Here is a 108,705-nt window from a genome sequence, read left to right as displayed (position 1 = left end):
GGCTCCTACAGCTTCCTTTTCCCTCATGGAAAAGGCAGTGCCGTGGGAGCAGTGTGGTTGGAGGCTGCTGGGGGTTGCCCTGGGGAAGGGGCAGTGTGTCCCCAGCAGCCGTGCTCCCCTCTGCAGGTGGCTCCCCAGCCTGCAGTAAAGCCAGAGCTAAATGGGGCCAAGAAGCTTGACGTGGACATCCTGCAGCAATTGTGGCTCCTGGGAAGTCACTGGGCCAAATCATCAGTGGATTACAGGAAAATGGTGTTCACTAAGAATAAAAGCCTGCTTGCATTTAAATCAATCATATTCACACTGAAAGACTCTGGATATTCCCTTCCTCCGGTCCTCAGCTGTAAGATTGAGGCAGGACAGTAGGTTACATTGGGGCACTTTACACCCCAAAGAATGCCCCTCTTCCTGTTCAAAAATTTGGTGTATTCTCCAAAAACAATACAACAATGTCTACAATGGCAGGGCAAAACAGAAAGATTTCTGACAGAAAAGGGTAACAAGAAAATTACCTGAAATGGCAGCAAAAGGACAGCTGACAGATGTGGACATGGAATTTGAAAATAATAATATGGAAGGTCTGACACAGCCTTTTGAATGAGATTTCAATCAAAGAAATTTGGAAACAGGCCTAATCCTGTCTATTTTATGAACATAGATTTTATTACTGTCTTATGGCATTCACAATCATCAGAAAGGCTGCTATAGTTGTCAGCTTAACAGGTCTGTGCTCAGTCTTCATCCACACATCCTTCTACCTGTGCCTCTCCACATTCAGCTTTCCCTTTGAACTTCACTGCCACCATAACCTGGCGAAAACAGGCTTGGAGAATTTAGAGCAGAAATGTCTTTCTGGTGCTTTTATATGCTGTATGGCACAGAAGCCTGTTGAAGAGCTGGAGCCCTACTAGCACTCAGAAAACAGGCATAAAGATCTTTCCTCTCTCATGTAGCTTCATCCACTTTCTGCAGCTTTTCATTTCCACCACAACTTAGCTGCCTAGAAGACATTCTCTGCAAACATTGGAAATGAGGACTTTACATACAGGCTTAACACCTTAGTACTACTCAAGAAAGGAAAGTTAATACCTGTTGTCTCCATGGCTTATTTCACTGCATATTTAAAACCACACTAAAGATCCTCTGGTCCTCCCCCACCCCCAAAACATCCCTGAGTAACTGATGATGAGCCAGAGAAGTGCCCCAAAGCGGGGGTAGCAGTAGGATATTACTTGGCTGGCTCATGCTATACAACGGGCTGTGGCAGCACCTGGTGGCTCCTGGGCCCTCTTGCACTGCCACAGTCCCTTCTGGGAGGGGGCAGGAAGGAGGAGCCTGGTGTTGTCAGGCAGTCCCATCTGCAGGAACTGTCCCACCCTCGGAGGTCTCTCGGCATCCCTTAGTCCTTGCACTCTCACTTGTTACCAAGTCCTATTAGCACCTGTTCATCTAGATCTCCCCCAGCCTGTTCATACTGCCAGATGATAACCCAAATTCTCCATTCCCACTCAGCTGTGGTCCAAGTTCGTTTGCCTGTGAATTGATGCTGCAAATTTCTCCTGATTGTCCTAAATGTCAGTACTAGGGAAGATCTGCATCACTGATTCACTGAGGAGTGATGTCTTTGAGACTCCCTGGTCCCGCTGATCTTGAGTTCAGGGAGGGTCAGGAAATCACTTTGGGACGTCAGGTTTGTGTGTTAGGGTGAAAAACTGAACCCATCTCAAGGAGGAGAACACTCCAGTTCTGCTTGCACATGGTCTGGGTACTCTTGTAACCCCCTCTCAGCAGTCTGCTATCTACATTATACACATCCAGATTAAAAAAAACAAAACAAAACAAAACAAAACAAAAAAACAAGAAAAAAACACCAAAAAAAACCACCAACAAAAATGAAAAGAAAACACCAGGACTGTCTGCAGTCAGTGCTTCCCAAAAAGAAACCCTGGAGAAAGAGGCACTGTCAGTCTGAAGTCCCATGGCAGAATCTGTACTGAAAAATCTGAAGAGTGAGGAGGTAGGAAATGGCTTCCAAGCTTTCCAAAATATTTGTCATCATGTACAGAAAGATACTGGAATATTCAAAAATCCTCAACTGTATAGGTCCCATAAGGGTGCTCTGCTGTCTGGGCAGTACAGCTGGTACCAAGCACTATGGCAGTTAGCACTGCAAATATGTGAGAGGGTCAAAATTCAAAAGAGCCCTTTAAAAACCACATGGACCACTAACACAAAATTATGTTTCTTTGATTTCTGCCAGAACAGCTCTGTAAATTGAGCAATAATTTTTCTAAGAAGGATCCAGAAATAAAATACACACCTGTAGTATACTGCATGGGGTGTGATGGGAAGATGACAAAATACTTATGTGTAATTCTAGTTACTGTATCCAAAGGATGATACACAACAATAATTTGTCTTTATGCTGCTAATAAGGTTGCAGTACTGCATGGGCAAAGCTGAGCACCCAAACTAGTCCCCTTGTCCCAGTTATGTTTAAGTGGTAGGGTCCTACAAACACAGTTTTATATTTATGCCTGCCACGGCATCATCAAACATTAGCACTCACCACTTCAGCTGCTTCCACTGAGAAAGACTGAGCTGTTTAATGCACCTGATGCTGATCATTCCTGCCGGGAGCCATGGTGAAATGCAATCACCTCTCACTGCTTTATTTATTCCTGGGGCATTTTGCTAGAGGCATTCAATGGGCAGAACATGTTTCTTTTTCTTTTGAGATTAGAAATGATGTGAAATACTTATGAGTTAATAATTTTTTAGCTTTAAATCTGTTTGCCTTGATTTTCTAGAGATTTGCTTCAGGGCTGGAGAAGAATGTTTCCAGGTGAACCTGATTTGGTTCTGACAGTTGGGACAGATGCAGTTCATTTGGGGGAGGGAGGGAAAATGGTGAAGGGAGGATAAAAGGCTTTGGAAGGTGGTTTGGAGTCCTTTCTAGCAGGGAAGCTTGGTAGTCTTCTGTCTTAGTAGCTGCCTGTTGTTTTCTCCTTCATATTATGCCATCACCTATTCCTCTTAATTGTTTTCTTTCTTTTGAGTATTCCCCCTCTGCAAATTTGCGCCCCTGCAGCAGCCCTTTAGTTATCCCTGGCAAAGACAGCAAAAGTTTTTTGGGGGGAGCTTCCTCAGCCAGGACTCGCCGCTTGCCCTCACGCCTGTCCTGGTGCTCCATTGACTGGGAGCAGCTCTGCCTCCTGCAGCCCTTGGGGTCTGGGGGCTTTGGCTCTGTCTACAAAGCCACCTACCATGGTGCAACAGTGGCTGTGAAGCAGGTGAAGAAGAGCAGCAAAAACCGGCTGGCGTCGCGGCAGAGCTTCTGGGCTGAGCTGAACGTGGCCCAGCTCCAACACAACAATGTGGTACGTGTGGTGGCTGCCAGCACCTGTGCCCCAGCCAGTGACAACAGCCTGGGCACCATCATCATGGAGTATGTGGGTAACATCACTCTGCACCATGTCATTTATGGCACTGGGGATGCATGGAGACAGGGGGAGGATGAGGAAGAAGGATGTGGAGGGAAGGCCCTGAGCATGGACGAGACTGTGTGCTATTCTTGTGACATCACGACAGGCTTAGCCTTTCTGCACTCACAGGACATTGTACACTTGGACCTGAAGCCTGCAAATGTTTTCATCACTGAGCAGGGAGTGTGCAAGATTGGAGACTTTGGGTGCTCCCAGAAACTGGAGGCGGGCTCGTCCCAGAGCGCCCGCGCTTGCCAGCAAGGGGGCACGTACACCCACCGTGCCCCCGAGCTCCTCAAGGGGGAGAGGGTCACTGCCAAGGCGGACATCTACTCGTTTGCCATCACCCTGTGGCAGATGGTGACGCGGGAGCAGCCGTACCTGGGCGAGCGGCAGCACGTGCTCTACGCCGTGGTCGCCTACACCCTGCGCCCGTCGCTGGCCGCCCCGGAGTTCCACGAGTCCCCCGTGGGCCGGGCCCTGCACAGCATCATCAGCTGCTGCTGGAAGGCCAACGCAGAGGAGCGTCTGAGGGCAGACCAGCTGCTCCCCAGCCTCAGGGCCCTCAGGCAGCGCCTCTAGGAAAACTCAGCACTCTTTGTATTCCTTCTGTTGACTTTTCTTTCTCTCTGGCCTTCCTCTGAACATAATTAATTCTGCCACTGTGTGATCTAAAAGTTTTGTTGCTGTTTTTTATGCTGGAAAAAAATACCCCGAACTGTTTTGATATAGGAAAATTAAAAATAGAGAGATTTAATGAAACTGTGGGGTTTTACCCTGGAAGGGGATAGTGGCAAAGATGATGTTGGCAGACATGGTTTTTTCTGGTTGATGTGTTGTGTGCTGCCTTGCTCACTAGGAACTGTGATGTGCAGAAAAATTGTTGGTTGTAAGTAAGTGAAGTAAAAACAAGGGTCTGCTTTTGCCAGGTTCTTTATGCATAATACCTTTTGGTATTTTTAAAATGTCAAATATGAGTAGTTCTTGACACCAGCTAGGGTAGTGCACTTCAGCTTTTCCTCTTCACTAACCAAGGAATGAGTATGTATTACAAATCAATTAATGCAGAAAAATAAATACAGGGTGTCAGTGGTCTATTTAACTTGTTCTTAGATGTACCTAATTTCAGTAAGTATGCTGCTTCTGATATGGAAAATGTGAACTACTCACATACTCCTTGAAATAAAGAACCTTTTTTGTCAGTCTAAGGCTACTAAGAGTAAGAAGTTGCATTAACAACTTGTCCTTTTATAAGACTTCCCTGCTACCAGGTGTGTCAGTAGCAACTTGCTAGTTGGAACACTGTAAATTTTGAAGCATTATAAGAAGATTTTGTGCAGAATAGAGTTTAAAAAAGGTGGGGGGAAGAATGGTAAAGTGAGGATTATTTTGTCTTATAACACATGGCTCAGTGTTGGACAAGATACTGGAAGTACTGAAAAGGAAGTTTGCTTACAGCAGTAATAATGTTCCTCTGCTGGTGCTCAAAGCATACACTATTGAACTATCCTGTGCACTGTTATGTCTTATCTGCTATCTTTCCTAATCTGGTTGTAGTGTGTCTGGGAAAGGAAGTGCTGTAGGCAACGCTAAGACAAAAAGCTCTGATCCCTGACTTATCAGAGCTGATAATTGTACATCTGCACCCTTATCTGGAGCTGCCTGCTGTAGCTGATGTTGCCATTCTGCTCAAAGCCTCTGCTGCTTTTTAAGACAGGAGAAAGAGTGATGTTTCAGTCAAATTGTTTTTCTTCTTTACCTTCCCTCCCCCCTGCTTCCATTCTGGAAAAAAAAAAATCCCAAAGGAATGGAGCCAGTTTCCTGATTTCTGACACACATCTGTTCTTAGCCCCATGAAATCCTGGAAATGAGCAACTATGTGAATTTGAGATGATTCTGTAGGTCTTTATGGTATTTGGGTTGGTAATTGAAATTAATGGTTTATAAAGCATATCTGAGCTTAACTATTTCTTGGTCTTCTGTCCTCCTTAAGTGGAAATAGAAAATGCTGGCTGGAATAAAAAGCCCTGAAGTAAATTCTGGGAAAAGTTTCCTGTGTTTCTCTGTCAAAATAATTATGCTATAGAACCAGAACTTTGTGTGTGTGTGTGTATTGTGTAACTTATTTAATAAAGAAGTTGTTTTATAGAAGTTATGATAATAAGTCAGTTACCTTTTGAAATGATTAGCTGAGGGCATGCAAGATAAATTTTTAGATAAAGCCATTGACGTGCCTTACCTCAATATCAAGCAATAAAAATGTTTCTGCAGCTTTGAAAAGAATAAAGAATTGAATTAATTTTTTCTAGTAGTTCCTAAATGCTTGTGTTGTATTTATTTTGCCAATCTAGGAAGCTTGCTGCTTATACTGCTAGAAACCTCTGATTTTTTTTCCTTAATGATACTTTAGCATCAACAAGTGCTACTTGAGCCTCTGTGAAAAATCAAGCACCCTTCAAATTCTCTGTTGTACTTGACAGAAGGATACTGAAGGGCCAAGGTCTACTCTTGAAGTATAATCAGCTCTGCAGATGTTTCTGTCAATTTTATGGGGTTCTCTTTTGATAGTGTGAGAGAGAACTCTGCACAGCACTCAAGATGTAGGCACACCATACTCTGCTGCCATAATGATGGTCTCTGTTTTATTAACTTCAAAGGTTAGTTTTGTTTTTTGATTGCTAATGAGCTCTGAGTTGATACTAATCAAGAAATCTCTCTAGCCTAACAGCTCAGAATCCTTGGTTCTATGTGAGATGGTAAGTTTGCCTGTTTGCCTCACTTTACACTAATATACCTTGAATTTCTTTCTGCCAGTTTGTAGCTGGTCCTTGCAATTAAATAACTCCACCATCAGCATTTTTATTTATATTCTGGCTCTCCATCCTGCACTTCATTTGTGGATGTGCTGGGCAGCAGAGGATCCCCTGAAACACTGGTGGGCACTTTCTCCTGCTGGGAGAACTGGAAGTTTTACCCCCTGTGCCCATCTTTGACTTACCCAGCCCCGGGATTTCTCTCCTAAATGTGGCTGCTTAGTACCTTTCAAAAGTTTGTAGTGAAGGATTTTTTAAATACCTTTGGAAACCCTGAGGGAACATATCAATCAGTGCCTTATCAGCATGCTGTCACTGCTCCTAAAGAATTCCAATACAATCCAACACAACTGTGAAGTGCAATTCTTCCAATGAAAGCAATATTGGCTCCTTCTAAACAAATCATCTTGATGTATCTGTTATTTCCTTTAATATAGAATCTGCTAATGTATCTTGTACAGATGTCACTCATGGAATTAGGAAATTGATTTTTTTAAAGACTTCCCCTCCAGGATATGAACCTGGAGAGAAGAAGGGCCAGCAACACCTGGTTGATTTTCAAGGATTGCCTTCTCCAAGCTCAAGATTGGTCCATCCCCATGAGCAGGAAATCAGGTAAAGGTGACAGGATGCCTCCAAGGATAAACAAGGGGCTTCTGATTAAACTCAAGCATAAATAATAAATATGCAAGAGTTGAGAGACCAGACCAGTGTGGGGTCTGAAGCAAAGAAGATTTACTATTGATGAAGAAGGATCAGGTTAGGGAACACTGAAACAAACAAGGTGTACAGAAGTTCATTGGCCCTGATGGGATGCATTCACAAATGCTGAGGGAGATTGCCAATGTCATTGCTAGGCAACTCTAGGCTGTCTTTAGAAGGTCATAGTGCTCAGGAGAGAATTCTGAGGTCTGAAAGAAAACAAATGTAACTCCTGTCTGCAAGATGGCCAAGAAGGAGGATCTGGAAAACTTACAGCCAGTCATCTAAACCCCTGGAAAACTTGTGGAAAAAATAAATCTGGAAATCATTGCCGAACGTATGAAGGACAAAAAGTGATTTGGAGTAGTCATCAGGGATTTATAAAGAAGAAATCATACTTGACCAACTTAGTAGCCTTTTACCATGAGATTACTGGCTGCTGGAGGGCAGGGGTGGTTGCTCATCTTGACCTTAGGGAGGTTTTTAGCACTGTTTGCCATTACATCCTCAGAAGTACTGACTAAATAGTGAAAACTGAGAAGTTGATGAAGTACTGAATAAATAGTGAAAACTGAAAATTAGCTGAGCTACTGGGCTCAAAGGGTTGTGATCAGTGACATGAGGTCCAGCGGGAGACCTCTGTCACAGTCATTAGTGGCGAATCCCAGAGATCAGCACTGGGCTGGCTAACATCTACATGGAGGGCTTGGACGGTGGGATGGAGCACCCCCTGCGAGTCTGCAGGCGATACAGAATCGGACGGAGCAGGCAATACCTTGGTGGCTGTGCTGGTGTTCAGAGACATCGCCAAGCTGCAGAAATCTGCTGATGGCAACCAGCGCAGGGAACGCAGCGTCTGGCCGTGCAGCAGGACGCAGCCGGGGCCGAGGGCTGGGAAGGAGCTCTGCGGATGGAGCTGGAGCTGCGGGCAGCCACGGAGCCGAACGTGAGCGAGCAATGCACCCTTGCGGCAGAGGCGGCCCACAGCACCGGGGTGCGCTCCGGAGGCGGCTGCCAGCTCCTCAGCACGGCTACGGGAGATTATTGGAGATAATCCCCTCACTCAGCCCCGGTGAGACTCATGCGGGGCAATGGGTCAGGGCTCTGCCGGAACAAGAATGTCACGGAGGTACTGGACCAGGAATGCAGAAAGGACCATTAAGCTGATCGCAGAAACTGAGAGATGGGAGTACTCCATCTCAAAAAAGAAGGCTCAGGGGGATCTTGCCAGTTTGTAGAATACTGATAGGAGGCAGTATTTATCATCCAATAAAGATGGAGCCAGTGTCTTAGTGCTGCTCAGTCGCAGGACTAGATGTAATAGACACAAACAGAAGGACAGGAAACACTGTTTAAATGCAAGAGAAAACATTTTTACTGTGAAAATGGTCAGACACTGGAGTAGGTTGCTCAGAAGGGTTAAAGAGTCTTCATCCTTGGAGATACTCAGAGCCCAACTTGACATGGTACAGAACCAGCAGCTCTAGTTGACCCTGTTTTGGAAGGGATTGGACTAGACAGTCTTCAGAGATCACTTCTAACCACAGAAGTTCTCCAATTATAAAACGCACGAGTTAAAAGGTCTGATTCTGGCCTTTTTTCCTTTTATTTTATAAAAAATTGCATTCACCATCCCAATCTCCCCTGGCGCGTCTCTTTCCTCAATAATAACATTCATAGATGTTTGAATTTCAGACATCTCCTGAGTTCTACAAAAATCCTTCTAGCTTGAGTCTATTTTGTGTTTCCTTCAGGACAACGTACAGGCAAGACAACTCTGCTTCTTTGCAATGGCTTTGTTGTCTTGAGGGGTTAAAATGTTTAGGTGGGGATAGTCTTGATCTTGTTTTCGGGGCTTTTTTTGTTTGTTTTGTTTTTCTTTTAAAAACCTGACATAAATAGATCAGCCAGTGAGTCTTGGCAGATTTCTTGTTCTTGATATTCTGAAAATAAGAAATTTTGGAGTTTCTGTTAGTTCCCTGAAGGATTTTTTCTCCCTCCATTTTTATATGTAATCCACCAGACTTTTTTCCTTTTTGTTTTCTTCATCTGGACCCAGCTTCAGAAAAGGTCCCTCCTGTCATGCTTCTAAAGCTGGAATGAGCTAATGAGTGTAGCTGCCCTTTGCTATTAACTTTGTCACACTTGCATACTCCCAAAAAAGTGTCAGTAGAAGGCACTTGATGCTAGCAGAGCAGTTGCAGACAATTGTGTCACAACTCTAAGGGGATTCTGTTCATCCAGATTTGTCCCTTTCTATAAACTGGTTTTGTCCTTTCTCTCTCCTTGCCCATACACAGGTATGCAACAGAGCCCCAGATGGTTAGCAAGACATGGCTCTAAGTCATAACCCTTAAGGGCTACTTGTACCTAGTTTATTTATTCTCTTTGTTTCTGGAACTGATTGCCAGAAGTTTGATCAGCCTTAACAGGAGATTTATTGAAGTACTGCAGAGATTCAGATAATGCAAGTGTAAGTCTGGGAATGGTGGTATTGGAATGTCTTTGACAGCCAGGTATACTCTATTCAAGGCTATCTGATGCTAAGAACATAAAATAAGAATCTCCAAATAAGAATCTCCTCCTCAAATAAGAATCCCCACTCATCTTGACTGTGTTCTGGGGAAGGAACAAAGCCTCATTTTTCCCAGCTGGTAAATGTAAAGGTCAGGTCTTTCTATTAAGATCAGATTAGATCTTAAGAATCCATCTTACTATTAACCAAATTTCACAGCTTGATATAATTATTTTCCTTGGAAACTCAGCTATTCTGGTGTTTAGTTTAGTTAGTTTGTTTGTTTGTTTTGGGTTTTGCTTTTAATGTACTATGTGCTGTTTCTGGGACCCTGGGATGCCATGTCACAGTAGCCAGCTTCTCAAGGTGAGCTTTTTGTTTTGTTTTGTTTTCTGTCCCTAAGCAGCACAAGCTGCCTTTCAAACTTCCAGCACTGCAGCACTGAGAGCTAACTCTTCAAAACTGGGTGGGTTAGCTCCTGCCTCATAGCAGTCTGCGGTAGCCACAGCCTGCATGGAAACCTCAGCTCCTTCTCACTAGTCTCCCAGTACCTAACTACCAGACCTGATTGCATTTCCTAATTTTGGAAAGTACATATAAAGAAGATACTGGAAAGTGCTTGCATTCTCATGGATACTAACCAACAGCAGTAGTCCTGGACATATTATCCATTTAGAGTGTTGTATTTTGTGCTTTCTTGGTTATACAGAGTATTGTCCACTAAGGGAAAGCACAAGTTAAAAGTTCTGATTCTGGCCTTTTTTTCTTATATTTATAAAAAATGTCATTCACCATCCCAATCTCCCCTGACACATCTCCTTCCTCAAATGGGCTCATGTGTAAAGCTTGACAGGATGCACTTAATGTATAAATGATTTTATGTAATTGTACCTAATTCAAACTGAATCCCCAGATAAGAGCCAATACTAATTAGTGCTGGAATCACTTTAGGTCAAAATTACTTTTTTTTCATGCCTTACAGTGGAAAGCAAGTTCTACACGCTATCCTGAGTCTTGCAAAATGCAACAATTCTTTTAGCAGTCAAGTGATTACAAGAAAGACAAGAAAAGATTGTTAGAAGCATGGGAACAATGCAATTATAATAAACAGTTCCTAGGAAAAATGAGAAAAAAAGGAAAAGAAAAATCATCAAAGCCTATAAATTCTGTATTAATCTTCAATTACTATAGTTATTGCTAAAGAGTATTTGGATCCCAAGTAGAAATATCAAGAGGCATTTCATTATAGGTTTTAAAAGAAGTTAGCATAAGATACAATGCTTGATGCTATGTTCTTTATGTTGTTTGCTCCTCATTCTACTTTATTTTTTTCTTTTGTATTATGCTTTATCTCAATCCAGGAAGAAAGTGATAACATCACTATTTTCAAACAATAAAAATACTACATAGCTTGGAAGGAGGCACATAATCAATTCAGAAGGTAGGATGGGAAGCATGAAAACATAAGTCTGAAGAAGTATGGGTTGCTTCTGTACTCTGTGGTATGATAAGAAAACAAACAAAAACTTTCACACAATACACCACAAACATTTGTAAATTCAATGGGACTTAAATGCATGCTTACTATTTGACTCGTGTATCAATTTTTTGCAGTGTTAGTATCTGTGTACATAATTTCATCAGCTACAACTAAGATGAAAATAGGGATAGGAAATTGTTATTTTTAAAATTAACTGTATGTGGAATATTCTTTTACTTTGTTCTAGCTATTTATCTGCTGCAAATACCTTCATGCAGCGCTCAGAGGCTCTTTCCATGCTTCAGTTAACCCAGGCTGCCAAATATTTGTCTGCCTGTCAAAGAAAAGCCTTAAAACCAGTTAAAGAAGGTAAATGGAACAAAAAAGTTTACTGGCATCTATCCCAGTCTGCCAGCAGCTAGGGATGCCCTGGGACAATTTGACAGTGGAGGCAGCACCACCCAGCCCTGGAGTCCTCCAAGCACGAGGCTGAGTTCTGCTGTCGACCCAGCCCGAAGTTCAATAGCCCAAGTGTTCAGCAGAGCAGGGAGGTGATTGCATTTGCCTTTGCAGGGCACCTGGGATAATAGGGCAATTCATAACTTAATAAATATTCTACTGCACATGTGCCAGGCTACAAAGAGCAAAGTCGGCTGTAAATTGGAAATGTAAATGTCCAGTTCTTTTTAAGTCACTCCCTCCACAAGGGCAGAAGGAAAACCAGTTTTATTTTCAAGCCATGTATTTTTCTCCACCACTTAAAAATGGTGAAAGGGTTTTGATTCAGATAGGGCACAAATGAAGCTTGTACCAGGGACAAGTATACAAAGTTGCACCAGAACAGAGATTGTAAAAATGCTGAATGTAAATAAGGGAACTGATAGGCTGGGAGGCTGGATTTCTTTTTTAATAGCAGTTAATAGTATATATTACATAGTACAGTAAATTTAGAGAGATACCATACACCTTTTCCACATCCTTGTTTTTCTCTTAATTAACAGTTCCTATTACATGGTTTACAGATAACACAAAGGCTACATGCAAAACCTTTGAAGGAATGTATCACTGCACTAACATGCCAACAGATGAATGTCACACTGATTTCTCTTTGTTAAGGTTACAGAACTCCAGACCTCCCATAAAGTTGTCGATCCTTGTACAGCTTTTGGGAGTGAAATGATTGCTATTAAATGTTTTCTGATTGAAAGGGGAAAAATAGATATCCCTAAAGTTTAATAAATCATTCCTGCCAACAACTGACTTTCAGAGGAAACAAATGTAGTTAGCAGCAAATTTTAAAGAAAGTTTTCATGGTTGCATTGTTTGTTTAAAAAGTTATATATTGAATTGCAAACAGCATTTGAAAAAGTGTCATGATCATGAAAAATCACAACAAAAGAGCCATTTGCCCAGGGAGACAATGGAGGGGGCTGGAGGAGGCAAGGAGATAAGCCAGAGACAGGGAGAGAGGAGACGCCCCAAAATCCAAACCTATTTGCTACAACCCTTTCAATCAGTGAAGCTCTCACTGAAAAGTAAGTTTATATTGGCGTGCTTTCTGTGTTGTATGCTGGAGACACCTGCCCACTGAACTGTCAGGGTCCTGCATGACTTAAATAAAGGTCTTGAATTAGTGCTTAACCTCAGAGAAGGGCACTGATTCGGTTCAGAGTGGTCACCTGTTCCCACCAGGTCAGAGTCGTCTCTTGGTTTGTTCAATGAAGCATAGACTTCCTCTTGCTCCCAGCCCCCAAAAACCCCAGCTGATCTTGAAAACTTGTTTCATTTTAATGGCTCTGCAAGCCATTACCAGACTGCCTGAGAGGGTTTTTAAATTTCCTTTCCTTTACAATTGCACTATTACTAATTTTGATTAATTAGTGCTATATTTAAGTAGCACCAATGACTTGCTGTACATGCTAGTACACAAGAAATGGTAGATTTTTCATTGGAAAAGAAATTTCCTTTATATACAAAAGATTTTTAAGAGTAACAAACTCCATTTTCTGTATCAAATGCGTGTTGCTGCTTTTGCCCTTTTTTTGTAGGAAAAATGAGAAATAATTCCTAGGTATTAACATAAGCATTTGTTCTTGCCAGAACAAAGGGATTGGCTCTCCCTCACACCAGGAACATTTCCCAAGAGTGTATGAGAATCAGTTATTTCTCTGAACAGGTAAGGAATTCTCAAAAATGAAATACACTTGTGTCAGTGTGGTAAGGGGCTATTGATAGGATGAAGTGACAGCTGGATGCTCTCAGAAACAGCTTCCAGCAGTCATAATTATTGAAATAGTATTTTTAAACATATGTGTTTCATACATAAACTAAAAACCTGAGGTCATAATGCTTAAAAATGACAAGTATTAATATTTATTAATTTTTCCAGGGGATATAGGTACCATACTCAAACCCACCTTCTGCATCTACCACAATACGTAATTTTATTTGCCTAAAAATTCAATGCTTACCACAACCCTAATAAATGTTAATATTATCTCCTCCTCAGTTTTAAACCTGTAGGAAATACTGCTTCCCTTGATCTGGAAGATCTGTTGCTGGGGATTTCACTGTGTATGGAGGCAGGAATGTCGGATGTGCAATCGTTTCATATTAGTGTACATTAATTTACATACAGTTGCTGTTTTTAAGTGATTGCTGCAGGGGAAAATACTTTTCTGTTTTATATCATTTCCTAGGGGAAAAATAGAGCAAACTATATTCCACATTTACAACCACATTTTGTAGACTGGCGTGCAAGGCCATGCACAAGCCCCATTTTCATGAAGTAGGAACTTCTGGCATGCATTTAGGTGAAAGATAAGTTTAATAGACTTGCTGTAATCTACTAATAAGATATTCTCTTAAACAAAACTTCTGGGCCTTCTATGAATGATATTACAAACTCTATGGCCCTGCACAGCCCTGCTACTGCAACCTCATAACTTCCATGCAGTAAACTGCAGCTGCCACTTTGCCACATTAGCCTTGTGGAGAAGTTAGTAAACCCTTTGAAACCAAAACTTCTTCATATTTGGTGCCTCTTGGATCACTTTCATGTTATATTGTGGATCTGACCAGCTGTTCTGAGCAATCACAGCGTGATGACTTCCTCAGTGGCTACTGACTCCTGTTTCTAAAGCACATCTTTAACACCACAGTATCTCCTTTAGTTCCAGGTCCTAAGTTCTGTGTTACTATTCCTGTTTCTGTCAGGTTTTGAGTAATTTAGCTTGGCTGGTTCACAGAGGGTCAGGTCACAACAGGAGAAGCATTGCTGAATGGGCTTTAATCTTTCTTTCCAGATGCCAGGGTTGGGAAGGGCACCTCAAGTCCCAGAGAAGGCCGACACCTGGATGTAATCTAGATAAAATTGCAAGTTGCAACTAATATCCGGCTCTAATAGTCCTGTAACATCAAGGTGGAAATCACCCCTTGCTTTAAGTTTCTTCATCATCTGTGGGAAGCATTTGCTAAATTTTGTGCTTGCAAACATTCACAATCTGAAAACTTGTTGGATCAAGAATATCACAAAGGGACACCAGTCCTAAAGAGATGAGGAAAAACTTTTCATTAACAAAAACCACAAATATAGGGAGTGATGCATTCCATACCAAGAGAAATTTTTCTTCTAGTCATAAGGCAGTGTGAGGCCAGAACCATTCCTTAAATTATCCCTGTTCCATGAAGAGAAGCAGCACAAGCCCCGTGAAACAATTCCCTACTACTCTGTCTCGCCAAAGAATTACATTAGATTAAACTGGTCTTTGGATGAAAAAAGCCATGATCAGCAACTCCATATCTGGGCTCTGAAACACATGGGCAAACATGTACATGTGCTACATATACTGGTAAACAGAATTGCTGTAAAATTAAACACCATTTTTTCCTCCCAGGACAGACATCCAACCAGGCTAATACCCTGAGGCTGGCAGCTTCCCACAAAGTCTTTGCAGGAGGCAGACATGAGGAGGAAAGACAACTCCAAAGTCTTTCATAGCACAGTCCTGTGAGAGTCTGCATGCACCAGTATGTGCCACTAGTGCCTAAACACTGCCAGTACAAGGCATCCACAGAGAAGCCAGTGAGGTAGGCGCAGCAAAACAACCTGTGTCCTGGAAGCCATTTCCAATTCTGGTATTAAAACAGCTTGTTCTGTTCAATAAGTCACACAGATATTATTTAGGTAGGTGCAAGTTTGCAATGTGTTCTAAGAACTACTGCAGCCTTCTTGAATTATTTTCACAAAGGGAAAAGACCACAACAAACAGTGCCAAGTGGTGCTGCCTCAAGTGGCCAAATCCAGACTGGAGAGATTTGTGGAGTTTATTATTTTTTGTACTTGATTAACTTTTACCCACATGAAGTCGTCTGAGGTGATTTCTAAACTGAAAACTGGATGCAAAAATCCCACAGTTCTGTTTGTATGCCCACTAGTTCAGCTTTCACTGAGCTGATGCTGGGGTTTTGTTGTACAGGAATTCCATGGCCCCACTTTTGGTAACCTGGCCTGGATAACGACAGGTGATAGGGTAGGAATGCAAGTATAAATAGTGTGTGTGAACAGAATACCCAAACTGGCGTGTTTTGAGAGGATGCTTGCCCAAAACCTGATAACAGTAAGAGGAAATTAACAATAACAAAGCTTGCTTAAGACAATGACCACCCAGATTAAACGCTAACCAGGGAATTAGATTAACAAGAGCCTTCTGAGGGGGGAAAAAAAGCTCGAAAAGCAGTATGAGAATTTGTGATTATTAGAAGAAAACTTGCAGCAGGTGCTAATATTTCTAAGACTCTCCTCATCAGACACAGTAAGTAGCTGCCACCCCACTGCTGGTACAGACTGGGGGGACTGGCAGGATGAAGGAATAGTAGGGACCCTCATCCCTCCTGGTATGTGGAATGGCTGCACAGGCTTCCAAAAGTGGGACTTTGTATGTTAATGCACACTTCTTGCAAGAGACTGGAAGTGCATGTAAGAAATGTGTGACTATGTAAGTGAGATCAGTGTAGAAGGGTATGAAACTTGTAGGTGCTTACCAGCAGTTTGTAAGCCTCTAGTATTGTGATTTCTGTTGTAGTGCTGATACTGACCCACAATATTATTTCATTGATTACCAGAAAATTATAGGTTGCTAATCAATAAACCACCTTAGTTGCTATCAAGGCTGTGTGAGTTACACAGTCATTTTCTGCCAAAGGTGTTTTTTTCATTATTATGAGTTTGACAGAAGCATCACATCTGCAGAGCAAGGAGTGGAAAGAAAACTAACATTCTCCCAAGAAAGCAGAGAACACATAATTCATTATTTTGAAAAAAAAATTAAGATTGAACTAGAACAGGATGAATTCAAATATCCTCCTGAAAGCCTCCCAGATGGACAATGCTGTTTCAGCCCCAAGTGTTTGATGACATAAGGATGTATCACAGATTCAATGTCACTAGAAATGCTGTAGCATATCAGCAGCTTTGTATTTTTTGTCACAGTGACCTGTGTCAGAAAAACAAGGCAAAACAGGCTGACAAGGGAGAAGTTTTGCTCTAACCACATCAATGATATTAGAAGCCAAGTGTATTATCTGCCAAGCAAAAAGCACACATTAGAAAGAGCTTGATGAAGTTCAAGTTGCCCACTTGAAAACATCTCCTAGCAATCAATATTTGTGGCAATGTTTGTCAAAAGTAAAGGATTCCATCAAGGCACGGTTGCTCTTTTTCTGAATCACAGACCTAGTTCATGTTTTCCATGCCTACATGAGGACTTTTTAAGCTAAAGAGAGCATAGTATTTTGAGAAGTAGTTGCATTTTTTTGTGCTGAGCTTTATGCTAGAACTGGCATGAAAATTTACAAAATGTAAAATGGACAGGCTAGCTGCAATATGAGAACTCAAGCTGTGCATTTCTGTCTGCCTGCTACCTGCAGAGAGCAATACCGGTTAGCAGCTACCCATCTACACAAATCAGTCTTTGAAAAGGGGGTATTTTTTAGTTTCAGTTTTTCTGAAGTTTCAGTAGCTCAGGCACTTGTAGAGAAAGCTAATCGCTGAGCAAAGAACTTGGCTGGAAGTTCTGCAACATGATACAACTGAGAAACTTAACACAAGAGGATCAGCAGATACCTACAATTAGGACCAAGCAGATGCTGTAGCCATTCTTAAAAGGCTATTCTTAAAAGGGTTGAAAATAGATTTCATTGGATTTCTCCTGAGTGGTTTAAAGACTCAACCATCTATTGATGACCTTTGTGGAAGCCTGCTTCCTATGATCCTGCTTCACAGGTATTTGAAAACCAGAAGCTCAAACAATACCCTTAAAAGTATGTTCAGATCCCAATGACCTTGGAGAAGGAAGTGATTTACAAGTAAATAGCAATATGTTCATCACCACTGAAAGCAAATATTAGAGGTATTAGGCTGGCATAACCAAGACAGCTTCCAGGGAGCTGCCCACATGAAATAACCACTATGAAAAGTGATTTATGAAAAGCAGATTTAAGAAAGCTACTGTGAGCTCTACCAACCACGGGCCACCAGTGTGAAACAAGCAGAATAAATCTACTCCAAAAAATGGATGGTGTTCACAAACCAAGCTGCAAAGTCTGGAGAGTATGTCTGTCCTTTGACCCAGCCAAAAGTTCATCAGAAAGGTTCAACATTCACCAGAAGACAACAAAAATCTGCATTTCACTAAGTTACTACAAAAGACCTGAATGACTACTGCACATGCTCCTTCTGTCACATACACAGACTCATCCAAGGATTTACTCTTCTGAAGGACAAACTAGTCAAAGACAGAGAGAAAAAAAATCCCCTGTGATCTGTAAACCCCAAACCAAGTCAGAAAGTATCATGAATGCACACGGACTGATACTCTGCATGGTAGGTCATTAAATTAGGTATCGAGTTCTTTTTGTTACAGACTACTAAATCATGTCAAGAGTATGTCTTGCCTCCTAATCGTTTATCCTCTTAATTACTTGACATGAGGGAAACGTTCCTGGAAGCTTCACCTAAAAAGCACAGGCTGTTGGGTATTAATTTAAGCCACAGAACCACAATCTCTTAACTACAGTCAGCATTGTCTGGGGAGAAAAACCTACACAAAAAGCAGTACGTAATCAAAGGAAAACCAGGCAGAATACAAAATATGAACTAGAAGCTCAGAATGAAAAAATACAAGATAAACAAAAAGTTGTATTTAGAATGGCTTTTTACTCACAAGAATGGCAAGAAGGAGCATTTTTTTAATATATAGTGTGTTTCAGAGAAAACAGAAAGTTTAGATAAATTCCTGTTGCACATTTGTGGAAAAAACCAACATATATCAGAAAATTCCAACAATAGCCATGCCTTAAACATAGGAACAGAAGCGAGGCGGTTTTTAAATCAGCAGCTCCAGATAGCCTGCATCCAAGAATTTTAAGAGCTGGCAAAGGAGACTTTTGTGCTGTTAATGTGGATTTTCCATAAGCTCTGAGAAATCTGGGGAAGCTCAGAAAAAAAAGGAAAAATCTCAAAGAAAGCTGAGGTAATGCCAATACTAGGAAAATAAGTAAGAAAGGAACAAATTCAGGCACTTACGGTCAACCTCGCCTTAATCCGAGGGAAAAAACACCAAACCAAAACCAACTTCTTCATACAGGAATAAGAAATAAATGAGCAAATTGTACTTAAATTACACAGCTCAAATGTATGGAAAATGTATATTTTCAGAATTACTTTTTTTTTTCTCATGCAATTACAGCATTTGTTTGGTGGACAATAGGAACAGTGTTGATATAACACACTTGCACATTGACTTTTTCAGTAGGACACAGAGAAACTGGCACAGTTGTGCACCTACAGTTCACAGCAAGCAAATTAAAACCAAGGCTACAGGTTTGTCTCAGTCAGACATCTTTTTAATTGAATCCCACAGGAATTAGCTCTTGGCAGCAAAGTACTCAGTATTTTATCTGGAAATAAAGTTTACTAAGAACATTCATAAAAGCTCTAAGTAAACCATGCAGCAAGGCTGCTGATTGGGAACCATCTGGATTACTGGAAAACTAAGTGCTTCAGCATGATCAGTGTGAGGTCATGTATTTAAGAGTGATGAATTTAAAACACTTATAGATGGAAAACTTCCTCAGGAAGTAGCTGGAATAGCTGGTAACAGAATAAACATGGGTATGAGTTCAAAAATAGTATATATGTAATTGTGAAAAGGTTCCAAAACAAACCACCAGAACAAAATGATGTTTTCATTGCAGGGAGCAAGAGACCAGAGAAACATGAGTATCACCAAAACATATTTTTCACGTACTGATCTCCATTGGCGAAAGACATTGCTGCATTTCAGGAAACAGCAACAGGATGACAACTTCTTCATCCACATTTTTTGGAGCTGCTTTATCAGAATACAGCCTCTAGTACTTTCAAAGGATATTAGTAAATTAGAGATTTCAAATAATCCAAGTTTAGGCAAACAAGCCTAAAAAATGGAACAGCTGGCATATAAAAGTTAACTGCATCACATGAGTTTTAAGGACCAAATGAAGACATCTAAAGCAACTGGCAGGGGAAAAAAATATATATTAAAGCAGAATGTGAGAGCTGAAAGTAAGCTCATCTTAAAACACCAAGCGAACTTTCTTGAATAACCATATGTATGAATAACCATAGTAATAACTTTCTTGAATAACTAAGCTTCCAGAGGTGCAGTAGTTATGCTAACATTATACATGTCTATAATTCCTGAACAGAACTCCAAATTAAAATTTAATTATTAATTTTAAAAGATAGTCATAGTGACCCTACTATAGGCCATCATTTCAATACATATTTCTCAGGTTTTCCAGTGAGGTGACCTGAAACAGACATATTTTCAGCTCTTGGTCTGGGACTAACAATTACCACTGTCCAGGCCAAATCAAAGACAATGCTCAGTAAGAAATAACCCTCCAATGCCCAAACTGAACAGATAATGGAACTTCCATAAATAAAATTTCAGTTTTTAAATTTAAGCATGAATATAACGAGCGCTTTTACTTAAACCATTCAATTCTGATCTCGCAGCTCCACTTGACAGATTCACACGGGGCTGGACCAGACCTCTGGGGCCAGAGACCAACCTGTGCCCGAACCCCTCCACATCCAGCTAGACCATGGCACATCCAGCCGTTCCTTAACCCCCCCAGGAACAGCGCCCACCATCTCCCCGGGCAGCCCATTCCAATGTCTAGTCACCCTTTCTGTGAATAAATAAATCCCTACTAAATTCCAACATAAACCTCCCCTGGCACAGCTTAAGACCATGTCCTCTCTTCCTGTCGCTTTCAGTAATGAAAGAAGATAAAAAGACTCAAAGGCTCAGACTGGAACGGGCTCGCTGTCCCTGGAAGCGATGAAGCCTCGCCTGTGCGCCAAATCCCGGCCCTCCCCCCAGCAGAACGCCGGAATCTCCCGGGAAAGGCAGCGGGAGTCCGAGATACCCGCGGGACCCGAGCGGTAAGGGCGCTGTGCCCCGCAGGCCAGCCCGGGCCAAGCCCGAGGAGGGGGCACAGGAGGTGCCGGTGCCGGCCCCGGGTCCCGCTCCGCTCGCCGTGCCCGGGACTGCAGGGCCGCCATCCGCCCATCCATCCCCGCAGGAAGCGGAGCCTCCGCGGCTTCCGCGCCCGGCGGGCGGGTGAAAGGTCCCGCGGCGCCCGGATGGAGGCGGCGCCACTCCGCTATATAAGCGCCCGCCGCCGCCGCGCCCGCCTCTCCGCGCCGCCGCCTCCTGGCTCACCGCTGTTCGCTGGGCCCCGCGCCGCCCGAGCCCGGGAATAAGTCGGTCAGGAAGGCCCCGCTGCCGCCATGGTGAGGCGGGGGAAGTGCCGGGGACGGGGGAGGGAGCGGGGCCGCCGGGCCGGCCCCGCCGCGTGGACACCGTGCGGGCCCGGGCGGTGCAGGCCCTCGGCCCCGGGAGAGCGCTGCGGTTCCCGGCCGTGCGCGGGGGCCCTCGGCTGCCGGGGCAGCTCCGGAGCTCACCCCGAGCCGGCGGGCAGGGAGGGCGGCCTGGGGTCCGGCAGTGCCGTTCCTTTCGGGGGCGGCCTGGGGTCCGGCAGTGCCGTTCCTTTCGGGGGCGGCCCCGCGGGGCAGCGCAGGCGGAGGGGAGGCGGCCGCAGCCCGGCGTGAGCGGCGCTGATCCGGCCTCGTGTCTGCCCTCACAGGCCGCCCTTGTTAGCGAACGCGGGTCACTGAATGCGGCAGTTAGCGCCTCATGGCCAGTGTGACATGCCGCGTTTCACAGAAGCACAGAGTAGGTCGCGTTGGAAAGGAGCGCAGTGGGTGCTCCTAGAGCACATGGCCCAGGATTCAGCCCGGACGGCTCTTAATATCTCCAGAGAGGGATAGGCCATACACAGCCTCTCTGGGCAGTCTGTTCCCGTGCTAAGTCACATGCACAGTAAAAACGTTCTTCGTGTTCAGGTGGAACTTCTGTGCATCAGTTTCTGCCCGTTGTCTCCTGTCTTACTGGTTGGCACCACCGAGAAGAGCCTGGCTCCATCCTCTGGGCAACCCCCCTGTTTACATTTTTATAGAAACATATGTAGATATATATTTCATTTCTCTTAAGAACTTTGTCCATGTTTTTATTCCTATTTCATCAGCTCACTTAACTGACATTAATGTCCCATTATTTGCAAGTGTTGAATTGCTTAAGCTCCTCAAATCAGTTTCCCGAGTGGCCGAATTAGTCTTTCTGCGCAGGTGCCCCTTTTTGTTTCGTGGTGTGAGTTGTTGCAGGTTTATTGATCAAGTCTTTGCTGTTTCATTTGTGCTGAGGTTAAGTTGTAAGACACACAAAGACTGACTTTTTTTTTTTTGAGGAAAACGAATGTTGGTGCCAGCTGTATATAGGCAAACCAGGGAAGGGTGTGCTTGCAGCTTCCCACACTTAGATGTAGTCAGACACAAAAAAATTGCTTTTCCTTAGAGTTAGGACTTTGCCCTTTCATTCTCTTCCCATTGTTTCCACCATGCTGCCATGCCCTTCAGATAGCTCTTCTAGTCCCATAGCTAAATTGTTCTTTACACTTTGGAGATCTGTTTTTAAGAGGCAGTGGACAGTGTTAGTTGGTGTTCACTGCAGTGTCTGATACTTGTAACTTCAATATTTTAGGCGTTTAAGGATACTGGCAAAGCACCTGTGGAACAAGAGGTGGCGATTCATCGCATTAGAATCACTTTGACAAGTCGCAATGTAAAATCACTGGAGAAGGGTGAGTGTGCTTCTCTGCTTCCCTGGGGAGCTTGTCATGTAATGAATAAGAGGTGCCATGTAAGGCATTGCAAAATACAGTGTATTTAAACCAGTTGTAATTAAAGCTGTTACTGTTTGCCTTTTTGTACGTGTCTCAGCTTGCAAAGCCAGCCCAAAGTGCTTCATACACCAGAAAGTAAATTCTGATTTCATTTTTAATGAAAGTTAGTGTTTGGGGGATTTTCATTATGTGCAAAACTTACATCATGACTCATGTAAGAGTGCAGCTTCTTCCCTTTAGTTCCTATGGAGAATTTTGAAGTAGTTATCACACTTTGAATGTGTAAGAACTGAAAGGCACTGGTTTCTCCATATTTTGTCATTTGTGTTATGAAGAGTTTAGTGTGACATTCTTTAAAAAATATTTAATCTTGTTTAGGAATTAGCTTTGCCAGTGTTTAATCATGTAATAAAAATGTAAAAAAAGTTGCTATTTGCAGGATCTTCAGGCTCATAACAGCTTAAATATGGTTTAAACATCTAGTAATGGCTTCTGATTATTGTTGCACCATGACTTTGCTCGTCGTGTCACAACACTTCCAGTTGTACGTGGTTGGCTATGAGGAGAAAGCTTAAAATGAATGGCAGTGATCACTCATACGCTATTCTGAGCCAACATCTTGTTTGAAATACTTGCTCAAAAAATCAAGCAAGTTAAATAGTTGCAAACCTGAGCTATTGTGTGTCTTTTTTCAGTCTGTGCTGACCTGATCAGAGGTGCTAAGGAAAAAAACCTGAAGGTGAAGGGACCTGTTCGCATGCCCACCAAGGTACTTGACATTGTTTCCCTGTCTTAAAAGTTAATTTTCTTCCTGCAACTGTGTGCTTAAAAACATGTTTTTTTAAAGAGCAAAAGGTGAGGTAAAAGTAACGCTACTAAACTGAGGTTGACTCAGTGTAAAAAGATGATTTCACACATTGCTATGACACCTAGGGTAACTGTTAAGTGCAAAACATGTTGAATCTGGAAGGGCTTTTCTGTTCAATTTATTTTAACAACGAGCTCACTTTTTAAATGAAATTATATATGTAGGGAAGGAGTGTTAACACCAGTAGACCTATAACTTAATAGGTAACTTCCTAATGGCATAGATACTATATAGTGTTTGTAGGTGATGATCTTTCCATGTGATGGTAGGTTGCTCCTCTCAGTGCATCAGCTCAATGCCCCTGCTGTTTGACTTTTCAGACCCTGCGGATCACTACCAGGAAGACGCCTTGTGGTGAGGGCTCCAAGACCTGGGATCGCTTCCAGATGCGTATCCACAAGCGGCTCATCGACCTGCACAGCCCTTCGGAGATCGTGAAGCAGATCACCTCCATCAGCATCGAGCCAGGCGTAGAAGTTGAAGTTACTATTGCCGATGCCTAAACCATGGTCATCCTCGAATAAAGTTGATTTACAAATTTTCATCGCTTGTTTCTTTTCTTATGTGTGTGCCCAGAGATAGTTCTGTGATGGTTTTTGTCAAGGAGGACAGCAGAAACCACAATCGGAATGCTGTGTGAGAGGACTGTATATTTGAGGAAGAATATGCCAGCTGTAAATACCAGGAAAATTTAACGTGGGTGTCCTTGTTTTATTGGGGTCTGGCAGCTATATGGTTGTGCAGCACTTTATGAAAAATATATTTTCAATAATTTAGGGTTTGATTTTGGCTGAAACACTAGTTTATACACAGACATTATACACAGAACCTACATTAAAATTGATATTTAGGTAAAATTACCAAGTTTTCAGTTCTTGGTTCTTGCTGTGTAAGACTGAACCAACGATTAGTTTATTTGAATTTATTTTTCTTCCCATGTGTGTCACAATCAAAGGGTCCTCGTGGGGCGGTGCTAGTTACAAAACTTCCTAATTTGTGGTGAACACATTGAATTAACAAGTTTATTCTTTTGATGTGCATGTAGAGTCACAAAACGGAACTATGGAACTCCCTAATGGTCTTTTCAGGTTTAGATTGCCATAGCTGTTATTGCTAAGAGTAAGCTTCATATGTAAAGCAACAAAACAGCCATTTTTATTGCTGCTTTTAAGTCTCTCAAAGGAACTTCGATTAATCCTTAAACCAACAAAACAAAGCTCCGAGTCACAGAAATCAGTTTTGTTTAATCCATGAAGGATCAGGTTGCTGCTTCTGCTTCAAGCATAAGAGAGAACTTGAATTCTAATTAAAACAAGCAGTGGTGGTTCTCTGCAAGCAGGTTGAAGTCCTGGTTATGTTTGCTAAGAATTGAAACTGACCAAAGCTTGAGCTTTTGTACTCTAGATAGGAGAGGCTTTCAATTTCCTTAAATTTAATGCCTTGCAAGGATTCTGACCCCCCAGTTGTTAGGCTTGAGAGCTTTGGTTGAAGGGAGGTGAGTGAGTTAAAGGGAACAAATTGTGTCAAGCCTACTTCCTTGAGAAACAAATGTGTGAACAGAGGGGAAAAGCGCCCCCATCACAAAACACCTGTGTCTTCCTTAAAGTCTGTTTCTGATAATATGCCACAAATATAAGCTGCCTGATAAATACTTCTAGCCATAGTTTTGAAATTACTTGTACTATATGGGTTGTTCTTTACAGGAATAATTGGCAAACAAATAGCACATGGAGAGACACTTTGCACCCACTGACATAAGTTACTTGCATGAAAGTAGTCTGATTAACAGAGCAGCCCTTGGACTGACAGCACTTGGACAGATCTAGGTACAGCTGGCTGGGTTTGACACCATTTCTGCCTTCGGTTTTTCCTGCTGTTCAAAACTGTGGAACAGTTTTGTATCTGCTTACACCTGGCTGTACCTCTGACTTGCCGGGTGCCTTTTAAACACACCTAAACGACGTGAAGTCCCACCGATCTTCTTTCAGCTGTGGCACTTCAAGGACCAATCTCCTTTGACACCTCTTCACTTGTCTCCTACTTACCCATAAACACAGATGCAGCCTTACCTTTGTGTCTGGGTCCCGCACTGTGCAAGAAACGCTGCTGCCCGCCCCCTGTGTGACCAGGCCGGCTCACACAGGAGGGCTTTACATTCGGTACCGGCAGGGTCGGTCAATCCTTAGCTTGGGGAAGGCGCTGGACCGCGGAGTTCCTCCAGGCTCATCCCGCCTTCCCCGCCCTGCACACTCCGGGCTTTCGCGTGACCCGCACATTTCACGATTTTATTTATTTCCTAACTTTCGTTCTCTACTCCTACACCGCGGCAGCGCCGGGACGGTTACGTAACACCCACGCTGACTTTATATAACCCGCTCGGATGGAAACACTTCGGTGCCCGCGTCTCCCCCGCCCATCCTCCCGCCTCCCCTCCTCCGGGCAGAACACCCCTATCCTCTGGCCGCCGGCTGTCAGTTCGAAGCTCTTCTTTACCGCCGTGCCCTACTCAGGACGATACCCAAACCCTGCGTACCCAGCACACGCCGCTCCATCCCGCTCCCCTCATTCCCCGCTCCCTCCCTCCCTCACGAGCCGTCGCGCTGTGTGGCGGCGCCCCCTGCCGGCCCGAGGGAGCACTGCCCGCGCCTTGCCCGCTCCCCCGCGCTGGGCCAATCAGCGCCCGCCTTTCCCCCGCGCTCGGCCAATCAGCGCCCGCCTCTCCTCCCATAATGCCCCCCCTCCCCGGCGCGGGCCAGGCTCGCGGGTTCCCGCGCGCGCCAAGGTAGCGGCGGCGCTCCCGGGAAAAGGAGCCGGGAATGGGGACGGGGCTCGGAGCGGGGGCGGCCCTCGGCCCCGGTGCCTGCCGGTGCTGGGCCTGCCGGGGAGGGGGCTGCAGGTGGATGAGAGCAGTGCCCAGCTGAGGCTTTCCCCTGTGTGTTTTTCCTAGTATAACCTGCCAGATGTTTTTCTTTTTTTGAAGGTCGTACTCCCCAAACTTCTCTAGATTGCCTTCGGAAGTGCTTGTTTATATACGAGCTGGCCCCATCTTTGTTATGCTCCGTGTGTATTTTTGTCCGTTTCTCAGAAAATGATGGGCTTTTTTTTTGTTTTTCACCCTTTTTTTTTTTTTTTTTTCATTCCTCTTTCCTTATAAGTTCTTCTGCAGAGAACGATGGCAGATGAGGGGAAAGACCGTGTTCCCACGGAAGTGTGCGATGTGTTGGAATCGGTTTCTTTTCTGAGTGTAGAGGGTAAAGCATCACCCTTGGAGTCAACACTATTGCCTAATACAGAGGAACAGCAGGTGTGCATTGGTGCATTCACAAGGTGTATTCCGGTCACGTTGTTATTTTTTGGTGGATTTTGGGGGTTTTTTTAAACTTTAATAAATGTTTCTTTGGAGAGAACTGCTGTACTCCTCTTCCCCTGAGATGTGTTTGATCCTTCTGCTTATTTCTTGTTGCTTACACACGGGTCATAGCCTGCACCAAATGCAGACATATGGTCAATATTAAATCTGATGTGCTCAACGTTGAGGGAAAAAAAGTAAAGGTCTTCAGTAATTGCAATTTGATGTAATGAGACTGTACTGTTCTTTTTAATAAGCTTTAAAAAATACATGGATCCTTGATGTGAAAGCTCATTAGGTGCTTGGCAATAAAAATTTATAATGCTCTGCTGTGCTCGAGCAGAAGATAATTTACCCAGCTATGTAGTTTTAGAGGGATCTGTTTCCTGGGTGACTTTTCCTCAGGTGACTTCACTTTATCTGATTAGTGCTGGTCACAGCTGGGCTGTAGAGGACTCTGGTAAATCCATCTGCTGAATGAAATGTTGCCAAAGTGAAGACAGAAAATCCTTGAGAAAGGAAGGAGTGCTGGGATCCCTCTAAAATGCTCCCTGCTGTCAGTGCTTTACCTGGGAGGGGAGGCTGTTTTATCATGGTTGGGGAATGGAAAAGGCCACCTGAGCAACTGAGAGCAGTTTCCTGCTTGTGGCTGTGAGGAAGATGAGGGTCTGGTGCCTGGATGGTGGCGAGGAAGCAGTCTCTTGGGGCTGGGAATGTGTCAGTCAGGGCTAATGCTCCATAGGAAATGAATGTGCTGGGTAGCAGCTCTTAAATTAACACAGCTTGAGTTCAGTGCAGCGGGAGCCCAGAAGGTGGAAGCACTGCAGTTCGTGTCTCCGATAGCGTGCCCTTGTAAAATCAAAATGCTGCTTTTGTCGTGAAAGAATGCTCAAGGGAGGGGAGGGGGACACACACTTTAAGGGTTATTTGAGGACAGTAGAAGGGAAAGAGGCGAATAAAAGCTTAGAGTCTGAACTTGACATGAAAGGAAAATGTAAGGCATTAATATAAAATAGGAAACGCCGTATCAGGTGGTATGCTGATATGATTTGGGGCTGTTCTGTTTAAAAAGTGGCAATTATAACTGTGTTTTGTGTCTTTCTTCTTTTTAATGAATAGGTGTATGAGCCTTTGAAAGTCTTCTTGAGAGTGAGGCCCTTTTCCACAGCAGAGCTTGAAAGCCATGAATCCCAGGTTTGTTGTAGAGCTAAGAAATAACGTGGGTTCTTTTTCTCCCTTTGACAACACACAGTGTTGTAAGGCAGAACTTTCTTTTGCATAAGCCATGTACTGCCCTTATGTAGAATTATTGGGCATCTGGATAGATGAAATTTTGTTTTTCCCACCCCCATGACCTTTAATAATTTGTATGATATAGACATGCACACCTGTAGCTCTTCAAGGTTTCTCTGAGTATGTTATTTAAAAGTTGGTGTCACCTCTCTGTAGTGCTCAAGATACTAAGGAGTTCCATGGAAGAGACTATGCAATTGTAGGTGTAATTTAAGTATCTGACCCTTAAGCTTATTTGAAATGCTTGAATAATCTCCTACCTCATCCTGGTGACTTCTTGCTCAAACCTGTCAAAAATCTTCTGTAACCTCTACACTGTCAGATTCAGATGCTTCAGTGTTTTATACACACAGATGTACAAACACTTAGAAGTGCTCCCCTTCCCCTCAATGTGATCACTGATGTAAAGAATTCCTTTAGCTGTATTTGGAGGACAAGGTCTCTATATCATACCTCTTAGCCCTTGTCTTTGCAGGCTCTCTGATTGAGGAGAGGTCAGCTTGAAGAGCTCTAAGAAGGATTTAATGTTAGTTCTTATTTGCTTCTTGCAAATCGCTTTTAAAAAATGCATTCTTGCTTTTGGTCTACCAGAGTTGGAACCTTTGTATTATTTTCACTTGGATAATTCTTCCCCCCTCCCTTGCCCCCCTCTTCCCTTTGCCTTTCCTTAGCTCTCCTTGAATAGTGTGTACTCCCACAGTGCTTCCAGTTTGGTAAATTCCACACTCTGAGCTGGCTCCAAGTGTAAACTGATTTGCAAAATCAAATTGTTTCAGGAGTTGTTTAGTGCATTCCTCTTTGGAGTGAGACATTTCTTAAAAGCAGGGAGGAAAAAGTGAAGTTTGTCCAAATTTTTTCTTGTTTTCATGTAGTTCAGGCTGAAATAGTTGAACTTCCAACCTTTTCCTGTAGAATTTGTTTTGCATGGGATTAAGGCTTTTTTCTCAGCCTCCAAAAATAGAATGATTGAAAGATCTTCAACATTTTTAGTGTTTTCTACTTTCTTTACTATTACCTGAATCCAAGAAGAAAATGCTTGGTAACAAATGGAAGAAGCCCACACAAAACAATCAAGTTAGCCTCACTTCCTGTCTGTTAAATCAAACAGATAAATTTAATTTTTAGGTCTTATTCCTCCTTGCCATTCATAATTTTCTGGAAAGCACCTTTGTTCCAAATCTGTGGCACAAAAAAAAAAAAAAAAAAAAATAGAACACAATAACTATTTCTTATAGTTACAGGCTGATGCTTTAAACAAAGACAACCAACAGGTTAACTGATCAGTTGATGCTTATAGAAATAATGATTTATGGAAGAAAAGCTTAAGAGCTCTGGGGGAAATGCTGTACTCCTGTCAGCAATTCTCCACAGTCACCTGTGGGAAAGTAGGAAATTGTGGGTTTTGGATATAAATGATGTGTTCAGTGCCAGAAATGGTGCAGCTCCTGCCAACTTACCTGCAGGGTTAGCTGGGGGAGACAAGTGGAGTGAATTGTTACCAGCCGGCTTCCATCTCTGCAGAGCTGACTGCTCTGGGCCTCTACTCACAGGCTTCTGTGAGGCTGGTGGCAGCTGGTGGCACATGCTGCACGTCCTGGGTTATTCTGCAGCTCTCTGGGGTTTGGTACATCTGACCAGCACTCCTGTCCCTGCTGATGAGGGAGAAATGTTAAAGACTGTACAGGTTCAGAGCCTGGCACAGGGAGCAGTGATTGGTCTGAATTCAGACAGCAGTCTCTTAGAGCTTCTCAGAATCACAGAATAAGCTGGGTTTGAGGAGACCTGCAAGGATCAGCAGAGCTCAACTTCTGGCACAGGGCAGCCCCAGGAGTCACACCGTGTGCCTCAGAGAACTGTCCAAATGCTTCTTGAGCTCTGTCAGTCTTGGTGCTGTGACCTCTTCCCTGAGGAGCCTGTTCAGTATGCAGCCATCCTCTGGGTGAAAAACCTTTTTCTAATATCCAGCCTAAACCTCCCCTGACAACTTCAGGCCATTCCTTCATGTCCTGTCACTGCTCACCAGAGAGAAGAGATCAGTGCCTGCCCAGTTTTGTTTCCCTATGAGCAATCTGTAGGCTGCTCTGAGGTCTGTGCCAGTTAATTACTGGCATAGAGCTTCTGTATCAGTTAATGATCAGACTTGTTAATTGAGGCTCCTAGGAACAGCAGCACTTCCTGTGTACATACCACACATGGATTATTGATCTTAGAAGTTCTGGCCAGTCTTTGAGCATAAATGTCAGATTAAGTTACAATCAATCCTTTCAGATGATGCATCAAGACATTGGGAGTTCACTTTGCATATTTGGTAGCCTATCTGGTATAAAATTAAGTTTCCTTCAACACTGCATCCTACATTTATCAAGCGAGTGAGTGTTTGGTAATTGTGTTTCACCTTTACTTAATTGAGAATAGCAATCAAATTACTTGAAACTAATTCAGTTTCCTTCAGTACTGGTAACACTATTTATCAACCAAAGGGTAACTTACTTTACTTTGTTAATTCTGCTCCTACTCTGTTTCACACTGAAAATGACTGATGTGGAAAAACAGTAGATTTCTAGGTAATTTTGTTTTTGTAGTGACTATGCTAATCACAAAATATGAGGGTTTAGAAAGTGATCCCAAGGAAAAGTTGCTGGAAGGAATGTCAGTAAAAGTTTTTAGTTCTTAGAAAACTCCAAAGGATTGCCTTTACTTTGTTTGTACTCTGGCTTTCATGTGAAGTGAATATCTCTGTAGTGTCCATGCCTTGAGATGATAATTTAATATAAATTTAACATTTAATGTAAATTGTGGTACTTCTTGTAGCTCTGGCAAATGGGTGAAGACACTTGGCTTTTGGGGGTTGTTGGAGGGGGTGTTCTTTTTTTTTTTCTTCAATTGACTTTCTTCCTGAATAACTTTGTGCTGTGCTTTGGGTCACCTTGTCTTGTTTTTTAAGGGTTGTGTAACTATTGAAGATGCACAGACAGTAATTCTTAATGCACCCAAAGAGTCTTCTGCAATGAAAAACAGTGAAAGAGGGATTGGTCATGCTGTGCACAGTTTCACCTTTTCTCAGGTAGGCCAAATTATTTCAAATTTTTGTTGTTTTTTTTTTTTTCACTACAATGAAAGCTGAATTTTGTATTATGTCATGCAATATGATTTTTTTTTTCTTTTGATTACATGTGGTACTTGCCTTTTTTTTTAAAAAAGCCCCTGCTTATTAATTACTGATAAGCTGTCAGGAAAGCTGTATTACAATGGAAGTGCCTATTAGATGAGACAAGGAAGCTTCTTTGGCAGGTCTGTGGTTTTCTTTGATTAGATGCTACAGAAACATGTTGTAGGCACAAACTTACTGTGGTTCTGCTGTTCCTGCAGATCCTTTTATCTCAGAAACCTTATGTTTGTAGGAATTTATGTAAGCATGTACTTAGTAACTTCCTTTTGAAAGAATAGCAGCTTAACTGCTTGAACCTTCTATTCTGAAAGCAAATTTCTTTCAAATTTCTTGCAGTTCTGCAAGAAGTTCTGTTCTTACAATACCAAAAGATAAACAGTTCCAGAGATTGAGTTATTTAGACCATTGTAATGCTGATTTTCTCATAAATTGTTGGTAGCTGGTGAAGAGTGAGGAGGGAGTTTCACATCACCAACAGAGCTCTTGAAAATGTCCACTGAACAGCATGTGCTCAATAGAATTCTGAGCAGTTTATTTTAGGAGTAGAAAAATATTCAAAAATGAGTGCAGGCCTGAGTGCCCCCCAGAATTAAGCAGGCAACCTGTGAGAACCCAACAGAAAACATTGAATCAGAAGGGTTCAGGCAAGATGGGAAATTAAGCTGGTGTCTCCTACCCAGCCTGTTCTGAAAAATCAGTCATGTCTAATCAGTACATAATATTTTGGCTTATTAAACTTCTTTGTGCCATTTGTCACTCCTTTTTTCGTTCTTTCCCTTATCCTAGGTCTTTGGACCAGAAACTACTCAGAGTGAATTTTTTGAAGGTTCAATGAAAGATATCATAAGAGCATATATTAATGGAGTGAATGGACTGGTATTTACTTATGGAGTTACAAACGCAGGCAAGACATTCACTATCCAAGGTATAAAATATTTGCATGTATAAAACCCAAGTCAAATCCAATGACAAGCTTTCATGAATGTTTACACTTAATTTTTTAATATTTTTAAGGGACTTCAAAAGATCTTGGTATTTTACCTCGCTCACTTGATGTGATTTTTAACCACATAAGAGGAAGACATTACCTGAAGATGAACTTCAAACCATATTTGAGCAATGATGTCAAGAAACTAGAAGATGAACAAGTTAAGCAAGAAGAAGCCTTAAAAACTGCTATTCTTGCATCACTGAAAGAGGTCAGTGACCAAATGCTTCTTAAAGCTGTTCTGTAAGACAGAAAGTTTTAAAAGTCTTTATTCCACTATTGATTCTTATATATATAAAAATCTACAGTATGCATACTTGGTGAACTTTGGAATAATAAGACAATTGGCTGTTTTTGGAGCTCAGGGTGAACTGGAAGAACTTTCTACAGCACACAGTTCAAACAAAAAACCATCACAAAGCCAAATCTCAATTTCTAGTGAGAAGTCTCCCCTTTAGAGGAGCAGGTCTGACACTGTGGTGACAGTAGCCTTTGAAAAGTCTGAGAGCCACATGACCTAAGTAAAACCTGGTTTTTGTTAAGTGTCTCTTCTTGCAGGTTGGATTCCCAGGCTGGATCTTGGTACAGTCATTCAAATGCTTGTACCTAGCTCAGGAGAGATGACGGCACTGTCTTAGCAGAGGCAGTGAAGAAGGCAGGGAGAGCCCCTTTTGGTGGAAGCCAGTCTTAAGGCAGATTAAAAAGTTTATTAACCTGTGGTTTATGTAACTTCATAAAGAAGTTTTCTGGTTCAGCAGGTGAAGGGAGATGCCACAAAATTAAATGTCCTAAAAGGATTCCTCTCTGCCTTAGGGGACAGTATGTGACTAAGGCTGTAGGTAGGATAGACAAGTCTTTACTGTGGCAACCCTCCTGTTCTTATTATCTAGTGATTTGTGTTTCTATGATGAGAAACTGTCTTACCAGAAAATGGGCATCCATCTACTTGGGACTATTTTATACTTCTAAGTCCAGCTGCAGTTTGCTTGTTGTCAAATTCCTTTTGCTCAGAAAATTTTCCCCTGAACTGTGATTTTGTGCATTTAATCCCAGAATGCAGTAGGCTAAGCTGGTTATCATTCAAAGCAACTCTAAATTAATTCTGGGATGTACAGAAATAATGATTGAGTTTTCTTTTTTCTGTGGTCTTTAACACTAACCTTAAGTGCTCCAGTTAACTGTGAAAAAATATCCTCCTATGATTCAAATTCATATGTTAAGTTCCACATTAAATTTTGTTGCGAATTTAAATCCTGCAGTCCAAAACTTTGTTTAGTCTGAGTCTGTTTAACTCTTGAGGAAATATCTCAGGTGAAAAACCTGAAAGATTTGAAAGATTACATATTTCTTTTGAAAGTGTCTCTGAGTGTATATGCACATAGAGGAGGAGGGCATCTTAAAGAAAAGTTGAGATGGTTAGGAGGATAGTAAATAAATACCTTTAAAAATTTTATGGAAGCTACAGCCTTGAAAGGAAAAATCAGGAGCCCAGGATCTGGAACAAAAGGTCAATATCTTATTTTGAAGATAACTCTATAAAAATATTTCCTTCTGTTAAATCACAGTCTGACTTACTTGTAGCTTAGTAACTGAATGTTGCAGCAGGTGATCTAGATGCTGATGCACTGCAGTGCAGAGAGAGCACCACTCCACCATCAGGAAGGACAGGTAAAGCTGAATCAGGAGACTATTACATGGCAGGGCCTTGTTTGTGTGTTACAATGCTTCCACGGAGATAGCTCAACCATCCCCAGTTCTGATAGCTTGTGAATGAATAGCATCACTGTTTGGATGCTCCCTCAGCTGTAATTTGAGAGCAGATAGAGTTTGGTGGGCTTGGCTTCAGTTGACATGGATTTCTGTGGGTTCATTTCCCAGGCTCAGTTTACATACCTCACAGAAAGAGCTTGCTGTTCCTTTCATTCTCTCAGTTTTAACTGCTCTGAGTTACTGCAGCACTTAATGTCCCACTGTTTACATTCTGTATGCAGTACTGCTGCAACAACTCTTGCTTAGCATGGTTCCTACCCTCCTTTCCTTCCCTTTCCTGATTCTTTTCTTGGGGTTAAATATTTTTTTTTTACTGGATTAAAAGATTCTTTACCTGCATTCCTATTCCCACCTGTTATTGTGTTTTCTATTAAATGTCAGCTTCTGTTGTTGGCAAACAATGTCAGTTCCTGTTCCTACTTGTTTTTAGCATCTTCATGCTCTTTTCTGTATTTCACCTGAAAAGCAGTGTAGCAACAGTTAATTCACTCAGTTTTCTCACAATACCTTTACAAAAACTTATTACATGCACACGTCATGTGGTGCTGAGCTTTCTGAATTCCACTGCACTTTTGACATGCATGTGTGTCAGTCCCATATCTTGCTTGGCACTTCACCAACAATGACAAGGACCTCTGCTGTGGTTAGGCTTCTAATACCCAAGAAACAATTATATAGACAGTCATCTTCTGCAAAATGGTCACTCGTATGATTTTGTTGTAATTCTATTCTATGTTATTTATCTTAAAAATGGAATACCTCCAAGTATGGCTTTGTGCCTCTCTGTAAGGATTCTGGTTGGGGTGTACCAAGTGGGTAACACTGGCATCAGCAGTCAAGTTAGTGCTGCATTTGAGTACCTCTAACCACTAGGGTTTGCTTCTCTGGATCTGTTTGTTTCTCTGGATCTGTTCCCTCCTACTGTAGGATGATCCTCTGTCAGAAAAGAGAAATCAGGGTGAATGTCCTGATTTATAGGGGCCTGTGAAATATGGAGAGAGGGGTAGTATGTAGAGATTCTGGGCTCTAGTGGGAGTTCCTACTTTGTTACATTAGTTTTTCCAGAGGTAACTTCAAGGCTGTGCTTTGGTGAATCTTGGCAAATTTTAAACAGTTCTGTTGGTGTAAAGAAATTCAGCAAATATGTGTATTTAAAGAAACTGTATTTAAAGATGCTGTTGTCTGTTTTTCATGGCCTTTTAGTTCAGTCTAAATTAAACCAACATAGAATGTTGCTTTGTCATAACTGAAGTCCTGCCACCTTGGCAGTTCCTCCTGGAGGAAACCTCTCCAGTTCTTTTGGGTGACTGGAGCCCTGTTCAGATTTGGTCAATGGCTCATAAAAGACACTCTGCAGTCTGGCAGAATCCTTTTTCTTCTAGGAGTCTGGAGTTAAGTCTCCAGTGTTAGCAGCAACTGGCCACTAAAACTGGTTGTTGGGAGTAGCAGCAAGCAATAATTCATGTGATGGAAAGAGAATTTATTGATTATGGTTCAGTATTATTAAATACGTTTTACTTTCAGCCAGAGTAAGGGTGGCCTAACGCTTAATACTACTTCAATATTTAAATCTTAAGTACTGGAATTGCTGTCATTTTTAACTTCTGCTTTTCTCATCATCTGTTCATGTGGATTTAATAGTAATTTATTTTCTCAAGGAGACAGAGAGCATCTCAAATACAATAGCAAATTTCTGTGATATGAAGTTGGACTCTTCTCACTGTACTTCAGACAATCACCCTTCTAACTCCCTAGGTAAAGTGGAAAACTGGCATGTGTGGGAAAAACATAATGTGAATTAAGAAATATTAGTGGGTTACTGCCAGTGGATAAAAAAAATCCCTCTACTATACTGCAAAGTAAATACATATTGATTTTGACCAAATTTTTGTCTTCCTCTGGAGAAAGGGCAACTATATAAAAGTATTTTGATGGTTTCACTCCTTTTGAGGGGAGGAGGGAGACTTAGTTTTGCAAATATAATGTATAAACTGCTGGAAGTCTGTGATAAAGTGAGACCATCAGCTTAGAACTTGGGCATATTCTTGTCACAGATGACTGCTGAGAAATCTGAACATTTTTGAAGAAGCTAAGGTTATCAATGTATATCTAATTGTACAACAGAGATGTATATAAGCCTTAGCAGGTGCTGTAGGTCCTTTTATAAGATTCTATATACTGATTTAAACTCTCTCAATGAGTTGATCTTTGAACTCTTCCTCTCTTTTGGGTTAGCAGAGAAGAACTTTGTTCCACTTGACATTCATAAGACCAATATGCAGCAAAGAACACAAGCATCTGTGTGGATTTCCTTTTGTGAAATTTACAATGAATATGTGTACGACCTATTGAGTATTTTATCTACATCAAAACCCCAGAGGCGCAGAGTTTTAAGGATTTGTGAGGATCAAGGAGGAAATTGTTACATTAAAGGTAATAACACTGTTTTATGGCCTGGGCAGTTGCACAGAATTTCTCTGATGGTCAGAAATGTAAGTAAAAGATCTCTTTTTGCAGATTTGAAGTGGATTAATGTTCAGAGCACTGAAGAAGGCTGCAGACTACTAAAAATAGGGAACAAGAACCGAAGCTTTGCCTGTACTAAAATGAATGAGCAATCAAGTAGAAGGTTTGTTCCTCTAATTATAAGCATGCTCTGTCCCTTTAGAGGGGATGGGAGGGCACTTTAGAATGTCTGTGAAATGAACCACTCTTCAGTAATGGTTTAATACATCACTTGATTATTCTGGTTTTGTTATCAAATTCTCTCTGAAAGAAAACCAGGACAGACTCTGTGACTAGTAGTAGCTACATTTGGGTTGCTATTCATGTCTTTGGACAACCAAAAAGATCAAATCATGTTCATTTCTGAGTGCCAGCCGGGCTATGCATCTTGGCGAATGCTAGTGGTGCTGTGTGAGGATGCTGAAGTAAAAACTGGTTAATTTTTCATAACTGGCAGTATAATTCTTGGAAACCTGGAGCCCGTCACTGGGGGATATAGGAAGGAACAGGTCATGTGGTATCTTGCAGTGCTGCTAGATTTTCTAGATGCTTTTAGACTGCAGTGTTCAAGATGAGTGTACTTGGTATCTTAAGAATTAAACCCCTACCTTTTTATCCAGCTCTGGACAGGGATTAGGGAGAATCTGGCTTTTGATGAAGTGAGAGGAAATAGAGGAGGTTGTATAATTTCTATTGAAAGTGCCTCGTTTCTTGATTTTAATGACCTCTTAATAATTTGTCCTTTAAGTGTGGAAGGGCTCTGTTATATTTTTAGCTAATACAATCATATTGTTACTAAGCCTGCTTTTTTCTGTAAAAAGCAAGAGTTATTTTATTCTGTATTAGCTAAAGACAGCTGCTGTTAAAGTTCATGCTCTTCTTACAGAGTTTTATGCCTAGAATGCCCAATGCTTAAGGAATATAGCAAAGAAGTTTGTGTGCTGTACTTCCTGATGAATCAGAGAAACTGGGCACTTCTGGTTTTGTGAATTTTCTCTTTGGTTTCAGACAGCATGCCTACTGCCTGTATGGATTGCTGTCTAAACCAGAGTTACTGGATTTTTCAAGTGTTACAAGCTCAACCTTTTTGGAAAACATGTTTATTTTAAAACCAAACAAGTAACTGTGCATATTGAAGTAGGCAAAATTACAGGACTGTAAAACTTGAATTTATTTCCTTCCCTCCACCCTTTGTTTCTAAGTTAATTCTTCAGTTTTGCTGAGTTCAGATACTGCCAAGAGTTTTCTATATGAAGTGGCTACATGACTACTCTTTTGATCAGTAGACTTTAATGAACTGACTTGGTGTTTTTCTCCAAGACAGTTTGTAGGCTTTATGTGATGTTTTTCCTTTTCTTTTGTGAAAAGAAATAGTCATAAAATACAGTTTTTTTTGGGTTTTTTTTGCTGCTGAATGAATGCATTGCAAAAATAACTAATACACCAAGATAACTAGTGAAATTAATTCTTGTCCTGTCTTCACCACTGAGCTTTCTGTAACATACAAATTTTACTTTGCTTCAGTGACTGCTTAATTTTCATAACTGGTTATTAAAAAGAGTTTCTTTCCATTCCAGTCACAGTATATTTTCCATCAGGCTACTCAAGCTAACCGATGAGCATCAGCCTCGTGTTCTTGGAGTATCAGAGTAAGTGAATGCTTCATGTGATTACCAGCAATGTAAATATTTTGGAAAAATTATTAAGGTGTAAGCATGCCAAACTACTGAACTTTTTAATAATAAACAAATTCTGCGAGAGTTGAGGAGGAAATCAGAACTCCACTGAGCACATAAACTGACTGGAAGCTCAACAGGGAGAAGCACAGAAGTGTTTTCCTGTCTCCTACTCTAAGGTTTTGCTGGAGCAGCTCTGTCAGTAGTGTGTAAATTGAGGAAAACGTGTCTTGTCTCACATTATGGGGAGGTGGTGGCAGAGTAAGACCATGCAGCACCAGATGATATGTCCTGGTAGGCAGAACTGAAGTGCCTGGCTGACAGAGGGGGATCTCTGCAGCTGGAGGGCAGCAGTTGCTGCTGAAGGGCCAAGGTGCAAGCTGTGCCAATCTGTCTTTCTGCCCTGGGACCAGACTGGACTTCGTGGGCCAAATGTTTGTGACAGCACATTTAGTGTGCTCCTAGAATGTGAATTAAAATCTGTCATCCCAAAAGAATTCTGGTGGCATCATCTCAGACTGTTCCATGGTCCAGTGGACAGTAAGAAGGGACCATCAAATGATTTGCTCAAACACTGTTCTCATTAATGTAAAATGCCAATATAAGTGCTCCCTGTGAGAGCAGTGTTAAGTCCTTACACTTAAGTCTCTGCTCTTTTCTGGTTTAGGCGAAGCAGCCTTATCTTCTGGCCTGAAGGCATTTAGATACCTTTTTTTTGGGATGGTGTGTCTGTCTTTCTTCTGATTAATTTAGCTTGATAGAGAAAAATGAAGACAGCCTGTAACAGAATGTTTTAGTTCGATCCTAGCTCCTACTGCTTTCTCCCTTGTCTCTGCTGAGCAGGGATGGTAATAAATATGCTTTACTGTAAGGTAACACCTTTAAATGTCAGATGTTACAGTGATAAATACTCTTAAGAAAAGATAACTTGAGAAAATGACTGCATCTGTATTTTTTTTGCTGTTCTCTATCATAGTGGATCCCCCTGGCAAAACTTGCAGCAGCTGTTAGGTGAATGACAGAGTTTGTATGTTGTTTAAGGAAGAAAAAAGCTTTTCATCTTGTACTGGAAAGGATGAAGAACATAAGGCTTTCATACATTTGAAATAGGTGCCTTAAGAATTTGTATAGGACTTACTTTAGCTGTATGAAAGGTTATGGTCTTACAAATTATTTAAATAAATTTATGTATGAGTAATGGTATAGTCACATAAGTTATCCAATTTTCAGAGCTTCCTGTATTTCAACAGCTTTCTTAATATAAAGTAATAGAATTCCTTGATTATCCAGAATGATTTTCTGATTGTACCCTGTTGTGCCACAATTCAGTGGCCTGAGTTTAGCAGCAAATAATTCTATTGCCAAGCAAAGAGCTCTAAGGTGAGCTGGGAAGGACTTCATATGTGTGTTCTGGATAACTTTCATGCAGGTTGTCCTTCTGTGACTTGGCTGGTTCAGAGAGGTGTAATAAGACACATGTCTTTGGAGACAGACTGAAAGAAGCAGGAAATATTAATAATTCTCTTCATATCCTTGGAAAGTGCATTGCAGCACTGAAGCAAAATCAAAACCCAAAGTAAGTGACAAATTTTAGGTGGAAACACGAAGTATCCCTTTATATTTCTGCAAGCAGTTTGCACAGAGAAAACTGGAAACTTACAAAATCTTTTAAGTTTTCTTTATTATGGATGTCACTGTAATACCTGCAGAGTTCTCCATAACTGGTGGTGTTTGTGGAGAGCACAAAAAGGTACTTTGCAGTAAAGTACCAACATTTTTTAGTGTATGAATCTGAACAATACACTTTGTACAGAGCTTCAGTTTTGTCTTCGCTTCCACCTGCAAATTATACAGGTATATTTGTCAGGCAGCTGATGGATGACCTGGACTTAACTTTTGGCTTGTTCCACCATCTGCTTTGGAACAACAGGAAACTGTGATGCAGACACCATGCTGCTTTTACTTTTAAATAGTGCAGTTTGTTAGAAAGCCTATGAAATCCAGCAAAGACCTTGCTCTATGATGTAAAATCACTTAGGCTTAAATATGAGCATCCTACTGGATGTCTTCCCTGAAAGAGAGAAACAGAATTAATGTGAGCTACAATAGCTCACAATATATTTTTTTTCCCACAATTTAATTTTAATTATTTTCCCTCCCTGAGGATGAAGCCAAGCTACATTCCATTCAGAGAGAGTAAGCTGACTCGTCTGTTTCAGCCATTTTTCTGTGGGAAAGGCAAAGCTTGTATGATTGTAAACATCAATCAGCATACTTCCACATATGATGAGACACTGCATGTAATGAAATTTTCAGCTCTAGCCAGACAGGTAAGAGTATATCTACTTTCTCTGTATTCTTTTTTTTTTTTTTTTGTTAGCAGTAATTTGTGAAATGATCAGGTTTTATGGATTTTAGTGTGATTTGGATTCTTGATTCTTCAAATTAATTCTTCTCTATATGACCTCTCTGTAAAAGGCTTCTAGTAGCCTTTCCCATCTTCAAACCTATTTGTGGTAAGAAGTTAAGACAACTGCAGCTGTTTGACTGTTCAGTTCTACACCACTGATGTTCTGTGTAAAGCACAGGGCACTTTCAGATGTGACTGATTTATACCATATATCTGAGCAAATGCAGGATTTAAATTCAAACTTTTGATGAATTACTTAACCTGGGTGCAGTTAAACATCTGTTGCACAAAATGAGTTGTTCAGTTCTTGGACAGTTGGTGGTGGTAAAAGGAGTGTCATCTTCTGTAGTCTAAATGAGACATTTTGCAACTGCATTGCTCCTATTTGGTTAAAGTAAGTAATTAATGCAAATAATTAATAATAAAGAAGTGTCTTGGCAAGCTTTTCCTCCATCTTCATCAATACCCTTAGGTGGATCCCATCCAGGCCCACAGACCTGTGTGTGTTTTTGTGCTGTAGCAGGTCAATGACCATTTCCTCCTGGATTATGGGGGCCTCATTCTGCTCTGTCTCAATCTCCCCCTAAATTCAGGACTTGGGTTTGATGTTTGGCCTTAACCTCATTGAAGTTCCCTGAAGCTCCTTCTTGCAGGGAGTGGGATGGTGGGCTATGCTGTGTTTCGTGGCAGAAATACAGTAATTTTTTAGTCTGGAGCCACAGATGATTTCTGTCATGTTGTTACTAGTCTGTAATAGTATGTCTAATATGATCTCAGAGAGGAAGATTTTTCTGATTATCTTCAGTTGTGACTTTTGTTATAAATGTGTACTGTGGAGAAAAACTTCTCTGATGTGCTGTCCTATGGCATAGTTACTCAAAGTCTTTATGTAAATAGCATGAATTTCTGAATCTTGGTCATGTTGTTTCAGGAAGGAGCAAATGTTGCAGGGATTTTCTGCTTTTTATTAACTTTGCAGGAAACTACACCAAAACCCTTGTATTTTAGGGGAAGAGAAACCACCTGTCTAGACAAGTATGCTAAGTTTGCTTGCAGATAAGATTTCCATTTTCACTCTTTTTAGAATACCTAAGTCTTATGTTCACGTAAGAATTACGTTGATGGATTCTTCTTTTTTCTGCTAAAAGGCATGTAAGCTTTTGTTGACATTCATATAATCATTAAATATTGTGTAAATAAAACAATGCCTTCATGCCACTTCTTCCTGGGATCCTGATACCTACAATATTGACAGCATTGGTAAATAATCTCTGAATTTTTCAGGTTATCCAGACAATCCTGCCCAAAAATTTTGGTTATTTCCCACCAAAGCTAGTTGGAGGTGATGGCAAACCTGTGATGCACTTTGATGCTAACACATCTGTAGATGACTTTGCTGATGGTGCTGAAACCTCTGCAGAAGAGGAAGTGGACATCACCATTCTGAGTCATGAGGTAAGTGCATGTCTACTTGGAACTGCACCCAAGGAAGCAAGTCTCTTAGTTCTAATACTGTTTTAGCATAAGAGATGTGCTGAAAGCTGCACCAAATGGGAAGTTTAAGTTTCTGTTCGGTGTCAGACTGACTTTGAGTGGCCTAGTTCAGTGTAGTTGTGGAAGGATGCCCTGTGGCTTTCTAGTTAGGTCAAGTGCTAAATTTGGAATTCAACTGATTGCCCAACAAGAAGACTGAGGAAGCAGTACATATCTTTAAAATAACATAATTTAGTTTTTTGTGGTGTTTTTTTTTTGAAACAGCAGTAACAAGTTAAGATGCAGCATTTCAAAACCAAAGATATACAATCTAATAGCAATAAACTGTAAAAATCAATTAGGTTTTATGTTCTTATGCTGTACAAACTAGTATTTAAATGCCAAAACAGAAGTGAACTTTTTGATAGTGGACACCACCAAGGTGGACACGGGATGTATTTGCAGTAGAAATTTGCATTTGAAAATATTTAACTTTGGTGCAGACCCCTAAAAAACGTAAGTTTGTAAAAAATACCCTCTGTGGATGTCTGCCTGTATGAATATTTTGTTTGAGATGAATGTCAATATGTGTTTCAGTCTTGGTTTTTGAAGTGAAATATTTTAAATTTAGGACCTCTTGAGAGCTGCAGAGGACCTGAAGGAGAAGGTAGCTGCAGAAAGGCGCAGTAAGCTCCTCCTGGAGGTGAAGATCCGTAAGGAGATGGCAGAAGCGATGTTTCGGCAGCTGCTGGAAACAGAGGAAGCCTGGAGGCAAGTCCCACTGCAGCCTGCTTTGAGGCTGAGAGGGTTCCACGTGTGTAAATGCACACATGTGGATGTGTGTGCATGCAGGTGTATATTCAGGACATTTCTAGTCATGCTGTTTAGAGAAGACAGGGCTGCACAATTTCAAAACATCAGAAGGAAAGGGAAGAAAGAACATTAAACTTGTTCAGATCAGCCTCTTCCCATTTTCAATGAAAAAGTAATGCTGTTTTCTGTTCAGCTTTCCTCTGCTGAATGTGTAATTACTGGAGCCTCTCCTGGCTTGTTATTGCTACTTAGCAGATGTGGAAGATTGCTACAGGTACCCCACTGAGGCTATGATTCCAAAACACACTCTGTCATGTTAATATCCATGCATGTGCTTAAGGTAGTTTGAATCAGGCTCTTTTGAGCTCCCCTGCATGACTTATGAGCCACTGTTAGTTTACTATCTATTACTGTGCCTTTATGAATTATCTTATGAATTATGAACCCTGCACTGATGTTAATGTAGGAATCTTTTTTTCAAGTCCAGATTCCTCAAGCTGAGTTCACTTCCTCTTAGCTCTTCTTTAAATCAGTTTCCTGCTGTTTGAATTGTTCAAAAAATTAACACCGAGTTGCCAGCTATGGTTTAACCCCTGCACTAGCTTTAAAATTGTTATGTTGCCTTTGGCCAAACGCATGAATTAGCATTGATGCTTTTTCTCTGTTGAGATGATTTTCTGCAACATTGATGGGGCATGTTTTTAAATTTTGACAGTAATGTGGAAAGTATTGAAAAAATAGATGGGGAGGGACTTCTCACAAGAGTATGTAGTGACAGGAGAAGAGGGAGTGAATTCAAACTGTGAGAGTTGGTTACCTTGGTTGCTATGAAAAAATTCTTTACTGTGAGTGTGATGAGGCACTGGAACAGGCTGCCTAGAGAAGTTGTGGGTGCCCCGTTCCTGGAAGTATTTGAAGGACATGTTGGAAAGGTTTAGTGAAAAGTGTCCCTCCCCACGATAGTGATGTGAGATCTCACAATAGGGATGTGAGAATTAGATGATCTTTAAGGTCTTTCCCAACCCAGGCCATTTTCTGATTCTATGAAAATGGATTTGGCATTTATCTTAAATGAAAAAAAAGAAAAACCAACCAAAACCCAAAGTGAAAGATGGCCCCAGGATGCATGCTTCAAATATAACATCTAAATGGGTGTGGTCACTTCTGTTGCTGTATGTTGGTGGATTTTCTTGATTTTTATGATTTTTTTTCTGACAGGTGTTAACTGTGTTCTATAGCATTTCTTTGGTATATGCCAAGTAGAAGTTACACTTTAGTGCAAGTCTGTAGGGTCATTAAGACTAAAAGGAAAAAAAGTGTTTTTTTGCCTTTATGTTTCACTATTTCTGATTAGAGAAATAACTTGAATATTCTCAGTTGAATGCATGTAGTCAAATGCACTAGCTGGAATGCAAAGTTAGTTATATTATACATAACCAACATGTTCTCTTCAGCAACCGCTTGGAAGACATGAAAGACAGCTATGAAGAAAAACTTGAGAGCAAATTTGAAATGTATAAAGAAGCCATTAAGAAACATGCATATATGTGTGCAATGGAACAAATTGAAGAGCATTATGTTCCCATAGAAGAATTTCTAGCTGAACAAGAGAAAGTTGAGGTATGACTTGACTGCCATTAAAGTATGCTCTTTAGATTTTGCTTTTCTTTAACAGAATCATTCTGGGATTTTGAATGTAACACTAAACAAGAAAAATAACTAGCAGTTCAGCCTTGCTGTTCTGTATTCAATGCTCACCATAAGCATCCAGATGTCTTTTTTCTGGCACCACCTGTAGTGCACACCTAATACTCTTTATTTTTGAGGGCACAGTTCAGTTAAATCCAAGTAATCTTTATTTTTGTGGTGCAATGACTGGAACACCCAAGGGAATGATGTATACAGGAGTCTGGCTTTCTACAGATCTTTGGCATCATAGGATGTAGATTAAAATGCTGCTCTGAAAAGGTGATGGGGAATTTGTTACAGGATACCTATTTTAATTATAACTGGTCTGGAGGTGGTGGGAGGATTGTGAGATAAGAAACCCATGAGAAATCCAACTTCATGCAGGAGAGAACTGCATCTCCTGAATGTACTCAAACATAGAATTGCTCAGGGTTGGCATCAGTGAGTTGCAACTCCTTTTGCAATGCAGCCACGTCAGCTATGAGCAGCTCAGTTTTCTAACCTCTGCATAGATGGTTAAGTGCATGCAGGCAGCAGATGAACCCTGGGGGTCTGGTTGTTTCCAGAAGGTTTTTAGTGGAAGAGTAGAACAGCTGTGGTGTCCACCAGAGGAGCTTTCTCACTGCACTCTCCTTTTCTGGAACTGATAAGTTATCACACTCTATGGATAGACAGGTTCCTTTCAAGACCTGAGAAGTGAGTTTCTCTTGCAGATTGTGGTATAGAAATATTTCTGCTTTTACAGCTCTCCATTCAGGTGCTGACAAGCAACACCATATTATGTAATGGCCTGTGTTTTTCCATCTCCTTCAAATTTGTCTCTTTTCTTCACTTGGACTCTGTTTCTGTGTTCAGTTAAATCCTAGCTATAAACTATATTAGAGTGGACAAAAATAGTTTTAATAGTGCTCCTCTACTGGCCAAGAGGCTGCATAAGGGAAGGTTCAAAGAGCAAGATGCAAGATGCTTTTAGTAGCAAGTCAGATAAGAAACTGAAATCCCTGAGATGTAGAAGGGTTAGCTGACAAAAGAGAGAACAGCATGAATCTGAGTGGGCAGCTTCAGAAAATCAGAATTAGATTAATAACTTCTCTTGATGATTCCACTTTTTTGATTTCTCACTGTGAAATAGCACGCCTGCAATCTGACAGATACGGGAAAAGAGTTTGAGATTAAAATGTGGCTCTGTGAAGTATTTTTTTCCTTAGTTAGCAAGCTAACTTGCAACAATGTTTAGCACAGACATGCTAAAGTTTCCTTTCTGCCATATGGTTACTTTTAATACAGTTTGGAAATCCTCAGACTGGAAGAGTTGACTCCTTTGTAAAGAAACTTCCTCCTAGATGTTTTTGTGACCTGACTGTTATCCCTTACTGTGATTTCCTAACCATAGCCTGTGAAATAATTTAAAATTACACATGTGTGTGGTGTAATTGCAGGCTGTGCACTAATGCATCAGATCAAGCAGAAGTGCAGACAAATTCTAGCATATGCCCTTATTTTTTTGCAGGATAGAGAGAGGAAAATACTGCAACTGGAAAGGCAACTTGATGAGCAGTCAGGGAGGCTGTTGGCTCTGGGAAGCCTGAGCTCGGATATTCCGACTTCTGAGAATAACATGGGACGAGGTAGGAATGTAATCTGGGTATTCAAAGTTCAGTTTTCTCCTGGTAATGTGTATAAACAAACTTTTCTTTTGCCTTCTTTTTCTTATAGATCTTATGGACCGCACATTGAAGAGAGCCAATGAAGGATTGCAGAAACAATGTGAAGAGAAGGAAGAGGTAGCTCCTGCTTAGTATTTATCTGGGGATAATGATTGTGAACTCTCTCATGGCTCAATGTTTGAAGATGTGCATTGTAGACAAAAGCAGGAAGATTCCTACAAATGGGCATTGAGCTTATCAAAAAAAGTCCTTGCTCAGTTGTGGACGACTTTTGCCAGAGACTGTTCTGGCTTTATTCTGGTCTGTAAAATCATTTGCTACTGTAACAAGACATGGTGAATGTGGTGTGAGTTGGAAGTAAGGAAGTATGTTTAGCTTTGTGCTGAAATTTATTGTAAATATTGCTGCCATGACCTCAGATTTCCTTCCTGAAATGCTGCCTGCTTCTGCATAGGGGAACAGTTACAGAACCTGGTAATAGTTTAGATTTTTAGGCCTAAAATAAAAAATAGTGCCTTAAAGCAGTTCTTTCTGGAAGTACTCAACTCCACTATCACCCTAAACTTAAGGAGAATATCTCTGTTCTTCAAACAAGACCTCTGTGCTCTGAGTGCCATATAGAGGTGGGAAGTATGGACAACAATAATTAAGTATGCATTTTTATTCTATTCCTTGAATGATTTTCTTGTAAAGATACAGTTCGTTTCCCATGTTTAAAGAGGATGTGGGGAGAAGAGAAGACATAAGTCTTGCTCCTTTCTCTAATATCAAATATGAGCAGAGATTGGATAAATAGTTCCAGCTGGTTCTAATAAGCCATGTAAATAGAAAATGAACTTAAATCCCTTTCTATTAAGAAAGAATACTCTAAAAATAACTTTTTTCTTACCAAGTTTAAGGTCTTGTGCTATGGCTGTAGGATTTGTTTTGCACTGTTTTTGAGAGCTCTACTTTATTTTCCCATGTCACTTTCAAATTTTGGTGAAAGTTTGGCTTTTATGCATGTTGTGAGGATACAGTTATTGATGGTTTTGTGTGGCTAGAAAGTGCTAGAATTATGAGATTGATTCCTGGCAATAACTGAAGTGAGAATGGTTTAAACCAGTTCATTCCATCAGTGCCTTTCTGCTGCTTTGCCTCAAAGGTCAGTGCATATGTGACTTGTAATTCACCACTTTTTTCTTCCCATTCAGCCATTAAGCATGGGCTAAAGGTGTGAGGGTTTTTTAGCAACTCTGTAGAAGTAAATCAAAGGTAACATCTATTTTTCTGCATCAGATTTTTTTGCCTCTTGGGTCTTAGGCTTAATCCATTAATTTTCCCATCAGAAAGGTGAGACCTTCTGTGCTAACTGTGCTCCAATGTGAATAGTATTAATGAGACAAAAGTGTTCTTTTAACCACTCCTACTGAAATGGAGCAGATGTAGCCTGGTCTGTGCTGCTGTGCATTGATTGGCAGCTCTGTGGCTTCAACTCAACAGCCTTTGAATGCTCCAGCTGCATTTTATCACCTGAAAGGATGAGCTGGGACAGAGGAGGTTGAGAGAAGCAGACTTTCTTGTTTCGACCTTGCAGTTTGCACTGCTCTAGTCATAAAAAAAATCAATGTAAAACATGGTGTTCTGAACTTCCATGTGTATGGGCTTTATTTTCAGCTTATAAAATCTCTGAAGTTTAAAATACAGAAACTAAATGAATCCCTGCTAGAAGCTAATGAAGGCTACAGAAAAATGGCAGAAGAAAACAGTCAACTGAAGCACACAATCATGCTCAAGGTTAGTCAATGATTTAAAAACATCTTTAACATGGCTTGTAACTATAGTTGTACTGGCTACTTCTGCATATTTTTACATGTAAAACCACTGTTAAATTAGCAATTTGTTTTCATGTTAGCATTTTTTCTGTGCCTAACTTCCTGAATTATGAGCTCAGAGCCCTTGTGTTTCACTACTTTACTCTGGATCTTGTAAGACAAAACTCATTTTTCAACTTAAGTGATAGACTCTGTCAATGGGGTAACTCTGCTGACAAAGCCTGATAATCTAAAGATGTTATGAATTCTTGTCAAGCAAAGAAAATACTGCTTAGAACTCATCATGAGGCATGTTGCTGAGACAAGCAAGGTGTCAGTGCACAAATGCCACTGCAACAAGGCCTAAGGATCTATGGCTTTAAAGCTATACTGATGGTCCTGCCACAAGTGGCCAAACTGGATGAGAGATATGGGCAGATAAACTATTTAATACAGAAATAGACATCTTTGCTTCAAAAGCAGAGACTTCCTAAAGTTTACTGCATCTGACCTCAGATATCAACTAGATTACTAAACAAAAAAATGAAACTTCAACTCTTGGCACTTGGAATCTATGCCTTACTTGTAGTCTGCAGGTGTAATAACTGCTTAGTGATGTCTTTCTTTGAATATTCGATTACTTTCTGTATACTTTTTAGTTTAAATCTGAGACTGAAAATTATTTGACTTGAACTTTTTAACTGGAAATGACCTTCCTATCCCTTATTAATAGGAAGGTGATTTTGCTAACCAGAGATTAAAGGGTGTATTTAACACTCTGTATTCCGCCCACTCAAAGCATTTACTCAGTCCTGGTTAGCAGACTTATGCTGTGAGAGTTTTGATTTGCCCAGTTCTGCTTTCAGAAATTGCAAGGCAGGGAAGCCACCTTTATCTGGTTCCTAGAACAGCATCAATTCTTTGCATGGTGTGGCAAAGCATTTTAGCATCAGCCTCTTAGTCAGAGTTGGTCTCTAACTAGATAGTATGGCCCTGCTGTTTGCTGGGTTTTTAATTACTTTGATGTAATTAGAGGAAATGGGTAGTGAATGGCCATATGACACTGCAATAACAAGGGTGTTTATGGGTTTAATAAAATAATGTGAGCCAGAAAATTAACTGCATAAAAGAGAGAGACCATGGAGTGTTCACATGCTTAACACAGCCTTATCCTCATAGGACCAAGAAATGGAAAGTATTCAGAACTGGGCTAAGCGTGTTCTTGAGCTTGAAGAAACAGTGTCTTCCCTGCAAAAGGAGCTTGAAAAACGGAAAAAGAATTTCTTCGCAGAGGAGTCAAAACAGCAGAAACCCAGGAGAGGTTTGCTGGCTAACCTGAAATCCACAGTAGCATCCACTGCTAGTTCACCTCTTGGTAAAGGCTGGGGGAAGTATGAAGAGGCTTTACCCTATTCAAGAAAATAAGTAATGTTGCCTCATAAAGCAAAACAATAATATTTGATAGATCAAAGTGTGCAATTACTAGGCTTCTTTATTAGTCTTAAACTGTTGGTAGCTCTTTCTCACTCTTAGATGCCATCTTCGCTGTCACATTGACAGAGAAAAATGTTTAATACAGAACTTTAATTGAACCAGGGTTGAATTTAGAGCTATAAAAGTTTGAGTCTAGACATGTGCTTTTACTGTTGATATAGGGATGTGATTTGAGAAATAGATATATTTTAATTCTGGAGTATCATGGTCTTCTGTACTGATAAATGTGGGTAAGAATCCATGTCTTTAGTGCAATACAACAAATGTGTGGTTCATGCAAAGTGGGATGTCCCTCATCTGCTATTCACTATGTTTTTAAGTTATTTTATATATTGTTGATTCCTAGAAATCAGATGGCTTGTAAACTTAATCCTAAGTAGTTAAAATAGCATGGTTCTTCAGTTAATATTTTGGTTTTGACCTGGAGACTCCCTTCTTGGGACTTGCTTCTAAGCAAACTCCTAAAGAAGGTGATGAAATGAAATCTGATCTGGCTCCTTGCTATTTTTATTCAGCTAACTTGGCTTTGTAAATAAATTTGTTTAAATAAAATTTGAGTTTCCACTAGGAATATATATTAAACTTTGAAACATGTATTTAATAAAATTTTCCATTACTAAATTCAGCTCTGACTCATCATTTTATAAGTCAGCAAAACCAAGATAAGAAAAGTTCATGAAATTAGAGCCCAAATAATGACAGTGATTGATACAGGATGATCTTGAGTTGAAAGAATCATATCCTTGATTATATTACTTAGCTTTTTATCTAGTAGCTTAAGGATGGAAGACTGGAGCATGATAAAATTTGAGGTAGCTTTCCTAAAGCCCTTTCCAGTCAGTGAAGGTGAGGGGATTTTTAACTACTGTGGAAGTACAATGCCTGTAATTGCTGGAGGCTTGCTGTGGAATCTGTAAGTAAATTGGATTGATCAGCCCCTGTAAGTGAGTTTCTCTCAGTGGAAGGGGCCTGAGTTCAAAGCAAGAACCTCTCCCTCCCTGGGGGGACAGTGGGTGGTGCAGCCTCCCCGTGTGACAGAGGACAGCCCTGCTCTGCTGTGACTCCCCTTGCCAGGCTGCTGGGAGTTTGGGGCTGCTCTGTGATCAGTAATCACTCTGACATCTATTTAACAGGGCTGCAGAAGTTGTTCTTCAGCCATTGCTGTCCTCGTGCTTTGAACTGTTTCTGTTAAATACAGGGTTATCTGGTTTTAGTAGTTCTGAAGGCCTATAATCCCTGCAAGGTAGGATTTCTAAAATATTTGTCTACTCCCACATAAACTATTCCAGCTATTAAAAAATATTTTGGTGTAGTTATACGAGACACTGAATGCTGCTCTCTTGAATAAGAAAGCTGTTATGTATAAAATTGCTTTAGGAAAAGCAATTAAAGCAGAAGTTTAAAAAATCATCAGAACAGGTTAATGCTGGAAAATTTCCATGATACCATTTGAAACTACCTCATGCTACACCTTGGCAGCCTGTCCAGCAAGTTTATGTAACCCTAACTATAACCTCCTGCTCTCTGAACAACTGTTCTTTCTATGCTCCCTCTCACTTCCCAGAGCTCTTTGGTTGGCTACAGGAAATGGTTTGAAAGACAAAGTTACATTATCTTGAGCTTTTCTTTTTGGTTTTTTTCAGTGTTAAAATGAAGCCTCTGGTGAACTACTGGCCAGTGCTGAACTGTTAATGTTTTCCCAAAAGTTGCTAAAGCACAGTGTAGCAATTCCATTAAAGGTTTTTGAGAAGCTGTTTTCAAGAATAGCTGAGGGTTGGTTCTTCTCTTCATGCCCTCCAGGATAAGAAACCAAAAGAAGGAATGCAAAAATGGTGGGTTTGGCCCTTTTCAGTTTCTCAAAGTTGTAAGGAAAGCAGAGTCCATTAATCTTGGCAGTGGTGATAATCAGAGATTCCCCTGTTCCACATGAAGCTACCTCTGGATAGAACATCAGCTGTTTTATCTCAAATCACTGCCATACTACTAGCTTCAGATTAAGTGTTTATTAAAATTAAAAATCACCATACAATAGAAACTATTTACATATTTAACTGACAGTCTGTTTAAACTGCACAGTTTGACTGAAGGAAGCCCCTGGAAAAGAAAAGCCATGAATACTTCTGCTGCTGAGCTTCAACTGCAGGCACACTGAAGCTTTCTCAGAAAAGTTTTAAGCTTCTGCAAAGTACCATTTGCCTAAATAACTGGGCTGAAGGATGGCAAAGGGTTTCAGCTCTAAGAACCAGTGTCACTTTGAAAAAGAAGTAATTGTGCTGTGCTGTGGTTACACTGCAAGTGCACTAGCTCATCTGTTTGGGTAAGTAATTTGATAGAACAATTCCATGTAAAGAGCACAGCAACTTGCCTTCACTTTAAGAATTAGATTTGTAATACTAAGCAACATGTGACAGCGTCACTGCAATATAATTTGATATCTTACTGCATGTTTCCACAAATTGTTTTTGATAGTGCTAGAGCTAGTTTTAGCTTTCAAACAGATTTGAGGTTAGTTGACTAAAGCAGCAAAAATATAAGGAATATTCTTGAATAACCACAGAGGATTAAAAATGAAGATTAAAATATTTTCACTGGTAACATTTTTAGCGACTGCAATCAAGGTATGAACTTCCTTCAGAGTCCTGGGCTTTTCCATGGACTTCAGATGATTCCATGGACTTTGGCCTTGTGGGAAGCTGAAGCTTGAACACAGAGGGAGGTGTGCTGCCATGTCTGCAGTCGTGTGTGTTCATCTTGCACTTCTGCATCTGATGCTTTTGTAATGCTTTGGAAATCATTTTAAATTTAGGGTTTTACAGCAGAAAATCAGATTTTTTTCAGTGTAAAGAATGACATACCTAACTCTTCCTCAAAGGAAACCTTGACACTGTTTAGAAAGCCTTACAAGAGGTGAGTGTACGCCTGATACTAATGTGAAATAACAAGGATATAAAAATAATTTTTGCAATATGCTGTTTTTTAAAAGAGATGATTTAAGAATGTCACCACGTCTTAAATCTGTAAGTTCTCCTTTGTGACTTTTTGTTTTGACAACAGCTGTTTATGCATCCTCTCAACCTTTTTATCAAGGTCTCCTTGTAACATATTGCATGATTTAGATCCTAAGAAGGTCTTGTCAAACTGTACCAGGGCATGACTGCTTTCCTTCCTTCTCCTTCCTGACCCCCAAAAAGCCTGTTTCTTTGGGGTGTTTCTACAGATGCAAAACACAGAGCCTTTAAGGAGAACTTGAAGCTTTAGAGGAACTGTTTTAACTAAATAAAAACATTATTTCTCTGCAGAATTATTCTCCAGCTTCCACACTCAGTTAAGACATCTGAATGCATGAAGTAACTGGTTTGAGCAGTCTCTTCTAAAGATAGTCTGTGCCAATGATCTATGGCAATAGAAAAAGTGTTCTTTGTTCTATGGCTGTTGTTGGTACTGCCCTTCTGTTGCTGTGTAGAAGTCATCAAGCACACTCTGTAGGTAATCAAAGGTTGGCCTCTCTTCTGCTTTGTCTTTCCAGCACGTTTTCATGATATCATAAAGCTCAGCTGGGCAGGTTTCCATGCGTGGCATCCGGTACCCACGCTGAAGAGCAACCATCACATCAGAATTGCTCATACCTTCAACAAAAAACAAAGAAGAAAGAGTTGATGAAATTATCTCCATTCTTAGAGAAGTTACTTTTTCTTTTTTTTTTACTTCACTCTTAAGATCTTCACCCACTAGTTTAACATCTTTGCTACTTATTAAAGATAGCTCCTAGCATGAGTTCAATAAACAAAGTCAAGGTGTGCACCAGCAATGAGGGACTTGCTCTGAAAATCCTGGTGGGAATGTTTCCATTACTGCAGCTGAGCACCATAACTTGTACTGTCAAGTCTAACAAAACTGTGGGGAAAAATCACAATTCTTATCTCCAGAACCACCTCTGCTCTGTTCTTCTGACCAATCCTGTCTCCATTTACTCTGCTTCCTGTGGTGGTGTGATTCCCAGCAAAAGCCTGCCCTGGCACCAGTCTTCATCTCTAGCTGTAGAGCTGCTGCTCTGCTTGCTGGAGACCCATCCATCCTGAGATGGAGAGCAGCCCCCCTGTTTGACCACACTGCAGTCAGCCTGCCCAAAATTTCAGGATTTCTTCTACATCAGCTTTTGTGTAAATGCTGCTGATTGCAAGATACTGGACAGTCACTCATGAAATCATTAGTTGTAATAGGTAACTTCCCCTCTTGTCCTACTCCTGTCATGCAAAACCTACTTGCCAGCTATGCTGAGCTTTGCTTTTTTTCCCTGCTTTGGTTTTCTTCCAGAGGATAAGAACTGTAAGTACCAGCAGTGCACCCTGCATCTCACGTGCCAGCTAATGTCACATGAGAGTCCTGCCCTAGACTCCATCCTTCTCCCCCTTTTTTAAATTTCCTGTCACCCCTCCCCACCCTTTATCAAACCCTTGAGAAACTGGTTCTCAGAACAGTTTCAACACCTACTTTCAGGAGGTCACCTACACTAGGGCCAGCTTTTACTATTTTAGGCTCACCACTTCCTACCCAGAAACCTGCCTTTGGGCTTGTCCCTTCCTCTGCAAATCTGATCTAACCATGCCAGTGGCTGCATTGCCTTCTCTGGCACAGGCTCTCTTCTGTACTCAGGGATGCTGTTTGTTCTGATGGCTGGGCATGCAGGGAGCACCTGTGCTTCAGCCTAGAGATTCATGCTCACCAGAGAAGGCTTTCCCTTTTGGGAAGGGTATCCCAGCCCTCTCAGCCACTCCTCAGGCTAGATGCTCCATGTGGTGCAGTTCTGCCCGAGACTACAGCTCCCCCAGGTTTGTTTTGTCAGGCCATTCAGCCTCTGGTCAGCTCCATGCAGGACAGTCTCCTGCACACCCCAGAGGTGCAGGGAGGGCAGCTCTGCTTGGCTGACAGGAGGGAGGAGGGGTCCTGCTCTGAGCAGGGTCAAGAGTGGAGATGCAGATGTGGCGCTCCCCTGAACCCCTGGTGCAGCTCTGCTGCTGCAGACCTTTACATGTATTATCTGACTGCTGTGGCTGTGGGTTGAGCCACTTGGCAGGTAAGCACACACTTGAATTACAACCAAATGACAACTTTATCCAGTATACTTGGATTATTCAAGATGACCAGAGCTCATATAGCTGACTTCAGCTCAAGCTTGTTGGCTTCGAGCTTTTCCAAAAATACCCACAGCCATGTAATCTGAGTCTGGATCAAAGTGCTTACTTTGGGCCCATCTTTTGTATTTTCAGTTCCTCTTTGGAAGGAGAAGGGAAGCTTTCCTGAACTAACACTGCCCATATGCAGAAAAGGAGTATTTCAAAGTAGGGGAAGGGTATGTTGTCACAGAATAAGGAATTACTGCTATATAGAGACAAATTAAATACAGGAAGAAATTCCATGAAGTATTTTATAGAGAACAGTGATTGGACTGCCTGAACCTCAAGAAATGGGATTGTATATAATATATGCAGTACAAAAATTATTCCTACCCTACAAAATCTTAGTTAACCGTGCTGCTATATGAAGACTGCTGCTACTGGGCTTTTGTGCAGAATGGGGATGATTTTTGGGGTTTAAGTACTTCATAGGATTATGCTTAGATCTGCTGTCTGCAGGACTGATTGTTACCTTATGAATGCCTGTGTTTTAGCTACCCTGCAGGAAAAAGATCTGTTTAATATCCATTTGAGTTCAGAAGCAAAAAATGAAAACATTTTATAGCAAATATGTCATGTACATACTTCCATGTGTTTGGGGCTTTATTTAAAACAAAAAGGGTTATCCACAGTCCAAACAGTATTCTCAAATAGCTACTTGTTTAACTTCACCTTTTTAAAATTGTTTCAATCTTTTTCTTTTAGTACCTAAAGAATCATCTGTCTTACCATATCTACATCCTAATCAGTGACAGAAATATACCCCACATACATATTTATCACACTTACACCCTCTTGAATGCTAAAGTTTTGGTACATGTCTGTTAATTTATGCTGTGGTACCTGTTAGGTTTCACAAAGACATATTTGTTTATGTTAGGGCCTGGGAAATGATGTGAACAGAGTGGTATGGAGGAGGAATCCCACTGTACAGAAAGGTCATACCTTGTGAAGAGTCCCAAGCATAACTGGAATGCAATTATGGATGCTGCCAGTATTGACATACTATGTGATCACCTAGAAATCAGGTTTGAACTACCAATTCAACTTTTGTGCCCAGAGAATCAGATCCTTGTTTTAGATTTCAGAGGTAGTTCCTGAAACTCTAGTTCCACTAATGGCTTTGAGTTTCTCAGGAGGAGAAACAGCTGTTGGAATTTAAGAACAAAGATCACAAAAGCTCCAAACTTCTTGGCTAGAAATGCTTCCTACCAAGCTGAGTGCAGGTATTAGCTACTTGCCAATTTCAACTCCAGCTGTTTCATATGCAGCTCTATGCTGAATACTCTAGTTGCTAGAGCTGGTTAATAATTGAAAATAATAGTTTGAAACATTCCCACTAGAAGGGAAAAATAAATTTACCGTTTCTGTCCAGTTGTTACTGGTCACAATCCATCACCAGGTTACTATTGCCATACTGGGGTAATTTGCCCAAATCTGTCACATCTCCTTGTGTAAAGTAGATTGGTCACCCACATATTTTGCTGTGATTCTGGTGCTCAGAATAAACTTTCAGTCTAACAGGCTATTTCAATTTATACTTCTATTTAAAATAGATGTATATGTCTCATCCATTTTAATGCAAGCAATACTTGCAAATATTAAAACAAAATACTTGCAACATTAAAATCTTCTAATATGCAGTCAAGAGCCTTCCATATGTAACTGCTGGTTGATAAATGAATCCACAGTGCAGGGAGTATTTATGGTCATAAAAATGCTCCCACATTTAAAAAAATATTGCCCAGACTTCCCCTAGAAGAGAGATTTTCCCACAGCAGTGCAGCAGTACCGTGTCTGCTGTACAGATTGACTTTATTCTCAGAATAGAACCATGATATGGCTTATGAAGGTAAAGAGAGAGCACATTTAGCTGCAGAATTAAGTATTGGATTGGGGTTTGTATTTTTGTAGTGCTGGTTTCCAGGAGACCTTGTAGGTTTGCTCAGAGAAGGACCATTTTCTAAGCAGAAATTCTTCAGAAATAATCTTCTGAGCCCAGCTCTGTGCAGGAGCTCTGTGTACGCACAGGCAAGTGCTAACTGGGAAAAAAGGCATCTTGACTGTGGGAAGAGCCATGCCTTACTTGGCTGCACACCTCTCCCTTCTGATCCTTCCCATCTCCCTTCCTTGATCCTTCATCCATCCTCCTTAAACAGTGCTTCCCTAGCAGTGTTTAAGGAGAGCTTTGGGAGGACCTGCTGTGCTGTCCAGTATTTCATAGCCCTCACCTACAAAGTGACTCAAGCAGCCCTATCACCTCTTGAAGTTTAAAGGGGCTATTCTTGAGCTTCAGTGTTTTCCCGGCCTAGAACTGTGCCATGAGAATGTCTGGTTTGGCTCTAGCTCTGTATGGAAAGTCACTGTCTTCTCCCATAGCTGTGTAAAGTTGGCTATCCATCACTCCCTTCCCACTGCCCGAGTCTTGTGGGATTTCCCATCTCCTGTGTCCAGAGGTGTTCAGCCTACAGTCACTTCAGGGATTTGGGTCTGCCTCTTGACCATCTCTGGCAGTTCAAGATGCAGAATTCCAGCTGCTCATGAAGTGGTGAAAATGTTTTCACTGTTTAAACAGCAAGAGCTGCTGCACTGGAAGCACCGGGAGAGTTTTGCTTGGATGAAATACCTGGTGTCCCTTTCCTGCCAGGATCCCAAGATTCCTCTCTGAAGTTACTCTGCCCATGAGATGGGCAGTGCAGGTGAACATGGCTGTACTTTCCCCATTTGCCCACCAGAGAAGGGAATTTAGGGCAATTTCCCATAACCTCAGTAAGCTTAAATGAATGCAGTCTGTTGCCCAGAATTAATCATCTTTGCCTGACATGTAACAATTTTATGTGCATAAAAGACCCCTTCATACAAGGTGTCTCTGTGTGCTGGAAACATGAATATTTAATTTTACATTATATATATTTAACATATATATATATTTTGTTTAACAATGAAAAATGAGACATGAAGCACACGACCATCTCAAAGCAGCTCCATTTGATGTGCACACCTCTGTGGCCTTGTACCTGACTGTAAGGAACAATAAACATTAAACATTCCTAGTGGTACATCAACACTGCTTTAGGGTGTGCTTTCATATTTGTTTAGACTAGGCTAGCACTGACAAATTCCTACAGCCTATTTGCTTGTGAAAACACACTTTCTTAGTATCTTCACATGTTATGTTATTAAAGGCCCCACATATTTTATGTTATTAAAGCTTACAGAGCACTGTTAGGACTTGCAGCACTGCATCCTTGCCATGGGACTGTGCTTCTGGTCCACAAAACAGGGATGTCAGAAACACAGGATCTGCATTTGCTGCAGTTGTAACACCTTTAGAACATATAAAAATGACTATATACCCATGGTCTCATTACTCTGTTTGCTGAAATTCACCCTGGAGAGGCACGTACCTTACACACACAGTAAGTTTTCAAAGCAGTATGATTACCTGTAAGACATTTTTCCAATCATCAGTGTCACTACTGCCAGCTCTCTCCCTGAGTATTTTCTTTGCCTTTTAGCACCAAAGTATAAATACAGACTAAAACTAAAGGTCCATACCTGGATAAGGAATCTTTCCATATGTAACAATTTCATACAGGAGAATCCCAAATGACCACACATCAGATTTAATAGTGAAAGATCCATAGTTAATTGCCTCTGGTGCTGTCCATTTAATAGGGAATTTTGCACCTAAAAAAAAAGCAGTCTCAAATAGTCACTTTAATTCTTTTCACATTCAGCCATAGATGCAAAAGCAGTAGCAAGACATAACTTAAAAAGTCATATCTTAAATTACTGTCTTTCATATCTAACTAATAGATTCCAGAAATTGCCATTTAAAAGCAAACTCCTTACAGTCAAATAAAAACATTCAGGCAGCCTTTGTTGGGAATACTATATTAATTCATTTGACAACAGGGAGTAATACAAGTAGAGTCTCTCTAAGCCCTTTTTAGCCTGCTCTAACATCATACCAGGTGAGCTAGGAAACTTTTCTGATAGCAGAAAACACATCAAAGAAACTTGACATAAAAATTTATAACCTGAGAAGTTAATTTAATCAATATACAAAGTCCAGAGCTAGCTAAACCCACAGATATGGGTCTGTACCTCTGAAAACTGCTTAACCAGACCCTTCCTGCTGATCTATTGAATTACTATAACTCAGTGCCTGCTGAAGAGCTCATCTTCCTTAATCTCAGCTGTAGTGTGTTGCTCTCTTTCTTCATATTTTAGTTCTTCCCCTCTTGCCTACGTTACCAGATATCCATCCAGACTGTGAAAACCTGAGGCTGTGTCTTTAAAAGGAGAAGGGCAAAGCCAGCCAACAAACCACTCCGAAAAGCTACGCTTAAGCATGGAAGCAAAAATAAAAACTTTTCACTACAACCAACAGTGCATTTCCTGAAAGGATCCTTGACAACATTAGCAAAACACTCATGGCCAAACCCAGACATAGACCTTTCACAGCAGGCTTTTCCTCTGGCCAGTCCTGACCCTGTTATCTCCCATCCATGTGCTGAACAGGGACATGACCCAGCCTTCCAGGGTCCCTGCAATGCTGCTGAACATGTAAATTAATGCTCCAGCTCCTCAAACAGCTTCCAAAGTTCTGCTAAAGCTTTTCTTGTTACCAGCAACTACACCTGCTAGGGTTTCCTCCTTTGAAAGGAGGTCCACAAGGCATTTAAGGATTTTAAGAGAATTTAAGATCACAGTTTCTTGGCCTTTAATTCTGTGAGATGGAAGCTGAGACTATGCAATTATTTTGTTCAATTTAGGAAAAAATGGTGTGCAGTTAAATACTGTAGATTGTCCTTGTCTTTCAAATTTATTTAAAATAAACTCATCAAAAATCTTGGGGAGCACAGAAAGGTTGTTTCCTTTACTCGTTTTAGAAGTTGGCATTAGAATGCAGCCCCTAGGAAGCTGTTACAATACTTCCTATCCTTGGTGACCATATTTCTGCTAGATACAACCTCACTGCCTCCCAGAGGCAGAAGCTTTAAAGACAAAAATAAAAATACATACCTTCCCTTGCTGTGTATTCATTGTCTTCGATCACTCTTGCTAATCCAAAATCAGCAATTTTGCACATCAATAGGTCTGAAACCAGAACATTTGCTGCTCTCAAATCTCGATGGATATAATTTTTTCTTTCTATGTATGCCATCCCTTCTGCAATCTGTAACCAAAAGAAGAATTATTTTGATATTTCAATACCATAGAGCTCCATTAGCAGGTCTGATCCTTCTTTCTTCAAAGGTATCAGCAAAGCCACATCCATCTATTCATTATTGGTGCCTTTGGAGAATTTTTTAGATGGAAGCCAGGAAAAGGGGGATTGCCATGGAAAACCTATGCACAGATCCAGCCCTGCAAAACTCTGCGTATGGTAGCAGCTCTGAAAGAATTATTTGGGTGAGTAACAGCTGGCAGGATTAGAGACGTTTTGAAGACATTTCCTGAAACAGAATATGGAATAAAATGTTCCTAAGATTTCTATTAAAATATCTTCTTTCCTAGTTTATTTTCTAAATACTAAGAAAATAGAAGGAATTAATGACTTAGGATACAGGTTCTCTGATGAAGCAGGTACTGATAAAGCGACAGCGCAGAGAAAGTTAAAAAACCCCAACAATATTCTATCTACCCAGCATAAGCCTGGACAATTAGGAAGCAATTACTGAGATAGGAGAAACACCTTCATTTTCTTCTGCAACATGTACCTGTTCATACATGAGGAATTTTTGGCAACAGCCAGCTCTCAGATAGTATCATAAGTAAATATAATCTGCATTTCAGCAGCCCAAATTGATTTCCAAACCAAATTAATAACCTCAAAAATATGCAGAGGGGATGATTTTTTTCCAGACTACTTTTTTTTTTTTTTTTTTTTTTTTCAGGAAAAAACAAAAGAAAAGAAATTGAGATAATAGAGATAATAGTTTCTAAACTCAGAGTAATAAAACTGATGTGTAGACTGTATCCTGTCAAAAAGTTTAAACAGAGTTAAGAAAAAAGAAACCCTGTCTTTGGGAGCCATCAGTTTTTGTCTTTCTTGTGAGACTGGTGATGGGACATTCCCAGTCAAGGTGTCTGGGATGCCTGTGGGGGGGTGTCAGACCCATCTTGGCCATGTGATTTGGGAGCCCCCACGCCCTCAGATCCGCAGTGGAGCAGGGAGGGTCCTTCAGCAGTGCCAGTCCCTGGCACCTCACCGCAGGCTCTGTGCTGTGCCCTGAGGAGCAGAGCAGGCAGGGATCCCTCCCCAGCAGCAGAGGTGCTCCTTCCAGCTGAGCAGTAAAGCAGGCACAGCAGCTGCCCAAATTGAAGAGGACATGAACATCACTTCTGCTTCTTTGTTTTTCAAAAGTCCCCGAGGGGTGCTGCCAAGGCACTCGCTGCCACCACTTACAACACAAACCTCACAGTCTTTGTTCCCCTTTTTTGGTTTAAGCAATGGAAAAATAGAGCCACTTGCCCTCCCACTTCCTCCACTGCAGACCTCTTGTTACAGTCAGATACATCCTTCAGAGAAGTGTGACATTGCCCTTGCACAGTGCAGGGGGGTTCTCACACCAAACCAAGAAGAAACTCTGATGAAGAGAATGAGCAACACCTGCATTTCACATTTTCTAGAAGCAAGTCAAACATTTACTAATGAAGGAAGCAGCTGCTGGTGAATAATTGCCACAGAGAACCCTATTAGGGGCTTATAGACACAACAGAAGAGCAGTATTTAATTTAGAGTCTGCTCTGCCTCTCTCTGCTCCCCATGCCATGGGGAGGAAGCAGAGACAAAGAGGAAGGTTTTGCTGTAAGATTGATGCTGAGTTTGGACTGGCCAGCATGGCAGATACACCCAAAGTGCAGACAGGTCTGGTAATGCCACCAAAATACATCAAACTCCACAGAGGAATCGGCTTCCCTCCTTCCTCCCTGCACAGAGATAACATTTGGGTGAACTGCTGGACAGGGAATGAAGAACCACTTCACAAAAGAAACACTTGTGATTGTGATATTCAGTTTCCAAGTCCAACAAAGAAAAGCCATTGGAAAGACGATTTTATTTCCTCTTATTTGTGCTAGATTCACTGAAAAATGAAGAAAACTCCAAAGTAGGAAAAAATTAACAGCAAGGAATTTTGAATCAGCGAAGGAGGGGAAACACAGACACCAAACAACTGAATTCATGCATCTGGTCATGTTAAACCTTTGCTTATAGGAAAAGAAGAAATTAAAAAATTGATATTTTTTGATTGAGATGGGTGCCAGAGCCCACGTGATAACTCCTAATGATTATTGTTGGGTTTTCATTGCCAAATGAAATGTTAATGCTAGAGAAATTCATATGAACAAAAGAAAATTAAAGCCTTTCCCCCTCTCTTTTAATGATCATTGGTACCTGTCAAGACTGCTCAGCTACACGTAACATCTATTTGGGAGCAGAATGGGAAAGCTAATTTGGGCTTCAGGAATATCTTTTGTGGCTTTTAGAAGAGAATTCTGCCTACACTGCTCAAGTGTTAGTGCAAAGAAGAAGTAGTTCCCAGTCACCTTTAATGAAGTACTGACACACACTTCTAGAAATACCCAAATTAAATCCTTTCAAAAAAAACCCCAAACAAATCTCTACATATTAGGAACTGTGCAGCCAGGGTAAGAATGAAAGAAAAGTCCTCCAGGAGACTGTGGAGGTGTTACTGATCTGGACAGGGCTGTCTTTGGCCTGGGATCAACCTTTCAATAGCTGTACCTTTCAATAATGTCCAGATGCATAATAAAATAAAATAAAATATACTTCTTGATCACAGAGTTTTCAAAAAGACAGTTCATCTTCCTGTGACTCTTTGTCTATGAAGAGGGTGTAGACACTTTGTAGCTGGCCAGTGAAAACTCTTGCAAAAGACATATATCTTCAAATGATACATCAGTGTAACAATAATTTTCAGTTTGTAGTAGTGCTATTCTAAAGGCGAAGTCAGGAGAGGCTGCAAAATCATATTCCTCTTGTCCCAGTCAAGCAGCTATGTAGTTAAAGCAGATTCACAGAGGAAAAAAATTATTATTAAAGTAATGTATATAATTATGCACTGGAACATTAGAGTGTATCATTAAAATTCAAAGAAGCATGAAAAGGAGTACACAGTGGAAGTGTTACAATGCCAAATAAGACTTAAAATTAATTGTAATCTAGGGATGACTTTCTACTATGATTTTAAAAATGAGAGTAGAGAGGAATTAAAACACTGCATCAAAAATCTCTATTAATTTTATTCTAAGTTTACTATGATTTCAATGGCACTGTAGCCTTGGAAGACAGAAAGAGGTTGCCAGTCAAGCTGTAGATCATAGAAGAATTAATGAAACTATCAGCACTGCATGAGAAAGAAGGAATGACTGTTTTTAGGACAAAGCTTTGACCCTTTTGAAAGTTATGAGTTTGTTTAGTAAAAACAGGCAGTTTTCCTAAGCACAGCCCTTACACATGTGCATCCTACACAGAAGGTAATGGATTTGCATAAGAAGCAGGAAGAGTTTACACATACAAAAGGTTTGCTGAATTTGTGTCATATGTTTTCAGCAGATCTAATCAAGCAGGAACAACTATGAATTCAGGAAATGTGAAACAAAGAATTGGAGGCTCTTCTGGTAAATTGCCTCTGAGAAAAGACAGAAACCAGCCAGTAAAACCCCGAGTCTTCCAGTTGCTTTAGGAACTGAAGGAGCCAGGCTGGTGCTGACTCCTACAGGAAATGCCACAGCTCTACTCTGTACTAAGGCAGACAGAATGTGCAGATAGAATGTGCTCGAAGATATGCTTGCAAAACTCAGTTTCCCTCAAAACATTTTAATTTCAGAGACCTCTAACATTCATCTCCAATGAATAAACTTGTCTTTGCCAGGGCATAGCTAATGTTAAATTCCTCCAGCCCCTATTTGTATGCACTGATTAAAACATGAGAGATACCTTCAGCTCTGTCAGAGAGCAGGCTGCTTTAGAAACTGGGCTGGACCACCTTCCCAGCAGGCATTTTCTTGCCATCTTTTCCACAAACCTGATTTCATAAATCGTGACCATTAGTACAGAAAGTAAACCACCAAAGTCCAGACCCCACAGCTGTAAGTTAGGGTAGGCACTGATGTAAGTGTGACCCAGCAACAGCTATCTCTCCAAAAATCCCCACCAGCAGGTGTGTTCACCTGTCCAAACAGCTAAGTCAGTATAGCAGAGCTGCAGTGTAATGTAATTTCTTGCTTGAAAAATGCTTACTTTCAAAAAGTTGTTTATTTCACCCAGAGGAGCAGTCCTCATTTTGCAAAGTCGGAATGTTTCACCTCTTGCAAACACATATTTTTTTTCAAGACTCTTCAAGGCAAAGGCATAATGAGCTCAGGAGCACTAAACAACAGCCTGGCAATGCAAACAACAACCCACAGTGCTCTTGACTTGGAAAATCAGCTTCAGCTGGGGTTTCCTGTACAACTGCCTTCTTTACCCAGCTAATGGTCACAGAGACCACATCCTCCTCTCCCTTTCTCGCATTCCCAGTCCCTCCTGTGTTTGTAAAATCACAGATGGATGAGGGCAAAAAAACCCCTAATGCTCAGCTACCATTTCTTGCATTTTCAGTGATCCTGAGAATCTTGGATTAAGTAAAGTGCTTTGCCAGAATGGTATGATCAGAGAGTAATGAAGAGCTCAAGTGTGCGTCCACCAAGGAAAAAAAAAAAGCCTGATCTTATCTAAGAAGAAGAATCCTCACCTCTTCACCACAAGCTTCCTTCTATTTTAATTTTAAACTCTCCTGAAACATACCTCTCCAAATTTCTTTCCCCTTTGCTCTGCAGAGAGGTTAACATCGCTTCTGTAAGAATAAATTAGTGTTCCATTGGTACAAACCAGAGTCACGCCAAAAAACTCCACACCTCTTGTGTTCTCCTTTACACACAGCCTACATTCAGGAAAAGTGTGATCCACAAGTTACCTTAGCAGAGGTCTGAAAAGTTTTTTGTCTATCTTTTGCCCTAAAGATCTATTAATTAATTCAGACTGCCAGAGACTGGTGGAACGTCTGTGTTGGTCAGAGGGAAATCTCTGGTCTGGAATCACACACATGCAGCCTGCAAGTCTATTCCTCACACTCCTGTTATCACACAGTGGCATTAAGGGCTCTTTACAAACATGCTCAAAAACCCTACAAATTCTTTCCGTAAGAAAAATCCCAGTATCTCTGTTCCAAAGTTTTGTTTGGGCCTCAGCCAGAAATCCTCAGAGAGGCATTCCTGAACATCCCTTTAGGATGACTGCAAGCCAGTCTCAGGAATTTCTCTTGATGGTCTACATCCTATATGGCAAGAGGGACTTCTCACACCACCTGTGCAGCACAAGGTCCAGTGCAGGAGCTGGCTGTGAGGGGCTGCTGTCAGATCAGGGTGACAAGTGATGTCCATTTGAGGTGACCTTCAAAGCTCTGAGAATGGCAATCTCTGACCCTTGTTATCTCAGTGATTTACCCAAGCTGTACACAGAGTTGCTCTTTAGCTCATTACCCTATTCAAGCCTTAAATTTCTGAAAACACAGCATTAATTTAAGATGAACACAACGTCCCTAACTCCAACTAAAAGGTCTGCTGTGAAACCACATGTGCTTTTCTCTCCCCATCTCAGGTCTCCTTTCACATCAGCACTCACAGATATTCTTTACTCTCTTGAATTCTACACATTATCTTCAAAGCTACCTCTTTTCTGCCCACTGTCACTCATGTCTTCAGACCATGACCTGGGATCCAGCAGGTTTTCTGCATCTACAAAGCTTTTATCCCACTAAAAATAAATTCTCAAGGACAAATTTCCCAAAGAGTTCAGAAAATTTAAAGAGACTATAGCCACACTAAACCAATAACTATAGGAAAAATAGCTCTTCCATTGAGTCTATGTGAAATAAAAACCTATATTTGATATATTGAACATCTATATAACAATAGTAAATATATAATATACTATAGAATACAATAGTTTCTGTTGGAAAGGACCTTCAGTGATCATCTAGTCCAACTGCTTTACCACTTCAGGCCACCTTAACCAGAAATTAAAGAATATATCAAGGACATTGACCAAATGACTTTTAAAATATGACAGGTTTGGGGCATTGATCACCTCTCTAGGAAGTCTGTTCCTAGGTTTGACAACTCTTTTGGTAATGAAATACTTCCTAATATCTAATTCTATAATTATTTGTATAGCAATAATTACATTAAAAATTCATATAATGTTCTTATTGTGAATTTTTTGGTGCAAATTCCTAATGTTTTATTATACCTATTATTTTTTTTCCCATTTTTTCTCATGAGTTACAACAAGTTAACATAATAGGGTACAACAATCTGTAAACTCTAATGCATATTAAAAAAACCCCAAAAAAGGTTAGTTAACAATAACCTACCAGAAATGTCATCATTACCTACTAATAACATGAAGTACAACCTGCAAATGCAGAATTACTACTCTGTTTTTGTTACATGCCTCCCTGAATACCCAATTCTGGTAACTGTCCAAGACAAAACACCGGGCTCTGGGAGCTTTGATTGAGGCTTTGACACACAAATCACTCAGGAGTCTCTCTTCAGATTTCATTTAAGACATAGATAACTTGTATATTTTGAAACAATCATCCTGGTTCATAAATCATACACTAGTACCTGAAACACCATTTCACAATAATTTACCTAAGAATTTGAAACCAAGAAGGGTACACTGAGGTTAAGAGGAGTTTGACCAGTTAACCTAACTTAAGAAGTAAAAAAATGACACATTTATTAACTCTGAAAGGATCTGCTAAGCAAAAACTCTCAACTTGTCTTTACACTTTCAATTTGTAGCTGCTCAAATTGAAAGCAGCCTTTTCACAAAGGAAGGCAGCTGGGTACTGCTGCCATCTGAACAGGTCACCAGCGGTATTTAAGAGTTAAGCCAAAACACATATTCTCTTTGAAAATTCTTCCATCTGCTTCCTCCTTTCAATTAACTATATTTACTCAAAATTGACCTGTAAATTACATTTTTGAAATGTAAAAATCCTTAGGATAAAATGGCCTAGTATGAGTTTCAGACTCTAAGAGAAGTAACCTCAAAATATAATTTTGAGCACATTTTTTAAGCTTTACCTGAGCAGAGAAGTCGATTAGCTTTGGAAGCAACAATTTACTTCCTTCATCACTTTTCAGAAAATCCAGCAAACTTCCTGTTAAAACAGAGAAAGATTAGATCAGTGCATCTTATAACAAAAATAAACTCACATTGGTTCCCCAATTTTCTGGGTAACAAAACTGGTGCAGTGACGTATTTTCAAGTTGACTACAGCAAGAGAGTCTCTTTGCATGGTTTAATGACAGGAACACCCAAATCAGCATGTCAGACATTCGAGTTTTGCTGTTTCCCTGGCTGTAGAAAACTCCCATGAGATCACACCTCAGTTCAATGGGGCTGAGTTTGATAAGCATCCTACTCTTTCCTACCATCAGGAAAGCTATCTAGGAGAATCAGACACATCAATCCTTTCCAAGTCATACAGACTAAATGCCTCAACATTTGTTCATTAAGTTACAGCAAAATTGCTTGAAAACAGAACAAAACAAGAAAAACTACTATCCAAGATAATCTGAGAAGGAAACTGCATATTTTGTAATGCTCTATAGAGTCCTTTCCTAGTAGTGCAGCCACCCTTGCAGGACCATTCCTCACTCACCTTTATCAATTCAAGTCCCACATAAGGCAATTCCTAAGGTTTGTTTTAATTGCCTTGCAATGATACCAGAAACAAAAGTTAGGTAGGGAGTCCAAAGGAACCAGAGCTATTCTGGGGGTTATCCTCTAATTCAGAAACAATAGAAAATGCTGCATTTAAGAAAACTGTAAAAATGTTTTATCTCACAAATGAAGTAATGAGTCATAAAATTAAAGCTTCAGCCCATCTTAAGGATAGGTGCTCCTCCCTTTAATATTTGAACATTCAAAAATAACTCTATCATTCCTTTCTTTACAAAGAAAGGGAACTAGTTTAGGAGAAGCAGAAGAGTTCACTAAACTATTGCTTGCAGATTGTCGTGGTTTAACCCCAGCCATCAACCAGAACCCATGCAGCCACTCACCCACCTCCCACCAGTGGGACCAGGGAGGGAATCACAAGGGTAAAAGGTAGAGAACTCATGGGCTGAGGTAAAGACAGATTAATAGGAAGAGGAAAAGCAAAAGCTGTGCACACCAGCAAAGCAAAACAAGGAATTGATTCAGTGCTTCCCATGGGCAGGCAGGTGTTCAGCCATCTCCAGGAGAGCGGGACTCCATCACATTTAATGGTTACTCAGGAAAACAGACACTGTCCCTCCTTCCTCCTTCCTCCCTGCCTTTCTATACTGAACATGATGCCACATGGTCTGGAATGTCCCTCTGGTCAGCTGGGGTCACCTGTCCTGGCTGTGTCTCCTCCCACCCTCACAAGCACCCCCAGCCCCCTCACCAGTGTGGCAGCACCAAAAGCAGCAAAGGCCTTGGCTCTGTGCAAGCCCTGCTCACTGATAACAAAAACATCTCTGTGTTATCAGCTCTGTGTTCAGCACAAATCCAAAACACAGCCCCATTCACCTACTGGGAAGAAAATGAACTCTAGCTCAGCCCAAATCAGCATGCAGATGCAATGTTTTTCTCACCTTTTGCCATGAACTCTGTTATAATATAAATAGGCTCTTCTTTGGTCACTACAGCATAAAGCCTAACGAGCTTATCATGCTGAAGTGTTTTCATGAGGTTGGCTTCCTCCAGGAAGGCTTGCACAGACATTGTTCCAGGCTTCAGAGTCTTCACAGCCACTTTGGTACTGTTAAGATAGTAACCTACAGGGAGGGAACACGATCAGTGCACTGAAGTCACTCTGCAGCCCACAGTGTCCTGACCAGCAGGAATTTGTAAAGCAGGTGAGGTTGGATTCCAGGAATAGCTGAGAGCCTGAAAACAAGTGCCAGATGTAGCACAAATATTTATGCTACAATTCCTTCTTATTTTGCAACTTATACAGCACTGCAGAGAAAAATGATCCATTCCCTGTTTTTAGAAATCAGTTATCTGAAAAAAAATTAAAGCAAGCAAATGATCTTAGCTCATACCAAGTTTCCATTTACAAGTAGCCCCTGAATACTTGGTCAAGGTACATTTCAATGAATGTCCACTTAAATTGCCTCAGAACAATAGAGTCCAAGGACTGGCTGGAAATTTCTGAAGTATCTTAAACCCCATGATTACACTTATTTCATGCATGCCAGTCTCATGCTTACAATCCTTCCTGTAACCCTTGGTGCTCAAAATGGAGCATTACGGGAAAGTGCAGCTGAATGGTTCTCGTGACCAACAAGGACACGCTGCCAGGACTGCAATCCTGCAGTGCTCAGCACGAGATTCAAAATGTGATAACTCCTTATCACACAGCCCATGCCAGGAGTGGAGGAGACTGTGGCTGTGGCTCATTTCTCTCTTTTGCAAACCTTCTAACGTAACATTCTAATTCTATAAAAAGCAACTAGCAGTAAAGAGAAAAGCACAGAATTATTTTCAGATTACATGTTTGACAAACAATAAATAAATGTCAAAGTAGCATTAAAAATATTGTGGCGAGCACTTATCCTAAAGTTTATCTTTGCCCTAAAGTTCACCTTGTGAAGTCATAGAATTTGAAAATTGAAGAAATAGAAGAGAGAGAAAGAGGGATATAAATGCAACTTTTATCCCTCCCCATACCCATTGCAACACTGTAGAAATATTTCTCAGAAGAGGTGAAACCTTCATGACTCAACAAAATAGCTCATTTCCGTATTCAGCAACAATCCAGATCATTGCCATGATGGATACACCTCCAAACTGGAATCCATCATTTCCTTATGGTATTTATTGTCCAACAAAAGAAATCAGTGGCAAAGCAAGGACCTAGCTTCCAGATCTTAAGTGCTTGCTCTGAGCACTGCATCTTTGTGAGGAAGGATCATCACCTGAGAAAAGCCACTATGCCACAATCACAAAATATTCACCTGCATGATTATTTAAATCTATTTTTCCAAACATGGTCAGGTCAAATCATACCAAAGACATTTCTCTAAGTTACCTAATAGTAAGAAATTACAGTTACAGGTCAAATCCACTGTCAAAGCTCAGGTATATGATTTATAACTACCAGAATAACAGAAGATAAATATATTTCTCTCTGTTTAAGAAGCAGAAAGACTATTTGTATCATTTCTACTATTCCATTCCACGGCCTAAAACAGAGCATGAGCTCCACTCTCAATTGGTTGAATTCTCTACTGATAATAGAGAATACTAATTAATACAACTATTTAATTGTTGTATTAATAGAGAATACTAATTAATACAACTATTTCGGTGGAGAAATTATGACCAACACACTTAAAATTAACTATCTAACAGTATTTTACCTTCACTAAAGATATCCCTCAAACTCAGGTCTTTTGTTTTAAAAAAAGGTAGTTTGCTTTACTACACCATCTCTGTGATACTGAGGTTTTCTGCTGTAAAGAAGTCTACTTGACTCTCTGGTGGTATTGTGCAAAACAAATAACTGGTGAGATTACCAGAAATATCTGATCTTGGATTTCTCTCTTGTTCATTTATTTCATCATGTATTGGGAGGGATGGGACACCAAAACAAGATGGCCATGAGCTCTGTGACCACACTCTGGTATTGCTAACAACTGCAGAAGAAAATACACTTCCAAAGCACACATTACTTGTATTTTAATTCAGAGCTTATTGAATAAGAGAATCTTTTACACCTGAGATGCAAGCAAGATGTGACTCATTAATAAACTACACTATAATCATTGCATTTGCCTTGTTAACTTTCCTCTTAGCCCTGCTTGAGAATTCTCTTCATGGATTATTAATACCACAGAGCATCATGATTCACATCATATCAATTCTCACTAGGAACAAAAATGCATAAAACATAGACCCTGCTCTTGCAGTGCTGCTCTGCTTCACCACATCACTAAAGCAGCTGCCCAGATGCACTGAACTCTGTGGTCTAAAAACGTTTCATACCATGGCAGGAAGGCAGTCTCTTTGCAGTTTTAGCCACTGTTTAAAATCAAATGTGAAGCAAGCACTAGCATGAAAGTCTGAGGATCGTGTGGTGATGTCTCACGCAACAAGCCATGTTCTTTTTTACATATTAGAATTTAATTCTCAAAAAAAATTAAGTGTTTCAGTATTTATTTTGCAGTTGATTACTATTATTTTGACAGAGTAGTGTCTTGCACAGCCAGGTTGTCCCCAGATTCTTGCATGGGTTTAATCAGGCCAAGGTGTGATATGAACTTATAATAGACAAGTGAGGTTGAGCCTACCATTTCTGAACAGGACTGAAGATGCAGAATTTTGTGAACAAACTCTAATATGCAGCTTTCTCCTTCCTCTGCTTTTCCAGTAATTCCCTGGGAACAACTTGTGGGAGCTATGGAGATATGACATTGCTAGAAGGCATAATGGCTGGAGCAGCTACTGTTGGAGGATTATTGGGAAAGAGTCTGAGGAGTAGCAGCTTCTCTGCATCCAGCTGCACATCAGCACTTCACTCCTCTACCTCCTACAGCCATCATTCAGCTGCAGGACAGAATAATGCAGCAGCAGCTCCATCTCTCACTCATCTCCACACAGCCCATTAAATGTGAAGGCAGAAAGCCCAGGCTGCAATGATGACCAAAACGAGCACATAAACAATAACTCGGTAGCCTAAACCGAGAAAATCTATATAAAATGCATAAAATTGCACTTGTATTGATAGAAAAAAACCAAAAAACTGGAAAACTGATAGCAACTTTTCTCTGTGTAAAAATAACTCTTCAGAGCTGGAGGAGATTCACCTGCCCATTCCACAAAACAGATTTTCTGCATAGGTCATACAGGAACACAGCCAAGTGCTGGGGACATATGGAGGCCTGCTTTTGTTCCTAGGATTTTCTTACTCTTTCCATAATACAAGTTAATTTCCTCCAAACTGTTCAAGGGAAGATGTCCACATGGAAGCCCAGAAAGTACTTACAGAGATACTAAAAAAAAAAAAAGACCATAAAAGCTATAATTGCATATCTTCACACTTCAGTATCAGCATTATCTGTATCTCTCAGAAACATATCTTTCCCATATCTCTCAGAAACACAGAGGGGACCTGTGGAAAGCATCTGTGTCCAACTCCCCAAAGGACACCTAGAGCTGGCTGTCCAGGAATTGTGTCCAGTTGGTTTTTGATTCTCCCCAAGAATGGAGACACCACAACCTCTCTGGGCAGCCTGTGCCAGTGCTTGGCCACTGACACAGTGAGTGTTTGGAAGGAACCTCTGTGTTTCAGTGTGTGCCCATTGCCCCTGGCCCTGTCATTGGGCACTCTGAGAAGAACCTGGCTCTTGCATACCTCCTGCAGCTATTTACACACTCTGATAACATCCCCTAAGCTTTCCCTCAAAAGAGAGGTGCTCCAGTCCTCTCATCATCTTTGTGGCTCTTTGTGGGATTCTGTCCAGTAGCTCTGCATCTTTCTTTACTCAAAAGGACAATTCCTCTGAGTGGGACACTCTTCCCTCTGAAAGCACAATTCCAAATATCCTTTATCAAGAAGATAAAGGATAAATTTCAAGAATTATTTCAAGAATAAATTTCTTCCTTTATCAAGAAGAAATTTATTTAGTAATGGAACCATGGAACAACATTTCTAATTCACATGATGGCTGAAAAAAAAATTTTGTTCTCTGTGAGACGGCAGTGCAAGAACCAGCTCTCAAATCAGGAGAGCAGAGCAACCAGATTATTGCTCAGTACTCCTACATAACTCCCTGGGTGATCATTACAATACACACTGTTTGCTGACACCCTGCACCACACAGCTGACCTAATATGCTTTTCCATCTTGAACTTCTTTGGTTCCAAGTTTAACCATGCTCCTGATTTGAGAGGATCTGTGCCATGCAAATCATCTTCTTTCGCTTCAGAAAGAAAGCAAAGAAGAGGAAATGCAGCCATTGCTTTCACAGTACATTAGTTTTTCTCACAGTGCAGCATTCAGACATAGGCCTCAGGCCCAGTTTAGATGTTGAAATAATGACAAAAACAAGAGGAAGCATCTTGAAGCAGAAACACCCTTTTAAAGTTTTATTATTTTCTGTGTCTATGTGCAGAAGTAGTCACTTCCCAAAATGATCTGCATTTTCAAGCAGGTGATTAGCTCCTACCACAGTGTTTCAGTGTAAGCTAAACATTTGTTGCCCTGGTTTATTAGGCAGAAATAACTGAACAATGGTTGACACTTGTCCTGATTAGTATCTAAATTGTCACTCATGTATATCATAGCTAGAGGGTTTCTTAAGCCTCTTCTCGTGAAGGCTGATAAAGGCTGAATTTGGCTATATTACATTAGAGATGTGTTGCTTGCACTTTTTACGTGATTTATACCAAAAGATTGCACCTGAGCCTCAGTTAGAGCTTTTTGATTGACACTGCAGTTGAGTGTGTTTAATTTGCCACTCAAACTGCACCAGTCTGTGCTTTGCTTTTCTAAATGAGAGCATCTCTTCAAAGCAATGACATTCCTGTCAGACTGACACACTCCCATGGATTATCAGAGACCGCTTCATAGCTTTGTGTCTTCTAGCCAGCTTTGGGACACACTTCTGAGTTGCTCAGAAATGCTCTGCCCATAGAATCTTAGGTCTTAAAATTAATAATGATCATCATCATCATAATCTGATCTTTTATTATAACAAATTTATTCCTACTTAAACATAATGTCCCATAAAACAGATTTGGGGAAAAGCTAAGAGAATGACTTGGCCTGAAGAAACATCTTAATGAAGACTTTGGGAGGAAGATATAGTTAACTCAATTAAGATTCTAAGTGGCACAAAGTGTGTAAGCAATGAATAGTACATAGAACGTGCAATGAGGAAGCAAAAGAATAATCTGATGTCAGAAGGGGCAGCATTTCAAAAGCAGGATGATTAAACCATTTCCACAGAATGTGACACTGGGCATAGCATCTTGCCAGTAGGAAGTCACTAAGGCTGAGGAAATAGTGCTTGTAAGCCAACAGAGCAGGTTATTCAGGTTACAATAATTAATGCTATCATTTTCTGCTGGGCATATATCAATGTTTACAACTTGGAAGTCTTATGACAGTTTTATTATTGCCTGATGAGTCAAGGTATGGGCTGTTCAATCTCTACATAAATCACCTATTTTCTCAGCAGCACTGTGGCAGACAACACTCTTGGGTTAAGTCTGTTCCCCTTCTTCACCCAGCATGGCAGTACCATGCACTACATTGCAGGAGGCATCTTCTTCACAAATGAACTATGATATCACTACCCACAGTTCACTAAAAGACACTGTTTCTTTCTATTTCATACTCTTTAACACTTTCTGATTTGAAACAAAGTTCTGAGAGGCTCATTGGTTTTGAGATTCAGGAGCCACATCTTACTATAATCTTGTATTTCTGCCTCAAAACATAACAAGACTTCACTGTCCTAGACCTTCTAAATTACAGTGCTTACTCACTATTTTTTTCCTTTAAAAGACACCAAAAGGATTTGTTCCACTTCCTTGTCAGGTATCTACCCCTTTTACAAGCCCTCTCTCCTCACAAGAAGGTACATTCTGGGCCTGATTTCGCTGTTTTACAAGTATACAGCATCAGGTTCATGTCCAACATGTTTTTTGAATGACTCTGAAACAACATTTCCTTCAGAGTTAAATACTCATTTCAAAAGAACAAACTTACCCATCCAGACTTCTCCAAACTGACCAGCTCCAAGTTTCTTCACTAATTTAATTGATTCCCGTGGAATTTCCCATGCATCTTTATCCCATGGTTTTTGAGGTTTGGGACTAATACAAGCTTTTTCCAACTTTCTGCATAAACCATCTGATTGCCCTGGTTTTCAAAGGAAAAACAAAATACAAAATACATTACACTCCTGTGCTGCATGACTTGAGACAAACATTGCTTAATTGCACCAGCCAGCCCACAATAATGTTCAAAATAACCAGATGCTATGATGAAAAAAGCCTTTCTGGTGCTTTCACAGAAGTTTAAGTGCCTCTGATCTGAAATTTTGCATTCAGAGAAAAACTTAATAAAAAAGTATCACATGCATCTGGTTACTGTCAGATTATTAAGGAGTCTAAGTACAATTTTCACCAAATAAATACAATATCAGATCTTATTCCTGACACTATGTTGGTTAAGATGTACAGTGGAGTCAGGTTTGGGATTCTCATTTTGTCATTAAATTTTCTTGCAACATAGTTTCAGACAGATGTGCATGCAAGCATAAGTAGGTCAACATTGTTTTTTCTCCAGACACTGACCAGCTATAACTTTTATATGAATGTTGAATAATTCTCAGGTTTTCCAGCTGTGTTGAACTGCTAGCACACATATCTAACTATTCAGAAAAATTTCATGGCCAAGTCCTCAGAATGGCTTTGAAAAATTACTATGTGATTTTATGTTCTACATTTTATTGTCCTGTCTTTATTTCCAGGTAGAAGATTAAAAAAACCCTGAACTTTGGAGTTATTCAGCAGGAGGTTATGCAGAATGAGAAGTCGGTTCTGCAGCTAAAACATAGACAGACTTGTCCCTTACTCTCCCTATCTTTTCTTTTTTTAAATAAATGTATATATTCTACGTGGGTGCAATTTTATTTCTTTGAAGTATATGGAATATTTTTTCCTTTAAAAATTGATAATTAAAAAAACACATTTACAGGAAAAATAAAACCAATTTCACACTCAACACTAGGTACAAGACAACATTCACAAGTCTGTATGTATTTCTGATAGTTATGAATAAAAATTTACTCTTAAATAAAATATTATTTACAATGCAGGAAATTCTTATTATAGCTTCACATCACCCTTAGTTTGATGAATTGTGTTATAAAGCTAGTCTTAATTTCACAATGGTATACCACAGAGCAACCAGCACTAGATCTGGTTATGGTAACAATAATGCTTGGGTTCCAATCAGTTTTACTTTATCTTTGAAAACATGCATGCTCAACTTATTTGGGGAAGAAGAAAAAGAAAAAAGAAAAGCTTTGAAACAAAAGAAAAACATTTATTTTCCTTCACAGAAAATAATGGCTGCATTCTAATATGGACTTCACTAAATGATTTAACTTACTTTGATAATGTTTGATCATATCATTGATATTAGGAAAAGTTATTCTTGGAGAGATGTAAAACCCTCCATTGTCTAGACTCCTGATTTTGTAGTGCTTGATAACATCGCCATGCTCTGGATCATAGTCCCGTATGGAGAGAGAATAGCTGCCTGTGGATAAAGAAGGAACCCCCATTAACACATAGCAAAAATCCAAAGAGTCCACACACGCACGGTCAAGCCTAAGAAAATCACCAATTTGTCTGCTTTTCTTTTTGCTCCCTTATTTCCTCAAAAAGCATTTTGCAATCCACAGGAGGAAGTTAGCAAAAACCAGCCCTGAACTGGTCACCAAAATGCTTACGGTCACACTTTCTTTTTCAATCTTATTCAACGAGCTCACTGGTTCCATATTCCAGGCAGCTCCACAGTCAGTGCCCAGCTTTGCAAAAGTCCCCCAGCTCGAGTAGAGGTGGCTGGGAAAGCAGGACTGTGGCTCTCACCCTGTTCAGGCAGAAGCTGAAATCTGGAGATCAGCATTTTGAAAAAGGAACATGCTGGTTGTCACGGGCCAGCTAGCAAAAGGACAGTTTGGAGATGGCTTCAGGCATAGAGGAGGGAGAGCAGATCTGTTGATCTGCTAGATCTGTCCAGCCCTAGGCAGCCTCTCCTGCCCCAATTTAAATCCATCTGGGATTTAAATCGGGGCAGGAGAGCCTCTACCTTTAGCTACAGCATTCTTTGTTTCTTCTACTTGTACAATTCTTGCCCATTTTCAAAGGATAAAAAAGATCTCTCCCCTTATCTCTCCTCACACACATAACCAGTGATTGTGGGGTACTTTCCCATACTCTCAGTACCCTATGTAGAATTTAGGAAACTTCCTTTGAGAACTTCATTTAGGAGTCTTCAGCTGAGAGGACAATGATATGGGGCCATTTCAGAAGATACCTAGTCAAGAATCTGCAGTATTAGGGCCAAAGAAGCTACCCTGTGAAGAGGCATGACCTGCTGAAAGGCTTCATGTGTCTTCTTCTGCAGGATGCAGTGTTACAGCATCCAGCTGGAATATCCATCCAGACTTAGAGCCAGAGTCCACAGGCTGGGGCTTCTCAAAGCTGAAGAGCCTGGAGACTTCACAAAGCTTTTCAGCACAAAGCACTCTGTTTACAGCACAAAATTTTACCAAAAAGCTTTCTGAAAAGAATCCCACTACACTGTAGAAGTGAAAACCCTCATTATGCATTAACTACAACTTTAAACTTGTAGCAATGGATACGGACCCAATAATGGAAGACTGTAGAATGTAGCAGCTACTATTACAGTAATATGTCTTTCAATAAAGGAGTCACAAACATTAAGAAAAGATACCACTTCATTCATTCCTGCCTCTTGTCAGTGTAATCACACATGTAATGCCTTTTTTTTCCCTTTTATCTCAGATTTGGGTGTTAGCCCGCAACTCTCTTCTCTCTTTTTCTGGTAATTTTCTCATTCTTCTAACTCCTATAGAACTGCAGAAAATTCACACAATAGGATGCACTAAAACTACTCCACATCCGATGTCAATTTCTGTGTAGACTGACTGCATGTTTTTTATCTCCTTCTCAATTCCAAAGTACCACCCCAAAACCTACCCTTTAATGTTTCACTTTCTCTGATAAGGAAAGCTCCAGGACCATTTCCAGGAGCCAGGAGCTGTCTTTCAGCATCTTTTCGGGTTATGTCCTTGAAGAACCATCTGAAAAGTATTTCACAGAGTTAGAACCAACTCTTTCCCCACCCAAAAAGGATACACCACCAAGGTGAAGAAGTTTGCCAGAATTTGGAGACTGGGAGAACTTACTCTTCTGTTTCCAGGGTGTTTACTTTTGCTACATAGTTGCTGGGAATGAAACCTTCTTTTCTTGTCGTGAGAGATTTTGCTCTCCACCATTCTCCAGATCTGAAAACCAAAAACAGTAGTACTCATAGGAAACGAAAATGATGAATTGTTATTTAGGTTCTACTCTGCTGAGAGCTTTGCCCAGGCTGGAGAGAGAAACACAACCTCTCCTCTGAGGTCAAGGGCCCTGAGAAGCCACTGGCTCCACCAGATCAATGTTTGGTCACTGCTGCTGAGGCCAGCTGCCAACCAGAGAGCTGTAGACTCAAAAATGGTTTGGGTTAGAAGGGACCTAAAAGATCATCCCTGTCATGAGCAGGAACACCTTCCACTGCAGCAGGTTGGGCAAAGTCCTATCCAACCTAGAATAACTCCTTAAAGCATTTGTACTATCACATGTAAGAGAGCTCACTTATTGCTCCTACACCCATGGTATAAATAGGATATTAAAACTCTGTAGAGGGAATTAGATGAGCCCAAAGAAAACATGCAATACGATCAATATTGCCATACTTACTCTTCAATAACTTTCAGTTTTTCTCCTTTTTTGAAGGACAAGTCCTCTTCATGAATGCCATCATAGGGATACAAAGCTACCACAATGACTCCCTGCTCCTCTGCATCTACAAAAGCAGAAAGACAAAGGCACATTCACATCACTTTGCAGGCTGACATGGGCACAGCACACAGCTGTGAGATTTCTATAGAAACATACCTGGACTGACAAACCTCTGTCCTGGTAAGAGCTGTGCTTCTGGATTTGCCTACAATAAAATATGTCTTTAATTAAGCAGTTTTAGATCTTTGTGATGATCTTAAATTACAATTACATATTATACAGTTGCTTTGGTATCATCTCATATGTCTTAAAAGGAAATGCTCAGATGTTTTCCCACCATTCTTCAAAATATGTATTATATATAAATACCATACATTATTTATATGACAATATAAAAATATAGTGAGTCCCCCTAGATTTTAAATTGAGCAGCTCAGACCTTGTGAAGGTGTGGCACAAGCTGTGGGGAAGAAGTTCACAGCTTTGGGACTTCTGCTGAGGAGGCTTTAGGCAGGGCACTTTAGCAGGACAGCTATTACTCTGTAGCTGTCATGCTAAAGAACTACAAGCACGGTTATGCCACTAAGACTGTGCAAGGGGGAAAAAAAAAAAGAACAATTTAAAAAAAAAAAAAGGTAGTTTGCGATGTGTGTTCATGGACTGAGAGCACACTGAGTTCACTGTGTCAGCTGGGGAGAGAGGAGAGCAGGGAGCCATTCACACCTGCAGGGAGCAGGTCCCTGAACAGGGGCAGTCAGGACACAGTTCCCTCAGCACAGAAGAGTAGCTGGGGAAAAAAAGGTCCCAGTCAGGCTGCAAATTAGCAAACCCACTTGGTACCCAGCAGAATTCCCCACCCCAGCACTCTTCCTTCCAGTGCCAGGCAGCACACATGGAACACGTTATCCTGTTCCTCCCGCAGCACAGCGCTGCTCCCTGCACCACTGCACCCTCCCAGCCTCACCCACACACCTCAGGCAAGGCTGAGTCGTGGCCCTCAGTGAGGAAAGCTGACTAGAGCTGGTAAAAAATCACCCATTATTACTTCAGCCTATAAATGGAATAACAAACACCTGGATCCCATAGCTATTAAAAACCCAACACCAATGCTTTAAAAAATGGATCAAAACTACTTCAGGTTTTCTAATGTCATCTAGCATTCTTCTACAAACATAGTTATATCTACTCAAGCATTGCTAAGTTACTTTTTTTATGCAGAAAACTATGACAAACATAAAGTAGCAAACCACCATGTTCTAATTTTTATTCCTCTAGGTACTTATTCATTGAGGGTGAACTGCACACAATTTTAGTTTTTTCCATGCATATGCTTTGGATTGAAATTTAAGTTATGCCAGTCATGCTTTGTTCTTGCTACAGGAATTCTCTCCTGGGACTATCTACTTACTGGCCTTTGCTGTTTATTGGACGTTGGATCCCTCACATAAATAGTTCGTTCAGTTTTACGTACTGGTTGGTTCTTCAAATCTAGCCCATCTCCATGCAGATTGTCTTTCCTTTTTGATTTTATACACCCCATATTTCCTGTTGAAATAAAAAAGGTGTTAAACAAAATCATTGTGCCATAAACCAAGCCCTTTCCCATGAAATCATCTGAGCTACATAGTAAAAATGTTCTTCCTTCTCATATAAAACAGTTCATGGGAAACACAACTGAAGGTTAGGCCCACACATTGATAGCTCTTTTCTGTTACAAAGGAAAGAAATTACCTCGTCTCAATCCACAGAAGTAGTAAACTGTTATTTACCATTTCTTCAGATTTTTTATATTTTCTCCCCAGTCTACTTTTCCCTGCCTAAACTCCTTGCATCTTTCTGATACTTCTCTAAGCTTTGGAATGGATATAATGAAAATGCAATTATTGCAGGGATAATTTTTATCTGTATATTTTAAAGAAAAAAAATCCTGTCCACATTCTGAGAACTGCAGCAGGAAGTAGCAACGCCTGTATCTCCCCACTTCATTCTGCAGATGCCAGTCTAGCAGGGAGCTCTGTTTGATTCAAATCCCTGTCTCACATGAGGCTGATGACTTGTGCAGTCCCAGCTCCATGGCAGACACACTGCTACTGTGTCCTTCAGCAATGCACCTCCTTGTTCACACAGGCACGTTACAGCAGCCTAAAATAGCCAATGTGTGTGCCAGCAATGGCAAATCAGCACACCAGGATTTCTTCTTCAGTATCATTTAGAAGGCTAATTCTTCTCTCAGGATGTGCATCCATGCTAAATCAGATGAGATACAGCTGTTAGCATCTGCATGACTGGAACCTGACTGCTAATCCCGTGATACAATTACATAGTACTCCAGCAAATATATATATACAACATTATCTCTACAATCCTCCCTCCAAGGAGAGTAATTATACTTACTCTTCAAAGAATCCACTATGAATGCTTTTCAACCCTCTCCTTCTCTCCTCTCTCCCTCCTTTCAGGTCAGTGCTCTAATGCTAGGTTCACAGTCACATTTTCCCTTGCAGGCACACAGTCTCACTCCCCCCTGCCCTAATTAATGTTTAAAGCCAGTTCTTTGAAGAACAATGTAAAACCTAAAATAAGAGCTCGGTGCAAATATAGGCTCAAGTAAACAAACACAGCTGGAGAAGCTAAAGCAGATTGTAAGACTCTCATCCCACTTTTACCTTCATCTCTAGGATAGAAAAGGTTCATGGCAGTGAACAGGTAAAGCAGTAGCAGAAGTGTCCATTGGCAGACACAACTGTACCAATGGGATGGAGCCTTGCAGCTGCAAAAATTAACCAGACTGGACTGGGTGCATGTTAAGACTCATACTTTTGTAACAATATCTATGATAATCACAATCCTAACTGATTACAAAAATAAACCAAGGCAACAAGCAGTCTCTCATGGCAAGTCTCAACTTCCAACATCACCTTCATTTAATGTCCCATCCTGCCATTGAGGAAGCACTACATAATGACACAATGCACTGTCCTATTCACAGTTAGAGTGTTTTCTTCTAAATATGACAGAGGGATATTTCCTCTCCTACCATTTCTGTAAATTATCTGTCACCTATTGCCAACATGTCTTGGATGTCCATAAGATTCAGCAGTGATCTGTGATCCTGGTTTAAAGCAGCATTAAAACCCACTGCTCCCCTTCTTTTCTTCTCTGGAACTAAAAATAAAAGGAATCCTACAGAAAATCGATAGGCACTGACCAGGGAGAGAATAAAAGTTTCCTCCTCTTGACTGTCAACATTTCAGTGTTCCCACATTTATTTGACAGCACTGGAGCACATCTTCATGCAGGAGCTTCCCTTAGAAGCAAACATCTTTAATGCTTAATTTTAATGCTTTAATTTTTGTGATGCTCAGCTATATGTGGGTTGCATACTAGTTGTTTTGCAATACTGAGAAGGATTTAAAAATTTATTTTATTTATTTATAACTGTAGGTATGTAGATGACTCTTGTTTTGTCATTCATGGTTCATAGGAAATTTCTGTACACCCACAGGCAGACTGATGTTTGCAAACTCACCCTAGACATCAGGAGGGCCAGTGTTTAATTACCTGCTGTATCTGCAAGATCAGGTATTTATCCACTTAAGTGCTAACCTTTCTGCTCTTGAATAGTTCTGCTTGTCCAGAACAAATAGCTGAAGTGGAGGGCATGAAGTAATTTGATCTAAGTTGTCAGCCAAAACTCCCTTTCCCTATTCCTGTAAGAAAGCTGAGCACATCTTTAGAGACTGCAGCCTGCCCAGTGTCAGTGTAAACTCAGAGAAAAGCATTTTTTACTCAGATTTTTTTCTCCAGCTGAAAGCACATGAACAGCTGTCAGTTCTCTGCTGTGAGGCCGTGTTAAGCTCAAGGCTGGCATTTGTTCATGACAGTAAGAACTGATCAGCAATAACTATGTAGAGGTGCTTTGAAATCACACAGAAGTTTACTTGATGCCAAGTGAAATCACACAAATCAGTTTGTGAGATGACCATTGTGATGGCTTCAAAGAGAAGATCCTGAGCCTCATCACGAAGCACTGTTTTTTCTGGGTTCTTTTCCTCATAGAGGTGAAAGTCCACAGTCCCCATAGGACTCAGCTGGTTCTACATGAGCAAAAAGCCCCAACAGTGGGTGCAGAAGCCCACAGCTGGTTCAAGGGGGTTACTGCCCCTTTCCCTCCAGTACAGCCCCAAGGACTGAACATCCAGGAGGAGCCAGCTGACAACAAGGGTTTACCTAAAGCTGAGCCCCACGATGCATTCTCCCAAAGCAGCCCCATTCTTGCAGTTCAGTTCTGCTCCAGAACACAGATTACAGCTGAGCATGTGGGCAACTGCTTCAGGAGTGGCATCCTGACCTAACTAAAACAGCAGTGCGGGGAGGAGAGTATAAATAAATAAAACATTTTACTTGCTGTAAATGTTTATTTGCCTGGTGCTCTGTAGCTGTGTCACAAGGAAGTGTTTTGTGCAGATAAAAAGAGAAAGAGAAAACAGTAAGCAAAGAGCAATACAGAGAGCCCAGCATCATTACAAACCAAACTCCATTGTTCTTTATCAGAGATAAAAATAATTTATGCATCAGAGAAAATGCTGCCAGTCCCTACTCAGATGTTTTCCATTCCAACAGCTCTGCAATACAGGAGACACTATTTCCTCTTCTTGCTCTGCATTCATTGTCCTGTCCACACCTCTAGACATGAAAGATTAACACTGAATTAAAAGAAATACTATTTTACATAGCTGCTACTCTTTATAAATAGATATCTGAAAAAGTAACAGCTTCTCTTTTAACAAATAGCATACTGTAGTTTATGGCTAAAAAGTAAACACAAGTACTTAGGTTAACAGCTGCAGCAAGGTGACAAGAATCTAGGTTCAGACAGCCTTCAAACAGCCACAGGAGTATCCACAAGAGCTATCACACAGAGCCTCTGCAGCAGGTTTTTCAAAGACCCTGATTTTGATGTTTACATTTGCCTTGAATTTTCTCTCTGAATCCCCTATCTCATCTTGGGTCTACAGCACTTGGGTCTTCATTCCAAAATGGTTTGGGAGGAGTGGAAGTCAGAAACTAATGCAGCATTCTTCCAGAGTTAATATCTGCTGTCTGTGCCCAAAACAGAATTCCTTTATCTGCCCTTTTCTACGCTTCCAGCAAAGCAATGTGTCTAAAGACACAATACTTCCTACTGCAGGCAGCCAAGTTTCATGTGACCATCACCTGTACATCCCCCATCAGCAGCATCTGGGGTTTCATCTCATCCCAGTGCTTACCCTTTGTATCATCTACAAAGGTGATCTCATTTTTCATTTTGTGTTTATAACAATTCTCTTTCTTGTGATTGTTACATACAACGTATATGGTGCATATTAGAAGTTATTTCCTAAAAAACCCACTCGACATGTCTGGTCTTTTCTGATCAAAGTCATGTCTTCATGGAAATGATTCTCAAATCTTCATAGATTATACTTCAGCTTTTCCAATAATAAATTAACTTTTAAAATAATTAGAACTACAACAATGAGCATACAAGCTCTATTTTATCAAAGTATGTATTTATCCAATAAATATCTGTTGCTGAAAAGGTCAGCAATCACTTACCAGAACACCTATGTGGCTTAAGGTTTTAACATATATATACATATGCATTTTAACAAGTACATAAATAAAATAAATTTGTATTCAACTGAGTGCAAAAAGTAAACTCTTCATTTAAACCACAAATTTTTCATGATTAAGAATAAGAGAAAAAAATTAAAACCCCCAACTTACTCTGAGTCTTGAATATTGCTTTATATTTAAACTTTTGAATCAAAGAACAGGAAATAACTGTTTACATCTATAAATAAAATCCAAACTGGTTACACACCTGGAGCTTTAAAGGGGGCATAGAGAGCAGAGAAATAAATTGCTTTATTTTTAATACCTCTTCCAAAATTTGAAAACAATACCATTGCCCTCTTCTGTTTTAGATGCTTCATTCCGGCCTTGAATGCCAGTTGGTTTGCTGCTACTTCACAAGTTATAGTCAGGGTAACACAGTGATGCCTTCTGTGCATTTCCCTCAAGGTCAAGGCAGAAGCGTCTCAAAGCTCAGAGTGATCGATTTAGATTACAACTGCTGGGGAGGAAGGACTGTAAGCCTGCTCTGCTCAAAGACAAAAACACCTGCTGTCTCAGAAGCTCATCCAACATCCTATGTCCCTTCAGTCAACTGCTCAAATTTATAATTCTATGAAAAAAAATTTAAAAATCTTCAATGTAAGAACTTCATTTACCTTAATGTTCAGCGCTTACTTTCACTTTATGTTGATCTGCTTCCACATCATCTGTACTACCCAAGTGTTGCAAGGATCTCCTTTATCTCTGTTATTGGGACTATGAGGACTATTTCTGGGAAACTTGGGTTCATTTCTGATTCATCATTACATGGCAAAGCAACTGCCAAGGAATAGAGAGCAGGAGCTTAACTAGAGGTGGCAAAGCTCAGCAGTGGCTTACCAGTACTGGTCTACACATATTTGTGCAAGTGAAGACTTGCCACTAGACCACAGCGAGAATAAGAGTGGCAAAAATAAATTATCTGTGGTTGGGAGCAATATGAAAACATCAACTGGAGAGCAACTGAAGAGAAGCTGTTTTCTGTTCCTCGCCAGTCTCAGAAGTTGTTAGATTTAAGCTTGTTCAGCCTTATTCTTGTACCAGCAATTTACCACATATATCTATAGCTATATATTAATTTAATAATATTATATATTATCCATAGATACACATTTCAATTTTACTGTAAGTCCTGACTGTCTGATAACTGTCATCAAATTGGACTCATGCAAATGCAGAAATCTGGGGGTCAGCTTTCATTTTGAGCTTGTTTCACTTCCTACATCTTGTTTTTGCATTGGCAGCTAACTAGGGGAACTTAAGCAGTTTCTTCCTCCATTGCCTTTCTGCTAAAATGGTTCTGTTTGTCTCAGTCAATCCTTGTTGCATGTATTTCAATATTTTGTCAAATTTAGCTTATTTCTGTAGGTCTGGATCAGCCCATCTCTGTGTCTCCCAAATGGAATTCATCCCTTATATGATATCCATGGGCATACACAGAAGGGCACAGATCACCATGTGCTCCCTGCAATGCTTATGGAAAGGAGCATGGATAACCTGAATCTACTCAGTGCTTGGCTATGACAGACTTGCCCTCTGTAGACTCTCACTGCTCCTCAGCTGTGAGAAGCCATAGTCCAGCTGCCAGCATTTAAAAGAAAATGGAAAAAAAAAGGGGCATTCTTTTAACTGCTTCAATCTTCTTTGTGGAAAAGGTGAGACAAAGTTAAAATAATATTTTGACATAAATATCTATATAAACAGGTCAAGAAGAGGAATAAGTTAATCCCCTGTGTAGCCAACATTACTGTGGTGAAAAAGTATGCAACAAGCATGTTACTTTAAAATTTCCTCATACCTGGTCTCACTTAAGTCAATCCCTCAAATTTTCCAAGGGTGCATGTCTGTCACAGCAAGACAATATTGCTAACTTATTTATCAACCATGATTAGAGCAAAGGACTACAAAATACTCTCTGGGAAAGGCAGATCTGTTCTAGGCAGCACAATCACATGGCACAAGCTCAGAAGCACGTTTTCCATGCTACATTTTTAGAGAGATCAATGGGTGATGGTGGGGAAGAACAAAATATTATTGCTGAAATTTTTCAGAACCTCACTCCGCTTGGCTTAGAAGCTGTCACGTAAGTCCCAGTCTTAAAAATGTTTTGGAGACAATAATGGCATTTAGCCCTTCATCCTCTTGGGAGATTAGGAAGAAGTCACATCTTTTTCAGCTTGTCTTCTAGACTTTAAAGACCAAACCCTCTCAGTTTTTTCCACTTCCACTGGTTATCCTAACAGCCCTTCTCCACATCTGTTTCACTTTGAACCCATCCCTCTTAAGAACAGGAGGTTGGAGCTGCCCAGATGTTTCAAGATGATTTTCAGCAATGCCTTGAGGAAAATAATATTACTATTTCTTCCATCTACTGAAATACCTCACTTAATAAACCCCAGAAATTAAGTTATGATTTCCACACTTTCATCACATTGGCCTTTCATAATCATATGGCCGTCCAATAAGACATCCAGGTTTGTATTGTATCACTTTTCATAATGACAAACTATTGTCATTGTCACAGCAGACTTTCCTATCCCCTGTGGCATTATTTTACACCCTGATATTAAATTTCTCCCCATTATTTCCCCAGGCTATTCATTGTGCATGATATTCTCAGCCACCTGTGTGTTTCTAATGCCTCTCAATATCACAAGGGACCTCATAGTTTTTCATTGCAAATGAAAGTACTTTTTAAAAGTCTCAATGTAATGCTAATGTAACACCAGGAAACAGAAAGTGGTCCTGCTAAGAGACTGGTAGTGGTTTCTGTCTGCTGCACTTCCCCTTGTTCCACTTCTTTCACAATTCCTTCCTTAGAAATTGAGACCAAGACAAATTCTGCTCTGTCCATGCTATCTCAGATTATTTTTATGCTTTCCTACATCAGTGACAGAAAGTATCACCCTACCACTTTCATGCTCCCAAACATCTGCATTCCTACTGCACTCGTACATCTATCACATTTATACTTCCTCTGCAATGCTCAGTTTTGAGCCCTGTACCAGTATTCCTGTCTCTCTCCTTTTCCAAGACCTGATTCCCAACACAAAGGTACAAATTAAACCAACTAAACCAGTCTGGGTTGGCAGACACCTTCCCTGAATCCTCTAACAAAATGACAGCTGGTCTCAATGAAAGTCTCACCACCCATTCCTCTATTGTTTGGTGTCCTGCTTTTCTTTCCCACATTTGCCTTCATATTGAAATGAGGGATAAGGACTTTACAATATTCATACCTCAATTCCACTTCCTTAAAATGGAAATTCAAGTTACAACAGGGCCAAAAGGTGTGCTGCCATACAACTATATTGGAAGCGAACTGTGGATTAGAATCAATAAAATGGTTTGGGTTGGAAGGAACCTGCTAGATCATCTGGTTCCAAGCCCCCTGCTCTGAGCAAGGACACCCTCCACTAGACCGAGTTACTCAGAGCCCAATCCAACCTTGAACTTTTCCAGGGACGGGGCAGCCACTGCTTCTCTGGGATATATGTGCCAGGGCCTCACTGCCCTCACAGTACAGAATTTATTCCTAATATCTAATCTAAACCTGTTCTCTGTCAGTTTGAAGCCATTCTCCCATGTCCAGTCACTCCATGCCCTTATAAAAAGTCCCTCTCCAGCTCTCTGGAGTCCCCTGTAGGTTCTGGAAAGCTGCTCCCTGGAGCCTTCTCTTCTCCAGGCTGAACAACCCTACCTCTAAGTCTGTCTTCACAAGACAGGAGGAGTCATACAGCAAAAAACCCCCAACAACTGACTAAAGAAGCAAAAACTTTTGGTGAGATAAAATATATGGACTTGCCATACTGATGCTGTATTGATGTGTTTCTGAAAAAGGCAGACCTGTTCTGAGCAGCAATATCATATCATCATATAATATAATATCAATCACATCATAATATAATATAATATAATATAATATAATATAATATAATATAATATAATATAATATAATATAATATAATATAATATAATATAATATAATATAATATAATATAATGTAATGTAATGTAATGTAATATAATATAATATATTGTATCAATCTTTTTTTCCCTATACTTCCCATTAATTTTTTTTTCTTACTAGATGAGACTTTTAGTGATGCATTAACCAACATGAACGAACACATTGCTGCACTAAATGGAAAATAAGTGACTTAAGTTATCACATCCCAAACTTCCAATAGGAAGGAGTGCTTTGGTAAAAATAATTCTATCAAAGTAAACACTTTCTATATTCACATGGCACTTTCCAGCATTTGCCTGTCTTGCCTTTAAGTGTCCAGGGAGAGGGTAACTTCATTCAGCGCTTGGCTAAAATACACAGTCTTTGCTGGAGCTCATAAGTGACACGTAAAATAAATATCATCATAGCGGATGACATGAAAACTAGCTCTAACAGGGGTGGGAAGCTTTGGCCAAGAAAAAAAAAAACTTCCGTTTTTCTGTAAATTCACTGCAGTTTTGTCTAGATTAGTTAAAGTCTTAGTTTCATGAAGGAATTTTGGCAGCTGCTAAAAAACAAAAAAACAACACATTAGAGTAAATAAAAATCAGCAAGAAACACGGAAAATAATGTCACTGTGGTGGTATAATGATGTTATAATGCTTTCAGAAGGATGAAAATAAAATCCTGAAACAAAACATCACATTGAAATGAAGCAGAATTTGTACAAACTACTGATCCTAGTTCATTGACTTGAAGAAAAAAAATTACCAAAACACAAGTTAATCCACGGAAGATTGTAATTTTGCTAACATTGCATAATAGACTTTATATATTATGAAAATATTCCATATTCATTTAGTCAGTATTTTTGGCACTAATTTTAAACCAAGTCTTACATTAAAATAACATCTGTTTTCTGACCTTATAATACTTGCTTCATTTTATTACAATCATTTGCCTCAACTGCATCCTCCAGAATTTTGAATCAATATCAACAATGAATTAATTCACTTTGCCAGCCCTCAGGCAACCACATCTTCCATTTCCTCAACTTTTTTCCACTGTAGTATATCTTTTGAACATAGGGGGAAAGGTCAAATAACATCTTAATTTGACATAACAGAATAAATACTTCTATCAAATTCTTCAAAAGGATCATATGACATGGAACAGAAAAGCTGTGCCAACACATTAACCAACTTAAAGCAAAGGTTCCCAAAATACTTTAAAGACTTTAAAGTGTAATGCAAGCTATAAGTAAAAATGTCATTTTCTTGATTGGTAAAAACTCCCAGTAATGACAAACAGCAGCTTCATTTAACCAAATCTCCATTTCCAAATGAAAATTTGGCCAAACCGCTACACTGAAAAGGATCAACATTCTTCCTAACTATTTGGAAGTGTCCCAATCCAGCTAGCAAACCCCAAGGTCGACATCTACTTTCCAAGTTAAGTGTATCTATGACTCACATACCATTTTTTTCAGCTTTAAATTGATGATTTTGGCCAACAATGGCAGTGTGCTAAATTTTCAGTACTTTATCTTTGCCCTACACTTTATGTATATATGCTGCTATGTATTTCTATGCCTCCCACTAGGATAAGGATCCTTCTCCACTCCTTTCTAATGATTAGAGCAATAAGTGTGGTATAGGAAAATGAGAAACTACCCATAAAAAAAAAAAAGTTGGTGGAATGAGGTCCAAGAGTAGCCCCAAGGTCTTCATCCTCATAACAAGTGACATGATGGAAGGATAGGACAAGTTTCACACAGTTCCTTTGGAGACCACACATCTGGGAATTATTCTTCTTTACCCAGCTATTTATCCTGCCGTTCTCCTTCACAGACTTTGCCTCCCAAAACAAGGTGTAGTTGAGAGATGTGTGACCAGAGCGTCTCTGTGAGTCCCAAAGGCCTGGTTCATGCCCACAGTGGCTTTGCTCAGGTGTTGATTTTAATATACACTTTGATGTATTGGAAAGCAAAGGCACAGCTACACAAACCATCTGCACATCACTGTGCAGTGCCCCATGCCTGCATTTACAGCGTGACACATGGAAGAGAAACGAGAGCTTCTCCCTGTTTTCTGAGCCTCAGAAGAGAACAAGGGACAAAGTTAGCAACTAGCTAACTTATAATGAGTTTGGGGAATCATCTGCACCAGGCTGCACCCTAATGAGCTCTTCGGCTGGAATTTGTTACTCTGCCCTCTCCAGAAGGTGCAAAGGAAGGTGTATTTGCAGGTAGCAGCTGATACTTGAAACTCTTTTCTCCTTCAAGTAAGGCAGCCTAATGTTCAACCTCCACATGCCTGGACAAATGGATTGATGGGACTCTTGTTGAAGAAAATTATTAATAGCTACTATGACATAGGGGAGAGGATAGTTATTTATGAAGGTGTCCTTCAAGTAGTTAATATGTTGTTGGCAATAAAGGACTATTTTGCAGATGTGATCGCTTGCTTTGAAGTGTGCCTGTAATTCAAACCCATTGCTGTATTGTAAATAGAATGCAAAGATCATGAACATCATGAAACCACCACAACATAAAATCATGGTCTTGTTAAGGTAGACCTCTAAGATCATCACATCCAAACCATGTCCCCAGCTGCCACATTTAGAGAGGTGCTTTGAATGTTTTCAGGGCTGGAGATCCTACCACTGTCCTGGGCAGCCTGTTCTAACACCTGGCTACGCTGTCAGTTAAGAACTTTTTCCCAATATCCAATCTAAATCTCCCCTGGCACAACTTGAAGGAATTTCCTCCTGTCCTGTTGTTTGCTTCTTGGAAGAAGAGATCAAAGCCTACCTGCACACAGCCCCCTTTCAGGGCATTGCAGAGAGTGATAACGTCTCCTCTGAGACTCCTTTTCTGCAGGCTAAACAGCCCCAGCTCCCTCAGCCACTCCTCACAGGACTCTGTGCTCCAGACCCTTCACCAGATCCACTGCCCTTCTCTGGACTCGTTCCAGAACCTCAATGTCCTTCTTGTAAAGATGGGCCTAAAACTGAACACAGGTGTGATTTGAGGTGTGGCCTCACCAGTGCTGAGTGCAGGGGCCAATCCCTGCCCTGCTCCTGCTGGCCACACCATGGCTGGTCCAGCCCAGCATGCCATGGACCTTCCTGGCCACCTGGCTGGCTCATGCTCAGCTGGCTGCTGACCAGCACCCCCAGGTCCTTTTCTGCCAAGCCACTTTCCAGCCACTCTGCCCCAGCCTGTAGCGCTGTGTGGGGCTGCTGCAACCCAAGGGCAGCATCCAACATTTGGTCTTGTTGAACCTCATGCAACTGACCTCAAGCCATCAATCCAACCTGTCCAAGTCCCCCATCACATCAATATAAACATGCTGGAGGACAGCAAGTTCACAGCCAGCAAGCCCTGATGAAGATTTTGAGGGTGGTCTCATAGAAAGTATGCCACTTCTCCTTTGGGTTTATCTTCTGTTTTCAGTGTGTTTCATAAAAGAGAAATGGGGAGAAGAACTAAAGTGCATATTAGTTTTTGTTCTTTCAGATTTGGTTAACTATATCCCCAGGGTATAAATCAATTTTTATAAACCTTACGTGGTTTCATGCGTTCTACAATCCACTTAAACATGGATTATGGCAGTTATGGCTAAATCAGGGCAGAATGACTTCTGTGTCAATGGATCCTAACTGTAACAGCCTTGCCATTGTGCAACTCATATTACTTTCCCCATGCTGAATTTGCCATCCTGCTTCATTGGTCAGAAGGCTTCTTTATCTGCTGTCACCTCCATGTTTGAATGCTAATATGTACTCATGACTAAGCTTGCAACTAAAAGATAGCATTCTTCTTATAATAGCATCATTTTATGTCTTGAGCATGTCTAAAGCACTGCATTTCACAAAAGAGAAGCAGATTTTTTTTCACTAACTTCAAACACCAGCATACATTTAAATTAAAAAAAAAAAGTTACTCTTCCTGCAGATTATATTGTGTTTCATTAGCTGTACAGCACTAGATAAACACAGAACACTCCTGAAACAGAGGACATTGTACTGGGGTATGCAATATGGATTCAAGAATCAATTCTATGCTCAGAAAAAAAATTTGGGGTTAAATCATTCATGCTGACGTGAGCTAACACTCAAAGCACAGTTCCTCCTGAAGGTTTGCAAACATTGGACAAGTTTGCTCAAGTTGCAAGAGGAAACTGCAAGAGTTCTCAAAAAAAAAAAAAAATCAGCGTGCCACTAAAAAAATCTGGTGCCACTAAATTACGTGGCAGAAATGAAATTTTTTGCTGTTTAATCTTTGCAGGGATACCAGACCAGCATTCAGCACTTTAGCAAATGCTAAAATATCCACAGGAAAAACCACCTTGTCTTGTTCTCACTGATGTTAAGTAGCAGAATCTCCCTGAACTTCAAGGGTGTAAGAACACCCTCCAGGTTCTGGCATTTCACAGAAGCCTATTTGTAACTCAGTTCTTTTACTTGACTTTAAACTCTGCGTTATTATATTCCTTCAAGGGCATGAATCTAAACCAGGAATGTACCGGCTGGTTTCTGGCCCAACTTAGTTAACTGTTAAAAGTAACTGTTGCAACATGTCACAGGTGCTGCAGCACCAAAGGTTCTGAACCAACAGTTTGCTGCAAACATAAGTAGAATTAAAGGAGCTATATAATTAGCAATTTTGGGAGGTTTTTAGATTAAGTCCTTGAAATCAGAGGAGTTTTTTTAATAGATACAAGTAGACCTCTCTTAAGTCTACCAAACATATCCCGAGGGGCTGCAAAATTTCACCAATTTGAGTCTGAAAGCTTGTCATGTAAAGAGGGAAGCACACTCCAACTGAAGTCTTGTGAAACTCCATGCTGAAGCTGGGGTGGCAGTAAGAGTGTAAAAAGAAATACCTCACTGAAGGACATGTCATTGAATCGATAAGAATTCACACCCAAGTTTCTAAGCATATTTTACACATCTATTACACACATGAGCAAGAATAAGAAGTTTCTCTAAAGTTAACCAAAATTAGAAATATTTTATGTGCTTTCTATTTTCATAAAGGCATGAGAATGAGAATTTGGAAAGGTCTCTGAAGAAAAGATTGCAAATACCTGGTATGACAGTTCACTTGACTGTTCCTGCCTCAAAGGTTCTAAGGAAGAACTGGAGTGCTCCAATTTTAAACACAGGTATGTCTTTGCAGATAATCTTTCTCAAGGGCAAGAATGAAGTTTCCCATATTACCAGGACAGCAGCTATGCAAGTATATTAACTTGATTAGAGTTCTTTTCTATTTGAGAGAAATTATTCTGTACTAAACAGAAGATCTGACGGGAACAATTTAAAGATGCATGTTGAATTTGCTCAATATGCTAATTTATTTCATTTTCAAAAACTAATAATTTGATCTCTGCTACTATTTTAACTTTGCCTTGAAATTTCTTGTTTTCTCTAAAACTCTAAAAACAGCCAACACTTTTGTGTTCACAAAATGCCACTTCTGGCTTATGCAGCATTTAGTATTTTCATTTGTTTCAAGTCCTGCTTAATGGTCAGTTGATAGCGGATGAAGACCTAGCAGTTACAGCCATAGCAAGTTTCACTGAACCAGGCTCTGATCCAGCAAGTCACAGCACACAGCTTGCAGGAGCTCGACAGACTTCAGGAGACTCACATCAGGACTTTCTGCACAAAGGGCAGCACACAGACCTTAAAAAATAGGCCAGCACTCACAATAGTTCTAGAAGATTTAGACTCACTGTCAACTGAAGAACCATGACAATGATTATTTTCACATTCACACTGCTGATTGCAAGAATTTCATAGCACTATTATTGGCTGCTCATCAAGGCTTATAAACTTTGTAACTCCACATAATTCAAAAGTACACAGCTCACAGGCAGGACATGTGATTATGCTATGCTTTGAAAAACTGCCTTAGATTGTGCACAAGCCCCAGAGTTTGAATGTGACTTCAGCCCTCCCAGCCCATGCAGCTAACTTTCAAAGCAAGAACTAAAACCAAATCAGTGTTCACTATGGTTATCCAAGTTTGTTTCAGGAGAACAGTAACAAGTCCACAGCTTGCATTTTAATTCCACAGTATTAAGTGTTGTGCAAAGAAGGTGCTTTAACAACTGGTAAGACTTCTTCATTGTTTGGCCACACATGGGAAGTCCTCAGGACAACACAAACCATATGAGAAAAGCTGTAGGAGAGGAGGCCAAAATCCTTAAGAAATCAGAATTGGGGTTGATACTGAGAAACAAATTAAGCAGGAAGACTGCAGAAGCAAAAAGACAAAAAGAGAAAAAACCAATCAAATAAGAATGCAAAGGATAATAACTAACTGGAGACAATTATAGTCCCTAGGAAAGCATAAACTCTCAATCAGTATGACAAGATACAGAACATGTAACAAACATATGTATTCTGTTTAGAGAAACATGAGAAATTACTTTTCTGTGTCATACCACACAAGCCACCTGCTTTTATTGCAGGAGTAGAGAAAAAACCTTTCACTCATCCAAACCTAATCCAACACATATAATTTGAATAAGCTACTCAGATGCATTTTTGACACTTGCAGCCTTGTTTAAATGCTCCATTAAGAGCAGAAGTATTTTACCTGAAGCACCCTTCTCCCACTTGCTCACTCTACCAAAACTCTTTTCTGCTGGTGCCAGCTCCATTGAACTAGGTTCTTCTGAACTCGCACTGCCTTCTCAAAGCTAAATTTCTTCAGTTTCACTTTCTGTGGGGTCAGTGTATGGCGCACACCAACACCAATGAGCACAGAACATCAATCCTGGAGCAAGAGCTGTTGTCTCAGCACCACATCCCCACAACAGCAAGACTTGATTTCTTCTCTGCAGGCCAGCACACATGCTGATGAATCCATGCTCTGCTTCCCTGAACCAGAAGTGTTTACAAGGAGGGTCAATGCTGGCTCAAAAACTTTCTCCATGCACAGCTACACAGCACACAAAAACCTGCATGCAACAGAAAAGAAACTTGACCAGAGAAGGTCAAAGCAGCATCACAAGAAGGGCAGACAAGGTGGCAGGGGACAATCCACACTGACCGTTTTCAAGACAGAAACCCGTTTTAAGTCAGTTTGAGGTGACAATTTTAAATCAGATGTGTCAAACAGCAGTTAGCTCTCTCTAAAGATCACTTACATAAAATGTACATATAAATGTACATTACACACAAAATGTACTCTATACAGAAGAGTCCTTGCTGATCACCTACAGAAGTACAAAATTGCCCTTAGACAAGGCACAGCCTTAAAATACTTTGAAGGCCATCCCAGTCCTTCCAGGTTGGTACTCCACTGGACTCATATCTCTTTCAGAGGCTGGGGGTATGTATTTCTGGATGACTATTCCCTGATAAGTAGTTTACAAATGATTATTGGAGTATGAAAGTTGATAAGGCTTACTTTTCCAGAAAGGGAAAAGAAAATTTGCTGCAGATGTCTAAATCAAGAGATGAAATAAACAGTTTATAACACTGACAGTCCTGAGGACTGGAGAGAAAGAAACAGCAGAATGATGTTGGCAAAAAAAAAAAAAATGATGGGAGGAGAATAAAAGGAAATTGTGGTAGGGAGTACTCCTACAGCAGGGTAAAGACTGAAACATGGATTTTTCCAGGAAATTGGGGAGCAAAAGCCTCAAACAGCATATCATTACTAATGAAGACATTTGAAGCAGTGTGGGTCAAGGACTTTTTTGGAAACGCTTGTAAACATTATGGCAGAGGGAGGGGAACTGCTCCCAAGGAAATTTACAGGAGATTTTGAGAAGAGGCAAGCTCTCCTGTCAGGCAAAGGGGGAGCACTGCTGTCCACTGCCTGCCATCTACATCCCAAGAGAAATGGGCTTAGAATTCACCTCAGTATGACTTGGTGCTTCTCCACTGGTGCCATGACAGCTGCTGCAACCTCTCCTGAAGCCAGTGCAGGTATAACTGGACAGAGAAAGGAGGACAAATTGCCACACCAGCAATCCAGCAGAAGAGCTGCTTAAAAGGCAGGTTTTCCAACACCCCTCACGGGCTGGTTTCCCTCCAGCCTTCACACAGTTCAGCATATCTTTTGCAATGGAAGCCTCAGGTTACAAAAATGTACTTTGAATCCCATTTGCACATTCTGCTACACCACAATGGCACATTCAAATGATGCTTGCAATGTATTTTGAACAAGTTGAACACAGAACATCCAATATAGATTTTCCTCTTTCTCCTGCCCATCCCCTTCCTGTTTGTTTACCAAAAACTTTCACTTCCTCAGTGACACTGACACCAGCTCTGGCAGTCGCTTAACCCTGGTTCTCCAGTCCCCTTTCACTCACACCTGAATTACAGCTCCCCAGGGCATTTAGTACTTACTGAAGGGTTTTAAAGATCCATCAAAACACATGGTAAGGCTGGGGCTGCCCTGGAGAAAACAATTTCGATCTAATGAATATAAACTTCATTATTCTGGTAAGGGACACTCTAGCAGGCAATTTCAATATACGCAATAGACGTGCTACTGTTCAGATCCTTCCCTACTCAGCTGATACTACCAGGAAATATTCTTTTTGTCTGAATAAAGCAGAACTTAATCACAGGTCAGACCTACTTATTTATAAATGTGTTACCACTACACAGCAATTCACTCAAACATGGTCTTTAACTTTTGGTATTAATTTTGTTCTAAGCCCCTAGGACAGTCATACATGGAAAGAGAAAACCTTAGCAGCCAAATATACTTCTGTACTAATTCCTGCAATACCATATTGCTTCAGTTTAAACCTAAGGTAAAATCCAAATAAGATTTCATTAAAAAAAAAATCAAACACGTTTGTATACACCTGTCTGTACAAAATAATGAAGGAAACATGAAAAAAAGCAGTAGATTGTAGATACCACATCAGAAAGCCCACTTAAGAGATTATGCTTTTTTTGACAAACTTCCTGAAACTGCTTTTTTTAAACCAACAAAGGAGAAGTTAAACGCACATCCCAGAGGGAGTCCTTTCCCTTTAAAATTTTATCATTTCCATACTTAGAGCAACCCTCTAAAATAGAGAAAACTGCAAAAAGTGCCATTTCAGAAGAGTAGCTGCATCCCATACTTCAACACTTTTGGTGAACTATCACATGTTCCAGTTTAAGATTGCACTATTTCCTATCACAGCTGGCCTTTGCAAATTAAAGTAAGAAATTCTGCAATATGACAACCACAGGAAAAAGAAGCCTACTGCCACATGCAGCAGGGACCATAGAGGAAGAAGGACACTTTGTTCAGACTGTTTATCATTGGAGTCCTTTGAACTGAAGACGTAAGACAAGTGTGCTGCACAAACACAGGAACCAATTGTAGATACTTAAGATGCCAGCAGTTTGAAAAAGATAGGCAAAGCTGACCTAAGGGAGACCAAAGGCTGGCCTGGACAGAACTAGTTCACCCTTTTAACCCACCAGAGAAATGAGATCTACCCATTATTCCCTCCACCTTTCCTCCTTTCTGTTCTCTCCAGCAAAGTATTACTGTCAAAATACCGTTTCTCTTCTGACACTTGCCTGACAAAAGTAACCGATCTATTTACCTCTACAAATAGTTCTTTAGGGCACAAACCAAATACAAATATCCCATAAATATTTGGAGGAAATGCTTCCAGCACATGATGAATTCTGCCTTCACGTTTTGTTCCATGAAGCCACATTTTTCAGGAAAGATGCTCAACTCAAATGTGAATAATTCAGTCTCGGAAATTACAGCATTTAATGACAATGTCAACAGGAAGTGTATCTGCATCAGGCAAAAATAAATATGAAAGCACAGACCTTTCTATCCTTCCCTGAAGGACAATGAAGTTTAAACTAGGAACAGTCACACTGAGGACAGTTACACTGCATTTGTCTTTTATTAGTACAGGCTGATTTCTTGGAGAAGGCACCACTACTGTTTACAGGGTGGCAGACTCCTTCACCCTGCATGCGTCATTAAAGACTGTTTTCATACAAATGCAATTTTACATTTTTATCTACAGTTTCCTATGGTAAGGCTTAGCAAGTCTGGAAGCCTTTCTTATTACACCATCTCTAGCATTCCTACACTCTCATTAAAGAGGGGACAGAAATGAATGGGAGAAGTAGGAAGTAGGAATATGAGCAACAGGACAAAAAATCCTAATTCTCAGCTGGGCAACTGGTTTTTCTATAGAATGAAGCCTTTTTGCTTAGAGATGGAAATCCTACAGAGGCAATATTATAACAAATGCTGCTTAACAGAGTCACATGGTTTGGTGTAATTATTTACACACTCAGCTCCATAGCTTCAAAAGGAAGTATCATTCCCTGGACATAAAGCTCACACAACCCTCAGGATCCCCAGCCCATGGATTCTCCTCCCAAACTTCCCATTAGCACATGATGGCTCATATCCTTCTGAGATCTCTGTGGCAGCAGACATCCACCTCTGTGTACAGCCATGCTACCACAGCAGATTGCTAGGAATCCTAGGTTATACCTAATGCCCACCCCATTAATTAATTAATTATAGTTAGTTAGTTAGTTAGTTAGTTAGTTAGTTAGTTAGTTAGTTAGTTAGTTAGTTAGTTATTCCCCATGTACTTGTCTTCCGTGTTCACTTGGTTTGAAAAGGGCTCCCTGAACCCTAAGAGCAAAAATGGCTTTACAACTCCCTGGACAGAAGAAAAAAATGTCACTCAGTTACTCAGGATATGCACATATGGAAAGGAGGAAAGATCTCATCCCCTTCCCAGATCACCTAGCCCTTTGACAAAAACAAAAATTGTCTCCTGATCAATATGTGTTCATCCTGAAATCTCAAAGATTCCTATAAAGATTCAAAATAACATGCAGAGTAGAGGTAGGCAAACATCTCCTTTTTTGTGACAGCAATAGAATAACAAATGAGATTTAATACAGCAGCACTTAAACCTTCCCAACTAACTACAGAGAAGTCAGTGTTGCTCCCTGATGTGCCCCACAAGAAGGGTTGGCCAGGTGTAGCATCTCTGGTTTGGTGGGACACCCCACTGAAGAACAGAACCAAACTGAGCCTGGAGACCTTGGACTTGTTTTCATTGCCTGTCACAGGAATTACTCCCCTCAACCCTTGCTGCTCTGTGATGCCATTTAGCTCACAGGAGTCAAAAAGGCCATAGGAAGAGAGGTCACTTCAATTACATAGATAAACTGAGGGGTGGAAAGTACTGTGGAATAGTTACTTATACATTCATAAATACTTATCTGTTCATAAATACCTGCAAGGAATTGTTCCACATTTATGGAAACTCCCTTGAAAAGGGTAACATTAAACCCCATAGTATTAAACAACTCAAAGGCAGCAGGGTTTAACTTTGTGTTGTAAAGTTTCACAACTGACTGCTTTGTCAGAAAGAGTCATTGCACAACTCCACTGGTCAAGGGGCTTAAAAAGGAAGGCCTAAACCTTACCAGGTCTTCTGCATAAGAGGAAAAACCTCTTATTTACTAAAAAATAGAGAAAAGCAGAATAACTTGAAGTCAGCCAGCTACTGTACAAAGATGATCGTTCTATGTCATCGTGGTTTAAAAAAATCTATGTCAACAGCACACAATTAAGAGATTTTTACGTTATTAAGTAAAGAATTCTTTCCTAACTAGTCTCTAGCTCACAAAGTTGAAACAGAGAAAGAAAAGAGCTTTAAATCTCAGAAGAGATCCATAAAATGAGACATCTTTTGATCTCACAGTTCATTAATTTCAATCCTTCTCCAAGGTTTCATAACATCCTATTAACAGTATCTAACTGATTTCCAGCCTGTTGCTACTTTTTCAGAGAAAACGATTTGATTTTTTTTCTCATCCATACTTTCAGTGCTGTCGATAGTACGTATTAAAAAGATAACACCTATTCTGTCCTCAGTGTTGGGTTGGAAACAATCCACACAAACACAATTTGACTCTCCTTTTGGTAAAACTGAGCTACGTTTTCCCAACATAGCTTTGCAATTTCTCAACACATATCTTCTGCTTTTTGTTTTAACTCTATAGTGATACTGTGTTGAGTGCAGACTTATCTAAGTGGCACTCGTACTTCACAGATATTATCAATTAACATTACTATTCCTAAATTGCAAAAGTCATAGAAGTACTTGATGGGACCAAGCTTAAAAGTTTTAATTTTCAATTTGTAGTGCAGTGTCCTAAAATACATTAAGATTGGCCAGAGTGTTTCTCTTTCTTCAAAGGTGGAAACAAAAAGCAGGAGATGGGATATTGACCAAGGGTTTCAGATGAAACCAGCTTTGTGCTCCCTATGTTTATCAGTGGGAATATAACCTGGCTAAACAAGCTTTAAGTGTTAATCCCTTTGGCCTGTAGTGCCAACAGAGGGGAGCAAGGCAGCACGATGAGTTTGCGCCAACCCATTCACTGCCAACCCTTGAAAGACGCAATTTCAACAGAAACTCTTAAATGCTTTACTGAAGGTACAGCATCAGCTCCTAAACTAAAATTGTAAGGAGAAAACCCTTAAAGACCGTTCCTCAGGAATGCAGTACCTATAACAGCAGTCTGCAAGAAACACCGTGCACCAAACATCTCAACACCGTTTCCTCATCTTTCTTTTAATTCCAAGCACACTTGAACATACACTTAAGAGGAAGAAGCCTTAACTTGCAGAACGCACCAGAAAACACGCTCCTAGAAAAAAGCAGTGTAAGAAGGGATACCCAGGGATCACATCACCTCACCTCAGTCAAGGCTATCGTATTGGCTCGAAACGCCGACTGCGGACTTAAACCAGCTAATTTCACACGCTCCCCGGCACGAAACAGCCAGAAGGCACCCGAGCCCTCCGGATCCCAGCAGAAACCCGGCAAAGGGATACGAGACAAATCACGCTTTTGAGAATGACCATTTCATCCCCAACGCGGCTATTCCCCGGGAGACCCCACGCAGTCCTACCGGGCAGCTCGGGCGGCAGCGGCTCCTCCTCGCGGGGCAGAGGCGAGGGCGAGCCCGGGGCCGGGCGGGGCGGGGCGGAGCGGGGCGGGGGGACCGGGCGGCCCCGGGAGGAGCGGGCACCGCCGCTCCCGGCAAGGCACACTGACTTGGCCGGGAGGGAGCTCCGGGGTGCGGGGCGGCGGGGCCGGAGCGCGGCTTGGCTGTGGCTGTGGCTGCGCGGGCGGGGCGCGGCCGCGGGAGGTTCGCAGCCCGGGTACTTCCTGCTGCCGGGAACATTTGCATGGGGTGGACAGCGGGGAGAGCGGCGGAACGGGGCCCGGCCCGGCCCGGCTGCAGGCTGTGCCGGGGGTCAGCCCCGCCGAGCGGCCTCAGAGGGAGCCACCTCGAAAAGTTACAGTAAATATAACCCTGTTAGTCTGAGAGGCAAAAAAGGGGCTCTCTTTTCCCACCAACAGCCAAAAAACCATCTTAAACCCCAAAAAATCCACTATAAGAATCTTCTAAAGTCCATTGGAGGCTTGGTGGAGAGAAACAAAGAGCAATTAAGCTTATCTTTCAATGTTTCTTTTCTTTCAAGAATGATTTACTAGCCTGGTGAAAAGTGAAATAAAAATCTCACAGGTCAGCAAAACAGGAAATATGAACGCAGGACATAACAGGCAGAGGATGCAGGTGAAAAGCTTTGCGAGAGCCAGAGTCAGGTGTCATGTGTGTCCTGCCAGACCACGTGGGCGAGTTCAGGTCATGGAGGTTTCCAAGGCAGAATTTCAAATGAAAAGCGTTCAAGCTTTCCATATAAAAGTATTTAGATAATGGATCAAGTTTCAGAAACAGTAAAAGTGTTACAAGATGCGAGACACTCAAAGGCACCTCTGTACACTTTCCCAAAGTTCACCAGTACGGACTCGGGAGCTGGTGAGGACTTCTAACAGGACACCCAAACTGCTGAGAATAGCTCAGTGCAGCTCACACCCTGTTGGGTTTATGGGGAGAACCTGATAAATGTCGATGGGACTTAGAGATCTCTGGTGCTGGCACTCCTGGTGCTGTGCAGTTGGCACAAGCACTTCACTCCGGTTGGTGTGTGCTGCAGCCCCCTCCCATGCACCGGCTCCGGCACACAGGTCACTGCCTTGATCCTCTCAGTCCATAGAAACAGTGAGACAACAATCTGTCACATTTCTCGATCAGTCCCAGATGTCCCTGGGCATCTGTGGAGCTCTGAAAAGTAGTGGGCAATAGTTTCTGGTCTTCTTTGAATTGTGTCATCAATGATTAAAATAATATTGTGTAAATACTCAGTATTAGACCAGCCCCTAAAAGTATTGTAGGGTGAGACAATAAGGAATTCCTCAAGATCTATTAATAGAAAGTTGGTAAATGTTTTCTCTCCTCCTCCAACTTAGGTAAATGTGTTTCATAATAACAATAACAAAAACAACAATAAAATGAACAAACACTCAACAACCTTTTCCCAATGAAAAGCTTATACAAAAAGGAAAGATCGGACTAAATATACATTGGCTTGGGTTTGGGGATTCCTTTTGGTGGGAAATTTGGATTCCAAAAGTTTATATAAAATGAGCTATTTCTGTTTGGAAGTGCTCTGTTAGTACGTCATGTTTCCAGTTTCCTCTATAGGACAATCACCTTGATCTTGTAAGTTTCTTGGAGAAGTGGTGCACGAATCTCACATCTGTCTTGCTCTCCCTCCTTTCCTCTTTATATCTTCATTTCATTATTAAGTATTCTGCTGAGTCTGATATTCGCCTTCGCCTAGCAAAGTATTGGTGAAAATAAAATTTAGTTTCATAGTGCATAATAGATTCCAGCAGTTTAGTAAAATACAATCCTACCTATAATGTGAATAATCTGGAAAAATAAAAGAGGGTCTTAATTACCCTTAATAGACTCCTGTGCAATAGTAAATTGAGGAAACATAGAACAAACTCATCAGGTCTGCCCTAAAAGAACTAATATGAAGAAGGGTTAGAGTAGAATAAATACACTGTGCTTTATAAAATTTTTTTTAAAAAGACAGGTTGTTAGTATCATTTAAAATGTCATAGATTTATATGATATTTATATCATTATCCCCACTGTTAAGAAGAATATATACAAAATCTACTTTAGAAAGGATAAGCAGGAAAGGAGCTCTCTCTCTCTCATTATATATTCATCAAAAGGAAAAAAAAAAAGCTGATTTCAGTCTCACTACATCTGTAGGTCAGCTGTTCATCACATTTTAAATGTCTTTGTGCATAGATCCAGAGAGTTGGGGATGGTGTGAAATGGTAGAAATGGGGCAAGAATGAAACTTCAAGGCTGTCACTGAAGGGGAAGTCCTTGCAGGAAGGACTGTGAGTCACATTAGCCAGCCAGCGTTCATGCCCAGCAATCGATTTCCCGCTTTGGGAAGATGTGACTCCCAGACAATGTCTCTGCTGCTGATTTAAGCATGGCTGCAAGGCACTGCTCCAGTGTGAAGCCAGCTGGCAATGTAGGAGTCCATGCTCTTGGCATCCAGAGTGTGGGGACAACCCCACACTGGACCATGTGTCCTGGTTTCTGCTGGAATAGAGCTTGTTTTCTTCTTATTAGCTGGTGCAGTGCAGTGTTTTGGATTTAGTAGGAGAATAATGTTGGTAACACACTGCAGTTTAGTTGTTTATGCTTTCCCTAAGTCAAAGCCTTTTCAGTTTTCCATGCTCTGCCAGTGAGCAGGTGCACAAGAAGCCAGGAGGGAGCCGATCTCAACTGGCCAAAGGGATGTTCCATACCTGTCATACCCAGTATTTAAATATATTATATATATTATTATATACTGGAGAAGTTGGCAGGAGGGGGCTGATCATATCTTGGGGGTGGGCTGGGCACCGATCAGTGGGTGGTGACCAACTCTATTGGACAACACTTGTTTTCTCTTGGGTTTTATTCCTCTTTCTCTCTCTCTCTCTTTCATTACTACCATTATTATTATTATTATTATTAGAGTAGTTGTAGTAGTAGTTCAGGTGAAATCTGAAATCTCCTTGAGCTGAACTACTACTACTCCTACTGCTGCTGCTGCTACTATTCTTTTTTACTTTCCTTCAATTATTAAACTGTTCTTATCTCAACCCCTGGGTTTTTACCTTTTTCCAGATCTCCTCCCTATCCCATTGGGAAGAGGGCAGTGAGTGAGCAGCTGCCTGGTACTTAGTTGCCAGCTGGAGTTAAACCACAACACCATTTTAACTTTCAGATCGGCTCTGGAATATTTTTTGAGTGATAAGTGACCTGGGCCAGGGATGAGTCGAGCAATTTGTCAGTAGACTCAGAGCAATGCCCAATGATATTTGGTTGGGCACTGTTAATTACTGACTTAATGAGCCTTGTAGGGTCCCCACCAATCCCTCTACAAACCTGTGCAGGTAGCTGCTGCTGCTGATTCCTGTTTGGAGTGAGTCTGGGGGCATGAAGAGGCACAAACTGCAGGGAACAGTGACTCTGGGCAGTACATCAAACTTTGTCGTGGACAATGAAAACAGGCAACCAACTTCTCTCTACATTTTTTATATTCCTTAATCTCATTGCTGCTGAGCTCTTTCTGCAGTATGTTTGAATACAAAAGAAGAGCGTTAATAGAGTACTAAAATTAGTCAGTAAAGCATAAATGGCATAACCAGAGAAATAAGTTGAGGGACATCCCAAGGAATACCTGGGCTCATTCAATTAAAGAAAAAGCAAGGAAAAGATTGCTTTGTTCAAAAGTAGATTTGCAAGGATTTAAGTTCTTTATAAAAGAACAAGGAAAGATAGAGCACGGACACATGTAAAGCTGAAGCATTTAGACATCTGACTGTTTTGTATGAGCCAGAGTTTGGGAATCACAGTAGACACAGTAAAATGTCTTTTCTTTAGAAACTCCAGCACTTACACAGTCACTACTTGTACTGCTTTTCTCATAATTGTATCTCAAGACATCATCATTAAGTAAATTGCATATTGTCAACACAGCTTTATAATAATGTAGCAATTTTTAAGCAAGGAGTAAAGAGTGGATTTTTAAAAATGAGATACAAGTAATGCAGTCATTCTTCACTCAGAGTTGCTAGAGAAAATTAAAGCAGTATATTCTTTAATATTATTTTTTTATCATTTCCTTTCTTATTGCAACCTACTATTTTAAAGAAAGTCATGTTGACCTATAAGTAGAATATTTATAAATTTTATTCTAAATATGCCCTTCATGTGCTAAAGATGGGTTGCTTTTTTTTGTTCAAAGAAAAATATAATAGAAAATAAATTTTGCTTTCAAGTATGAGACAACAAGTTAATGCACCTTATATGTGAATATTTATCAGTTCCTGCTCTCATTTCCAGTTTGGAGCCTGGGAAAATTAAGTTTTGTGACACTAAAGAGAAATTCAAACAAACAAACAAACAAACAAAATCTTAGTTTTTAAAGGTAGTTCCATTATGATTATTTGAAATGTATCACTCAGTAATTTACAATCTTGACTAATTTTGTGACTAGGATTTTGGAAAATATTAAAAACACTTTGGGGAATAGTGCACAGATCCTTGTAAACTTTGTATATTGACTCAACATGTATTTGACCTGTTGTTCAGACTAACAATTCGCATACTAACTAGGCATGATATAGATGATATAAAGCTGGGAAAGCTGGCATCTTTCCTGTAGGCAGTGGTCTGCATAAAGCACAGCCACTTGCATTTTATTACACCGATACTTTCTGGCCATAAATCCTCAATTCAGCATTTTTTATTTCATCTTGTTACTTCCAGTTTCTGTCAACAACTCATAATAATACAGCACATAGATAAAACACTCAGTTTGAGATCCTCTAATTCTGAAAGTTAGTAAAAGCTGCTTCTTCTGCCTCTTTGCTGATTTTAAATATTTTATTCACTAGCCATTATGTGTTTTTATGCATAGAAATCTTTCCTATTCTGTTCCCACTTGTTCCATGGCTGTGAGTGGAAAAATTGCTATTCAGAGAGTCAAAGCTGGTCCAACATTGGAAGGCAATTTGAGAACCATCTGCATTGAACTAGGTTGTGCTGGTGGGACAGCATCCTGAGTATCCTGATGGAGACTGAAAATGGCCTACAGTGTGTACTCTACAGAATATCCCAACTGCCTTTCTGTAGAAATGACTGCTCAAATAAAGGGTTGTTGTGGTGCTCATGAATATCATCTTACAGAGCCAAGAAAAGCAGCTGGACTGATGGGTTCTTCACAGTTCATTCAGGTAGGCAGTGAGAAGGTTGAGCTGACAACAAGTGATTCCAGGAATCTTCCTCTTTTAAAGATTTGTGGCCATTTGCAGGTATTTTTATTGATCTGAAGAGACTGCCCACACTAATAAAGAATGTGTTTAATTTCTGCTTAATTTAGTACACAGTTCTATGATCACTAATATTGAATTACCTGAAAGAACAGATTTGAGCTAATCCAGGAGCAGGTGTGTGTGATCATTTCAAATTAGCAAGATCACACAGTGGTGATATTTTTGTTTGCATGTTTGTTTTCTACCTTGTATTCGGGGCATTGCACCTTCTGTTGCCAGCCTGGATGGGCATTCAGGCTGTGTCTTGCAGGTCCTGCACCACAGAGATTGCTAGTTCAGAAGCAAATTGGTGCTTCTGGAGGCATTTTCCACAGTGGGCTGTTGTTGAAGAGTAGTTTTCCTTTTCCAGGATCAGCTATGTGGTACAGAAAATTTCCCTGTGGCAAGGCACTGGACCATTGTTCGCATTGCTGCCCTGCAAGGGCAGAGCAGTGCTCAGGTTGCCCTTGAGCAGCTGCAGTAGCAGTGGGCAGGTAATCCCATTGTATGAAGCATCCATGGACCACATGCAGCTTTCATTTTCCTCTGGGACAGCACAGAGCATCAAGTGACCTCTGGAAGCTGAGTTAATTAAGTCACAGCTGGCACCACTGAGTAAAAAATTGGTACCAATGGAAGTTATCAAATCCCTCCCCTTCTTCCACAGGATTTGTGAGAAGCAGCTCTTATCAGGGATAGAAAATAGTTATCACTGGAGCAACTCAGCATCAAGAATAAGGTTGCCTTGGTTATATGAAATGTAGAAACCTAAATTTTTTCTGATGCATTATCCATCAGCTTGGGCTTAGGAAGGTGACAGGCACCTATGTAAATTAGGAGGTGACACCTGCAATCTATAAATTTCTCAGCCTGCACTCTCTGTGGACATGGAGAATGTGTTGGAAGGCTATGCTGCCTGTAAGGGCAACCTCATAGGGGTGATCTCTTTATTCCCTGTCTCCTGACCCAGCACAATTTTCCCCCATCAGGAATGGTGAGAGGAGCTAGCGTGGTTCATTTCACAGATCCTTTGCTGCTGTCAGCTGGGGCTGGCTGTTCTAGCAGGACATACAGCACTCACATCTTTTATATCTCTGATGCTGTGCAGCCATGCCATGTGCAAACTGCTGCTGAGCCCATTTGGAGTTGCTGAATAACCCTCATCTTGAATGAGCCTGCTTACTCCTTGCACTTAGCAGCAACTTAGCTGTTGCTGGGCCTCTGGCTTTACCTCCTCAGGGTGGGGTTCCCAAATGGCTGTGCAGCATGTCTGAAAGGCTGCTGGAGGGCTTCTGAGCTGCCCTTCCAAACCAGGCTCCTGTCTGCAGGCTGTGTCCTTCACAAAAAATCAGAGAGCCAAAGAAGCAGATGGTGGCAGGGTAGGAGTGTAACAAGTGGAACTACAGCCAGTCCCTCCACCAGCTGCAGCTTGATCATTTCCTGTGAAATTTGTGAGGGTCACGTTGTCAGGGACAACCTGACTGATTGCTTTCTGTTGAGTGGCTGACAGCTGTTTGCTGTAACTTGAAATCACGCATATGTCAGACATGAGCAGTAAATCATCTTTCCTCTGACTTTCCTGTTCCCAGTTCTTGTTTCCCCATGAAGCTCTTTGTATCCTGCTCTTGGAGACAGGCCCTAGTGGCTTTGGAATCCCAGCTGTGCCATCTCATCCATTTCAGCTCTGCAGCTCTTTGCCCCAGACTTTGGAATATTTAGAATTTCAACCCTGGACATCTTTGATATCATCCCGCCCCAAAGAACAGTCTCGGCTGGTAAAAAAGTAGAAAGTAATTGAAAAGTAAAGGCAAAAAATAAAAATCATATCTTGAACAAAACTGGACACAGACTGTATTTCCACACACAGGGAGTCTGGAGGATGGGCACTACCGGAGTTCTTGTCCTGGATCAGGTTGTAGCAGAAAGCTCATACAGTGTCTCCTGCTGGCAGTGCCTGCTTTGGTAGGAGTTGTTCCTTTGCAGCTGCTGAGCCTTGGGTACGTTATCTGGTGTGGAAGTGTTTAGGATAAGATATGAAGCAGTCAGGAAGGCTAAGTCTGAGGTAGCAGGAAATTCTGAGGAAGTAGGAATTGCTGATACTCTCGGTGTTCGCTATCAACCTCTTCTGAGTCTGTGCTAGTACATGTGAGCTTTGTCTCCTGGATCCACTCTTTGGATGTCCTAGGATACTCTATTTGTCCTAGGATACTCTATATACTCTATATATAACCACCTCTTTATTGTGTCCACCCACTGGCTGCCACAGGACTGTTGAGCTTACTGGCTACCATGTTCTTGCTGTTCTGTTTTTGGCCACAGTCATCTGAATTTTTAGCAGGTTTTAGCAGGTGAATACAAGTAATCCTTGTTCTTTCCTTATCTAAACAAGTAATGAAATTTTACAAAGGTTATTTGAAAGTCTAGACCAGCAGCTTCTGCTCTGACTGGATCAGCTCAGCTGTTGGCAGCTTCCGTGCAGAGCAGCCTTAGGGGTGGTTTCTGAGGAACACCACCTGTATTTAAGTGGCATTTGAGGCTTGCAAAACTTTATGGCTTGGCTGTGGGTCAGTGATGGTGCTGTATCAGCAGACTGTGAGAATGCCAAGGCAAAGGAAAGGGTGAAGGAAAAGATTTGGTGAGAAGATGTGAGGCAAGGCAGAAATCTAGGGAAAGATCCATGACAAAGATATCTGACTGATGACTGTCCCTTAGAGATGATC

General features: G+C 40.7%; 4 protein-coding genes and 1 non-coding gene across 7 annotated transcripts; 4 read left to right on the top strand and 1 right to left on the bottom strand.

The window, feature by feature from the left end:
* Positions 1-3,017: 3,017 nt before the first annotated feature.
* Positions 3,018-4,145, top strand: MOS (MOS proto-oncogene, serine/threonine kinase). Its single transcript, XM_058038233.1, has one exon. The coding sequence runs from the start codon at positions 3,018-3,020 to the stop codon at positions 4,065-4,067; it is 1,050 nt and encodes a 349-aa protein (XP_057894216.1). The 3' UTR covers positions 4,068-4,145.
* A 16,584-nt stretch (positions 4,146-20,729) lies between these two features.
* On the top strand, positions 20,730-23,699 carry RPS20 (ribosomal protein S20). Its single transcript, XM_058024267.1, has 4 exons — positions 20,730-20,839; positions 22,146-22,245; positions 22,983-23,056; positions 23,476-23,699. Exons 1-4 carry the CDS (start codon positions 20,837-20,839, stop codon positions 23,656-23,658), a joined length of 360 nt encoding a protein of 119 aa, XP_057880250.1. The 5' UTR covers positions 20,730-20,836; the 3' UTR covers positions 23,659-23,699.
* On the top strand, positions 22,841-22,904 carry LOC131094898 (small nucleolar RNA U54). Its single transcript, XR_009115813.1, has one exon. It is a non-coding gene; the product is annotated as a small nucleolar RNA U54 (small nucleolar RNA).
* Positions 23,700-26,327: 2,628 nt separating the features above from the next.
* On the top strand, positions 26,328-49,759 carry LOC131084162 (kinesin-like protein KIF20A). The gene is made up of 19 exons (XM_058025384.1): positions 26,328-26,459; positions 27,624-27,698; positions 30,742-30,861; positions 31,753-31,891; positions 31,981-32,165; positions 32,245-32,350; positions 35,366-35,479; positions 35,960-36,157; positions 36,242-36,353; positions 37,807-37,878; positions 39,335-39,481; positions 40,070-40,235; positions 41,600-41,770; positions 42,420-42,559; positions 44,056-44,221; positions 45,801-45,918; positions 46,007-46,074; positions 47,614-47,733; positions 48,930-49,759. The coding sequence occupies exons 1-19, from the start codon at positions 26,328-26,330 to the stop codon at positions 49,173-49,175; spliced, it is 2,595 nt and encodes an 864-aa protein (XP_057881367.1). The 3' UTR covers positions 49,176-49,759.
* A 1,474-nt stretch (positions 49,760-51,233) lies between these two features.
* On the bottom strand, positions 51,234-100,701 carry LYN (LYN proto-oncogene, Src family tyrosine kinase). 3 transcript variants are annotated; one of them, XM_058020566.1, is made up of 13 exons: positions 100,650-100,701; positions 79,501-79,637; positions 78,249-78,297; positions 78,051-78,156; positions 77,495-77,593; positions 77,286-77,389; positions 75,670-75,819; positions 74,260-74,412; positions 68,132-68,314; positions 66,590-66,666; positions 59,450-59,603; positions 57,977-58,108; positions 51,234-52,870 (listed from the first exon to the last, which is right to left on the bottom strand). In XM_058020566.1, the coding sequence occupies exons 2-13, from the start codon at positions 79,630-79,632 to the stop codon at positions 52,668-52,670; spliced, it is 1,542 nt and encodes a 513-aa protein (XP_057876549.1). In that variant the 5' UTR covers positions 79,633-79,637; positions 100,650-100,701; the 3' UTR covers positions 51,234-52,667. The 3 variants fall into 3 exon arrangements, with proteins under 3 accessions (XP_057876549.1, XP_057876557.1, XP_057876541.1); XM_058020574.1 differs by having other exon boundaries at positions 79,564-79,637; XM_058020558.1 differs by having other exon boundaries at positions 100,436-100,675.
* Positions 100,702-108,705: the final 8,004 nt, after the last annotated feature.

The sequence above is a fragment of the Melospiza georgiana genome, chromosome 1, assembly GCF_028018845.1.
Source record: "Melospiza georgiana isolate bMelGeo1 chromosome 1, bMelGeo1.pri, whole genome shotgun sequence".
Taxonomy (NCBI): domain Eukaryota; kingdom Metazoa; phylum Chordata; class Aves; order Passeriformes; family Passerellidae; genus Melospiza; species Melospiza georgiana.
Note: the sequence above shows the minus strand (reverse complement) of the source record. Positions and strands in the feature narration are given on the sequence as shown.

What these genes read in the sequence shown, in the direction of transcription:
- MOS (XM_058038233.1), top strand. Translation starts at nt 3,018, where the DNA reads ATGCCATCACCTATTCCTCTTAATTGTTTTCTTTCTTTTGAGTATTCC.
- RPS20 (XM_058024267.1), top strand. An exon ending in TGTAAAATCACTGGAGAAGG is followed by an intron (nt 22,246 to 22,982) that starts GTGAGTGTGCTT and finishes GTCTTTTTTCAG; the next exon opens with TCTGTGCTGACCTGATCAGA. An exon ending in CTGTTCGCATGCCCACCAAG is followed by an intron (nt 23,057 to 23,475) that starts GTACTTGACATT and finishes TTGACTTTTCAG; the next exon opens with ACCCTGCGGATCACTACCAG.
- LOC131084162 (XM_058025384.1), top strand. Translation starts at nt 26,328, where the DNA reads ATGGCAGATGAGGGGAAAGACCGTGTTCCCACGGAAGTGTGCGATGTG. An exon ending in AGAACTTTCTACAGCACACA is followed by an intron (nt 32,351 to 35,365) that starts GTTCAAACAAAA and finishes TGGATTTAATAG; the next exon opens with TAATTTATTTTCTCAAGGAG. An exon ending in AATGAGCAATCAAGTAGAAG is followed by an intron (nt 36,354 to 37,806) that starts GTTTGTTCCTCT and finishes TTTCCATTCCAG; the next exon opens with TCACAGTATATTTTCCATCA.
- LYN (XM_058020566.1), bottom strand. Translation starts at nt 79,632, where the DNA reads ATGGGGTGTATAAAATCAAAAAGGAAAGACAATCTGCATGGAGATGGG. An exon ending in CCAATAAACAGCAAAGGCCA is followed by an intron (nt 78,298 to 79,500) that starts GTAAGTAGATAG and finishes ATTTTATTGTAG; the next exon opens with GCAAATCCAGAAGCACAGCT. An exon ending in AACAGAGTTCATGGCAAAAG is followed by an intron (nt 66,667 to 68,131) that starts GTGAGAAAAACA and finishes CTGTTTTAACAG; the next exon opens with GAAGTTTGCTGGATTTTCTG.